The following is a 144,179-nucleotide window of genomic DNA, read 5'->3' on the forward strand; positions in this document are numbered from 1 at the left end:
ACCCCCACCTCCCCTTCAGACCCCTGTCATATTGTATTATTACTAACACTTTTCACTTGGCATTTATTATTTTCTACATGAATGGGTTAATTACACTTTTATAGTTATACCCCATCCCACTGTCTTATTTCTCTTTATATCCTCCATAGTTCATGGGTTGACTTTATATCAAATACATGCTTAAGAAAGTCTCAGTTGAGTTGGATATTTAGAGCTTTGAACCAACTTATCAGTAGAACCTACTCCTCCAAAAGTCAAAATATTTTTAAAAGAGATTGGTGAGAGAGAGTATTCAGGAGATCTTCTGGTTCCCCTTGTCCTCTGCCCTCCTGATTTCTCAGAGATGTGTACCTAAACTATCTCATCCAGGCCACTGTGGTTGAATATCATGGATATCCCTTTGACTATATGTATTCTATTCAGCAAGGAAGAGGGCTCAATACAGAAAAATGTATACCTTTCATGCATGAATATACCAGAAACAAATACTCTAATTTATAAGTGAAACGAAGGCCAAGTAAACCAGAAAAAAACTGAATGTGTGATTTATTATATTTAAGATTGGTCTATAAGGCTTAAATATGTCTGTCATAATTAACAGTAAATGAATGCAACTTTACAAAATCAGTATTTCGATACAGTACAGGACTAAATGTGGCAACTGTGCATTGGAAAATTAATATTTCCTCAATGCAAATATCAAATTTGCAGCACCATTTAGAAGCTTCCACTAAAAATGCAAGCTGCAGTATTTATTACAAGCTCTACTCAGAACACGAGACTACCTAAATCAAGCATTAGAGAAAAACAGTGGAGTCATTCAGGCATAATATGTCAGATTTGGTACAGGATTAAAATACTAACTTTTTTTAATGTCCTGGTTTCAAATTAATAAATACAAAAACAATATAAAAATATACACCAGTTGATAAGACTGCACTGCAGATGATCAGATAGTTAGATCTCACTCTCGTACGTATGCAGGTATGTCTTTAGTGTCAGAATTTCTGGATAGCTGCGGCTCGTCTTTCGGAAGAAATCCAGACTGGTGAGCTGTTCGATGTCCCGCACCCGAGCTGTGTGCATCTTTATGAGTTCTTCCACCCACTGCGACTCGTCCTCTGAACTCTGCAGTGGAAACAGAATACAATCAGAGCCAGACTCTTCCAGAGGAGTTTCTCCAAACGGTCAATTTTCTTCAAGTCCACAAATGAGCCCTCCATACTCCTGCACCCAGAGCCAGTGTGTCTTTTTCCTTCCTGGCTTCCCCGGCTGCTCTACCACATTCCTGTTGGGAACGTGCCACAAATACCTGCCCTTGGCTGTAAACGTTTTCAACAGCAATTAGCTGTACCAAATAAATGAGACATGTGGTGTGAAAGGGCATTTGACTCAATAGGTTCTCAGAACATAAATCAAAATTACAAAAACCAAAAGTCCTGGAGAATTCAGCAATGTGTTTCTTTCCCCGCTGCTGTCGAACTACACAGGGGAGCACAGAGCACAAGTAATTTGAAATGCTCTTCTGACTTCTAAGGAAAGTGAAGAGCTGATGCCTAATGCACAAAATCTCATGGGTGCGTTCCTGGTCTTTTGAAAGAACCCACAATATCAAGTACATCGTCTATCAAATTGCAATGAATTGATATTTGAATAATGAGTTCCACTTAAAGCTGCTCAGTAGCTACACCTGGTACTTTGGAGCCCAAGAGGCCTAGGCTGGAATTGTGGCTTTATGACTTCCTAGATAGGAGACCTTGGCCAAGCTACTTAACCTCTCTAGGCTTTCTTCATTGGTTCACAAGGAAAATAATGCTTACTTCAGCAGCTCCCTGGACAGTAGGAAGAAGAGGAGAAAAAAGGGGGCGGGGTGGACAAAAGATAAAGTAAGGAAACAATGTCATGGAAAAAGGAAAGAAATCTCTTTCTGTCTTAGCTATTTGCCAAGATGGCCCCATTGGCACAAATTCCAATGAAAGACATCCGGATGTCCCACACCAAATAATTTATTCATATCTAAGATGAAAGTAGAAAGTCATTCAGGAGGAGTAGTTCTTTACATTTTAAAAATATCTTCTTTCACTTTTGAGAGAAAGAATAAGATCTGAGAGCCCTGAGAATTCTGGGGGAAATGGCTACATTCATCAGTAGACCTGAGGCAGGAGGGCCTTTGCTCCCAGAATTTCAATGGCTCCCAAGAGCCGTTCTACAAGTTGAAGGGTGGCTGTGTATCTGAGGGCTGAGTATGTTCAGAAATGCCCTTGCCCAACTCCTTCACCACCCATGGTCTCAATGAACTCCCCACCAAAGCCCGAGAACCTGCAATGGGTTTTCTCGGAAAGCTCCAACCCACACAGACCTGGACAGGGAGCTAGAGCAGCTTTTGCCAATGCTAAATATGTACCACGAGGGTGTTGGTTCAGGAAACTGATGCCTGGCTATCCCGGGCAAAATGAAGAAATAGGAAGAAATTGCTTTGCAGGCTGGGGAAGTAAGGAGTTTAACCCTGCATGCCCCACCCTCCTAACCCAAGCTAACCAAGTTCTCTGCGATTCACAGGAAGAGACAGACCTAAATATAACTCTGCCCACAACGGGACTGACCAATCCTCACTGTGACCATATAATTAACGAAGTAGGAGGTCTCCAAATGGATCAGGACCCCCTCAGAGTAAGCAGAGTGAGCATGAAGCTATATTTTGGGAGAATTTTCATATTCAACTCTTTATTTGATTTTTCAGTGGCCTAGTTTTTCTTTTGTAAATGCAATCATCCAAATATACAGACAAAGGGGTGAAAAGGTTTTTCCTAATTTAAATAGTGGCCAGCTGGGATTATAAGAATTCAAAGAAAAAAGAAATTGTCTTTTGCTATTTCTTTCCTTGGAAAGTAATTTGCCAATTTCATTTGAAGGGCATTTTCTTCTGGTTCTCACACGCAAAAATCTCGCTTAACACTAGTCATTAGGAAATACTGGCCATGCAACACAAGAAAATATCTTCTGCCTGATGCAAGCTGGCAATCCACAGAAATATTTGCTAGAGGAGACTCTGGTGTGAAATGCAAAACTAATAACATTCAAATAAAAGTTCATGCGCACCTAGGGAAGGAAAGGAAACACTTTAAAAATAAATAATTTAGAAGATAAATGCAAAAGCCCACCCGTCAACTTGCTTATTGTCTTTCTTGCTATGGACATTTACTCTTCATCTGCCTTTTCTTCCTGAATTTCTCCTAAGTAAGTTTGTGAATTCAAGCTCCAGCAGTTTTAAGGTGACCTTCAAAGCAAGGACAGGTGTCTGTGCAGGCAGCATAAGAATAAGACATATGCTTGCCATAAACTCTCCAAGAAATATCTCTAAGCTCTAAGCAGAGTCAGGAGCCAGAAAGGAGAGGAAGACCTGTGAGGACATCTGTAGATTTCACTGGTCAGTTCTACAATTTGGGGGGCTAAAGAATGCCTTTGAACTGAGTGTCCCATCACCAAAGTCCCTTGACGACAGACACACTTGAACAATTATACTCCCCAGGAATCTAGGTGTACCTTAAGTGGCCTACTATCATCTGGAATGTCTTTGTAGTCTTCTGTCTTAAAAATGCACGCAATACCTACTTTGCACATAACAAAATAAACTGTATAACTACTTGGCTGTTGGAGCTTTGTACTTCAGAATGTAAATGTACATCAGTTTTTATATATTTGTGAATTCATCTGTGGGAGGAGTAAAGGAAATCGAAGAGTATTTAATGATTAATGTGGTTTTCTTTTCATTCTATAAAGATTTGAAAATATATTTTTATATTATTTTACTTATTTGGAATTCACAGAACACACTTAAGTGATTAGGATATAACAAAATTACATTTATCATTTTTGCAACTTTTTTGTTTTCTAGGCCTTTTTATTTCTAAAAAAGATGAAAACAAATAAATTCTTGATTGTAATTACTTTAAAAAAATGCATGACAATTTGCAATTTCACTCTATAATATATGGGTTTAGTTTTTTTTTGCAAAAAATTTCACCTCCCCATAAGTTTTTAGTAAAACTGAAGTCCGAAGAAAGTATACCATGCTTTGCAGAGGCCTTACATCCCCCTGGTACACCACTGGCTACTCTCGTGGTTATGAGTAAACAAAATGGAGGAGGTCAAGCCAGTAAGTTAACGACAGCCTGCCTTTCACTTGCAGTCCCCCCTGCTTCTCCACCTCCCATCAAATTATTGACAAGATCTTATTGATCCTTCAGTATAATACTGCTACCTTCCACCCTCTTTTTTAAATTTCCAAGACCACAACCTCACTTCCAGTTCTGTGACCTCAAACCCGTGAATCTTGCCAAAGCACTTTGAGCACCATGCTTGACCCCTTCCAACTTAAATTTATCTCCCTGAAGCAGAGCCCAAAATGCTGCTCTTAGGTGTCGGCATTTTCCATGGCTACCTAATGCTGGTGTGATTGGGAAAGTTTCTAAGGTCCCAAGGTCCTGCTATGGAAATCTGATAAACTTTAAGGAGGATGGGCTTTTGAAGTCAGAAGGCTTGAATCTAAAGTTCTACTCTCCTACTAACTAACCAGGTAACAACGTATCATACTTTTCCTTTATTACCTAGAGCTTTCACAACAGTGAACGCAACGGGATTGGGGGGAAGACCATATAAGCCTGCCTGGTGGAGTAAAGAGATGATTAGAAATAATCTATGTGACCATGAGAGATGATGGACTCTGAAAAACAAACTGAGGGTTCTAGAGGGGAGGGGGGGTGGGAGGATGGGTTAGCCTGGTGATGGGTATTGAGGAGGGCACGTTCTGCATGGAGCACTGGGTGTTATGCACAAACAATGGATCATGGAACACTATATCTAAAACTAATGATGTAATGTATGGGGATTAACATAACAATAAAAAAATTTGTGAACTAAAAAAAAAAAGAATAAAAAAAAAAAGAAATAATCTATGTGGAGGAACTGCACAGTTCTTGGCTCACAACACGGACTCAGAAAAGGGCTGCAATTATTACCTCTGCCACTACGGCCACTATAACTACTACTTTTATTTTAAATTTGATTCCAAGCAACTTTTAAAACCTTATGTCCCACTATTACCCTCATTTCCAATATTCTGATCAAGCTTCATTAGCTTTCTTGGCCATATTTCAAATTTCCATTTTTTTCCTGTATTGCTTTGGGTATATACACAGCCTCCATCTTCACCCACAGCTGAAGCCATAGTCCAACAGCTACCTTGTCCATGAAGCTGATAACCTCTGGCGAAGCTATTTTTTTTAAATTCGATTAGCCAGCATATAGTACATCATTAGTTTTTGATGTTGTGTTCAATGATTCATTAGTTGCGTATAACACCCAGTGCTCATTCTTAGGGCTCTTTGCCTTTTGTAGCCGTTTCTGCACCTGTTTTATTTGCTCTGGCCCACCGCAGACCCCTGGAATAGTAAGTACGTTTAACAGACTGCTGTTTCTCCCAGAGCGCCTTACACAATTTAGGAACTGAGTAGGACTTGTGACTAAATCCCTCTTCCGTAGATTACATCCTTGCTCCTTCTATTCTATAAAGCAAAATCATGGGGACTATTACTTCTAAAATCAATCTTGGAGCACAGCCTTTCTGTCACATTAAAGAGATCTGGGGAAGTGATGTGAACTGTCCCCAAGTGTAGGCAGAATGAGTACAGGGCCAGGAGCCCACTGCATGGTTCCAATCCCCGCCCGGGGCTTTCTCATGACGCCTTCCTGCCTCCATGGACGAGTCATCTGTGCTATTTGAGAATGGGGTGACCTGTTACAACTGCTCTCATAACTAGCAGTAGATGAAAAATCTGATTTATAAAGTATATATGCCTGTGTGTACGTGTCTTTAAAAAAAGTTTTTATTAGAGACACTTTCAAACATCCACAAAAGTAGAGACTAATATAAAGAACCCCTGTGAATTCTTACCTAGTTTCAACAATTATCACAATGTTTGCTCCTTTCATCCTACCTTTACAAAGTATGTCTCTTGCAAAAGCAAAAACATTTGGGCACTTTGATCATTTGACAAAATCACACCCATAATTAGAACTACAATAAATGTACACCCCCATGCTCCTCCTCCCCACCCCCTTACACTGAAAATTGAAAGCCATTCAAACACAAAGCTCCCAGGTGATAAGCAAAGTTTTGTTTGGGTCTTTTCTTCTTTCTACTTGGTTACAGTGTATCGTCCAAATGGCTTATAGTAAGTGTGTAAGAGTTTACCAGTGGGAATCTAAATTAAGAAACAAAGATGACTCATTTTAGTGGACCCTGTCTTTGAACTCACATTGCAGCTCTCCTCATTGTCCGGTCTGTGAGGGAGGACGAAGGAGGAGACGGACAGGGGGCCGTCACACTTGTCGGCAGGCTGAGTGAAATCCAGGCAGCTGGTGATGATGCTGTAGTAGTGAGTTGGTACGGGAATAGAACTGCCCTCCACGTACCTGGAGCGGGAAGGAAAATAAAATGACCATCGATGTAGTAGCTTTCTTTTTAAAATGGTGACCAATGAATATTGCCTAAGTCACTAAAATTAACTCCCATTCAACGGAATCATTTTTCACTTCTAAGCACTAGCCTACTTCTGTATTTTGTTTTTTTTTTTTTTTAAAGATTTTATTTATTTATTTGAGAGAGAGAGAGAGAGAGAGCACATGAGAGGGGGAGGGCCAGAGGGAGAAGCAGACTCCCCGCTGAGCAGGGAGCCCTATGCGGGACTCGATCCTGGGACTCCAGGATCATGACCTGAGCCGAAGGCAGTCGCTTAACCAACTGAGCCACCCAGGCGCCCCATACTTCTGTATTTTGAACATAATGCTTTTGCTGCCTGGAATCCCCTCTTTCTCTGGACCTGGCAGAGTGGAAATGAAATTCTAGGCAAAGAAAACAGCTTGAACCAAGACTTAGAGGCTGGACATGATGAACAGATCAAGATAGTAGAAACGTAAGGCTGGAAGAGTCAATAAAAAGCCATAATTTGGGGCGCCTGGGGGGCTCAGTCCATTAAGTGTTTGCCTTCGGCTCAGGTCATGATCCCAGGGTCCTGGGACAGAGTCCCACATTGTGCTCCCTGCTCTGCCTCTCCTCCCCGCTTGTGCTTTCTCTTGCTACCTCTCTTTCAAATAAATAAATAAAATCTTTTTTTAAAAAAAAAAGCCATAATTTGGCAGCTTCTGAGGGCCAAGTTGTGGGATTTGGGCATTATTGTTTAGGGAGTAAGACCTCATCGAAGGTTTCTGTGCCAGGAAGAGTCATCATGAGATCCCACGTTTCAGGAAGATAGCTTGCACAGAATTGTGTAAAGTGGACCTGAGGGAGGAGACACTGGAGCTAGGGGAGTAATAAGCCCTTTCAAACCACAATGAGATGCTGAACTTGGTACAGAGAACTCATTTACTCAAGGAAATACTAAGGACTGATAAGCTAGTGATGAACCTAGAAATTAAAAAAAAAAAAAAAAAAAATCTTTTCCAGTAAATTGAAGTACAGAAACTCACAATTCCTTACCTGGTTTTCTATTATCTTAATTTTAATCATTTTCAAAATATATGATTGAAATGATAACAATTTTGGCTAAAAACTGTTAACAATGATCAGCAATAAAATAAATGTACGATTAAGATGAAATTTCTCTTATGGATGACAAAAAAGGGAGTAAGATAACTCCTATTTTATTAATTATATATATGAAAAAATAGCTTTTTATTCCTAATTATCTGTAAAGCACAATTAAACCCTCTCATATTTTATGCCACTCTCTGTTTCATGCATGTATAAAATTAAATGACTTCTAAAGAGGGGCGCCTGGGTGTCTCAGTTGGTTAAGCAGCAGACTCTTGATTTCAGCTCAGGTCATATCTCAGGATTCTGGGATTGAGCCCCATGGCAGCCTCCCTGGCAGGATTCTCTCTCTCCCTCTGCTTCTCCCCTGTATGCACTCTCTCTCTCAAATAAATAAATACATCTTAAAAGAAATAAATGACTTCTTATGAATTTATTATATTTGTATCTTCTTGCCTTCTCCACCAAACTTTAAGTTCCTTCTGAGCAAGTATGCCTTATCTTTTTATCTCCCCAACAGTATCATGGAGAAGGATAGGAACAACTAGATTTGACCAAAGTCTATATGGAATTTCCTATTAAGATATACTGACCCAGGGGCACCTGGGGGGCTCAGTCGGTTAAGTGTCTGCTTTCAGCTCAGGTCATGATCCCAGGGTCCTGGGAGTGAGCCCCACATCAGGCTCTCTGCTCAATGGGGAGTCTACTTCTCCCTCTCCCTCTGCCCCTCCCCCTCCACTCATACTCTGTCTCTCCCTTTCTCTCTCTCAAATAAATAAATAAATAAAATCTTAAAAAAAAAAAAAAAAAAAAAAGATATACTGACCCAGAAAATCTAAGGGATTCCAAAAGTCCCCCCCCCAAAAAATGGAGATGAGGGAAAATTATCATCTTTCCACTGAAGAGTTGTTAAAGAATAAATGACAATTTTTTAAAAAATCTTTTGGTACATTTCTCTCATGCAATGGAAAAGTGCATTTATTTACCGCAAAACTCCATTCCCTTCCAACCACCATTACCACATTTAATCAAAGGTCCCAAAGCACTGAAGAAATCACAAGGAGATTCAAGAGCAAAAGATATCACGGGTATCAGCTCTTCTTGAGTGTGTGAATATTTGAAAAAGAGCCTTAAGTGAGCTCTTAGAATTTAAAAGTATACACTGAGTAGAAATGACAAACTTACTGTTTGATTTTGTCCTGTGTGTCATGTAAGCCATCGTAGTCATAGTCAAAAATTGGTCCACTTATCACATTAACTCCATTTCTTTCTGAAGCATATTTCTTCACCAATACCCTTTGGAAATAATTCCAGATTCCTGTGGGGGGGGGGGGGGGAAATCCATTCTTCATGAACAAAACTCCTTGCTGTGGTCAAATTCTCTTTAGGTTGCATTCTACAAGCCAAATGTCACAAGCCAAGAGACAGCAGAGCTGTTGCGATTCTTGAAAGGAATTTGCCCTGAAATACCAGCTGTGTGCATGTCATTTATGAATCAGCAGAGAGAAAGGTATGGAGACATTGGTAGGGGAATTTAGCTCACCTCGCCCAATAAGTCAGGGAAGGGTTCCTCACTGATGTGGCTCCTGAGTTCTGAAGGATAAGTGGGTATTTTCTAGGCAAAGGGGTGGAAACACAACAGGCAAAGGGAACCGTGCGTACAAAAGAGGAAGTACAGTGTTGGTGAGAAACTGAAAAAAGGCCTTAGTCTACCTTTTCTTCCTTCATGATCTCATAGATATGCTTATTTTCAAGTTTGTATCTCTAGCCCTGACCCTTCCAAGGAGCTCCAGACGTGTTATTCAACCACGCATTTCATGGTCCTCTTGAATACCTAATAATCATGTCTAGCAAAAAAATTATCCAAACAGAATTCTTGGTCTTCATTGCCAATCCTGCTCTAGCTCTTGGCTTCTCCATCAGTTAATGGCACTCACTCACTCACATGTTCAGGTCCAAATCCTAGGAGTCATTCCTGATGTGGCTCCTTCTTTCATATACACGTTGAACAAGCCTTGCCGGGGCCACTTCTGTAATACTCTCCCATCACCCAAATCTGACCACCTCTCACCATCTTCACTGCATCCATCCTGTCTCAGCTACTATCTTCTTTGCAAAGAACTACCGCAAAAGACTACTTCCCAGATCCCAGTGAGAAACTCTTACTTCTATGCAGCCCATTATATAATAGCCATTTGGATCATTCTGCACCATAATTAGATTGTATCACATTCTTCCCAACTTCCTATTCCTAACATTCCAGATGATGTATCACTGCAATTAGAATAAAGTTCCAACTTCCCATTGTGGCCCCCCCTGTCTACCTGCATGACTTTACTTCCTACTTCTTTCCCCATCGGGTACATGGCTTTCTTCCTGCCTTCCTATTTGCTGAACTTGTTTCAGACTAAGCTTTTGCATTTGCTCTTCCTTATTTTGGGAAAACTCCCTGATCTGTGCATGTCTGCTTTCTCCTCCTTCACTCATTTCTCATTTTCAAGGTCATCCCTGGAGAGGACTTCCTTGCCCACCTTAGCTCCAGTTTATATTATGGTCAGTCAGAATAACGGAGAGGAGGAGAGTGGGGGAAAGGCGAAAGAAGGGAATGACAAGAGGACAGGAAAGGCACATAGTGAGTTGGTTCTGAGATGTTAGGTTTAACTTAACTACACTCTACTCTACATGGGGGTTGTGAGGTTCAGGCTATCACTTCTTATCTCCCCTTATTAAAAAGCACTTGGCTGTTTTTCTCATGGTGCTTCTACTGTTCTTTATACCTTCTGATACTCTACTCTGAATGAGAAAGAGCAGCCCACCAGAGCCAAAATGCCACAGATATTTGTAAGAAAGAAAGGAGGACAGTGGGAGAGAAGTTCAAATGTTAAGCACAAAAATTGGGAAGGCAGAGAGGGAAAGAAATAACAATGAGAACAGTCAAAAGGCCAAACCCACAGACATGTGGCATGTGAAAAAACCATTCCCCTAGGGAAGAACAGCGAGCCCTCTGTGAAAGGCCTCTTGCCATGCCAGCCTCAGGGTGGTACCGTGTGTTTCCTTTATTACTGCTTGGTCAAAAAAGCATCAGTAAAGAATAAAGAAATCCAGGAAATCCTGATTTGTGGAAATTGAATGAAGATGCATTCCATGTAATATTACAACAAATATATCTATGTGGGTTTCTGAAACATTTCTCAGTTGGGCCTAAGAAAAAAACCAGGAAATCTCCTTTTAAAAGCTTACTTTAATTTTTACTCATAAGCAAAGTATTCTACCTTGGAATAAACCTTCATTTACTAACTAGGACATCAAATAAACATTTTTTTTTTCTCTAGACCATGTTGGTCATTTCACCAATGTCAAGTTGGGGAAGCTTGCCACTGTTGATGACACTCCACAATCACGTGTTTGGATTCTGAGACTGTATTTCAGCCCCAAGAGTCCTGTAATACAGCCAGTGCTCCTTTGCCAAGTGGAAGTAGGTAGAGGTGCTTCCTATTCCTTCCTTTCCTATAAGCATATAAGTCTCTTCACTGTAAAGGGAGGTAAAAGTTATTCCAGAATGCTTTCTCTATGTTTGAATACATGGATGAATAGATGGATTGATGGATGGGTGGGTGGGTGGATGGATGGATGGGCAAATGAGTGAATTCTTTGTAATTGGAAATAGAAAATGGACTATTCTGGCCATTGGACAATTAAATCATAAATCCATATAAGCAACAGAGATCATACAATCAATTCTCATAATTTTATAAATGAGAGGTTAAATGACATTTTTATGATTACATAGCTAGTGGTCATACTCTGGGGACAAGAACTTGGTTTTGGGGGCTGGGCTCTCTGTACCTATACCATTCACAGCATCATTATTATCCATAAATATTTATTTATATACAAAGTAATTATGGGTGTTCAAAGAAACTAGAATAATTTGCAAAGCCCTAAGACCATCTGAATTTAATACTCTCATAATTCAGAAGACCCTTTAAACTCTTTCTGGGTTTCAAGGTCAACATTCAGAATATATCATCACCATCTACCCTAAAAGAGAGAAGTGCTAGTGGCTTTTAATTTAACATTCAATAAATAAATATAGGTGTTTGTTAAATGTCAAGTGGCCTCCAAAGCACAAAGAAGACCCTTCTTACACCAATATAATGAACACTGAAATAGATGGAACACCAGTTTAGAAGCAAAATACAAACTTGGTTTAGTACAGTTTCTGTCATTTATGAATTGGGTCATTTCTTGTGACGTTCATTTTTCAATTATAAGCAAGGGACAAACAACCTACCAACCTCCTTCACAGATTCATATTTTGGATTAATGGTAGAGAATTTACATGAAAGTTCTTCAAAAATTTGGGCACCTGGGTGGCTCAGTTGCTTAAGGGTCTGCCTTTAGCTCAGGTTATGATCTCAGGGTCCTGGGATTGAGCCCTGCATCTGGCCCCCTGTTCAGCGAGGAGTCTGCTTCTTCCTCTCCCTCTGTCCCTCCCCCCGACTCGTGCTCTCTCTCTCTCTTGCTTTTGCTCTCAAATAAATAAATAAAATCTTTAAAAAAATAAAGTTCTTCAAAAAATATAACAGCTAAACACGTGAAAGATACTATTATTATCAAAATTAATATAGAGGTAGAAAAGGTAAGTGGCAAATTTAGAAATATTTCTTTTCATAAGTAATAGTTTACTAGGTAAAGATCAGACTTACGTTTGAAAGCAGGGTACATTGGAACCATATTGGTTACAAGGAATGCATCATATTTAGCTTCCGGTGAAGAGCTCAGATCTAAACATTAGGCAAACAAATAGTGTCCATTACTTACCAAAATCTACACCAATGAAAAATCAATCTTCTAAAATGGTCCAAACATCATGAAGTGAATGGTGAATGGATCTATTCCTTTATTTCTACTTGGTCCCTACTTGATAAGCATTTCCTCCTTCTTCTCCCACCCAATGTCTTTTCTTTACCAAGAGCTCTCTCCCCAAAATCTTTACAATGCTTTTTCCTCCTACCTAGTCTTGGGTCAACTACATATTATGTAAAAGAATTCCTTGATTTCACTAGCATAATTTGGACTTAAAATATGTCATCAAGCCACTGAGAATAAAAGAGCTTCCCATATTCTTAGGTGATCACGTGTATAGTATTTAAAACATTAATGTCTTAATGATACACTATTTCACTTTCAGAGTCCCACTTAATGATGTGAGGGGGCACACTGTATATTGCCTTGTACTTCAGAATTCTCCTAGAGAACAGGATTTGTGAAAGGTGGTCTCTCTTATGACCGATTTTGGAAGGATCCCATAGAAGTTCACCTCTTCAATCTCTTGAGTTCCTCTCTTGAAGAAAACCTGAAGACCACTGAAATCCTAACAGTCCAGATTCCAGAAAATAACATCCCTCTAGAATGATCAGATCCTGATATTCTGTAACTTACAAGGAGGGAAGAGAAATCCATAGGACATCTGTTTATCATTTTTGTAGGCCAAACAGCTTTGACTGAAACTTGGAGACACACGGACATCAGGCCGGATGCAGTTGGTTAGGTACTCAGGGACACTGGAGACTTCCGCCTGCAAGGTGAGTCAGAGGTAGTTAGGAATGCCATCACAAAGACCATGCTAAAGCAATGGGGAAATATGGAAGCCAGGCTGCTCTATCATGAACAGCCAGAACCAAAACCCCTCTAGCTTTTACTAGAGCTCATACTCTGATATCCTGACTCCAAAAACAAAGCCTCAGTTTTAAATACAGTAAGCCAGGAATTTTCAAACTCTTGTATTTTTTTAGTGGCAGAACTCTTTTATCAAAATCTTAAGTAAAACAACAATGTGAAAGGCAGAAATTGGACTGCTGAAGTAATGGATAGGATTCCATGGAAGACAGCTTAAAAAATAACACTCTAAGAGATAATATAGACATATCGTCTATAAAAAGAGAGATTGCATATACAGCCGCATACCAGGGCATACGCACACGCACGGGGTACAAACCAACAGGAAGCTGGGTTTGCAGCACTGCACTGGATGTATTCACTTGTAATCAGAAATAAAAACATGCCTCAACTGCCAAATACATTTTTCTTATTCCAGATGTAAATTTACCTATCTCATCCTCACCAAAACTGAAACCCCAGCATAAAATCTTTATTAAAAAAGAGGATGTTGACAGTCAGGGAGGCTGTGCAGAGGTGAGACCAGGGGTATATGGGAATTCTCTGTCCCTACTCAATTTTGCTGTGAGCCTAAAACTGCTCTAAAAAAAATAAAGTCTATTGAAACAAACAGCCAAATCTGGGTGGCTTTGGTAACTATTGGGCAATGGCAAGCAGAGTAAAAGCCATGAAAAGCATTAGTATACTCCCTTTGATATGTCGATAATTTAACATATTCCTGTGAAGTTATTAGAACATTGAATAAAGTGTAGTTCAAAATATCTTGCAATCGATTCGATGTAAGATTTCTTTCATCAAGAAAAATTAAAATCTTTTCTAAGACAAATTTCTGTTAGGCAAGCAATCATTACATTAATGCAAGGAACGTAATCACATGAAGAATATAAAAACCCAATTTTTTCAACGACCTGTTTGGAAATAGTGTATGATGTCCAGAGAGGCATTAGGAATATTTCACTATAACCACTTTCAAAGTCAGTGTGGTATAAGATATCATATCTAGTCCGATAAAGCACTGCGGGCCGTCCATAGAGGAGGTGTCTCTCTAGGAAAGAGAACATAAACCGTGTTAAACATATATTAAACTACAACAAATGTGAAATAAATATTGGAAGAGTCAAGGTGTCCAAAATTTGCTTGTTTACTTATTAATAGTGTAGTTCCTCCTTCTTAATTTAATCAAGTTAGTTTTCCTAACACTTTGTGGTTTATCTGACCACCTACGCATGGGTCAAACCTTATTGTTACCGAAAGTATAAAGTAAATGCCATATTCGTTTTAATGCTTTAGTTGTGAAGAATTTTAATCTGTATAGGAAGGAAACATTATAATAAATATTGAAATGATTCAGCTGAATGGGAAGTCAATAGGATTGATTTTTATAGAATTCATTCATTTGACCCCTGAAAAGGCTCATCAAGTTAACCAATGATTTAATTAAGAGGAAGGCACTCTTTGATCATTATTTGCAAACTGCAACTCAAATAATGCATTATTTCAGCATAAACAGTGAGTAGTAATGAGCATTTAAGTAAGCAGCTTTGTCACATGGAGGAAAACTCTTTAGGTAAGAACTTAAAGGAACATGTATAGATAAAATAAGTGGGCATTCAAGAGGGTCCTTTGAATACAGAAGGGGGAGGGTCATCACATACCAAAGAACTCAGTTAAGACCCAAGAATGTGGACCTCCAAGAGAAAGCTCTCTTCTTAGGGGTTAAAAAAAAAAAAAAAAGTTCTGAAACCTTACTCTTTTAAGAAGAAATGGGAGTTTAGTGTGCAAACCTTCATTCCACACCCACAATAAATGCCTGGAGCTTGAGATGCCCGTTTTGGATAGGCTAAAGTCAGAACTTCCATAGATTCTTGGAAATTGGGGTCCTACAGACCAAAATATTTAGAGATTGAGGCTTAGGCAATTCACAATTCCCTAAGTGATAATAAAAAAAATTTTATGATTATTTTTATTAGAGAAAATCAGTTCTGGCAATCACTTATTAAATTATGTATACATGTTGCTTTAATTAAAGTATTACCATTCTATGCAAGTAACAGAGAAAATTCTTCGTAGAATATTTTTGCAAGACCTTCCCAAGTAGAACTGCTGATTTGAGGCAAAGTGACCCACACTGCTATCGCAAAAGCCTGTTCTGGGTCATTTGGCTTCTTCAGCATTGCAGTAAATGGAGAAGCCTTGTTTAAGCTGCCAAATTTGGGGACCCACCCTAAGAATTAGAACATAATATGATAACCTTATATAAATGAAATATAATGAACAAATAAAAAGCCAGCAAATCATAACAGTAGTACTTGGGGGCAGTTAACCAAGTCAGACTTTCCTTTAAAACTCAAACCAAACCTTTTCTAGGTTCAAAATTTCCATTAATGTTTTCCTTGTTTTCATTTTTGTTGCCTCTGAATTTCCTGGTTTCAGCTGGAAGCAGAAGTATCAAAATTCTTTGAGAAGCTATTTTCTTTTTATCATTCAAGTTTTAATGCTTACCAAACACATTCCTCCAAATTCAAATGCAAACCTACCATCCAATCTATTCCATTAAGAGACAATAAAACAGCAGCCCCGTTTTTCCTTGCAACATCCCTCCTAAGAGCAGCCACCAACAGAACAGTCTTGGGCAATCGAAAGATTCCACCAAATCTGGCTTTCTCTCTAGTCCTCGTTTACTTCTGTGAAGGCTGGTTTATTTATAACACTCTGGTCATTATCATCCTCAGCAACTCTATGCTGATTCCTTTTCTTTCTACCAAGAATGGCTTCTCCAACAGTCCTCTCACCCTTCTCCCTTCCAATTCTTCATTAATGTATTCTCCCTCATCAAACATTCACTGAGTATCTTTTTCGTGCCAGGCCTTGGACTACAGTAGAGAGATACTGGGCAAAGATAATTATGAGAGAGTTCTTACTGATGTAGGAAAGATGTTAGGGTTCAGAGCCGAAGGCCAAGAAAGAATTCTTGAGACATCTTTGGTGCAAAAAGGTGGTTTTATTGAAGCACAGGGGCAGGATCTGTAGGCAGGAAGAGCTGCACTGGGGTCATGAAGAGTGGCCCCAATTATATACTTTCAAGTTGGGAGGTGGTTAGGGATAGCATAAGTCTTTAAGGAATTTGGAAGCAAGGTTTCCAGGACCTTGAGGGGGCCAGCTGTTGTTAGGAAAATGTCATTTACCTAATAAAACCTTAGTCATGAGACCCTTCAGATGTATATCAGTGGGTCATATGCTTGGGGGATGATTGCCAACATGTGTCTTGGGGGGTGGAGATAAAGGAAGTTTCCAAAGGAATTTTTATATGTTAAAGTAGACTTACAGGATCCTGGGGATCAGGCTAAGATTGCCTTTTGCCTTTAGCAAAGTATTAACTTCGAAGCAGCTGAGTTCCTAGAGGAATGCCACTCTGCCTGTTTCAGGGACTTGTCAATGGGCTGTAAGTAGTAAGGAAATTTAATTTTTCTTTTGCCTTTGTTTCCCACATCATTACCTTCAAAGCGCTCACAGTTCAATGGGAGAGACCAACATGGCACAAATAACTCAAGTGCAATGTGGTATGCACTGTATCAGAGATATCTATAGAGTGCAGCGGGAACACAGAGCATGGTGAATGCCATGGATGGGGATGAGGTGGCATCAGTACAGGTCTTAGAGAATGTAGGACGCTAAGCCTCCTGCCCTGGCATAATTGTTAACAGTGCCCCTTTCCATACTCAAATGTGCATGACAAATAACATGCTCACATAGTCCAGCCCCCTGGGGAAGAGAAATGAAGGAGAGAGGGAGAGAGGGACAAAAGGGAAAGAGACATCTTAAGATTCACTTTCTTCTGAAAGATTTCCCCAGTTAAGCTTCTCCATCTCCATTCACTTTTCTGCTCTGAATGTATAGAAAGGTGCACTTCGGGGCACCTAGGTGGCTCAGTTGGTTAATGGTCTGCCTTAGGCTCAGGTCATGATCTCAAGGTCCTGGGATTGAGCCCCACGTCAGGCTCCCTGCTCAGCAGGGAGTCTGCTTCTCCCTCTGCCCCTCTCCCCACTTGTGTGCACTCTCTCTCTCTCTCTCAAATAATTAAATAAACTCTTTAAAAAAATAAAAAAAGAAATGTGCACTTCATAGCTCTTCAGAAATGTGCGCTTCATCATAACTCCCAAGCTAAGCGCAATTGCTGTTTTGGGCACATAGCTGAAGCACAAATATATCATTATGTGACTTTTTCTTAACTGTCAACTGGGCATATATGGCAAGAAGAAAAAACAACACAGTGGTTTTGACAATTTCCTAAAATCCAACCAATTTCCCCAATTAACCCAAAGAATTTACTCAGGTCTTCCTGAAGAATAATTGTTTCATCTAAGAAAGAGGTGAAATAATCTTTGCAGTAAGAAACACAAATTTTATGGTCCAGAATCAAAATTTAGATTTTCCTTTTTCAGTTTGTCAGAGTGTCAAAGAACCACTGATTCTTGTTCACAACCTGACTCTGCTACTCTTTATGACATCTGGGGCAAGCCATCCATTGCATTTCTGTTTAGCAGAGTTCCTGCTTGAGCCATAAAAGTGTACTTGAATCGCAGTCTCTGGACACATAAGCTCTTCATCTTGAGACCAGCCACCTCGGTATGAGCCTGCAAACCTCTACTTTTGAAATATGTTCCTCGTGATTTCTTGATATGGGTCTAGTGTACGCCAGGTCTTCTCAGGCTGGGTTCCTGCTCCATGGGATTCCAGACAGAGTCTTCATTCCATACCCCAGTTCCCTGTTTACAGTAGTCTCTGGCATTTTGGGTGCATGCCAAGGTTCTCCTCCAGATACCACATTTGGCAAAATACTGCGAGGCAAATCTTTTTAAGTGGTGTGGACTTCCCCAAGGCTCATTCTTTTGTCTTCCAAAATTTGGTCATCCAGATGGTGAGTTTGTATTTCTTTTCCCTCCTCAGCTTCCTGATTCGTATTCTCACAGATTAGCTGGCTGACTTGAGAGCCACATGAAAATCTCTCTTTTTTGGTCTTTTTTTTTAAAACATTCACTCCCACATAACATGCCATTGGATTTTACCACATAATCTCTATCCAAGGTCTTTCCTTTTCCTTCATCCTTTCTCCTCCTTTCCCTTGCAAGTGCCTGCTATCATTTATTGCCATGTCAACCTCCTCTGAGATTTGATTCAATGCCTGTTAATGTCCTATTCTTTCTTATCTTAACCCTTAAGACACCATGCTGTAATTCATCAACCAGCTAAATCTCACAATAAAATAATAATTTAATGAGGATAGAGATCTTCTCTGTTTTGTTCATCGTTGTATCTCTACCTCTAACAATACCAAATGCGTAATATCTACTTGGTAAATACTTGTTGAATAAATGGATGATTGTATTATTTTTTTAAAACACTATTCTTTATGACTCTCAAGAACTGACTTTCTATATATAACCGGCTAATAAAACCCTGAGAGATACACTAGCCAGATCAATATCATCTTCATTTTACTAATGAAGGAACTGGAGGTTTATGATTTGTACAAGATAATTCAGCTACAAAGCAGTACCCGGAATGTAGGCCTCTATCCTCCTGGTCCATTATTCTTCTTTAGCATTTTGGGCAGTCTCCAAGTCCATGCTAACTGCTGGCTTATCTAAGGGAGGGCATACTGGAATGAAGATCCAACTACTCCCAGGCATGAGTTCTGCCTGAGTCATGTTTGGCGAGAAGCTATTAAGAACAGCAATGTGCCTTGAAAAAGAAAAGCAAAGCTGGAGGCATCACAATTCTAGACTTCAAGTTATAATACAAAGCTATAGTAATTAAAATAGTATGGTACTGGCACAGATCAATGGAACAGAATAGAAAACCTAGAAATGAACCCACAACTATATGGTCAATTAATCTTAAACAAAGCAGGAAAGAATATCCAATGGAAAGACAGTCTCTTTAACAAATGTTGTTGGGAAAATAGGACAGCAACTTACAAAAGAATTAAACTGGACCACTTTCTGTCAACATGCACACAAAAAAATTCAAAATGGATTAAAGACCTAAATGTGAGACAGGAAACCATTAAAATCCTAGAGGAGAACATAGGCAGTAACCTCTTTGACATCAGCTGTTGCAACATTTTTCTAGATATGTCTCCATAGGCAAGGGAAACAAAAGCAAAAATAAACTATTGGGACTTCATCAAAATAAAAATCTTCTGCACAGCAAAGGAAACAATCAACAAAACTAAAAGGCAACCTAAGGAATGGGAGAAGATATCTGCAAATGAGATATCTGATAAAGGGCTAGTATCCAAAATATATAAAGAACTTAAACAACTCAAAACCCCAAAAACAAATAATTCCATTTAAAAATGGGAAGAAGACATGAATAGACGTTTTTCCAAAGAAGACATACAGATAGACAAGAGACACATTAAAAGATGCTCCATGTCACTGATCATCAGGGAAATGCAAATCAAAACTACAATGAGATATCACCTCATACCTATCAAAATGGCTAAAATCAACGCAAGAAACAGTTGTTGGTGAGGATGTAGAGAAAAAGGAACCCTCATGCACTGTCGGTGGGAATGCAAACTGGTACAGCAACTCTGGAAAACATTAGTGAGTTTCCTCAAAAAGTTAAAAATAGAACTACCCTAAGACCCAGCAGTTGCACTACTAGGTATTTACCCAAAGAATACAAAAATGCTAATTCAAAAGATACTTGCACCCCAATATTTATAGCAGCATTATCTACAATAGCCAAATTATGGAAAGAGCCCAAATGTCCATTGACTGATGAGTGGATAAAGAAGATATGGTATATATATATAATGAAATGTTACTCAGCCATCAAAAAATGAAATCTTGCCATTTGCAATGACACGGATAGAGCTAGAGAATATTATGCTAAACAAAATAAGTCAGTCAGAGAAAGATAAATGCCATATGATTTCATTCATATGTGGAATTTAAGGCACAAAACAAATGATTATAGGACAAAAAAAAGAGAGAGGCAAACCAAGAAACAGACTCCTAAGTATAGAGAACAAATGGATAGTTACCAGAGGGGAGGTGGGTGGGAAGATGGGTTGAATAGGTGATGGGGATTAAGGAGAGCACTTGTAATGAGCACCGTGTGTTGTATGGAAGTATTGAATCACTAAATTGTACACCTGAAACTAATATTACACTGTCTGCTAATTAATGGAATTTAAATAAATTTAAATAAATCTACTAATTTTTAAAGAAAGAAGAGCGATTTGTATCAAAGCATTCAGTACTTCAGAAACAACTTCTAAGCCCTGAGAAGCACTGAGATTCTCTTGATATTTTCTCTTCATATCAGCCCTTAGAATAAGAAGCATTTACAGAGAAAAGCACAAGGGCTTTAGTGCCACATAGAACTGGAATCAAATCTCATCTCAGCTTTTGAAAGTTCTGTGATTCCATAACTTAACTTCCCAAAGCTTCATATCTCCCTGGGGCGTTGCACTGTTTAGAGACAAAATAGGTAAAGCACCTAGCTCAGTCTTGACCCAAAGTGGTTATTTATAGTTGTAATTGCAGTGATTTTGTAAAAGGTGTATGCTCTCCTTCAATAACAGCAGGAATATTGGTAGGCAGAGGTTATTAAAGTTCAGTGTCTGTTCCATCTAATTCATCTTAGATCTTACTATAAATCATAAAGAATTATACTATTTATTGATTTCTTCCAAATCTTCCCCAGCCCACACATAAGGATACACACAGAGAGAAACACAAGTATATCTCCTTCTTTCTCTAGCATAGCTAACATCTCCAGAAATAACAAAAATTAGAAAGATCTCAGCATTGAAAAGAGCTACACAGAAGATTCCCTGTCTAGACTAGTCCCTTTCTGCTTTATTTTTTTTTTTTAAGATTTTATTTATTCATTTGAGACACAGAGATACAGAGAGAGAGAGAGAGAGAGCATGAGCAGGGGGAGAGGCAGAGGGAGAGGGAGAAGCAGGCTCCCTGCTGAGCCAGAAGCCCGATGTGGGGCTCGATCCCAGGACCCTGGGACCATCACCTGGAGCCAAAGGCAGACGCTCAACCATCTGAGCCACCCAGGTGCCCCCCCTTTCTGCTTTAAAGTTCACAAGAGTTATTAGTGTTTCAGTCATTTTTCTATCCAAACTAACTTCTTATTGTATGTGATAAAGGTTCCAATATATTCGGTGTTAAAATGATTTTTAATTCCTTTCTTAATGTAGATGATAGTGAATGTTAACCTAACAAAATAGAAAACATGTTTATACCAATGTAAATAGAGGAAAGACTAAGGTAATAATAAATAGTATAATTATTCTTAAAGTGAAAATTATACCGGGCTATTGTGCCCAAATTGCTTACTATGAGAAATTTAAAATTTTCCATTTTGTTCATTCATTCATCTATTGACTCAATGGCTCAAAGAAATAAGTTTTCATTGTACAGCAAATTTGCTAAGACACAACATACATGTGATTTGGAAACAACAACAGTCATGCAATTAAAATCCAGAATTCACCACAAATGTAGAAATATTAAGGCTTTAGCAAGCAGTTGAGATCACTGTTTTTGAAGGTTATGTATTTTTTCCTCTTCATTATAGTGAAAGACTCGATCCTATAACAGTTAAATATTTATAGCAAAATACTGCCTAAGATTAAGAGACCTCAAGTATCCCCCGGGTTGTTTCACTGTGACGTACAGCTTGTACACATGTATTAATGTGTGAGGGAGTTTGCAGCATATGACATTAATAGCCACACATGAAGGTTACAAATGGAATGTGCATAGTACATGGTTTCTTATGAAAAAAATCAGCTAACTACAGGTGTGTTTTAAAAAAACCTAGAAATTTAAATAAAATCTTAAAAAAAAGGGGGGGGGGCGCCTGTGTGGCTCAGTCGTTAAGCGTCTGCCTTCAGCTCAGGTCATGATCCCAGAGTCCTGGGATTGAGCCCCGCATCGGGCTCCCTGCTTTGCAAGAAGTTTGCTTTTCCCTCTCCCACTCCCACTGCTTGTGTTCCCTCTCTCGCTGTGTCTCTCTCTGTCAAATAAATAAATAAATAATTTGTATAGAATTTTAGGTCTACAAAATGCTATAAAAGCCTCAATATATATTCAAAGATATCCAGAAGGGAGAAGTAATATTCTGAACATGACATGTGTGTGCACTCATACACACAGTGACTCAAATTCATGAAGTTCTACTCTAGTGGAGCAGACACCCAGTATTTCAAGTGGGAGACTAGATTTATGACCCAGGAAACACCATAAAGACCAGAGATAACTCTGACTGAGAAAATGTCACTTTGCAGCTTCATAAATGACTGAGATAAGACCCTTAAGGGGATAGCCAACGACCAAAAGACAGAGATTCAAGAAGACAGGGGAGAGACTGTGGAGGCTTACACATTATCCAGAATCTAAACAAGGAAATGCTTTGCACATAATAAGACAATGGTGTATAATTATTTTTATTCCATCTAATAGTTCTAAAGTCTCTCTTGTACCATTAAAGACTGTCCCACTAGGTCGGGAGCAGACCAAAGAGATAGTCTACCATGATCTTCCCCTAATATTTTCTGTCACCATTGTGATGCCCATATGCAGGAAACTATCAGTGACACAGTGGACAGAACCAGATGATATCTCAGAGAAATCAGTTCCTGTCCCAGGTAGGCACTCAACTCACACCTATGAAGGTCTAGTTCCATGAAAGCATATCAACTTCAAGCTTCGGTAAGGTGAAATCATCTTGAAATAAGACACATTCACCTCTGAGTGGAGCAATGGGGAGGAACAGTCATTAGCTATAGCTCCTTCCAGCCCCGAAAGTCAGTGCTTCGCCTAAACGTACTTATTTTCATGCTCAGAAGTTTGAGACTGTTTATGCTGAGTCGTGACATTGGTTTTGTCACATGAGAACACTGCCACCAAGTTAAATGCAGGATTTCTTCCCAAAATGGAAATGCCTTAGTACCATGAATAGCCAGAACCTGAACCAGCAAAAACACAAGAGTACATTAAAAGTTATCATTATTAACTATTTTATTAGTGCCTTCTAGAAGAGAAACATCTCAATGTTATTTCTTTGCCTTGTTGACTGGATATTTGAAAAACTCCCATCATAAGACTCTGTACCCCTTGACCCTGGCAGCATTTCCCTTTTTCTAAGTATAATGACACTGTAGTTTGCCAGCAGCTAGGTGTCAAACATTTCACATCACTTGTAGGGTTTGTGAAGGATGTGTGTGCCTTCTACCAACTGAGTCCTATTTTCACAGCTGTTTATCCAATTGCATGCCCAAGAGTCTGTGTGTTCCGAGATCAAAGAGAGAAAAGGGAGGGTGGTGAGGCAAAAAGGGAAGGAGGAGGAAGATGAAGATCTTTATCACAAGGGAAATTAAGGGGGGAGGGGCGCCTGGGTAGCTCAGTCAGTTAAGCATCTGACTTCAGCTCAGGTCATGATCTCAAGGTCCTTGGATGGAGCCTGAGGTAAGCCCCATCTCGGGTTCTCCGCTCGGCAGGGAGTCTGCTTGTCTCTCTCTCTCTCTGCCCCTCTCCCTGCTCATGCTCTCTCTGTGTCTCTGTCTCTCTCTCAAATAAATAAATAAATTTTTTTAAAAAAAGGGAAAATAAGGGGTGCCTGGGTGGCTCAGTCGGTTTAGTGTCCGACTCTTCATTTCTGCTCAGGTCATGATCTCAGGGTTCTGAGATCAAGCCCAGAGTGAGGTTCTGTGCTGGGCATGGAGACTGTTTAAGATTCTCTCTCTCCCTCTGCCCCTCCCCCAAGCTCTCTCGCACTCTCTTAAAAAAAAAAAAAAAGGAAAACGAGTCAAGTAAATAAAATCTGCTGGTTTCCTTGTCCTTTACTTAATCAGATTGAAAAGAACACATATGATAAATAGGGCCCTATATAAGCTAATAACTCAAATAATGCTCTCAGGAGAATTCGACAGTGTGTATCTTTGCTGCCTGGCTTGGAGACGCTATGTTTGAGTTCCATCTGCTTTGTAATATACTTCTCGTCATTCCTTTGCTGTTGCAAGATTTGCAAGCTGCCAGCCCATCTCCTGTAGTATCCTACATTGGAGCCTTTCCCTCTCCTTCTATTTTCTTCTCATTTTCTGGAATTTCAAAACCAGAAGGAAGAGCTTGTGAGGTAGACTGCATTATTGTTCCTTCTCTTTGACTGCCCTTCTGTAAAGGGCAGTATACATATACACATATATACATATGACCATGCATTGGCATGTGTCTTGCAGGTCAGCATCCCTGTGGAAAGAAGACTTCCCTACTCCCTTGGTTTCAAGTGCTCTGATTTCACCAGTCGACTGGGAATGTGATGACAAATGCCTCATAAAAGCAGAAGCATTGAGGGGCGCCTGGGTGGCTCAGTCGTTAAGCATCTGCCTTCAGCCCGTGTCATGGTCCCAGGGTCCTGGGATCGAGCCCCACATCGGGCTCCCTGCTCAGCGGGAAGCCTGCTTCTCCCTCTCCCACTCCCCCTGCTTGTGTTCCCTCTCTCGCTGTCTCTCTCTCTGTCAAATTAAATAAATAAAATCTTTAAAAAAAAAAAAAAAAAAAAACAGAAGCATTGAGAACCACTGCATGGTCCTGCTGTTCCTCTCTTCCCTCTGCCAGAAGGGCACACCCCATCTAGGAGCTGTTCCTTCAGCCTGGATTCCAGAATAAAGGGTACCCACAGCCACACTTGGCCTATGGTCAGCATACCGAAACGTGAGCAAGAAATGCAGCTTTCTTGGTACGAACCACTGAGACTCTCTTCTTCAGTCACAAGCTTGCAAAAGTTGACTAATACATGCACGTTATCACTGTACATTGTATTTTGTGTACATAAAATAGGAGAACGAGTTAGAGGGCTCAAGATGATTCTTATGTAAAGAGGGAATGCAGATTTTGTTCCTTCTACGTATCTCTCCCCACAATGTATTCATTGCCTCTCCAGGTACATAAGCTTCATCATAGGTACCAGCTGCTATTATTTATAACTGTGACTTCCAGTCCCTTCATAGAAGTCCCCATCAGCACCTTCACTTATGACCCATCAGATCACAGTGCTATGCCTGTTTTTCAGAGAGCCTAAAAGCTACTGAGAAACAAAAAAGCTGGCATCTTGCGTACCTAGAATAAACCAATACCCTTTGCCAGATGGATATGAAAATCACGTCACAACCCCAATTTTAATTTAAAAAAATATTGTGCTTACACTATGAAGTAAATAAGAAGTATCTTCAATCTCTGAAAACTAAAAACAAAAACTTATCTGATTGTTTTTCCCCATCAACTCCTCACCTTCGGTAGACCCTTTTATATGAAGGCGTCTGTTGAGTTCATCCAATTTGTTCTTCATGTGTGAAAACCAGAAAAGGAAAGGAGAAAAAAAAAGCAAATCAGAAATGTCCTGTCTTTCCTGCATGCTTCTTTCTACTTAGAATCTTGCTAAATTCAAAACAAGACCCTAAAATCCATAAGTTCTGTAGAGGAATTACTATTTGATCTCAAATTGACATTCCAGGCTCCACCTCCTAGGAGATCTATGGTCACGAGCACCTTCTTTAATCTCCCCATGACTTTGTTTCCTTTCCCTAAAACTGTGAATAATCATGGAAGCAAGTTCCAAACTAGCTGGTAAGAATGGTTATTTGGGCACATATATATGTAAACTAATTAGAATGCTACCTCAATATTTCAGATTAATCCTAGGTACACTAAAGTGATTCCCAAACTAATTAACGAAATCACTTTTTCCAAGGTTGGAAAGTAATGGCTCAGCAACTAGCATACGTGTACAAGAACACTGGCCATAATGTCTCCCGCATCCTTGTTTGGAGGAGCTAACAACTGGAAATTACCAAATATTCTCAAATAGGAAAATGAATAAAATCATTATGGTATATTTACACAAATATTAACTATTAGCAGTAAAAAATGAATGCGCTAAAACTCATGTATTAATGTGCATAAATCTCAAACATACAATAAACAAAATAACTGCAGGATACATATAGTATAACACTATTTATTTATTTATTTTTTTCAGCACACTATATTTTTTTATTATGTTATGTTAATTGCCATACATTACATCATTAGTTTTTGATGTAGTGTTCCTATTTACACACAAAAGTATAATATGCAAAACTGTACTATAGGTTATTTTAGGGAACTATATTAAAGATTAATTAATATATTATTTAAGAGATATATATGTATGGAGTAAAAATATAGAGACCTGCCTGGCAATTATATACACTATATTCAAGATACTAATTACCTTTGGGGTAGGAACAAAGCGGGACTGGAAAGGAGTGTGTACACATGGAGCTTCCACTGAATCTGTAACATTTTCTTTCCCATGATGTGTGTATTATGTTATTTATTTTATTAATCTGCACACCTTCTCAGGATATCTGGATTTTTTTTTTTTTTTTTGAAGAGAAGGAATGTAATCTTTTGGAGAAACCCATAGACAAAATAAAGACAATCCAGAATTTGTCTAAAATGGTTTCAGATAACAAATCCAAAATATTTCTTGTTTTCCAGAAGAAAGGTAATTCAGAAAGCAAGATACAACTACAAGATTCCTCTAAAGTTATATTTGGAATCCACCTCAAAAGCCACTTCCTATTGACTTTGGCAACGCAACACCTCCAGCTGAGGTCTGAGAAATTACCTGCCTTATAGTAATTAGCTTTGTTGGTTCTTGTCAGGAGCAAAAGTAGGAAGGAGAAATAAAAGGGGTTGGGGAAAGAAGAGCAAACTGAATTCCTCCAGTGGTGAGCTTTTTGCATCCTGTGGCTCCCAGGCCCCTAGGAATCCTGGAAGGTAGCAAATAGTAGAAGGGGATAGGGAAGGCAGGAGAACTATGTTCCATTTTCCAAGGTCTAATAGAAGGTTCACACATTTACCCATAATAAAACCACACATGCAAAAATAACAGATTTTTTTTTTCTTTGTGTTGGAATCACATCAACTCAGTGTGGTAACACTGATTATTTCTTGCTATCAGAGCATTGACTGGTAACTATAAAGGTCTTAGATCAATATAAAATTCAATAAGCAAATTATTGCTTAACATTTGTAGTTTGGTGTTCAAAACCTGTCCAAACACAATGTGCTGGGTGGTTTTCTATTTGCACCACCCTCCTCCCCATCCATGCTGCACCCTCCTCTCCCCTGCTCTGCACCCTGGGCAACTGACCTTGTACCAAAGAGCCAGCCTGCTCCTCCAGCTCCCTGCTGGCTTCCACCAATGCAAGGCACCAGTGAGCAATTATAGGAGAGACAACAGAGAGTATTTACTCCCCCAGGTGGCAGTGTACTAGCTGCACCCATCTACCAAATCCCATAATTCCCCCCTATACAGTTCTCTCTCCATGTTCTAGTCCCTTTATTGTTCAAGCCTAGGACTGACACCTTGTGAGCCCCCCGGTGCTATACCATCCCTCACTGCCTTGCCTCTACCCTGCCCAGCCTATGTAAACAGTCCTCTAAGTAAACATGATTCACATAATCCCTTTAAACTCTCTTTAAAAACCTTTTGTGCATAGGCCATCTGTTTCCTATTGGGACCATGATAGGTAGACACGTGATCCAGGTTGAAAAAAAGAAAAAGCCTTTGGTTGGGAATTGTGACTCTCCAGAACAGGATCATGAATTCTACTTTTTTGCCCTTTGTTCTCTACCCCTATGCTGCCCAAAAGGGTAGCCGCCAGCCATATACAGCTCTTTCAATTTAAAGTAATTAAACAAAATCTAAACTTTCATTCCAAGTGCTTAAAAACTGTATCTGCCCAGTGACCAGCCCAGAAATAGACCATTTACATCATCACAGAAAGTTCTAGTGGACAGCACTGCTCTACACCCAACAAGCTCCTCCATGATAAACATAAAGATTATTTCTACCTTTTGCTCTACCTTATCATCACAGTTACAGCCCAGGTCAAAATCAGACTGAAGGTACATAATCCCTGGATAGTTAGGTCTGGTAACTTCCTCTGGCATGGTTGGCCTGAAGGTATTAGTGCGCAGGAGGTGATTCAAACTTCCATGGGTCCCATTATTAGGAGCTGGCTTCAAGCCCAGGAGATCTGGTGAGAAGAAAGAAAGGAAGCCAGGTGCTTTATAAATATTTTTTGATGAGATACAGTAAGAGTCAAAACCATTCATATTCTAAGGGCCTGAAAACTCTGAACACAAATCCGAATTGGATAAAGCCAAAATTAGTTGTAGGCACTCCTTTCTTAGTTCCTGAGCCACGCTAGCCTGATCATGTCTTGCCACAGCTTTCTGAAATAGCCATGGTCGTTGCCCAACTATAGAGAGAGATATTCCCAAAAAGAAAGAGGGAAGGAACAGGGCCCTGTCTGGCTACTGCTTATGTCTGTGACTGCTATAGGGACAACCCGCGTCAGGGTCAATGCCTTTCTATGGCACTGAGACTTTCTATCCCACCTTTTGAAATAAGACTTATAATCAATAAATAACCTCTAGCCTGCCCTCTAATGCACTCCACAGAAGTATGGGGAGAAGAGGAGGCTTTGGCCCGGTGCCTTGAAAGGCTGCTGTGAAATGAACAGGCTGATTTCATAGCAAGTGAACAGTTGCCAAGCAGGCACACAGTGACTCGCCTAAGCTGAGAGGCAGGACAGGGGAGAGCTAGCAGCCAAGATGGGAAAAGAACCCAGGAGACCCGACTTTCAGACTCCCCCTCTAACCACCAGACTGGCACTCCCTTACTAAATAGGAAAAGTTGTCCTCATTCAGCAACTAGAAGCTCAAGGAAGAAAAATAATTAGGAGCACATAAATAGCTGGCCAGGATGCAAGCTGGCAACATTTTAACTGGGCTGCAACGTGAGAGATGGAGGTGGGAGAAAGCTCTGTGAGGAACTCTTCTTGCTTCATCGGGTCTCTGACCAGTGGTGTCAAACTGTACTGTGATGTGAGATCAGCCAGAGGCTGCCAACAGCAACACTATGAAAACTCCCCATTAGTCAACTGTTAAAGGAAGACAAAGAAGCCTTAGAAGGAGATGAGACTCTGTCCTTCGAACCAATGGGCACGTTACCACCATTTTTTTTTCCCCCCAGGGAGGTGAAGTGGTCCTAGAAAACAGACACCTCAGTTCTTTCTCTGACCTTGAGGAAGTTCATATGATAACTCAGATGCTTCATTGGCTTTGATTAAGTAAGTGACTTACCACACATAACATTGTAAAGTTCAATGTTTTCAAATGGAGGCACTTTAGTCTTGTACTTAAACGTTGGGCCATAACCTACAAAAACAGTCTTCCAAAAGAAAAGAAAACAAACAAAAACAATTAGACATTGCTAATAACCAGTAGCAACCCTTCCCCTGTTCATGAATACTGTACAACTTCATTCACACCCTTCTTCTCCGGCCCTTCTGAGAATCACTAAAATACATTTTCAACTCACAGGTCTGTGGTCATACCTGCATGCTGTTGACCTTGTTATCAAATCCATGGTCTCCCTGGAAAAAACATTTTCCTGATGGTTTCTTATATACATCCAAAGGTTTCCTATATCGAAATAATTGTAGGATCAGTCAGGATTTCTCATGAAATGCCTCATAAAAAGCCAATTTGAGCATATAAGATATCTCTAAGAAGTGATTTTACAAGCATATTTGTCTCTATTATAATTGTATCATCCCTGCAGTGCTGAAAAGATGATGCTATTCATTTTCCCGAAGTGGCTTTATTTTGACAATTGGCCCAGGACAAATGGGGACCTCTGAACAGAAGTCAGGTACCCTCTCCTCGTACCTCATGGTTGCACTGAGCAAAGCATTTGTCACAGGTCGTGTTCTGTCTGCCTATGTGCTTCACTAGCTCCAAAACTGTAAGATTCACCACTCTGGGAGCATGTTTGTTTGGGATAGAGGAGTGAACAATGCCAAGCACATGATAAGCACTTTTTTTAAAGATTTATTTATTTATTTGTCAGAGAGAGAATGAGAGAGAGAGAAAGAGCACACAAGCAGGGGGAGCTGCAGGCAGAGAGGGAAGCAGGCTCCCTGCTGAGCAAGGAGCCTGCTGCGGGACTCGATCCCAGGACCCCGGGATCATGACCTGAGCTGAAGGCAGCTGCTTAACCAACTGAGCCACCCAGGCGTCCCCATAATAGGCTCTTTTTTAAACATGGGATACTTCATCAATGAATGGAGATCTCTATTTTATAAAAATGTTTGCACACAAATTTATCTATCTGTAGAATACAACTAGAGAGAATAACTGAGTGGTAAACCGAACATACAATAGTGACATATTTCACAAAAGCCCAGACTCACCTAGACAACAACTCTATTTAGAAATAGAAAGTGAAAACATTGCTCTCTAGGCATCAAAACCACTTGACCTTCCTGCTGTGACAGGAAAATGCCTTTTGATCAAGTGTCACGCAGCACTTTTCCAAAAACACTTTCATGTTTATTAATACATATTTTCCCGTGGGTCCCATTTCTATGGATCCTTGTAAGCACTTACAGGGCCTATTGCACTGAACTAAAGTGCTTGGTGGAAAACAAATTAAACATTTGGAGTCCCACTCTTAGGAAAAGTACTTTCCTCTTGGGATAATGAGATATATGTATATGATAACTCAACAATGCAAGAGTTCAACTAAAAAGATTTACTGATGATTAAAATACCCGGCTTTGGTCTCCACTAATTTGGTCAACTGTCATCATCTCTCACTTCTACTCAACTCCCAGTTTTCCTTCATATCAACCAGCTGCACCGAATTTGCTCTCTCTACCAAGTCACCCCGTATGTAAAAGGCCCTGCAGAGAAGCCAAGCCCATGTCATTCACATCTTTGTAACTATTCCATGAAGTTGCCCCATGTCCATTCTAAATGATTTCAATAATTTCTGGTCTTCATACACCTCTTTACATAATCCTACATATTTAACTCTGTGTAGCTCCCTGACAATTACCGTAGGATATTTATGTATTTGTCACAGGTCTCTCACCAGGTGTTTCATACTGATGTGAGTTTCTAGAGGACCGCCATCTTCTCGTCATCTTTGCTCCCTTGGTAAACTCATTGAAGTACCCAACTAGAGTGTATATAGTAGTTCGATTATTACCACAGACCAGCTCACAAAGCTTTTCTTAAGGAGAAAGTCAGAGCAAGAGTGAGCAGAAAAGGGCTTCTGCCAGGTCTGTTTGAGAATGGATAAACTTATAATGATTAATTCTGTGGAAGTGCTTAGAATTTCCGGACACATTCTACACCAGATTCAAGAGCAAGAAATTGTCTCTTAAATATTAGAAAGTCTTTTATAGCTCAAAAGAAGGCAAACATCTGAAATAATTAAGGCAATATAAAACGTGCCCACACTAACAGAAGTTTTAAGATTAACAACATTTTCTAAACTCCTCTACAAATATTGCTACACAGTAAGTCTTGTCAACCCAGACCAAATCAGTCCAGTTGTGGTAAGCCAATGTCCCAGGCACACTTTTGACCTAATAAGTAATAAGAATAGAGGCTAGGGTGTAAATTTAAAAAATGAAAGGAGAGAGAAAGAGAGAGAGAGAGACCACACAGAGATGCACTGAGAGACTTCAAAGAGACACCAAGAGGCTGGGATCCAGAAAACAGAGATGTGTTGGCTCAGCACTTTGATCTAGCATAAAAAGTCTTTGCAAATGGTGGGATTTCCAACTGAGATTTCTTTTTTTTTTCTTTTTCTTTTTTTTTTCTTTTTGATGGCTAAGGACCTTATAGCACTCCAGGTGCCAAAGAGGTGGTTATGAAGATCAAAAACAGTCCCTGCCAATCCCCAAGTTACCTTGCGACGTGCCATCTGCGGTCCACCAATAAATGGATGTCCTCAATTCTTCTGTTGTTGGCATAGTGCAAGCGTTTGGGAAGGTGCTGCTTCATGTAAGGCTTAAAGTGCTGATCTGGTTTTTTACACTGAAATAGAAATGGAAATTGGACTTTATATGGAGGATTTTCTAGAAAAAGTCCTAGATATTCTCTCTCTAGAAAATCAAAGGAGGTTTTAAGCCAAACAAAAGGTTGGTTAGTGAATAAATGGAATTTGTTATCCCCTATCAAATAATACAAGCTGAAAAGAACTAGGTTCAAAGGGGATTTGATAACTTGGTAGATGACATGGAAGGTTATCAGAGGGTAGTTGGGAATTTTTAAGATATATTCCTGACTTGTGAGACTATAGCTATGAGCAACTCAAACTCTAAAGCCTTTTCCAACTACTTCAAGTCAAGGGACGGGAGGTGGGGTGGGAAGGAAGGAGGATGCACACTTGGGCCTGTGTGATTACATCCTGCAGGGGGAGGGGGGGAGTGATGGAACAGGGTGATGGGCAGCCTGGTTCAGAGAGAGTAAGGATTTGTTTACTCATGAATGAGTACTTTTCAGTTCTAATGGAAAGATCAAATATTCTCAGTTTGTATCACTGCCAAGACCATTAGGGAGCCTGCAGCTGTCCACAGTTTTGAAGTTTTGAAAACTCTTAAAGAAACAAATATAGGGGACTGCCGGGCAGTAAGGAAAATGTTCCTTCCGCCCCACAGGGTAGGGGATCCTAGGAAGTGAGTGTGTGGAAGCTACTCTGAGGGCAGAGGCCGGGTGACCTGTAATACTTACCGTGAGATTAGCAATAATGGCTTTAGGGTCATCTGTTCAAAGAGAGAAGGAGAACAATTTCAAGAGATGACAATAATCACTGAGAGAAATAATTTTTACAGCAAAACTCAATTCTTTCTCTTCCCCCCTCCCCAGAAGAGCTATCACTTTAAGCTTTGTTTAAAATATATATAAAATTGGGGCACCTGGGTGACTCAGTTGGTTAAGCATCCGACTCCTGGTTTCAGCTCAGGTCATGATCTCAGGGTCCTGGGATCAAGCTTTGTATCAGCCTCCCCTCCCTGTCAGCGGGGAGTTTCCTTGTCTCCCTCTCCCTCCTCCTGCTCTCTCTCTCTCAAGTAAATAAATAAATCTTTAACACACACACACACACACACATATATGTAAAATTGTGTGTGAATATTTAATATTTTGGTCAGTGAAATGGAATTATATAAGTGGAAATACTCCTATGGTAAATTTCCCTGTTAGATCTGGTTCTCCTCTTCTGGAAGGGAATTCCTCCTCCCAGAGCACAAGGATAATGCTAGGTAAACATCTTTAAGTTCCCCCAAATGGTCCCTCTGGATCTTGGCTTTAGCTCATTTGCACTTTGACATCAGGAACCAAACTGAGCATTTGGGGCTTTTAGCATAACGTCCTATTTATCTGCAGATCTTGGAAACAAGTTATCATCCACTTTAAGATGAAACTTCTAATCCATTGAGTTATTTTTTTCTACAGGGAGTTTTGCTGCCTCAGTAACACCATGGGTCTAATCCATAGGTAGCTGTCCCTCTCTAGCCACAGACACACATGTATGTGCCTCCTTTATTTTCACCACCAGCGAACAAAAGATATTTTAGTCAGTACCCTGGACAAGCTAAAAGCAAAACTATGTAAATGATGGCTGTGTATAAACTGTGGACAGGATTATATTATCTGAAGGCCCCCTTTTGGGGGGGTTGTGGAGAGAAACAGCAGATTGTAGGTTGGTTGGATTTTGTTTTGTTTTCAAAAAATTTGCTTTAGTGTGTCATTATAGAATCAGCAGAAAAGGAAAGCAGCATACAGAAGAGATAGCAACTCTCATGAAGCAGTCCTCCCTGAAATTTAAATGTCAGTGGAGTAGGTCATGTCTATGTCATTTCCTGCTGTATCCCCAGGGCCTCATTCATACTAGGTGCTCAATAAGCATTTGTTAATAAATACAAATAAATATTTGTTCTTATTTGTTGAAAATGCATGACTAAGCTTGCCTTGCAGTGTAAGTACACACTCTTCAAAGACAGTTTTCAGAATCTTGGTTCTAAAGCTATGAAATCCAAAGCTAAAATGTGGATCCCATTCTACTTAAACTGGGGTTAAATTTTAGGTTTATCTTTTTTTAAAAAAGATTTTATTCATTTGAGAGAGAGAGAGAGAGCACAAGTGGGGTGTGGGTGGGCAGAAGGAGAGGGAGAAGCAGGCTCCCCGCTGAGCAGGGAGCCTGATGTGGGGCTTGATCCCAGGACCCTGGGATCATGACCTGAGCCGAAGGCAGATACTTAACCGACTGAGCCACCCAGGCACCCCTTATTTGCATCTTTTAATGGAAAGCAAGTAAGTAATAATCGTAGCAACAATGGCTAGCCCAAATTGTGTCCCTATGATGTGCGAGCTTTGTAGACACTTTCTCTCTGGTCCTTCACAGCTACTCTGGGAGGCAGGTGCTATTAGAATTTTCACTAAGCCAATGGGCATTTAGAAGAGGGGGGCTTGCCCACTGGGACTCTGGCAATCTGACTGAGCATTCTATGCTTCGAAGCTCCACACTCTGTGGACTCATAAACCACAGTCCTCAAAGGGACCATACTGGGTAAGTTCACGTTCTTTGATAACGAAGAAAACTAAATAGCACAGGGCAATCTTGTGCTCAGATAAATCAGAGAACGACTGGAAAATAATAAATGCCCAAGTCTATGCTTAGGACACCAACCCTTCAGTTCTGAAGTTCTCAGGCCTTTCTTGCCGACAGCTCCCACTTTGCATGAGGGGAGGAGGTCCCAAGCACAGGCTGGTGCTTAAGAACTGGTGAATCTGGGTTCACATCCCAGCTCTGCCACTTACTAGCTCTCACCCTCCTAGCCAGTGACTTCACTTCTCTCTGGGCCTTGATTTCTACTGTCTGCAGAAGTGGATAGTAACATTTGGCCCACAGGGTTATTAGAAGGAGTAAAGAAGATTGTGTGTATATTTAGCTGAAACAGTGATACGAACAAGACGTCATCATCGAAGCTAACATTTATACAACTTTGACTACGTGCTAAACACTAACCTACGGGATATGCAGATAATCCCCCGTTAATCCTTCCAACAATCCTTACTTTATAGATGAGGAAACCAAGGCATGGAGCATTTAAGTAGCTTGCCTAAGGTTATAGAGGGACCACCTGGCAGAGCTGGGATTTGAACTCAGACATCCTGCCACCATTGTCTGTGTTGCTCACCACCCCCTCTACTGACTCTCACCAAAGGAAATCACGTATCTGCAAGTGTTTGTAAGGTATGAAATACTTAATTATTGGTAGTTATTATTTCATTGGCCCCAAGAAAGTTTTCCTTTTCCCCTAAAACAGCCTCCCCATCACATTTACTCAGCCTCCCCATTACATTTACTCATGACCTTTCAAAATAGACAAAACCTTTCTTGCATAAGCCCTAAAATGCAAGTACTAAATCAAAAGGTACCCTAGTGACTTGTGTCCCATCTCTGGCCAGGGCCTGCCTGTCTCAAGGGAGCAGAGGAGCGGGGAGGACACAGAGGAAGGAAAGGGCATGAGGAGAAGCAGCAGGAACACGGATCACTTGTTTATTTTACAACGTTGCCCGGAGCTGACCTTGGAACCGTTCCCATTGTGTTGACTCAGGAACACAGTTTGGGAAAAACTTAATTTTCCAAAGCTTTACACTTGTGCCAATGGTTTCTTATTCCCAAGGCTAAAACCTCTAAAAGACTTTTCCCCCCAAAATACAGCATGTCTCCAACAAAACCGTGGACTTCTCAGAAGCTAGGTGGGCACCACCTAAAACATCTTAGTCAGCAGCATATCATAACCTGAATGTGTACAACGTAAGGGACAAGATTTTTCCTGTTCATATCTAATCTTCCAGAATGGCCGCCATTTCCCAAGGGTGTAATAATTCTCCTGCGTTCTGTCAATCACTTTCATAAAGGTGAAGAGTCCCCTTCAACTGGGCTCCTAGGGACATTCAGGGTCTAAGTGTGGTTCTGCCAACCCTGTCCTAGACTCCCCAGCTTCCGCTAAAGAGTGAGCCTGAACCTCTTGTTGAAACGTTCCTCTCCTGTAAAAGCTTATGGTTATACGCATGTCTCAAATTAAGTATATTTTCCACATAAAGAGAACAAGGGTAAATATTTACATAACGCTACCATGTGCCAGGACCTACTGTAAGGGATGTACACAGATTTATTTTCACAACAACTCAAAACCATAGCCGTTATTATCATCCCATTTTTCAGATGAAAAAAACTGAGACTTAGAGTTTACATGAAATATTCAAGGCCACTCAGCTAAGAAGTAGCAATATTAGGATTTTTACCCAAGTATTCCCCCTTCAGGGAAAAAGCTCTTCTGTACTCTACAATATTACCATTCTGACAACTTAGTATTTTAAGAATCAACTTACATTTAGCATTATTGCTAAATTTAGACCGAATTCTTCCTAGAGTTCCAGGCACTAACGTAATGTCATCCACATTAGTCAGGTAATTGCTCAAGAACTCTGTTCTGTCACATGTGACATCTTCCATTCCTATGGGGAGAAGAAGAAGTGTTTTCAGGCAATTGTAAACTTAAAATCCTAACACAGACACTGAAAATGACATCCAGGCATCTCCTTCATTCGTTTGTAACAACTTAATGTGAGGATCCCTCTCCTCTGAGATATCTTAGCTTGACTTTAAATTTTTTAATGCTTTGTATATCACCTTTTCACCAGGTTTTGATTTAGTCACATCATCTCGCAGTGCTAGAAGACTGAAAATGCATCATCTCAATGATCATCTTAAGTCATTCAGCAAGAACAGCAAGACAAAGGAAGTAACTATGATCTTTCTTTTAAGATATTTACATAGCCATTATGAAAAAGATGTACTCTAAAAAAAAAAAAAAAAGAATCCTAGATCGCTGCAAACTCTTCCCAGATGGGGGTGGTGTAAATAACTGGAATATATAGTTCTGTGTCTCTTTTATAAAATGTCATTTTCCAATTCTCTCTCTCTAATATATCTCCTGACTTGAGTACATAATCACCAGTCCTCAGTCTGCCTCCACTGGTGGCCTTGGATGTTACTGACAAAACAATACTGGCAACAAGAGATGAGAAAAAACAAAAAAATGTCAGCCTCAATGACCACCCAAACTGAAAAACAAAATATTGCTGAAAACAAGTTGTAAACAATGTAATCAGTCAAAACTGAAGGCTAGTGACTAGAACACAAAAAGGGTCTAGGTAGGGAATTTTTTAACCAATAAGTATTCCTCCCCCATGCAAGATTTGTTTCCTGCCCCCATCCAAAAAAAGTCTTGATCAATGTTAAAAATAAACAAATTAAAAAACGACACAAACTCAAATCTCAGAATAACAGACAATGAAAGCTCGTCATTTTGAAATTTCTCAGATGACATGGAAGGTGAAAGTTTAATATACTGCTTTGCACAATCCAATAGATAGATATTCTCTAAGAGGGGGGAAATAAGGGATTCTGTAAAGGACGTCCTAAGGTTTTGGAATAAAGAAATATAACCCAGAGTGGCACAGACCTGATAAAATCCAAACTATTCCCTTCTGGGAGTCCCAGATCAAGATGCCCCCACCTCTTTTTCAAAACAAATTGGAATGAAGAAAGACAAAAACATATCCCAACATAGCACAAAGGGTATATAACTTGTCTTTTAACATTTAAACTCTCAAAAAGAAAAAGTAAAACAATGAATAGCTACTATGTTTTAGTACACTGTTAACGCAGGAAGAGAAAGTCTCCAAATCCATATTAGTGGAGACTGGAAGGACCCTCCGTTGGGTACATGTCTAGGAAGTCACTTCTGCCGCCCCAGGGGTAAAACCACCTCTCTTGCTTTCAAAGACCATATGTGAAGTGCTTCTCAAGCATCATCCCCTCCCATCCTCCAGACTAACTCTGTGTAGATGGTGTTAGTGTTCTCATTCTACATGAGGAGGCCGTGTCCCATGGCTCTGGAGTGGCACAGTGCAAGTTGAACTCCATTGAAATCCATTCGTACTCCAAAGCCCAGGCTCTGAAACACTAGACCATGCTACCTTTCAAGAAAGGGATGCTATGGCTCCCCAAAGTCAAAGCAATCTACTCATCTCAGAAGCCTGCATCTGGTAAGACAAGGTTTTAATCTAAGACCTTTACAATGCTCTAGCATATGACTCACTGGGACCTGTCCACCTCTTAGACAGCAGGCTCCAGCCTGTGACCAAATGCTCTTGACATGTCTGGGCAACTTAAATTGAATCAGCTGTGTCCCATGCTCCAGATGCTCTGTCTTATCTGTAGCTTTCCACCAAGTCAAATTCATGGAGCATGATTTTGCAGAGAGTTGCATTTAGCCCCTGCCAAAGAGCAAGTTAGTCCCACAATTTTTTTTTAAGTTTCTCCTAGATTTCCTAGAACATTCTGGAAAGAAAACTATAGGCCCAAAGCAGACCTTTGACTAGGGAGACTTGCCTGCCTTTCTTAACAGAACTACCAAAGAATCTACCAATTTTTTCCCCCAAACCCTCTCCTAGAATGGAATGTGAGACTGCATTGCAGGGTCACTCTTTCAATTTGATAGTTCTAGAAGGCAGGAGGCACTCTCTAGAAATCAGGGTGCACAGCTAGGAAATAAGAATGTTCTCTGAGGATCCCCTCCCAGCTCTCTAATATCTAATGTTTATGATGTTCAAAAACGTGGTCATGAATTTTTCTACTTTGTACAGTGCTTTAGAAAAACTCTCCTTCTTCCTCTCTTTAACAGTTTCCGTAACTGAAGCAGGGCCCTCTGGTTTGGGTCTCAAATTCCCTCAGTGAATACAGGGATATCATTTTACTTATATACCTCTTCTTTGATAAAAATCCTATGTCTCTTCTCCCTTATCATATTTAGGTTTATTTTTTTAGCCACATAAACTCTGTAGGCTCCTTTTGGGGAGATGTGACTAACCGAGATGAGGTAGTAGGACTCAATATGTCACATTCACGGAGGAAGTGATTAATACCACAAGCAAATTGTCTGCCACACTTTAGTAAGAGGCAGAATTTTGGAGAAAGACTTTCTTTCCTGCAAAGAAAAGGAAGACACAGGAAGTCCCTGGTTTTGATCAAAGTGATCCAGGGTCATTTCAGGTCATCTCATACTTTTGAGCCATGGCCTGATTTCTTTCCCTACCCTGAAGAAAGAGGGAAGGAGGTGAAGAATACAATCTGGGATTCTGAGGGCACAGGTTCCTCCCCCAAGACCATCAGAAACATGATCTATGTAGCTGTCCTATTAGCAAAGAGAAAACAAAGCTTTACCATGGTCTCCAACAAAGATGACATTGACACAGCGATGAAGCTTCAGCTGTTTCAGTCCATCCATTAATTGCCCCACTGTTTTGTCAATTTCCCGCAGAGGATTTGTCATCTGGAAAAAGGAGCAAATTAGTCCCTGCAGGTATTTTTTTTTCCTTTCAGTTTCTCATAGATCTTCTATCCCTAGAACATTCTGGAAAGAAAACTTCAGGCCCAGAGGCAGAGCTTTGTCTAGGGAGATTTGCCTGCCACTCTTAATGGAAATCTGTTCTGAGCACTTTTATTTGTATTATTTCAGGAACATAAAACCTCTCCTCATCCAATCCCTTTCAAAATTCTGTGATACAAAAATATCAGAAATATTAAGGGCAATTCTTTTCTCTTTTAGAGATAAAATGACCTTTCTAAAATGTAACAATGTTATTTAAATCCAAGAATTTTGAAAGTGAGCAGAAAGTCAGATGGATAGTTTAAGCCTCTTGTTCACTAGGTGAAATCACATCAGGTTTTGAACCATAGTGAGAAGATGGAGGCTAAGTGAATCAAAAGCAGTTCTGAGGTAAAATGGTACCCTTCCACTGGATGTTAAATCAGAACACCATTAATACAATGGAATCCATCTAATGTTTCAATGAACTTAACTGTCAATGTCTGAGAACAATAGATTCTTGATAGAAGACCCTCTTCTAAGAAACAAGCTACTGCTTCTCAATTTAGTCCCTTTCAAAAGCTGATTTTGAGTAAAAAAAGAATCTACAAGAGTCCTAACTTCATAAGAAGTGAACCACTGAGCTTGTTCTAGATTTCTCATTCAGCCTAAGGAAACACAAAAACTCAGTTCTCTGAAGAACATTTCCAAAGCCGAAGAAACATAATCCGTCTCTCACGTTCTTGCTTCCAGTGGAAGCTTCTAACAGCATGAATGCTCCCACACACTAGAACCTTCCCCTCTCACCGTCATCTCTGTGCAATGGAAAGATTTCTGAGAAAGATTTCATCAAACACTTGAGAGTACTTCAGATGAACGTTACAACTTAGCTGCAGCCACACACATACACCCAAGAAGACTGGTAAGAACAGCAAGGTCTGCGTATCATTTTTTTTTATTTCAGACATATAATACTATCTTCCACTAGCATCGTCTCAGATGACTCAAGACCATTCCTCATATCATGTCCTCAGTAAAATCAGGTGTAAACTTGTTTTTCTTCATGACAGGAGTCAGTATTTCAAACTCTGTCCCAAGGAGTCAGTCACAAGTGGAAATCTCAGATGATATGTGCAAGCAGCATCTGAAGGGCTAACGCGTGTGGGACTAACTGGTATTTGCTTCTGGGAAAAGCATGCTCTCCTCTAAGACCTTTGCCTTGACAAAAAAATACCAAATGCACAATATATGTCAATCCCTGGCAATGACTTATTTTCACCAGAAAGCTCAGCTGAAATCCAGGACCTCCTCAGTGATTAGCTCAAATAGTCCTAAGCAAGACAGTACCTCGGAGGTATCTGAAGGTTTCAAGAGAAGTGACAACTTACAGCCTGTTCTGAATGTACTGAAAAGAGGAAACATCACTCAGGTCTCTATGAGAAAATACACACAATTCCAACTATCCATTGTTTTCTCTTTTTCTGTCTCAGCTATTCCCTTGGCTATAACCTAAGACCTTTTCTGAACTCTGAAGGTACAAACCACTTATCTAAGCCAATTTTCTGTTGAGTTATAATTAACATTGTCTTTGAAGAATCTCCTCGCTGCTTTTCTGGATTGTTCTCAGGAACCAAGCCTACAAAGCATTGTAACAGATTCCATGAATAAGTGCAAGCAAATCCAGCAGCCTTCCTAATATTCATTCAAGCCTAAATGTTAATACCAGTTTTAGGGCAACTAACTCTAAAGAAAGTAGAAGGTTCTTTTTTCCTGTCTTGCTGAAAGTTCAGGAGGTCTTCACATTAATGTTAACCTCTGAAGCATCAGATTCTTCTGGACTCCAAGCCAAGGATGACGCAACCAGAGTTTTTCTGAAACTTATTCAGCTGATTTTCAAACCAAGGCACGGAAGGAAACCTTCGACTCAGACCTGCCCGCCGCAAAGCTTTGGAACAATAGATAAACTTACTTTGTCCTGACGAGTTTCCGCAGCATAATGATCCATCCTATGTAATTTTCTTCTTCTTTTCTTTGGAGGAGCAACTGGTCTTTCCTGTCTCCTCTTAGGGGTAACCTTCCTCTTAGGTCTCTTAGCCGGAGTAAGAGGTGAGCCATAACTACTCTCCTGTACTGGCGGATAGAGATGTCTGGACTCAGAAGTCGTCTGTCCCTCTGGGTCAGATAATAAAGCTCACACTTTGCCATCTGGGGTCAGCAGAGCCTTAGTTAGAAAAACTGAGGCTCTTTAAGTGAGAAAAGGTGGGCATGAGGAATGATTCAGGGAACTCTACAGAGAGAAGCCTCCTAAATCCATCTTGACACTGCTGTCAGTTTCTTCACCGAGAGCAAGAATATGGCTTAAGAGAATCTAGTCACGTGGCTTTCTCTTGGGCTGAGGAGCCTACTCGTGGTTACACCTGAAGGTGACATACAGTTCTGCATTCCATAACTCCCGCCTTAGGGAGAGACTGGTCCTTGGTTATGCGAAGCTCTCCATTTTTAAAGTACTAGAAGAAAACCAAATAGAACACTAGCCATTTGGTCATTTCAAGGTGACAATGGGATTCATGTAGGTGGCTCCAATTCAGAATCTGATGGATATCTGTTCACACAACCAGTGTATATCAAAGCAAGGTACTGGCGAGGATTAGGGGAAAAAAATTTTAAACCAAGGAGGGAGTGAAACATAAATAATAAGCAATCCTCCTTGGTCATGAATGTGTACTTACACAAATCAGGACTTTCAGCAGGAGAGAGAACTTCTCACTGATAATTTAGGTTTTCAGTACAGAGGAATTTTAAGCCAAGAGATAAACATAAAGAAAACTGTCTTTTAAAAAATTATCTTGTAAAATTAGGTAAAATGCAAAAAATCATCCAGATCTCTTCATCTTGGTCTACATATGAAGAAAGAATCTACGTGCTTATACTCTTCCTATCAGAAACCCCCTTCTTGGGAGGAGTGAGTGTTAATACTATGCATCCTGTTTTGAAAAATCTAGAAAGCAGTAAAGGTTGACACAGAAGCTGAATAAGGAAGATAAGTCCCTTTTGGGACTTCCAAACGCTAGAGAAAAACAGGCCCCTGATTTGCTGATGGTGCAAAGGTGAATTAAAGCAGCAAGCCCTGATGTCTCCCTAGCTGAGTCTCTCTCAGTGGGACTGCTCCAAGAATCATTCAGATGCGGGAAGGGACGGAAGGAGGAACAATGTTAGTGTATCCAAGAAGGAGGCCATACGCCATGCCAGGTCACCATTTCCAGAGCAAGCGACTGCAAAGGCTTTTCTACCGCATCCTCTCTCTGGCAGAGCAATGGGAAGACCCAGCCCCACGGACTCCGGTTTGGTTTGGTTTTTTAAATGCGTCTAGTATTCAGGCAGTTCTCCATGAGAAGAGAAGCAAAAGAAAAAGAGGGTTTCCCAGTTCATGGTCACTGAACACATTTCAGCTAGCGCTCGTCTGCCCATCAGACACTCGGCCGTTTGCAAGAGACCTCAACATTCAGAAGACTCCACAAGCGGGTCCTTCTGGTTGCAGGAGGTTAGAGGAGCAGTGGGAGAGATAGAATTTAGCCAAAATGAGTTTTCATCCAGGGATTACATCGCATGTAGTTCCTTCTTCAAATGTTAGAGGTAGACGAAAGCTAGGTTTTCACTGACCAGCCGTACTTTAGTCTGACTTTAGAAGATTTAGCCTGAGGTTATTAAGAAGATGGAAGGTAGAGGGGCAAATTTCCCTGCTTTTCAGGAGGATACTTTGCCATCTGAAGGTAGTAACTAGCCAGCCAAAGCTCTGCCTCTAGGCCTGGAATAGCAGCCGAACGAGGAGTCACAGAGAAAGCACAGAAGGTCAAAGAGAAAAAGATTGCGCCAATAATCAAAAGCAAGCATGTTTCTGAACATTCACCATTACACTAGGAAACCAGGAGCAATACACCATTTCTTGAAGCTATTAGCCCAGTGTTTGGTCATCTCATTTTAATAGCCTTTGGGAATCATCCTAAAAAAAGTATACTCGGATATTAAGTGAATAAAGCACAGATTTCAACTGCGTTGTAGCACATAACATTCTGCCAGATTGAATTTTTTTCAATTAAACTTCAAATGCAAAGTATTTTCTCATTAGATGTAAATGAGGACATGTTACTGATTTTATAAATAATATTTCGGCTCGTAAAGTCTTTATACACATTCCACATGTATATAATTGATAGAAACCAATCAGTTGATTACAGAAGAGAGGTTTTGCTGGCTTGCTTTGGTTGCATGTTTTTAAAGTGTAAACGGTTTTGCTTTTCATTCAGTAAAAATAAGATTCCTAGAACCAAACGAAAAATAGTTGATATCTGAAAATACTCCTTGCTTTATTAGAAGAAAATGGTCAGATTATTGGTTATCACAACTGAAGATACATTCCAAGATATCCAATTAAGAGTGTTTTACCCAGTGGATACATGAGAATATCCCAGTTTACGAGAAGTATTAATACTAGAAAGAACATAGCATGAATACTTCCTCCAAGTCTTAACTCAAAAATTCTAGAGGGGAAAAAAATCTCTATATATTTCTGAGCAACCCTGAGCACAGCACCATCATTACAACAAATTCAAGCATCCTATATTATGTTCCATATATCACTGCTCAGTACTTAAAAAAAAACTTTTCAGCTTATTTCTTGATTAAAACACACACACATACACTTTTAAGTACATAATTACAAACTAAACTACACATATTAGAAATCCAGAGATGTTCCTGGATCAAGAATGCTTATTGCTGAGTGGTATAACTTTTAAAGAACTGAGGATTATGAGAGTTCCACCTATTTATATTGTAAAAAGCCAACTTTTGACATAAAGAAAATCTTCCGTTTGAATCAAACATTGTTATTTACCTGATCACTCTGCTTATCTCCTAGAGGTTTAAAGTGTTCCATGGGAAGAACCCAGGAGCTCTGAGATTCTGTCTCTAAGTCCATTTAACGACCAGGTGACCTGAGCCACCCCACACCTCTTTAGGCACCAGCCTCCTGCTTTTAAAAGAATGGCTATACCAACCTCTGGCTTGTCTACGCCATACTGTCTTTAAGGGGATATTATCTTGAAGCAAAGTTCAACTTTTAAATAAGTCACATGGATCTGCTTAGGATTTTTTTTTTAACATTTTAATAAAATGTGGTTCCTTTGGTTCATTTTAGATTAATCTCAAAGAAAGTCATCCTAAAGATAAAACAGCCATGCTTGCACTGGTGAGAGTAAGATTTGTGTTTCATGCAGATGTTTATCTCAATTTATCATTTGTGTTTCATAATCATGCAACACTCGTTAAACATCAAAGAGATAGGAAAAAGAGCATCAGACTTATATAACTGCAATGATTTAAGGCAAACTAAGAATGCTTTCACATAGCCATTACTTTCCAGTGTTTGAAAAAAATCACCACAGAATTGATGTTAAAACATTCAAAAATACTTGGGTATTTTTGGTGTATTCAGTATTTACTGCCTTTGGCTAGATATGCAGCATTTTGCTCAAAAATATTTAAACCAAGCCACACTTCTCTACATTTCCTACTCAATCTTATGCTGAACACAGTGAACTTAATTATCACCAATGGTGCCGTCATAGGCTATTAAAGAATGGGAGGCAGTTTCCATCAGCAGAGTTTTTGAAATGATTTGTCCTCCCAAATCAAGTTTGAGTATGTTGATGTAGACCTTACCACTCTAGTTAGAATGAGAGACGGAAATCATGTTAGATTTGCAAATCCCATCCTGTTTTAAAATGATCTAGGCTGCAACACCAGGAAGATCTCCATCTCCAGATGACTGAGGGACATCGTCAAATACAACCATCTCTTTCCCGTCTCTGAATTTGAAATTATACTGGATATCATCTAACAAACAGATGGTTTTCAACCAAGATTCCTGACTGTTTGATAAAAGAGCATGACATTGCTCTGCTAAATAGATTCATTCAGTAGTGCATTTCTCTTGACTAAGAATTAATTTCTTTTTTGGGAGTGATGGATATGTTCACAGTCTTGATTGTGGTGATAGTTTCACAGGTATATCTACTGATGTCAAAATTTATCAAATAAAAAAGCATCCAATGCTAGAACATATACCAGGTTGATTGTACCTGCTAAGGCTGTTAGAGCTAGTTAGCTGACCTACCCTCTCTGAACTGCATAATTATTTTAAAGGAACTGAAATTCAGTTGGAGTGTTTTGTTTTGCAGGTTTCAACTCCAGATGTCTTTCCATTTCTATCCCAGGGACAGCAAATGCCAACCCTGCCTGATCCTATACCTTCTGACTGATGCCTTCCGGGATGGCATAAACCCCTCCTATGAACACCAAGTTTAGGATATATTTGAATATCAAATCAATCTGAACTGAAATTCCTGCAAGAGAAACAGGTATGTTTAAGATTTTTAGCCTTGTAGTTCTTTGACTATGTATAAACCTTACAGATGCAAATACCCAAGAGACTCTGTACAAATCCAGAAATCCAGCCAGTAGCCCAGGGGCAGAAGTTCTCCTCAGGCAGATGATAAGTTACTCACCTCAGGGCCAAAAGGGCCATATTTGTGTCCAGAGAAATCAGGTTGTTCGGAATAGAAGGCATAGACCGAAGGCCTACGGGAAAATTGGAAGGTTCAGAATCTCCCCCAAACCACATATAACAAAGAATATCAAGTTTCCCTTACACATTGAGGAAAAACTCCTCTCAAATCAAGTTAACTAATCTCCCAACCACTGTTCGTCTTAACACGTAAAATATCTCTTTCTTGTTTTTCGGGGGCAGGGGGGCAGATTCTATTCTTCCCACATCCACCACCCCCCACAGTACTCCCACTGTGCTAGCTGCCTGGTACCACCTTCAGGGAGCAAAAGTCACAAAGGATTATCTTAACACATACTCGGGTTTTTGATCCTCAAGATAATAGAGCCCAGTGAAAAGTCACATGGACCTCGTGGCCTGCGGCCTGAAAGAACATCTCCATTAGAGTGAGAAGTCAGTCTTACTGCTTCCCCAGTCCTAGGGATGCTGCTGCGGGTTTATTTATCAAAGCCAGGAACCCCCTGGAGCTCTGCTCTAGCGGCCAGGATGAACGGCTGTACTAATCCCTGTAACTAAACAGTCCCCAGTGGCCTATGTCTGCCATATCCTTCTTAGGGAAGTAACCCTCAAGGCTGAGAACCACAAAACTTAGTAATACTTTACCTCCACTGTGCCCATCTAGTCTTCACCCAGTTCTAACCTAGGATGGAGACATGCTGAAGAAAGAAGAGGGCAAGTAAGGGGGACAGAAACAAATACCTTTCATCGTCTGGCAGGGTGAGCCACTGCAGGATGGTTAATATTCTCCGCTCATGAGGGATGACCCTGGGGGGGGGCATGACAAGCAAAGCATGATGTGAGGTCGCAGTTCCACAAACTCCAGCCTGCTGAGTGTTTGCTCTGGCACCCAGGCCACGGGCTCTCTATTTACCACCATCTGTTTTCACTTCGTTGTCGTAAAAGGCCCTCTTTCGAATTAGTGTTTAAACTTCCACTCCATTTGCAACATACTTATTGCTCAACCTTAGCCGTAGACGATGAGACTGGAAACTCTGATTCACAGTCGAATGAAGGAACCTGCGCTGTTTATCAGAGGCTCTGCTCCAGACAGAAAGACCCTGGGCTCAAAAGCATCACCATTTAGTGAGTAAAGCCATTAGCTGTGGCCACAGAGGGACCAGGACTTATATCCCCAATCGGTATCTTGCTGGTGGTGTGACCTCTTTTGACCTCTGTGCCACTTTGACCTCTGTGGGCCTCAGTTTATACCTCAGTAAAGGAAAGATAATAGCAAAACACACTGCATACAACTTGATTGTAAGGATAAAATGAGACAAGACAGGGGCGCCTGGGTGGCTCAGTCGGTTAAGTGTCTGCCTTCAACTCAGGTCATGATCTCAGGGTCTTGGGATTGAGCCCTGTGTCAGGTTCCCTGCTCCTCCCCCCTTTCATGCCCTCTTTCTTAAATAAGTAAATAAAATCTAAAAAAAAAATGAGACAAGACAGGCAAAAGGCATGTACAGTGCCTAGCACATGGTACGTTCCAAAAAAACCTTTATTTTTATTAATGATCATAAGGAGTTATCACTCTATCTCTAAAGACCTATATGACTTTAGAAATGTTATTTAATCTGAAACTTTACATTCTTCCTCTATAAAATAAGGGGTTAGGAAAGGTAGTCTTGAAATTCTCTTCTAGCTCTATAAAAATCTATCAAGAATAGGCACATATAATTATGAGACTGACAAAAAGGGTATAATCTTCATCCACAACGACTTTTGTGTTTAAGTCTCATTCCTCTGTTGAAATATAATTACCCGAAATCTGGCAAAAGCTTCAAGAGCTCTCAGCTAACATGATAGTGCTGTAGCCTGAGCTGAGTTTCGTTAAGATGCTCACAAGTAGAGTGATGTTTTTATTTATGGGGAAATTTTGCTCATTCTTTCCTAACAAGGAGCACAACATGCTTGTCTGCTCCCCATCCGAGACCGGACATTAGAGCTTGTTTATGATGAACTCAAACTAAAGCCCAAGTTTAATTGTGGTTAGTAAAAATTATTGTGGCCAAGAGCGAACCCTAGTATAAATTACGTTCCCTGGGTGATAATGATGTGTCAATGTAGGTTCATTGGTTGTAACACACACACCACTCTGGTGGGGCTCACTGATGATGGGGAGGCTGTGCGTGTGTGGGGACAGGGGGTATATGAGGATTCTCTGTACCATCCACTCAATTTGCTATGAACCTAAAACTGCTCTAAAAAATAAACTCTCCTAAAAACTTACTGTGGGATGCTGGTGAGCCATGTAAACTTTTACTCTTGGTGGCCATGAACAAGAGCAAGCCAGGGAAAGACAAATCTTCAGAGCCATGGCAGAAGCCTCGAGTTGGCAGGAGCTCTAATGAAGGAGCTCTTCCCCCATGCCCACCCCCACCAGCCACCCCCACCAACTCTCATAGATTGGAGATTTGTCATTCCTCTGGCCCCCTCTCCGTCTAGAACGATCCCACCAGCCCAGAAAATCATGTTTACCATAAAATGGAGTCCTGATTTAAACAAAATCCAACACTCTTGAATAAATGGGACCCTGTTTATTATATCCTATAATTGAATTAGAAATAAGTACAGCAAAGCCAAGTTAATTACTTCAGTTATTTAATTCATCAGCCTCAGAAATCCCTTGGATCTGAACAAAATAATTACATATTTAGAATTCTTTCCTAACTTAGAAAAAAGCAAATGCCGTAGCCCTTCCATTTTACCTCACTTAACTACCTACCTCCAAGCTGCTTTATATTATGTAATTGGTGTTAAGTCACAAAAATGGACTCTGATGGACTTGCTTGATGCCAACGGAAAAATACAAGCTAATAGAATTTGTGTGGAGCTCAGAGCACGCATCTTCTAACACCTCTGCTGGATATGGTGCTCACCCAGTAGCGGGCAGGGAATAAGAGTGTCCGCTCCAAGGCCAGAAGGCTTGGGTTGAATCCTGACTCCAACATATGTTGGTGATGAGACTTTGCCAAGTTACCTCACCTTTCAGTGCCTCTATAAAATGAGGATAATAATAGTTCTTATCTCACAAGGTTGTTGTAAGGATTAAAAGAGAGAATACACAAAAGCATTTTGGATAGTGCCCGGCACATCAAGTTTAGAGAATGTTAGCTTTTGTCATTATGTACTGGATTCACAGGTCCACAGAGACAACACACTCATTCATGAAATATTTGTTAAATGTATATTACGTTCGAGGCTTTTGTGTGAATGTAAATAAAGATACAAAATACTCCTACTAAAAAGACACTTAACAGAGGAGTCACTGTTCTCTGCTTAGAGAGGTAAGCAGATGATTGTCACTTTCTGGGCAGGGGCTGAGTATGTGTGTGTGTGTGGTAAGAACCAGAGAGGGGGAACTGTAGAGGCCTGAGTATCCATCCTAAGTGTGACCCTGGGCACAACACTTTACCTCTCTCAGCCACAGTGTTGTAATCTCGCCAGTGAGGAGTTGGACAAAGTGGTCTCTAACTTTCCTAGGAGTTCTAGATCATCGTTACGAAATTGCCCAGGAACCAAAAAGACATGACCCCTTGCCATTAGTGTTTAAAATACAACACAGAGACATCACAAACAGACATGGCAAAGGAAGAGTGTATGTCCGAACAGAGAGGAAAATGGAGCTCATGCGGCTGTCTTCACCATCACCGTTTGATAGAGAACTTGTCATGAGACCAAGTACATCAGATATGGTCAGAAAAAGAAAAAATTGAAAAAAAAACAAAAAGGAGGAATGGAGAATGAAGGACTAGATAAGGCATTTAGTGTTAAAGAGGAACAAATTACCTTAGGACACATATCGTCATCGTATGGTCAATGTTGAAAGAGATGATGTGAATTAGAAAACAAATACCATTTATCGGTTGCTCTCCATGTACTAAGCACCCTCTAAGCACCCACTAAGTTAGCCCATGCTATCTTCACAACACCCTATGATAAAGATGCTACCGTTGCCATTTTAAGATTATGACATTAATTTATTGAGAGATTTCATCACTTGTTCATGGTCAGCATCTATGAAGTGGCAGGGCTGGGATTAGAATCGATCTAAACACTCAGACATACAGGGAATTGCTGCCTTTGAACATGAATTGACACACACACACAAAATGTCATAGTGCGTCAGCTGAGGATTACTTTGGAATAAAATGCTATCATTTAAAAAGCAAGAATAATTCTAGGTTGCATTATGGAGCCACGTTAAAAAGATGGCCTTCAAAGTCTAAATCCGTGGTCTGAATCTGGTTTTAAATTTAAGAATTTTCAGAATGTACCATGTGTTGATTCCCCTGACGTATACTCCATTAAATAACTGAAAGTATGACCCTGGTTTGCTTTGTTTGTTTGTTTGTTTAGTTATAAAAAGATTTTTTTAAAAAAGAAAGAAAAAAGCTAAATCCAAGTCACTCCCAGAATACAGAGGTAAAAGAACAATAGCCCGAGAAGCAAAGCAAAACTAAGGACATCTTTAGAGCACACAAAAGCTACCTTCTTATAAGTAGCTTGAAATGGATGGAGAAAATTGCCATTCCAAATCAGAACACTGGGCCTTTTCAATGAAGCTTTGCAGCAGTTTCGGGGGGGGGGGTGGTAAGGGTGGGGACTAAGTATTAATTATGTTGTTGGCGCCTCTCCATTCTGCCAAGCAAATATGTCGTGGGGCAAAAGAAATCATTTCTGTAAGCATCTATGACAGTCAAGGGTTAAATTGGTAGATCAACATGTCATTTATGTGTCATTTCTAACATACCCACACTTAATTCTCAACTCAGAAAACTTCTTTAAAAAAAAATAGGTGGGAAAAGGAGACTTTTACAGGGTCACTCTGTCTTACCTTCAAATCACCAAACCTTGCAATTTAGTCCTTCAAATCTGAAAAAGCTACTTTTATTCCTGAATTTGGAGAATATAGATGGTCCCATTCTGGATTAATTTGAACCTGTGATTGCTCTCAGCACACTACTATTATAGAATAGTCAGATTTTTGTTAAGGCATAAGAAGCAAATATGGAAACAGCTTTAGGTGGTTAAAAAAAAAAAAAGATGGAAAGAACATCTCAGTGGGAACAAAATCCCCATGAAAGTTGAAACAGATTCCTTTTCTTACTAAGGAGCCTTAAAAATAATTAACATGTTGACACTTTTATTAGGTAAGTTTCATCTTAAGACTATTTTATGAACATTAACTACTAATCCCCCCATTACCTCTGTGGGGAAGAGAAGTAGTTCCTTTTTTCTTATTAGGGAAATCCTAGAGTTCAGTGGAAAATGGAGTGGAAACAGAGGCTTCTCCTTGTCTCCTGTCTGGAATTTCCAATCTCTAGACCACTACATCAGCTGTCTGAGACCACACTACACTTTTAATGTTGTGAACCAAAATAAATATAGCATGTTATAATATATTTATAGAAAATGATAATGCAAACCACAGCAATAAATAGTCTAAGAGAAATATACATTCCCTAGAAGGTAAGTTACCAAAACCTATCAACAGGGACAGAAAAATCTTAAGGATGACAAGAAGAAGAGAAAGTCTTCTTTACATTCTATTAAGAAAAGATGGGGAAAAAAAGAGAGGGAAGACCTCTAAAAAAAAATACTTGGAAGATTATTTTCAATCAGAAAATATTCAAAAGCTCGAGTTCTTTTATATTTAACTGAAATAAAATCGAATTGAATTCATGTTTCATAAGCTAAATCATAATTGTAATTTTACAAACATTGACAAAATAAAGATAACTTACACCGACCAGAAGAATGTCCCAGCTTTCACCCCTTGCTTGGTGGCTGTAATCCATAGCTAATGAGGAAAATATAAGAGGCTTATAATGTGTTCTGAGTTTTGGTCAAAGAAGAAAAGTTTTTAAAATATATTAGATCAGATATCTTATACTTTACCCACACCCTACGATAAATTTCACATTATTTGCAATCATTCTCTTTTCACATCTGGAAGTCAGAATCATTATTTCCATAAATGTCATTCAATACATTCTCTGCAAAAGCTTTCAAAAGCTCTGCTATGATTCTAGTGGCATTTTTAACTCCTATTTCATCTCAAAAGTCTCTTCTGTACCTGTCTTTTCTGATCATTGTTTTGAATATTTCACTTACATGACGCAATTCTGCTCATCAAAGGACCCAGGAGTGGACCATATGTTTCCTGTACTATTGAAAGCCTACAGAGGAGAACCCCAATTTGGCACACAGATGCCGGAATCTTGGAACCTAGCTTTGTCTTGTTTTGTTTTAAACCAGGTAAATGAAAAGGGTGAAAAAAGCCTTTTTTTATTCTGAGATTTTCCCATGTATCTTTTATTTAGCCTTTCAATAAGTAGAATTTTAGGAATAAGCTCCTGGGATAAGTTAGGTGAACCAAGCATTTCATTTAGGCTTTTAAAATATTCTTTCCAGTGCATGCTTTTGGGAGGCAGAAGATTCGGTGGTTAAGAACCTGAGCTCTACAACCAGATCGCTGGGTTCTAAGCCTTTCCTCTGTCACTCACCAACTGTGCAGTCCTCCAGTAAATTCCTTAAGCTCTCTGGGCTTCAGTTTCCTTTACAATGTAGATAATATCACCTAGCACATGGGATTATTCTAAGCTTTAATGAGTTAATACATTTAAAGTCCTTAAAGCAGTGTCTTAGCATTTGGTGAACACTGGATCAATTTTAATCTCAATTATTATGCAATGGAAAGAAATATAATCCAATTATTCTAGGAACATTAAAAACAGCTTAGGATGGCCAGTGTCCCACTGAACATAAGTCTGTAAGAAGAACCTTCCCCCCCGCCCCTCAGGAGGCAAACAGGAAGAAATGTGGCTCGTTTGTTCTAAGACCCAAGCAAAAATGGTCTAGGAATTGCAGCCAGCAGGAGCTTTTCTGGTTTCATTGTATCCAGATTTCCAGTGTCTTACAGACTCCGGTGAAAACCTCTGGGTTTTGAGGAAAGGGGAAATTGGGATGTGTGGGGCCTCCATGAGGTTGGCCGTGTTTTCAGAAGGGTCTGGGATGTCCGGCCTGGGGGAATTCTGCAGATTCCCAAACCTCTGCAGAGGAATTGAAGATCTCCAGCCTCGCAAAATCACAGCTGCTGCAGTGGGCAAGTAAGGGATGGGCAGGAGAGCATGGAGAGCCCTCTCAGACTGGAGGAGGTGTGAGCTGCCTAGCGAATGTCAGCATGGGGGAGGTGGTGCCCTCCTCCCATAGGGATGGGTCATAGAGATAAGGATCTCAGATTGCTCTGAGCGCCCTAGCAGAGTTTGGTTCAGAGTATCCTTCCATTTTACGGACAAATTCTGGCATGCTGGGAGTCCCTGGGCCAACCACAATTCAAAATGTGTCCATTCATTCATTTTTTTTTTTCTTGGTGATCACATTTTTGAAAGGGTTAGGGAAAAAAAATGCCCTTTAGTTTATGAATTTTTGAGTTATCTGCCAATCAATTCATTTTGGGAGTGGAAGAATCCTTGGTCATTTAATATCAAAATTTACTTAGGTTTCTCTTTTCTTTTTTGTTTTTGTTTTTTTATTTATATGGATTTTTTTTATTATGTTATGTAGGTCACCATACAGTACTTCATTAGTTTTTGATGTAGTGTTCCATGATTCATTGTTTGCATATAACGCCCAGTGCTCATTGCCATACATGCCCTCCTTAATACTACCCATCACTGGGCTAACCCATCCCCCCACCTCCCTCCCCTCTGAAACCCTCAGTTTATTTCCCAGAGTCCATAGTCTCTCATGGTTCATCTTCCCTTATGATTTCCGCCCCCCTTCATTTTTCTCTTCCTTCCTCTGTGGTCCTCCGCACTATTCCTTATGTTCCACATATGAGTGAAACCATATGATAATTGTCTTTCTCTGCTTGACTTATTTCACTTAGCATAATCCCCTCCAGTTCCATCCATGTTGATGCAAATGGTAAGTATTCATCCTTTCTGATGGCTGAGTAATACTCCATTGTATATATGGACCACATCTTGTTTATCCATTCATCTGTTGAAGGGCATCTCGGCTCCTCTTTTGAATGTCTTCTACATTTGAAAATGCATGCAAAAAGTCTCCTATATTCCATACATGATAAATTCTTTGTTTCAGCCAACTCTTAATGGAGGGCACCTAGTACAACACCATCTCCCCAGACAAAGCATCAGGAATATTCCGTTTTATTGATTTATATATCTCTTCGTATATTTCCTCATCAATTTCTATAGTAGTCACAGTTTCTTCCACAACTCCCTATGTCATATTTAAATGCTGATCATAAGCATGCAATCTGCCTGGAAGCTCTCTGTCCTTTCTTATTTTCATATAAATTCGCTCATCCAGGCTGAGCCTGATGAGATCCAGATCCAGATCCAGATCTAGAGTGTTGGTAGTTTGTTGCTGGTCTACGTGGTCCGCCAAGTTTCAAGCCCTGCGCTCTATCCCTCCTCTCGAGAGAGAACGAGAGCCCGCCCTCCACCCACCCCAACTGCCTCTAGAGATAGGAAAATGCAATGCCGGGCAAGTAAAAAGAAATTTCCTATGCACCGTCTTACTTTGTAGAGTTTGCATTGGTCATTTGAAACTGGGGCAGAGCTTCAGGGGGAGGCGTAGGCTGGGCCTATAAGGAAAGGGAATGTCCAGGCCTGGGCATGTCCATTCTTTCTTGTTGCAGGACCTCCAATATCAAGAAGATGCACTCAAAACTAGGTGTTGGGCATCCCGCAGGTGACTCAAAACCACATCAGATCCCAGAGAGACCAGTTTCTTGTACATATATATATTTTTTAAAGATTTGCTTATTTATTTTGGGGGGGGGTGCAGAGGCACAGAGAGAATCTCAAGCAGACTCCCGCCTGAGCTTGCAGCCCACACCTGCCTGCTGGATCTCACGTCCCTGAGATCATGACCTTGAGCTAAATCAAAAGTCAGATGCTTAACGGACTGAGTCACCTGGGTGCCCCAACCAGTTTCTTATATTAAGTGATCTATTTCCATACTTATTTTCATTTCAGAGACTCACAGTGTATTCATATCCAAACAACTTCATACAAAATCTAGTGCCTTGCTATTTACAAAGAAGTTGTACTAGGCAATATTTGGCAGTTATGAAATGTGAGATTAATCTGGGGTTTTCTAATGGAAATTTTTTAATGCAATTTTGTCAAATGATGAGCCTGCACTTTCAGAAGTTATGTTGTGGAATTATGCTGATGTTGACATTATCTGGGCAACAGGAAGTCCTACGGGTAACTTTCAGCTCAGCAATCCTCACAGGAAAAGATCACCAGAAGGGGTCTTTGCAATGGTATAAGGAAAGGGCACGGGGAGAGAGGGTGGCAGAAGTGAGTGTGCTAAAATGTTGCCAAAGGCAAAGTCAGGGTCATGTGCTCTTTATACTTTGCTGTACTTCCCCAGATTTTTACAGTGACAATTAACATCTTTGTAATCAGAAAAAAAATAGCCAATTGTAAAAAGCAAGCGAACCATGAAGACAATTAAAAGGTTAAAAAAAAAAAAAGTTATTTCTGGACCACCTGGGTGACTCAGTCGGTTGAGCGTCTGACTCTTGATTTTGGCTCAGGTCATGATCTCAGGGTCCTGGGATCGAGGCCCGTGGCAGGCTCTGCGATCAGTGCGGAATTGGCTTGAGGATTCTCTCTCCCTCTCCCTCTGCTCCTCTCACCACCCCCGCAACACTCTCTCTCTCTCTCAAATAAATAATGTTTTTAAAAAATTTATTTCTTCTCAAAAAAAAAAAAAAAGAATCAAAACATTCTTCCTGCTTTTGGTACAAGTCATATTGACCATATTTTCTAAAAGAAAAGTAGGAGCATGGTGAGAAAAGTGCAAAAAGTGAACAAATGAGAGAATATTTAAAATTAAAAACATTTAAAAATCTCAAACTAAAGAATCCTAGCAGTAATGAAGCCATTCTATCAGGGTTTAGGCAAATGGTAGGAGATTGAAGCATGATGTTCTTAAGTTAAATCAGATCATAAGTAGTTCTAAAAGTTCCTTTGCAGGGCATATGTATATATTTTATTTCTGAACTCAGAAGTTAAATCTAGTAATCACAGAGAGAAAAAGTCACTAAAACGCTGGTCAAAAAAAAAAAAAGAAAGAAAGAAAAAAGAAAAGCAAGAACAAGCCTCTGGGTTTATTAGAAAAAGAGAGAGAGAGAAGTTTCTAGTTCCTTGTTAATTCAGAGAAAAGGGAATCAGTATTTCTCTGAATTTGAATGCAATATAAATTTCCTCAAAGACTGGTAAAACAGCACAACAAAAATAACCTGACAAGACACTGGATTTGGTTTCCCCACCTTTAATGCCAATATTTCTTCATTGCTCGGCTTTATCTTGAGGCAGTTTCCAACATTTAGGTCTCAGGTACTACATGTTGAAGAGGGAACAAGTGGGAAAATTATTGTACCTATTTGATATGTTATCGGGAATTAAAAAAAAAAAAAAACCTTTCTCACTGGAATCAGAAGGATTTAAATGTGAAATCCAACACTTTCTCACATTAAATAAAGTATGCTGCTATAGGAGAAGGGGAGAAGTTTTGAAAAAGAAAATAAGCAAAGAACATTTTTCAAAAACGTGAGCTACTATTGTAGTCTTTCTAGCAGTTCTTTGCAGGGAAATTATTCCTTTGCATTCAAAAGCACAGAGCCTGGATAAATAGAATTCTAGGAGACCAGAGGGATGCGTGGGGCTGTAGCATCAGCTGCAGGAAATCACTTACTGAGATTCAAGAGTCAGAACAAGCTAAGATATGAGGGTTGGGGCTGCAGCAGGGTGGACTGTGGGCCGGTGTGGCTCTTTGCAGGTGGTTAAGGCCTGAAGAAGGTAACTGATAAAGTACGGGGAAAAAGTACAGGCAAACACAGCTCAGATACAGTGCAATCCAAGTTCAATCCAAGACACAGTAGTGCGACACCTGAATGTGTCAGGCTGTGGATTACGGCCCGAGAATAGAGATTCTACCCCCATGGGGCCCACAGTCTGAAGCAGATATGTGAATAATTTCAAAAATATATGGTCAAATTTATGACAGAAATAATGTGAAAACCCAAAGGAGGGTCCCTGAGCTTAGCCAGGGCTGGAAGAGCTTAGTGACTCCCTGGGGACAGACAGTTCAACTGAAATTTGAAAGATAAATAAGAGTCTGGTCGCAAAGCGGCCAGGTGAGAATTTAGAGCACCCTAAGTGCAGAGCAGAGTCCATCCTAAGCATGTTAAGATACAGTAAAAAGAAGGGGGGGGGAAGCCCAGATTTATAGCAATCTATGGAAAAGAAACAACAGAATAAATAAAAAGTAAAATTTTCCTGAAAAGAAAGCAACACCTCCCACTAGCAGGATAATAAAATGGGCAGGAAGAGAGGTTAGCAATGACTTGCACTTTCCATCGAGTCAATCCTTTTGGCCCAGAATTCCGCGCCTGTTCTAATGTCATCCAGCTTCTCTTTGGCGTCTCTTTCTCAAATGTGCCATGGTTCCTGTGTTTTCACGCTACAGTAATTCACGAGGATGGTCTCGGGACCAACTCACTCCGTCACCACTACTGGCAGAAATTGCTGCACCCCAAGCCTCTTGAGGAGTGAGAAGAACGCACCTGCTCCTCCTAGAAACGCCTTGCTGGAAACTATGGCTTTGGAAGACTTGCATCATGGTGGGGTGTTGGACTTCTCAAATCTCCATGTTTCGTGGGCCCCTTGGAGTCTCATGCATTCTCCACTTTGCTGAGTCCAGATTTAAACCAAACAGGGAATTTCCCACTGAGATATCTTACTATCAGAAATTGCAGGATTATAGCAGAGAGATTTTGCAAAGAAATAAACATGCTTAAGGAACTTCAGAAAAAGTTGTTGTAATGAGAACAAAGTAATTTTAAAGCAACGACAACAACAAAAGGAATCCCATTAAAATATGTATGAGAATTGTAGCATCATAAAGTGCATGACAACTTTTAATAGCACATTGTGAGGATTAACAAATTAAAAGCAGACCCCAGTTTGCTAAAATGGCTATATCCGTGTTACCAAAAAGAAAATAAAGGGGGGGGGTGAAATTAAATTATAGAAATTATTTTTGGAAGCCTAATGGTGAGATTCAAATTTTCAGATGGATGATATACAAATGCCTCATCCCATCTATTAAATTTTAAAGTAGGATTAGAGTAGTTCTTATTTACCATTTACTCTGACTCCTTTATTATTTAGCCAAATGTCTTTCATGGTTTCATCATTCAGTAAAAATAAGGTGAGTTTAATTTAATTACCTAAGATTTTTATAAATATTTTCTTTACCCCAATTATTTTTTTCAGTGGTTATTTTGTGAAATGTATCAGCCTCTGAAAAGATGAGGTAAATGTTAAGAAATATTTATTAAGGCTCATCTTTTCTTATATTTATAGTTTCTTATATTCTTATTCTGTAGTTCCTTATAGTTTCTGCCCATATGTTCTTCGTATGTGCTTAATTTCAATAATAAATATGTTTTTAAATTATAGCTACTATGTTCCTTGAAATGTTTATGGTGTCCCTTTGTTCAAGAAGATAGAAGTACAGGGGCGCCTGAGGGGCTCAGTCGTTAAGTGTCTGCCTTTGGCTCAGGTAACAATCCCAGGGTCCTGGGATCGAGCCCCGCATCAGGCTCCCTGCTCAGCGGGAAGCCTGCTTCTCCCTCTCCCACTCCCCCTGCTTGTGTTCCCTCTCTCGCTGTGTCTCTCTCTGTCAAATAAATAAATCTTAAAAAAAAAAGAAGAAGAAGAAGAAGATAGAAGTACAAATCAGTTTCACTGTAAATCTTTGTCAACATTAGGAAAATACTAAACTTGGTCAAATCTGTCAACATTGAGAGTTAGTCAGGAAAAAGGCAAACAGAATTGAAAAAGTCTTCACTCCATTGGACAAGTTAGCAGCATTCCCTCTGCTCTGTTTCTGCAGAGGTTAATGAATATGTGGACTCATCTTCTGAGTCATGCCAACCCAGAGGGAAACTAATGTCAACACTTGGGGTAAGGTGATCCAATTTGATAAAATTACTATTTATCTCTATCTCCTTTGTGGTTCTTCAGGGGAGTTCGCTTCCATGACAAAATTAATATAAAAAACCAACTAGTGACAGCTTGACAGAACTCTAAATTTCAATAATTTTATTTACACATAAAATGTCCTTCTATCATAAACTTTGTGAAATCCACCCTGTAAACAAATTTCACTATGCTCACAACTTAGGTCATCACAGACTTCTGGGAGTCCAGCCTGAATAAAGACAGCAGAATCAGAACATCTACTATAAAGAAACACTTCTACAGACATAGAAGAAGTCTTCCAGTATTTATTTTTTTAAAAAATGAGAAGCCCATGTTTAACTTTGCATACTGATTTGTTAGGCATGAATATATTTTTGTAATCACAAATGACCTTTTATCAAAGAGCAACACCATTTTCTTCTGACTTTATATTCTCTAGCTTGCCCATAGATTGGAGCAAACATTTCCAGGTAGGGGATCGCTCAGGGATGGTAGATTCATGGATGTGTGCAGACACTGCCCATCTTCATGTCATGGCAGATAGACAAAGGTCTCAGCCCTCTGTCCTAACCAGTGCTCCAGGGAGTTGCAGCCCCCAGTCAGAGTTGACATAAGGTGGGACCGTTTGCCGTCTTTCTTCTACATGTTTTTCATCGGCTGGGTATACTGGGTTGTGCTCCTGCAGAGATTCTGGCCCTTCTTCCCAGGGGCACCCTTGGTTCAATTCTGCCCATTCAACAACCATGGTTTCACATTGCCATTTTGCTCATGTCTGACCAAATCAAGTTGCCTAACCTTGCACACAGTCATAGGAAAAATATGATGTAGAAAGCCACCTACATCCTTTTTTACTTTCTGCCCATCCATTAGATCTGTAGTAAACAGTATGAGTTCTTTCAAAGTATTAATTTGCTGGTCCGAAATGAAGGTAGGGTTCCACTTCCATGTAACTTCCAAAAATTTCAAAAAAATGGATTAAACAAAAGAATTCATGAATTTCCTGTGGGTTTCATTGAGCTCCTTTTTATCAGCAAGTTTCCCTGTCTCTGTTCATATGGTACCTGGGCCAAAATTTGGGGGTAGTCCTAGTCGTTCACTTCTCTTTTTCATTGTACCCCTAAATCTAGTAAATCAGTAAGATCTGACTGTATATTCCTTCCTCAAAATGTTTCCGAAATTTGCCCTTCTGTCACCATTTCCATCACCATCATCTAATGAAGACAGTTATCATCTCACACATTTATAATCATTACCTCACCTACACATACACATACACACACAGACAGATGAATATGCACACATATACACATTATTTACACATATACATAGATATTATGTGCATATATATATATATATATATATATATATATATATATACACACAACACTAAAGGACAGAAACATTGCTAAGTATGAGGAAATTATATGCATCTTTTTTGCAGGTAAAAATTCGGGGATGAAATGTTTCAATGCACAGACACACATACATAAAAAATACAAAACTTACCGGTTGACCTCCCCACCATCTATGATTAAATTTCTCTCGCCCTCGAAGATGGAAAGTGGCATCAAATACAGGATCATACATTGAATTGCCAACAATCCCATGTGATTCTGGATACAGTCCCTTTGTGTAAAAGCAAATTTATTGTTAAAATACCAATATGATAATCTGTATATATTAGTTCTATCATAAATTTTCTTATCATAGGAGGTTTTATAGAAATATTTAATTTCCAAATTTATATAAGATATATATAGACTTCATGTGTGTCTGAGCAAACATGAATATTATCTATGGATTAATCATAAGCTATCTGAGAGACTTAACATGATGATAATAAATTTAATATTTGGGGTTTTTTAACTGTTGCAATTTAATAAGATGACAATAACTTTTATTACAATAAATTCAGCTGGAGATTGAAATTTACTTATGTGCCTCCAAAGAAGCTTCTATTTATAAATACACTTTTCCTTTTCCCTAAGTTCTACTTCTACCCCAGAACCCCTCAAATTCATAATAATAATAAAATAAATAAACAAATTATGTTTTTAAAGAAGAAAGCAAGGTTGAATTGGGAGTATCTAAAAACTAAAACAAAGCAGTCAATATTTTCATTTGAAAACTCAGAAAATAAACAACAGATCCTGTGGTATCTGGGAGAAGTTTAATGTACATGTTCAAACAGAATGGCACCTGAAAAAAAGTTTTCAGTTTTGAAGTGACAGCGAAGTTCAGTCCCCCACAAAGTTAGTAAAAGACATGTACTGTGAAAGACATGTACTCAGACAAGACATGTACTCAGACAAGATAGAAAACAGACAGATTTCCTCGGAACACTGAGAAACATGTTTTTTAAAATCTCCCTTTAAGTCATTTCATGATGACATCTACATCCACACCCTCTGGATCTACATCATTTGAAAAAATACTTACAGGGGCGCCTAAGTGGTTCAGTCCGTTAAGTGTCTGCCTTTGGCTCAAGTCATGATCTCAGGGTCTTGGGATCGAGCCTCATGTCGGGCTCCCTGCTCTGCGGGGAGCCTGTTTCTCCCTCTCCCTTTGCCCCTCCCTGCCCTGCTCACTCTCTCTCTCTCACTCTCAAATAAATAAATAAAGTCTTAAAAAAAAATACTTACAGTGGCCAAAGTATATAAGTTAGGGAAAGTTTTTGTTGGGTACACGGGTCTCATGTAGGGAGAGTGTGTGCCGCAAGACCCTAGGAACAGAATTTCAGACATTAGAGCAAGAGAACCAACAGAAGTCACTTCACGTATGGGAATCCACTGTATAAACTATCAAACACTTGTGTTACCATCACTTCCGTATTTCAAATAATAGAATACATTTAAAGCCACGTGTCCATAGCTCTCAAAGCCCATAGCTGAGCGCATACTGTGCAGATCATGGATCCTGATGAGAATATAGCATGAAAAGGACTTACTCAGCTTTTCAATGTGAGGCATGACTTTGTTGCCTTTCTTCATGTATGATGCACGGAAACCATCCACCGAAAAGATGATTAATGGAGGGCGAACAAACCTTAAACAGTAACATAGCAAGCCTTAGAAAACGTACTGCCACAAAGTTTCCATTGTGCCTAGTCATTCTCCACAACTGGGACCAGGAATTTCCAAGATGAATCTTCAAGTGAGGATATCGGGACAAGCCTGGGCTGCCAGCCACATAGCCTTTGTGACAACCAAAGTCCACAGTTAAATGACCAAGGTCATAAAATGGCCAGGGAAGGGACTGGACTCCAGATTTCCCCTGCTGCCTCTCACATTGCAAACAAGGTTTTTCGCGGTGTATAAAGTTGTTATATTTGCCTGGAATAAGTGTTCTCCCGTTTGCTACCTGGAAAACTCCTATTCATTCCTTAAAACCCACCTCAAGGTTTCCTCTTCTGTAATGTTAGCTGCTCACACTTCTGAATTCCTTTAAGATATTCATTCATACCTCTTTTGTCATTCATATACATATTACATTATTTCAATGCAGAGTCTACGTCTTATTCATCTTCCTATTTTGTGGACCTATAGTAGAGCTCCAATAAATGCTTAGCAAATACATGAATGAAAGGGTGAATGAAGAAAATGAGCATGAAATTTATAGTGGTGGCACTCCTGTCCCTAAAACTTATAAAAGAATTCTTTTAGGTTTAATCATAAAATAACTTTAAAAATAATCAAAATTGATGAAGATCTTTAAAAAGTTCATCAATAAAGGACCAGACGATCCATTTAACTAGGGCAGGATCTGATAAAATAGGTCCTTTGTTATAGTCTAAGGATGGAATTGGCCGGTCAGGCTTGAGAATACTAAACTATGTGCAACCATTTTTTTTCTGATAGTTTGAAGATAATGCAGCAAGCACGGGCTTGAGTTTATTTGAAGCCACATAATAAATAAGGTATATTTCAAATGAGTCACAGATAAAGCACTTAGAATAACACTACAGATGAGTTCTTTATTGTCGTGACTGTTACCACTTGATGGGGCTTCTACCACTAGACTGCTTTGTCCACAAAAACAACCGAACAAATTTTAAACAGCCGTTCCATTCAGAAAGTCCAAAGGAGTTCAAGTGCCTCATTAAAGCCAAAAGAGGAGATGAAAATAAAGACAATATCAAAATACTTGGATTTTGTGTCGCGGGCTGTGCTGCCTAAAAACAAAAATCCACTTGAACAAATACGTTAATGAAAACACACTTGTTGAAAATTTATTTTCTGCCAGGCATTTTAAGGGTCCATGAATTTTCAAAGTTTCCTGGAAGGCGTAATAAGTGCCTTATGCGGGTCACACTTGAGCCGTGGGGTGTCACTCAAGTCTGGCTGCAGCCCAGCAAAGCAGTCTTCAGTAGTTTGTCAAGTTCCTGCAGCATCTGGTAGGAGTTACCAGCTTGGATGATATTTTTGAGAAGTTCTGTAGTCCTCCCCACCTCCCCCCCCCCCCAAAAAAAGGCAGAAGCAGCCCTTCAGGAAAAAACTCTGAAAAAAAAAAATAAATCAATGCCAGAAATGTTTCTTTCCTTCTCTGGTGATATTTAGATATACTTTGTAAAATCTTCAGCTATGGTGAAATATAGAGGATATTCAGTCTTCAATATGTGCAGAGGCAATAAAAGAAAAGGTTTTAAAAACTCACTACTTCGGGGCACCTGGGTGGCTCAGTTGGTTAAGAGCCTGCCTTCAGCTCAGGTCACGATCCCAGGGTCCTGGGATCGAGCCCCGCATCAGGCTCCCTGCTCAGCAAGGAGTCTGCTTCTCCCTTATTCTCTGCCCCTCCCCTCTCTCTAAAATAAATAAATGAAATCTTTAAAAAAAATAAAAACTCACTACTTCAAGATGTGCATTCTAGCTTTCGACAGATTAATCACTTACAAGTACTTGAGTCTAAGTTTACCTGTATAAGAGGATCTCAGCTTTACATTGTTTGTCACCATTTATCCATCCAGATCCTGGGATATTTTATCGACTAATACATAAAACTTCATCATATTTCTAAAATGCACTTACCCTGCAGGGCATTCCGGGGTCTTTATTTCCTCACAGTTGTCATCTACCCAGTGTGTCTCTCCTATAAGAGAAAGTGGGTAAATTCACTTGTGAATCTAATTGTCAATACCAACCAGAGCCCTAAAGACCACAACCCCAGGTCCCATGTCCTATTGGATACTCATTGCTTATGGGACACCATCTAAACAGAAACTCTGAAATAAAGTCTAGTGTTGGTTTGGCTTACTAAAGTACACCCATACATAATGGGAAAGCTAATATTTAATAGCCCCAAGTGGTGTTTATGTGAGCCTTCTGAGTCTAAATGGTTTGTAGATAAAAACACCAGTGGCGTCAGTGAACAAAATTTCATGTTTGTTTCCCTCCAGAAATAAACTGTTTGGTCATTAGATGGAACATTCTTTTCTCCACCACCGAACATCTCAAAGCCATAGAAAGTATGGCACAACTTCCCTTTAGTTGAGGGGAAAGGCTTAGAATACTCAGGGATGATAAATGGAAGATTGCAAGAGAGAGAGATTTGCCAGTGGATCTATGTTCAGCCCGTGAATTTAGGAAGAAAAATCAATGATGTCTTTCACTTTTATCTTCCTCCAAGGTCCAAGAGCTTTCCTGAGTTACCCCATCAAGAATGGAGAACAGAAAAGAGCTCAGGTTTAAAAATAAAGAAACACAAAAACGAGGCTTCCTTAGGAGAAAATGAAAATTATCAAAAAGCATTTGCTTTAAATGGTCTTAAGGCAAATAAACATCACATGTCTTGACCATATTGGAAATCTCCCTGGTCAACAAGAATCTGACTCCTGGCAACTGGGTAGGTTAGTAACAAGCTCTTTCCTTAAAGTGGGAGAAGCTTTACCACGTATCTAGTAACCCAGGGCTCACACATGGGCCTCACAAAAGTACTGCAACTAGAATTTTTAACCAGCAAAAGCCAGTGTTTACTGGTTCAGTGACCAATGACACCTAGGACTTTTTTCTTTATTTTCTCTTCTAATAGCCTCTGTGGTTTATTGTTACATTTACTACATAGGGAGAAAAAAAGGAAAAGGAATAAAATTCTCAATCGATTGTATGCTTTATCAAAAGTTACAATAATTGTTTGGGCAGGGGAAATTTTCCAAATTCAGGATTCATGGAATATCTTCCTGCCACAAACTTATCACTAAAAACATTTCAGAACGGGTTTGCTTTTCCCCCTGAAATCTTTTCATGGGAACTCTTCTTAAATGTTCCGTGTCACAGCTAGGAAGAAGGATTTAATTTTGACAATAAAATGACTTGCAAAGTTTACATAAAGATTCTTGGATCTTTCCATTAACCTCTATAAGTGGGTGCTGTGGTAACTTCAACTCCTTAAAGAGAGAAACGTCATCTTTTATATTTTCGTTAGTCCGCCGACTAGTATTTACTATTAGAATAAAACCATCATATTCTGCAATCGACCATAAACGGTGAACAGATATGCACATATAGCTTTGGGAGCTACGGGTGCCCTGATCCTCCTTACCAGCTAGTACACCCATCTTTAGGCCACTGCTAGTGCCTCAGTTTACAGCTTACATCCAGTAGGTACAAAAGCCATGCCCCCCTCCCTGCCTCAGGGGTAAGAATGCTGCAATTTACCTTCCGGTAAAACAGGCCAAGGTGAGACTTCCCCTAAAACCACGTCCCTGCTGGCCGCCCCCTACCCTGGTACCCCTTGCTCCCTTACACGGTTTTCCTGCAGAACATTCCCTCAATACATTCCATGTATGGAATTCCGTCACAGGCTCTGCTTTTAGATGACCTGATCTCAGACCAAGACAGGAACTTTAAAAATCTCTTCATTATTATGATGCTACCACATTCTGGAATTTGGGGCGATTTCCTTGCTATTTCAGATCAGTGAAATGCAGGGAAGCAAAACTAAGAAAGAGGCATGAGAAATTAAAAAAACACAACTCCTTCCCTCCTCCCAAACCCATATCCAAGGTGTTAGAGCCACAACATCCAAGATTCCTTGGAACATCTCCAGTTCTTGTTCTTTTAAAGCTCCCGCCGACCCACGGACACCTGTACCTTTACAAACCACTTGGTAATTAGTACAGCAGTCTCCCCTGGCCAAGCAGTCCTCTGAGCAGTGACAAGCATTGTCTTCATTTCGTACTTCTCCGCATCTGTCCTTAGTACACTCCCAGCCACCAGCTGAAATCGGCACAATAAAACACTTAACACTGCTTCTCACAAACCAAATGAAAGAGGCCACAATTGCTTACAAGCGTTGCCAACAAAAAGAGCTAAAATCCCACATCATTTAATCTGCTTGTGAAATTAGAGTTGGCCTGAGGCCTAGATGATATTTGGAGGACTTACAAATAGGTTGAATTCCTAATTTTTCAAATCAGAGTCCGAAGCCAAACGTAATTGGGCTCCTTTGGAAAAATGGAACCCTTACCATTTGCACACTGTACTAAAAAAAAAAAAAAGCCAGTAAAATATATGGTATGTAAGGTTTGTGATAGGAGTTTCTACCGTCGTAGGCATAGTCACCAAAGCTGGGCTCTTTTATTTCCCAAAGTAGCTTTACTTGACTTTAATGAGCTTGATTTAAATACAAATGATAGTGCAACCAAATCCTCTACCTGCTGTAAGTTGCAGCTGAAGGGTCAAGTCCTAAACAGACACGTAGAGTTTAAAGGGATATGAAAAAACACTCACAGTTCCAATCATTGACCAAAATGTGGCCCTATCTACAAGAAGAGGTCACAGCCCCTCCTTTCCAGGGGTCTAGTGGATGGGTTGCAGATTTCTATCTGAGCATACTTGATCGAGAGCTCATGGTTTAACTCTATCAACAGGAAATATTTAGACAATTAATATTTTCATCTAGAAGAGAGTGCTATCTTTTTTTGCTTGCCTTTTCATCCACTAGACTGTAAATTCCATAGCCAGAAAAAAAAATCACATCTCTTTTTTCACCATGACATCTCCAGTGCCTGAGACTGTGCCTGGCACGTGCTAGGTGTTCCATGAACATTCATTCAGTCTGCTTGCAAATTACCATGAAAATAAAATGTGACTCTTTACATTCAAGATTGATACACTGAGAAACTTCATAATGAATTCATTTATTCAATAAATATTTCTATTATGCTTTCCATGCTCTAGGTGCTGGGGAGGTCATGAAGGACAAGAAAGACAAGACAGGCCATCTTCATGGAGCTTATATTTCAATTGGGAAAGAAAGACCATAAGCAAGTAGACCAGTAGAAACAAGATAATTTCAGCTCATGCTAAGTGCTATGAAGGAAATAATAGGATGGTACTGATAGAGAGTGACAGGATGGAAAGGGCATGCTACTTGACATAGAATGGTCAAGAAAGCCCTCTCTGAGCTAAGGACACTTGAGGTCTTCATCTCTTAAAATATGTCATAAGTGGAAGGCAATGGTTTTAGGAAGCAATGTTGCTTCTTAGTAATATTCCACCAACGGACACTTTGCTAGGTGAATAAATGGATAAAGAGGTACTAGTTGCCATGCTAGAAAACCAGACAACTACTGTTTAATTTCCACTCTTTTAGAATTACCTTTGTATCCAAATTCTATTCTCTGATTTTTTGATATCCCCTCTTCCTCTGACTTCTCTTCCCCAGCAGATGAAATGCTTGGAATTCCTTTATTCAGGACCTGCTATTCCCAATGGTTAGCAATTTTCCAAGGTTGCTTGGACTGATTTTTTTTTTCCCAAATCAAGGATAACTCTTAACCAATATACTTTTATTGCTGCCCTAGTTCCTTAAGAAAATCCCTTTGTTTACAAAAAAGCATCACTATTAACAAGCTAAATTTATTGAGGAACTACCGGCTTTGTGTAAGAATGGAATTTTAAAAAGCCAGGGTTCAGAGTGAACCACAAGCAAGGTAGGAGTCAGTCAGCTGTACAATTTTGAAAGCAAACATAGACATAAACAGAAAAAAAAAAAACATTTAACCTTATGGAATAATAGGGGAGTTACCTATCAGATCAGATAAAGAGATTTTTTTAATAAGAATATATATTTTAAAAGTGAGGATATGTTGAAAAGGGAGTGGTGAAAGGCTCTTGTGCCCTTTGAGAGGAATATAAACTTTGAGGAGTGTTAATTTTGTAATATATTAAATTTTAAAATTTAATATATTTAATATATTTAAAATATTTAAATTTTAAAAATGCACACTTTGATTCAAAATCCCACTCCTAGGAATTTATCTTAAGGAAAACAGACAAAAATATGAATATGCATGAACCATTATTCATTGATACATTGTCCATAATAGCAACAATTGGGGAAAATCTAAATGCTGATCAGTTACTCAGTGAAGCAGGTTGCGCATCTGTTCAATGGAATACTATGTAGGCATTCAAAAGAATGGTGTGTAAAGAGATATATAAGTACACACACACACCTCCCAGGCATATACATATACACACTCGTATAAATACACATAACACGCACATATAGTCGTCAGGGTCTACACTGAAACATTGTGCTTATCTCTAGAAAGTGGCTTGTGCTATCACAGTAGGATCTCAGACTTTTGTTTTCTCCTTCAACCTTTTGTTATTATTTGATATTTGATTCTTCCGCATTTGGCATACATTATCTTGGTACACGGGAAAATAAACTACTTCAAAAATGTTATTATCGTCCATATTTATTACACCTGGAAAGAGAGGCATGAACAACATTCAGAGAGAGCTAAGCTGGAGTGAAGACATCCACTAAACTTTGCAAGGAGCTCTAAGATCAGGAATCCAGACCGCTGAGATGACATGTCAGAGGCCAGATGCTCATGGAGCAGAGGAAACAAGCATCAGTTAGGTCCCCGGTGCCAAGCAATCACAGGCTGCTGGTTTGAAATAATGTTTTAGAGCCAAAGAACTCTACTAGAACATCTGTTCCATCCATATGTTCAGTTTACAAGGTTCTCAGCATTTAAGTTCGCAGACCCACAACTAAGGAACCTGGGAGAAGTTCCAAAGTAAAGTAACAAGAAAAAAAAATGGCTACATGTTTGGAAAATGTATTATACAGAAAACAGCCTCATAAAACTCTTCTTGTTTGGAGGGGGGGAAAGCAAACAAACCAGAACTAGTAAGAGAGCTGGTATCGGTTTTCACATGAATCAAGGGCTATTTCTTTAGTAAAGGAGAATAATGTCTCTGTTGCTAATGATATCATTAGAAAGATAAGGCTAATATCAATGATAATATGAGTCAGATTTTTGAAAGAAGCATCTCAATCATAAAAGTCCAAAAACAAGTAATAACTTGTCAAGGAAGCTGTCGAATCTCTGCATTTAGTGATCTTAACAGGGTTGACGGTCATCTTTGTCAGAGTTTGCATACGATGTTGCCCAGAGGCGTGCTGGAGAGCCTACAAGGTATCTCCAGAGTCCTATCTAAAGTGTCAGGCTTTGGGGGCGCCTGGGTGGCTCAGTTGGTTAAGCGTCTGCCTTTGGCTTGGGTCATGATCTCGGGGTCCTGGGATCGAGCCCCACGTCGGGCTCTCTGCTCAGTGGGGAGCCTGCTTCTCCCTCTCCCTCTGTCTACCACTCTGCCTACTTGTGCTCTCTCTGTCAAATAAATAAATAAAATCTTAAAAAAATAAAATAAAAATAAATAAATAAAGTGTTAGGCTTTGGAAACAGAGCAGGTGGGGTGGCAAATGTCTACAAAGGTGCTTCTTCTCAACTCAAGAGTATTCATTCTGAAGTCCATATGTTCTACTGATGGTTCCAGTATAGAAGACATGGAAAGAAAGGCCAGGAAGAGTGAGAGGAATATTTTAGAGCTACCCTGAGCATGTGACCCCAAGTAGAATTCCATAACAACTTTCCACCTGCACAGAGAATGGGGAATTACATCAGAGTAGGCCAACAGTTACTATATAAGATGAAATAACACAAATGCTGTACACTGAGCAGGCAAGCAAAAATTTAAAAAAATGAAAATTAAAACAGAAAAGCCCCAATCCTTAAGAATGCTCACAGTCTCAGCCTATGTGCCCTAGCAGTGAATGTGGAAATTGACAGCAAGAGACAGAAATGATGAAGATGAGGGGGGATAAAAAGCACCTGACCATAAATACTTCCAAAACTAATAAAATAATGATTGCAGTTGCAAAGAACATTCTTTGGGTAGGCCTGGTAGGCAAACAACAGTCACACAGGGTATACTCATAATACAATCGATAATCGTTCGAGAAACAAAACCAACCCGCACAGTTTGGTTTGGCCAAAGCAGGGTGGCAATGCCAGGGAAAAGAGCAGCCGAGGGCCTTTAAGCCATCCAATCAAGTCTCCAGAGGACTCAAAAGTTACCCACCTGTCTTCAAACAAAGCTCATCAAAGTCATGGCAGCAACTGCTGTAGCTCTTACATAGGTTATCACAACGACAATCAGGGGGTCCAACCTCTTGAAGTTCAAAGCATCTGCCCTTGCATGATCCAGAGGTGTTGGTCCAGGGGGAGTCCGATAACACTGCAAGATACAAGAGGCAAGGGCAATGGAATTGGGAAATGGGTCATGTCATTGCAGAGAGGGGACAAGTGAGAAGGAGCGCAGAGTGGTGACACAGTCATGCTCTAACTGAGCAGCCTGGCACCATCACCTGCTAGCTATGGACCCTGGTCAGGCTGCTATGGACCCTGGTCAGGCTGCTATGGACCCTGGTCAGGCTGCTATGGACCCTTAGCAGGTCACTAAACCTCCTATGCCAGTGTCCTCATCTGCAAAGTGGGGGGATTAATGAAAGTAACTGGAGATTATAATGAGAATTCAAGGAAACAATCCATGCAGAACACTTAGCAGTCTGTTGGACACAGAAAGTACAATGAATGTTGGCTGTTGGTTTTATTGTACTGTTTACAATTATTATTACTACAAATCTGGGAGGGTTAGCATCTCTGTGGATGCTAATGATGCCAACAGAGAAGAGAACATTGATGTACACACTTAGAAAAAAGAGCTCATTTCCCTCTTTGAAAATCCATAACTTTTTGTAAGGAGATTTGAAGCTAAATGTTCTGAGAACAGTCTGAACATAGGGAACTGAAATAGGAGACCTGTAAGATCTCTTCCAGTCATTAAATCTACACCCATAACTGGAGTAACACAAACACAAACACCACAATCTCAGCTTGTCAAAAACAAATCCTCTTTATTTTCTATGATACAACTATATATCTAGAAATCTCAAGAATCAGCTAAAAATTTGGAGGGGGGGAGGAAACAGACAAAAATTCTACATATTTGTATGATATAAGCAATTAAGTTCAAAAATTCAATGGAAGTTCCATTCATCATAGTGCCTAAAAGATATGATATCTAGGTATAAATTTCATCAGACATGTGCAGGACCTACCTGAAGAACACATTAAAACTCTACAAAAAGATATTTCAAAAGATTTCATTACATGGAAAGATATACCATCTTGGAGATAAAAATAATTAATATTATAAAAATATCAGTTCTTCCTAATTAAACTTGAAGATTCAATGCAACCACAATAAAAATATAAAGAGGAGTTTTTTAAACTGGAGAGGATATTAAAAGTTTATAAAAAATGAATATATGAAATGAAAAACACTGGAAAGGAGAGTAATTTGGTGAAGACTAGATAGTAAAGTATATTCTGAAGTTAAATAATTAAAACAGTTTGTACCAGGAAATAAGTAGATCAGTGCTGAGGGTGGGGATGGGAAATAGAGCCAAATATATGAGAATTTATTTATAATGAAAGCAATTGGAGAAAGAAAGAAGGATTAATCAGGAGGTGAAAGAAGGATTAATTAGTAAGTAGTGCTAGAATAACTGGCTGACTAGAAAAAATTAAGCTGTATCCTCATTCTAGCTTACAAAATAATTAATTTCTAATGAATGGAAAGTGTAAGCAGTGTCCTACCTGTTGCTAGGAATGAAATTTTTTGTAAAATAGAACACAATTTGGAAATGCATATGAATCTTTCACCCAAAAATTCCATTACTAGAAATTCACTTCTCGGGTATATTTGCAAAACTTTGTCAAGATATATGTACAACACCATATCCGTAAGTGGAATATTGCCCCAGCCCTTACAAAGAATGAGTCAGATCTGTGTAGGCTGATATGGAAAGATCTACAAAATATATAAACATGTTTTTTTAAAGAGCAAAGTGACAGAACAGTATGATAGTATTAAATATTATACATTATATTTTGTGTCAAAAATAGAGGGAAAGAGAGCAATGAGGATATAAATAAATATAAAAATAAAAACAGAGCCAGAGAGGGGAGGGGCGGCAGAGGCATTGAGAAAGGTACAGGTGTCAATAACCTCCCTCCCCCCCCACAAGAAACTCTTTACAGGAATTATATTTGAGCAAAATGACTGAGAAAGAGAGAAGCAGAGGGATTTTTTTAACCCTTCTGTAGTTTGAAACTTCTACAATTTTATAAATGTCTTTTGTTTGTTTGCTTTCTTCTATCTCCATCCCTGTGTGTATATATATCCCTGTGTGTATATATGTATAAAGTATATATTATATAATAGATATTATATATAAATAGCTTAACAAATTTTATTGATGACATGCTATGTATAATCTTATTTCCTTATTTATGTTTATGAATTTTTCATTTTTTTACAATTAGCACACATTATTTTTAAAAACAAGCAAACATAAGAAGCAGGCAGAGAACAGAAGTTAAATAACATTTCCAGGTTCACTGAAGCCATTTATCTGAACATCCCGTTCATCCCTCAGTCCCTTGTCCTTTTAAAAGTCAGAGTCACCCAATCCTAGCCTTTATGGCATCAGATCAGTTCAAGTAAAGCAAACAGATTCACTAGACCATGAGATGTGAAACGCTTGTGCATGGTTGATTCTGGGATGTTGAAATACGTACAAACCGCACCAGCTCAGTTTAGGAAATAATGTCAAGTTTCCAATGCAGTGCCTTACCTCTGGTTCAAAAACCACATTTTTCTATTGACTTTGGCCAACCTATCAACAGTGCATGCTGGGCCATAAGACACGGTAGGAGGAGGGGGGTGTTGAGATGTGCAAAAAGTAAAAATAGAGAAAGCCCTATAGTAAAAACAAAGATAAGAAAAAGACTTATAATTGAATTATTCCTTTTTTTAAGGGTACCGCTTAGCCAGAATCAGTAGCCATCTAATAAATTCTGAGGAGAATTCATTCCCATGAGCTGCATACATAAATAAGCTCAGCTATGCTTATCGCTGAGATAATGCTAAGAGGTCCAAAGGCACATTGTTCGCAGTTGTTGACTTGTCCTGTCTTCTCTTCTTTATGGTGTCCAGCCTGCATTCGAAATATTCCTCCAATCATGCTCTTTGCTTTTCCTTCATCACAATCTCTTCCCTATTTCTCTCTTTACTTTTAAAACATCTGTGTGGAATTTCAGCCATTTTAAACCTTTCTCCATCCATGCTGGTCATGTGATTTTTACTATATTCTTACAGCCTTGATTATTCTCTGACTGTATCCCCCACTTTGTTTTTGAAAAATAATTGAATCTCACTCAATAGCTTTCACCCGAATGATAATCTTCTTTGCCAAACCTTAAACGGAAGACAGCTTTGTTAAGGAAGAGTTGCTCTTACATTCATCATGCAAACACACAGATCATAAAAAGTGTTGGACTCGATGTTTACCAACAGCTTGCAAGTAAAAATAAATTCTGGGGCCAGTATGGACTAGGGACACATATGCCAAATTCACTCTTGGCTGGCTTGGACTCAGCTGACAATGGCAGCAAGAGAAATGGGAAGATGAATTGATCCATGTAGTTCTTCCAATCCAATAATCTCAAGAATTTGAACTTCTGCACCTCTTTTAATCAAATCAGGTGATAGAGTCACATTCACTTCGCCTTTCCAGGGCCCATCCCACCCCCGCCATCTTCCATAACAAGCTCTAATCCCCATGCTTTTCTAGCTCTGCAATCATCCTCCACATTTGGCTTTTTCATTCCATGCCCATGTCTCATGTCCTTCCCCCCACACCAGCCTAAGGACAGATTTGAGGTCTTCACTTTTTATTGGAAAATTTTAACCTGGTTCCATGGTTAAATATACAAAGATTCTCTGACTTAGTATACGTCTAAATTCTAAAATCTGTAAAGCTTTCCTTTACCTGACCTAAATCAAGTTCTATAATTTATTGAATGGTGTGATGAAAACTGCAGGATCAGTGGATATGTGGTGTCTCATAATTACTGAGACTTCCATAAAAGCTCAGAACCAACAAGGAAGACAAAAGACAAAAACAAACACCTTGAAAGGATCAAGACAAAAATGTGTGATAAGTATGGAGGTTTAGAATTTCATATGAGACATTTGCCAATACTTTTATGAGATTCAAATTCTATTGCTGCCTTCTTAATTACATATTTAAATAATGTTATTTTGCTTAAAGATGCAACTCAGTTCCAGAATCTTAAAAAATAACTCTTATAGTCTATACAGACACATTTTCTTATAATAGGGACTTCAAATTTTAAAACCTATATATATGTACATATACAATAGGCATAAAAAAAGTGCTATACATTCCTTATTTTTCACAGAAGCATTTCATGATTTAAAAACCACCAACATAAAAACATGATTTATTACACTCAAATTCATAATTCTGATAGAAACAAGTGAAATTATTTTCACTTAGTTAAGTAAAATCTTATTTCTAAAACATTCCATCGGGCGCCTGGGTGACTAAGTCGTTTGAACATCTGACTCTTGATTTCGACTCAGGTCATGATCTCGGGGTCGTGAGATCGAGCCCCACATTGGGCTCCATGCTCAGCGCAGAGTCTGCTTGAGATTCCCTCTCTCCCTCTTCCCTCTGCCCCTCCCCTCCAACCACTCTTTAAATAAATACATAAATAAAATCTTTCTAAAAAGATAAAAAATAAAAAATTCCATCTTACCATACATACACAGAGGCGGTGTCATAGAATTCTGGTGCCATTTATATGGGGAAAAACTACCAATAATTTAATAGACCATTGGAAAGAACATAATTCATGACAAGAGTTGTGACCTACTCGTGAGTTCATCCCAGACCCCCAATCCTATTTTCCTCTAAATCCCTCTGCAAAATGGAAATTTTCTGATTTGGATGATGACTGGCGAGGGAAGCAGTATTTAAGTTTGAAAACCTTTAGTTTCCTAAAGCTGGGAGACTCTTTCTTCTAAGCTTTGCGTGGTGATCCTGTGTCCAGGATTTGAGAGATGGCACCCTGTCTGTTCCTCCCGTTCTCTGTGGTCCTCAGCCCGAGTGCTTCCTGAAAGTGAGAGGAAAGCCTTGCAATGGGCTGTGGGCTGTGGTTATGCCTCCTGTTGAAGAACACTGACACAGAACTGGTTTTCCTCTGTCTGCCTGCCATGTCTAAAGCAAAACCACAGGGAAAGGAGGCGGTCAACATGGACGACATTCAAGATGCTGACCAACTCTAGCATTTAATGCTGTCTTATGCCTCTTCTGGAGTATATGATTCATCCTTTATGGTCATACTTTCTTGTACCGCAGTGGCCATGTGTTCTCGATACCATTGACCTCAGCCCATAGTGAGCAGCACTTACATACTGACCTCCATGTTAGTCTCTCTGCTTCCTAAAGACATTAGTTCCCATAAATACCCACTACGGTGGCATCCGTTCTCTCCTCCTTGTCAGATTCTGGACCAGCTTTTATGGACAACTTTTTCAGTAAATAGGTCTACCTGGGAAGTTTTCAGGCACCTGCACTTTTAAAGCATTTATAAACACAACGTTCTCATGTAGAAAGATCTTGTAAACGAGAAGAAAACAGTTTTCTATGCAACGTAAATAAAGTAGATCAAAAACTTTAGTTCAACTTTTAAACCCCTCAAGTAGCATTTATGATGGTAGTCAGTAGAGTATGTCTGAATGGTTTGCAAATCTGCCCCCAAACAATGAAACGCTGTCATCAAAATCACAGGTATTGGCAACTTGAAAAAGTAAAAATTTAGACACTGGTCTTGGAACATAAGTGAAGATAAATTAAATGTATCATCATATATTTAACACTTTATATTCTCAACAACCCTAATACGGCATTTTGTTCTCAAAAACCTTTTCCGATAAAGAGGCAACATTATTCCTGTTTTTCTGGTTGGAAAATCAGAACCCTCAGGCTAATCTGAGCTAGCAAGGGCCTGGCTAAAATTTTAGACCATCTGAATACAACTATAGCACTGTTTTTGTCCACAAAGGATTTTTCCCAATTCTGCACACAGGCTATGAGTTTGATGAAGACATGATTTGGAAAGGTTTTTTCGTTCAAGAATCTATGTGAATAACTATTGAGGACTGAGATTTCTGGTCACGCAGACAAGATAGAGGATTCTGTATAGTTTTAAGATAAATGAAAAACCCCTACTCCAGAGCTCCATTTAACAAAGCCCTGAAAGACCTGTGCCCTCCTTAGACTCTTCTTCAGACAGTTTTATTCCATTTACTTAAAACACCCTATGACTCAAGGCGCCTGGGTGACTCAGTTGGTTAAGCAACTGACTCTTGATTTTGGCTCAGGTCATGATCTCAGTGTTGTGAGATCGAATCCCATGTCGGGCTCCATCCTGGGCATGGAGCCTGCTTCATATTCTCTCTCTCCCTCTCTCCCTCCCCTCCTTGTCTCTCTCTCTCAATAAATAAACAAACACCCCTGACTCTACATTATATTTAACATCAAGTCCCATCAAGTCATGACAGAGTTTTCCTTCCAGAATCATGGCTGTTGTATTTGTCAGCTTTACAGTTTCCTACATGCTACTTTGCCATCATCAAGACAGTTTTTCACTGTAGAATGAGATTCCAAACTTTATCAGATGAACACAAACCTTCCCGTTCCTCTTAACCATTGTTGTTTTCTCTGCGATTCACAAAGACTCACTTTACTCATAAAGCTGTGAGAGATCCTCCTCCTTTTACATTTACCCATGAATTTCATTCACATTCACACACTTTTAAACTTTGGAGCCACTAAAAATGATGACGAGTTGGCTGGGGCTTTCGAGTCTCTATTAGCCAGTTTATTCACAAGCTCACAAATTTCCCTGTGTCTTCCAAGTATTAAGTCGCTTATATTTCAGAGGATATCCCATTTCCATCTGGAGACTGAAAGGGAATCTATCACAAACTTCAGTAAAATTACCTCCACTCTCACACCACACCCATACACATACGCACATGTCCGCGAGTGCATGCGCACGCACCTGTACACACATAAATTCTCTTGCAATCTTAAAGGTAAATCAAGCTGGCTACACCAGATGTATGAACAAAGATGTCAAACTGATGTGCACTTATTATTTACATTTTCTCTGAAAATGTATTCTAGCCATCCCATGCACCTGATTGCCCATTATATTTACCCAATAGAATTATAATTAGCTCTGCTCATTTCCTATCTCCTAATAAATCCATAGCTCTCTTATCATCTGGTAGAAGAAACCCTATTCTACCAGTACTTCCGCTAGATCACTAGGTCCTAACAATAAATCCAGCCAACAAGTGTGCTAGTTAGTTAATTATAACAGTCTGTTTGCACTGCCACAGCCTTGAAACTAACACCCCAGTCCATAGTACAGCAGTGAGGGTCTGCCCCGTGTGTAGAACATTCTCACCTATTGCTGAGGACTCTGAGAAACTACATTTACTAAGCAAGGAAGTGCGTGCTTTTGAATGGGAGATCTTGCTCTGGTCAGTCTGAAGCTAGCTAGCCATATATTAATACCCTTTGTGTTCCATTTGGTCAAACAGTCTTGAAGCATTGAGCTTCTCAGGATTTCTTTGGAACATGAAAGCATTGCTGAAAATAGGCATGGTTGCCTTTCCTTTTTAGTATCTTGTCCTAATACATATATAAAAGTTCGCCCAATGCTTTCTGATGTGAAAGCCTTGCTTACAGAATAACCAACCACATGCATTATTTGAGGGAGGCCCTTTCTAGGCACATATAACATTTAAAAAGATGAACATGCTTAAACTCTCTGCACTATGCTCTCATCAGTTTCCAAAGTACATCTCTGGTCTATATTCAGGAGAAAACAACCATTAGTGCCTAAAAAGCTGGTAAACTACAGCAACAGAAAAATTAAAAATAAAAAGTGTTCAGGCATACCAAAATCCTAAAACTCAGACTTAAATGGCATTGTATCCCAACTAAGCTTCAGAGAGGTAGAATTTCCACTAAAAAATTATTTTAGAAGATACCATAAAGGCCTAAAATAATCAATGATTTAATTAAATAATTCAAGAAGCAAATATTCTGTACTACATTTAAGATCACTCAGATGTATACATTATAATATAGATTATATTATTTTTACAGAAGTAACATAGACTCAATAGTTCTTAGAGTTGTTTCTTATAATGTATGGAGATAATTATACACAAAATACATTTAAGGATTAATAAATCTGTTCTATACTTTTCAAGTTCTCCAGTAGAGCGCACACAAATTCAAGAGTCAATGAAACAGAACGGATGGAATCACGAGCTTTTTTTTTTTTTTTAATCCAGAAGGAAACTTAGAAATCATCCAGGCCTGCTCTCGTTATACAGCTAAGGACACAGACGTCACAAGTGACTTGCCCAAGGCCACACGGCAAATTCTATGGATCCAGGTCGTCAGTCCAGAACCTTCATGTTTTCCAAAAAGAGTCAACTTTGAAAATAATGAGTGACTTGATTTTACACATTCATTAAGAAAACACCTTGTCCTCTCAGTTTTGGCTGAAGTAATATAGGACTATGAAACAGAAAAGAAGTTCCTTTTAGGATGCATTGGAAAGAACCAGCAGTGGGCTCTCGAGCTGCTAGCTTGCCCATAAGAAGATACTAAGAATCCAATCCCCCTTCCCGTCTGTGCAGTTATAGTCAGTGCTAATGGGTATTATACTTGTCTGGAACAAGAAAAAGAGGTCTTTGAAGACAGCATTTGTCACCAATAAAAACAGGATTCTCCAGCCCAGTGATCTCCTCTCCTCTCCCTCCCCAACAGAAGACAACTCATTTTGCCCATTTGGCTCACTGGGGGTGCAATTTTTATGATCTATTCTCTACTTTTCACCCCAACCACACCCCACTTTGACTCATTAAACTACTTCTAATATTATTCTTTCAACCTTCTGGCCTGACTCAAAAGCAACTTACTTGATGCAAGGAAGACCTAGTATTCCATCAATATATGTATCCTGACTTGGTTAATAAAAGTTCATGCTGGCTGAACAGAGACAGGTGACCATCTTTTAGATCAGTCAGGTCAAAAAATACAGAGAAATTCAAAATCTGCAGGAAAGCAGACAAACACGCTGAGATGTCAGAGAAAGTCAAGAAAATATTGCCCCCTAGAGTACCCATTACTTAATATGTAATTTTTATTTATAAAACCATCAGCAGCTCCAATTTCCAGGAAATTAACCAACTCATTACTTAAGACCTGGTCAGTTAAGCCCCCTCGGTCTGCACAAGGAGCTCCTTTATAAGAATTCCCACACTGCTGATGGCGTAGTGTATTGTAAAAGGAAACGCCTTCACTTTGGTTCTATTAGTTAAGTCAAGGTACACTATTAAAACTTACCTTTCCTTATGCCAAAAGAGAAAACTGGGTGCAAGTCAATCCTGTAAGCTCTTCAAAGCACCTCTTCTCTCTTATATTTTCCCTATTTTAGGTAACTCTTAATCTCATCTCATAGTCCTAAATGCTGAAGTTTCAGAAAGACAGTTCACTGCTTTTTTCTGCCACTCCTTTTTTTTCTCCTTTTTTTTTTGGAGATCAGAAGTTTCTGGAGACAAATATTACATCCTATGTCACATGACAATAAATCAAATTCATGTCTCTCCAATATTAAACCAGCACCTGTTCCCACCACTTCTATCTTAGCCGTGTCTGTTAACAAGAGTTTGAATTTTATCTTAACATTTATAAGTTCCAGAGTACAAAGATTGAAATAGCCTGTTAATCACAGAGCAAGCATACATGTCCTCGTAATTAAAACCACATTCTCTCACCTGAATTACACACAGAGCTATTTTTACTCCAAAGAAATCTAGGACTCAATTAGTTATACTGCAAGATTAGCTTAAAGATGCATTTCTTCAGGAGTTTATATTGATTATCCAGTGCATAATATTTTAAAAGGACTGAGTGCACGAACAGTCACTACACTTACCTGTAGGAGGGCCTTCATCCCATCCTTCTGCCCTCTTAATTCGATTTGCTGTGAATCCTAAGCAGATATTGACTCCAACAGCAAAAGTGAACAGCGATATTACCTAAGGGAGTAAGGAGATCAAGGTGTCAGGCCAATTAGTCAAATGACATGAAAGCAATTCAGAAGACTTCAACATCAGCACCCCATCCTACAACTTCCAAAATGCACTGTAAAGTGCTGTCTTTGGTTTTAAAACAAAAAGAAAAATCCAAAATCAGGACCTGATTCTCCACATCAAGTCCTTCCCCCTGCGATGCCATCATCTATCCTACCTGATCGGGCCGGAACGGGCTTCTCCTGGCCATGGCAGAGGGTTCTTGGAAAGCCTCTTGCACTGTGTTCTCTCTCGCCTACACTGAATGCACTGCTTTTTGGGGCTCTGAGTTCAGTCTATTAACTACAAGTAATCCCACCTGGGAAGTTGACAGCCTCCTCTGATTTGTCCGGAGCTGGATTTCATCAGGATTGGTTCACAAATGGCAGCTCTGAGCCTAAGAGGCTTGAAACATCCCTCTGCTTCTCTCCACCCCCTTATCGGTCCCGCCCCTCACACACACACACACACACACACACACACACACGCACACACTTTCATGTGGTTTCCTCTGGTAACATGAGGGTTTCTTATGTTGCTGTGGCCAATAACAGTGCATGTTCATTTTCCTTTCCTCACAAAAACATGGTTTTAAAAAAGAAACCAAATGTATTTGATCTGATAAAAACAAAACAGAGCTGTAAAAGGGTTTCCACCAGCTTTAAGCTTTTAAGGTTTACAATGTAGTTATTCAATGTAGTCAACCTCACGACTTTATTTAAAAAAAAACAAAAAAAACAAGGAAAGTTTTATAATTTATAAACCTAACAACTTTCCCCTGTCTTTCCCATTTATTTATTTTTTCTGGCAGTTTAAATGACCCTGTCCCTACTGCCACATTCTCAGCTACTCCCAACTACTCAAATATTTCTCACGATAAAATCTCCCAAGATTGTAACTAACACAAGAGATAGCATTATTTTTCCTCGTGGTGTTGTTAGCCTTTAGAGAAGTAACTTTTATCAAAATACTGGGAATGCCAGCTAAGCAGCAGAGAGTCCTTCTGCCCTGTGCAGAAGGACAAAGTATCTTCAGCCTGTCTCTTCTTCCTGAAAAAAAAAACTGTCAGCTTGGTTTTTATTGGGGGGGGAGGGGAGGGAGGACGGAAGGGGAGGGGCTGGATGGGGAAGCTTTATTAGTGATTGAATTTAGGAAGGAAATCTCAATGGCAGCAAGAAGTTAGCTTTAAAAACGGTTTCCCTGATTATTTTCCAGTTGCATGGTCCTCTAGCCCCCAAACGCTGTCCGTTAAGGCTGTTGTAAATGTTAAAAGTTCCTTTATGAAGCATTTGGCAACCAGGAGGCTTCTAAAAGAAATCAAGGTCTCTAAATCTGAAAGTTATTTAAATATTGTCTGCTTTTCGGATTCAAAGGAGGGAAGAAGGCTGGCCTTTGGTTTCCCTTGCGCCAGGCCCGGGGACCATCAATCTCGCGCTGAGCATCTGTGTGTCCATAAACAAATACAGCGCTTACCATGCAACACATTACTAACGGGGCAGTGGCTGGGCTCAAATCAAACATGATAGCACAAACATGATAGCACAAAAGCAAGACCTTGTTTACAGTGGATTGCACAGTAGGCCTGGGTTTCATTATATATTCTAGAATTCAGTAACAGCTAATTGAGAAAAAGAAAACACTCTGCCAAACTTTAAGTTGCCTTTCTAGAATCCCTTCAGCTTTGTACTCTTGCAAAGATGGCAGGCTTCTGGATTTTTCTACAAGAGTCCCTTGCTTTAGTTTCTGTGCCATACTGAAATGATTTGGAGTTGGGTATTTAGCAAGGCTTATGAAAGATGTTAACCCCATGTAAGAGTCTTCTGCTCTTTGTGTTCAATTTCAAGATGCAGCCTTGCTTTTACAGCAGAAAACTGTACACCAAAAAGGAAAAGCTCAAGGCAAACCCGGGACTGCCTTGCATTGTATGCCAATGGGGTTCCAAATGTTCCCCAAAACCCTGCTTCCGCTTCTCTCTAACCTCCCTGGCCCTTGCCAACTTTAGATTCTGTCTGACATTTGATTGTAGAAACCCAGCTTGAGGATAATGAAGGCTCCCCTTGTGGAAAAAAAATAGACTCAGAAGCTGAACATCATCCACTAATTTTTTTTGACATGCAGCATAGCTGTGCAAGGAAAAAAGCCTTAAGTGTAATAGTCGATCCATAATTGGCTTCTGTACAGCACTTGTTATCAATTATCTAAGAGGATTGAGCTCAGGCATTATTTCCATCAACCATTCTGTCAAGGAGATTTGTCTTCAGGTCGTTGTGCACACGGAACTCATTAAAACACACATATTCACAAGAGCACATGTGCACACACACGTGCATACACACACACACACACACACACACACACACACCATCTAACCACCGTTAAACAGAATTTTACTAAAAGACATCGTGATGAATTAACTCTCAGGGGGTGATACCTTGGGCATCAAATCGACTACAAAATACAATTACCTTTCATACCGAAAACTAAGAAAACCAAAAAAATCTGGAAATGCATACCATAGGTCTAGAAACTCAACTAAGTCACTGGAATGTGGTCCCCAACCTTCTGTAAACACAACCCAATTAAGAAGGTCTACCTGATCTGGAGTTTAAGATTTTGGAATAATGTCACCCATGGTTGGGTCAGTAAACAAGAAAGTGTAGGAAAAAGACTAAAATTAACTTCCAGAATGGTTTATTAATCCAGCCATATGTCAGAGAGAACACTGCCCCCTGGCAGAAAAAAAACCCCAGAACTATAACAAATCTTGGGACAGTCTCAGGCCTTAGTAATCATTCTGTGGTTCTCTAGCTTTATTGGGCATAAGAATCACCCCAGGAGCTTGTTTACAATGTGGATGCTTGCGATCTACTCCCCAAGATTTGGACTCAACAGGTCTAGGGGGCAGGGCGAAGAAACGAGGATTCTAGAGGCCAGACAAGAACTTCACAACAGGTCCTTCTGATGCAAGTAATGTAAGGAGCACATTGAGAGAAACAGAGCATTGGAATAAATTACTCTGAGTTAATTTATTTATGTCCTGCATGTTGAATTGTTTGGTGTCATTCATAATGTAATTTTAATATATTACTAAGAGCATTCACTATTAATTGGACATTAAAGTCGAGATCTCTTAATGCCACACCATGGCTGTTCCTCCATGAGAATCATCTCCAAACTGTAAGCAGCAGAACAGTATTTTATTTACTTTGCTGGTGGTACAAAGCAGCAGTGTGTGTGTTGCCTGATTGCGATACAGTAGCTGCATTTATACTAACTAATGCACAGTCTATCTTTCATGAAATGGTTCTGTGAATCCTTGTTCCCAAGCCCTGATTAAGGTAAGAGGGCTTGAGGTTCGTAGTGAGATTTGAAAGATACATAATTGAAGGTTGTCATTCTTGCCTCCTGCTGTAACTACAGAATTTTCATGAACTGATTCAGACTTTATCTACATCCACTTTCTCGTGATGCAGAATTAACTGCCTAATGGTGTCTTGACTCGACTTAACACTGTTCCCGGAATTCTTCTAAGACTTTCGTGTTAGGCAATTACTGGCCACCTGATTTTTCAGCAGTGTCACTTAGCAGTAAATATAGCATATACACTAAGAAAGTAAGAAAAGAGCAGCCACGTGGATTCTTCCTATTTTAAAACTCTTTGAGCTGAGTCTTGTTTTTTAAAATCTGCTGTGGTTGCCGGCTATTAGAAAATTCAGGAGAAAAACAGGACAGCAGTCTTTGCGAAAGGGGTTTACCAATCTAAATTGAGCAAAAAATTATGGTGGCTAATGGAGGAGCAAGCTGGCTCAATTGCTCCCGCAAGTCAGGACTGCAGATGTGTATAAAGTAGACACCACTTAAGATTCTAAACCACAGATGCAAGGCTTTATGGGTAATCTATGGCCCCAGGAGGTTCTCTGGTGGAGAAATAGCATACATCTATTCAAATGCGAACAGGACTTGTGTTATTCGTTATTACACAATTGAAAGCTGAAATCAACACTGGCACATCTTTCAATTTGCTACAATTTATATAGCAAATCTCTATGCATGACATTAATTCCCAGTGGAATCTAAGTATACGCCCCCCCCAGGAGAACATTCTCTATCCTCTAAGAATAGTCATTCATTGGACAAATATTCATTAGCTCCCACTGTGTGCCAAGCACTGTTCTGGGCACTAGTATTATATGGGGAGCTGAACCAAGCACAGCCCCCTGCCCTCCATAGCAATCAAATAGACACAGAAATAAAAGTAAAATTGTAACTGGCTAAGTGTAGAAATGTAGAGGTAAATGTTGCTGTGAGAGCTTATGATTTTGGACTGATCTCGTCAAGAGGGTCATGGAAGACTTTGTGGAGTATGAGTGGAGCTGAGATGTGCAGGGTAGGTGGGAGTAACGAGGTAAGAGAGAAGATTCTAGACAGAGCGAACAGGATGTGCAAAGTTCTGTGTAGGGTGGAGGCTCAGCACACCCATGATATGGAAAGACAGCTGGTCTGACTAGAGTAGCAAGAGCAAAAATGAGAATGGTGTGCAATGAGCCGAGGGATCAGAGGGGCCAGCTCAGGTGGGACTTCCTCTGTCACGTGGGGTGCTATTGTCTTTGCCCTACAAGCGATGGAAAGCCTTAAAAGGGCTTATGCAGGTGAAAGTTTACTCAGATTTTGAAGGACGAATCTTTGTACAGTGTGGACAGGAAGTGGAGGGAGTCAAGGACAGATATGGTAAATCAGCTGGGAGATGATGGAGTAATCGAGGCGGAAGCTAGTGACCCCCGCACCAAGCAGGTCATGGTGGTGGAGAGGGAGAACACTGGGAGAGTCATGGGAAAGACCCATTAATGAACTGGGTACAAGGATCGAGGGGCAGGAGGGTGTAAAGTGTGACTCCCAAGCTAATGAATTTGGAATTGGATTGTGATGACCAAATACATAGAGTACTCAGTAAAGTCACTCCTTCAGTTTTAATTGGATTATAAAACAGAGGTGGAGATACGTACCCACTTGCTAACACTCTAGAATTAGTTCAAATTAAGGGATATGGCTAATAGCTTTAACACATTTGTTAGTAGTTTTAAAAATCACCGAAGCCAGTTGCTTTAAAGTAACCTTGGGATTTAAATACTGAAAATACACATACTCATAATTGAGGTTTAAAAGGAATTGCTGCCAGGCAATAAGTCTGCTTTGTTGCTAACTCTAGCTTATAATACAACATTTTAAAACATAAAAGTCAGTTTGTCTACTTCTTTTCAGCTACTCTGAGAGCTGCACACTCAATTTCCAGGCGCGTGGATGAAGGACATAACAGTTGGGCAAGAGGGCTCCCCCGCGTGTGCAAGAGCTCGTGCGAGTTTTCACGGGCGCGTCTGCTCTGTACGGAGCTCTGTGTAATGCACAGCACGGATGGGTGGGTATGTGACTGCAGAAAAGACGTCCACCACGGAGCTGAAGGCTCATCCTTCACCTTCCCGTCTCTCACCCTGGCAGGCTGCGAAGCTACTGGCCATTCCACTCGCAGATGAAGAAATGGAAGCTCCAAGAGTAAGTGACATCTTCAAGCAGGTCTCGGAACCAGATCTCTGAAGCCAGCCTTGTCCCCTTCTCACTCTAGCATGACATCCCTCTGTTACACCACACGAGGGCCTCCACTCGACACGTGCAGAACGCAGCCGCCCAGACAACCAGCTCACCTTCCAACTTCACTCCTCATGAAAACCTGCTGCAATCCTTTCGTCTCTTGTTCCTTACCAGACACCATGTCTATAGGGTCTAGTTATTGATTCCAGCTATTACCATTCTTTCTCAGAGCTGGCTGAGCGTTACTAATATCTAAATTGTCTTCCAATGTGAATATTTTAGGAAAAGTTTTCAATTAGCAATAATCGCGCCTCGGATAAACCTCATTGGCTACGATACTGCCACTGCGCAAAGCTCCAATGTGAATATTTTAGATTCTCCCCTCATCTTCATTCTTCGGGACACACATGGGCAGTTTGTCTCACAATGGCTGTAGCTGTTTGCACCCTCTGCCCCCTTCAAACACCTTTTCTTTGAGACCTCTCTCTTTTTTTTTTAATAGGATTTATTTATTTATTTGAGAGAGAGAGCTCGAGGAGAAGGAACAGAGGGAGAGGGAGAGAGAGAATCTCAAGCAGACTCCACGCTGAGGGCAGATTCCAAGGCAGGGGCTCAATCTCAAGACCCTGAGATCACCAAGTGAGCTGAAACCAAGAGTCTGCCGCTTAATGAGCTGTGCCACCCAGGACCCCTGAGGCCTCTCAATTCACTCCCATTCATTGCCCAGAGAGCCCCACATAAAATGCAAATCTGATGATTTTCCTCACCATCTTAAAACCTTCAGTGGCTCCCTACCACAGCCCTTCTCCAAGTATGATCCTTGAGCCAGCAGAATCAGAATCACCTAGAACTTGTTACAAATGCAAATCCTTAGGTCCTACCTCAGATTTACTGAATCAGAAACTCAGGAGGTGGGGTGAGTAGAGCCCCAAATCTGTGTTAACAAACCCACCGGGCAATTCTGCTGCAAATTTGAGAACCACTAACCTAAAGCATAAAATCCAAACTCCTTGGCAAGGCAAATAGGATTCTAAATCCAAAATTAAGTTCTCTGGATTCAGATCCCAGCTCTACTACTGTTTAACTGTGAGACCTTACATTACCCTTTGGCGAACTGCTTCTCCACCCTAAGACTCCGTTTTCTCATCTGTATCCAGCTCATAGGATTCTTAAGAGTATTACATGGAATAATCTGTGTAAATTGCCTAGCTCAATGCCCAGCACAGAAGAATGTTTAGTAAATGGTAAATTTTTTAATTAGAGAAATATTTGCTGTTCCTTGATTAAGTTATGCCCTCTCACACATCCATTCTTTAATATATGTTGCTTTGCCCTAGAATGCCCTTCTCCACCAAATCTCCCTGGCAAACCCCAACACATTCATGAAAATTCAGATCAGGTGTAACTCCTCTGTGAAACCCTCCCTGATTTTGCCTCTCCTATACAGAGCAATGGACTCCTCTGCTCTGCTCCCTTATTGTCTATCAATCCTTTTTTAGGCCTCTTTGTGCCTTGTGATCTCTCTGAATTCAGGGACCAGTGATCCCTGTACTCCACAGAGCTTTGCATCTTTCCTGGGATATAATAGGCAGACAATAAATGTTTGTTGAAGGAAGTACTTGGTATCAAGAAATTTAAATTGGAATTTCAACTGAACTTCAATTCTTGCTCTCTTATTAACTAATACCTGGGTCACTTCAAGCCCATGTTTCTGCATCTATAAAGCAGAATTATTGGGTAAATTTGGTGGTTTGTAACCTTTTTTAAGCATTAAAACCTTATTTTCAAATAAAATCTCAAAACGAATATCAACATCTAAATTTGGAGCTGCTCTACTTTAAGTGGGGGGAGCCTGGATCCTGTCCCACCAGCCACCTCCCCTTCTCCAAGTCCAAGCTAATTTCCACACATCTCCTCGTGCTGCTTCTTAGCTCTGAAGTCCTCCTCTTTCCATGGTGCTCATCCAAATCTCAGTCAACTCATAACCTTTCCCAAGGCTATGGATTATTAACAAAAATAATATGAGTTCTTGTAACACTGGGTTGATATGAAGACCAACTGATAGAATGCATGTTAAGCAAGTAGCTCATTGCTTGAAACATAGAAAACGTACAAATATTAGCCATTATTACATACAGGAGGCTAAAGACCACATCTGTTATCATGTTCTCAGCATTCAGCAAAGAGCTGAGCACCTAACAGGTGCTTAGTTGTGACACAGCTTCTAGGAAAATTCGTTTACTTTTAGAGAGATTATATGTAGATTAAAGTTGGAAATGTTACAAACCAGGCTTGTCACATTCTCTCTGACCTCAAGAGATAACGAGGAGCATTTACTTGGCAAAGGGTGGGGTAACTCTGGAGACAGCCTAAACGCATGAGTTTGAACTACAATGACAAAGACCCTCCATTTGGATTGGAAAGCCCCAAGAATTTGAGCTGCTACTCAAGAAATTTGTTTGAACACAAACCTCAAAGGAAGTTTATGCTACTGGAATGGCATCATCGCATGCTTAGCAGCACATCCACTGTGCGTAGCAATCCATCCATTCTCCTCTTGGAGAGGAAGCAAAACTGCTATTTCTGTGATTCCCCTTGCAAGCAAACAAGAGCCAGTGACATTCAACAAACGAGGAATAGAAGGGAGTTTCCTCTGCCCAAGAAAAGACTTCTGTGAAAACTTACAGCTAACACCATACTTAATGGTGAAAGACTGAATGCTTTCCCCCTAAGATCGGAACAATCTTAGATTGAATCTAGATTGAACAATCTTAGACAAGGATGTCTTCTCTCGCCACCTATTCAACACTGCACTTCTTGCCAGAGCAATTAGGCAAGAAAACAAACAAAAGGCATTCCAATTGGAAAGGAACAAATCTAGCTATCTCTATTCACAAGACAACATGAACTTGCATATAGAAATCTTAATGAGGGGCGCCTGGGTGGCTCAGTCGTTAAGCATCTGCCTTCGGCTCAGCTCATGATCCCAGGGTCCTGGGATTGAGCCCCACATCAGGCTCCCTGCTCGGCAGGAAGCCTGCTTCTCCCTCTCCCATTCCCCCTGCTTGTGTTCCTGCTCTTGCTGTCTCTCTCTGTCAAATAAATAAATAAAATCTTTAAAAAAAAAAAAAGAAAAGAAATCTTAATGAATCTATTTTAAAAACTATTAGAATAAGTAAATTCTGGAAGGTTGCACGATACAAGCTAAATATTTTTTTAAAAACCAGTTGTGTTTCTGTACACTAGCAATGGACAACCTAAAGGGAAATAAAGAAAACAATTGCACTTACAATAGTATCAAAAAGTATAAACTACTATTAATCAATTAAACAAAAGAAGTATTAGATTTGTACACTGAAAACTAGAGAGTGTCATAGTAATACATTACGGAAGACCTAAATAAATGGGAAGACATCCATGTTCATAGATTGGATGACATTATTGTCAAGATGGCAAGAAAGTGGAAAAGGTGGTCCACAGCATGGGAGAAAATACTTGCAAATCATACATCTAATAAGGGCCTAGTACCCAGAATATATAAAGAACTCTTGCAACTCAGCAGTAAAAAAAAATATAACCCACATTTTTTAATTGATTGGCGTAGACATTTCTAGAAAGAAGATATATAAATGGACAATGAGTATATGAAAAGATGTTCAACAGCATTAGTCATTAGGGAAATGCAAATCAAAACAACAATAGAATACCACTTCACACCCACTACAATGGCTAAAATTAAAAACACACAATAACAAGTGTTGGAAAGGATGTGAAAAAAATTGGAACCCTCATATATTATTGATAGGACTGTAAAACAGTGCAGCCTCTTTGGAAAACAGTTTGGCAGTTCCTCAAAATGTTAAACATAGAGTTACCATATGACCCAGCAATTCCACTCCTAGGTATGCCCTAGAGAAATGAAAACATACGCCCACATAAAACCTTGTACACAAATGTTCATAGCAGAATTATCAACTGATGAATAGATAAACTGAATGAAGTATATCAATACAATTAAATATTATTCGGCAACAGAAGGGAGTGAAGTCCCAATACATGTTATAACATGAATCAACTTTGAAAAAATCAAGTGAAGGGGCGCCTGGGTGTCTCAGTTGTTAAGCGTCTGCCTTTGGCTCAGGTCATGATCCCAGGGTCCTGGGATCGAGCCCCCCATCGGGCTCCCTGCTCCGCAGGAAGCCTGCTTCTCCCTCTCCCACTCCCCCTACTTGTGTTCCCTCTCTTGCTTTCTCTCTATCAAATAAATAAATAAAATCTTTAAAAAAAAAGAAAAAATTAAGTGAAAAAAGCCAAACACAAAGGCCACGTATTGTATTATTTCATTTATATGAAACATCTAGAATAGACAAATCCATAAAGAAAGAAAGGAGATTAGTGGTTATCAGGTGATGTGGGAGTGACTGCTTTGGGTATGAAGTTTTGTTTGGGGGTGATGAAAATATTCTAAAATTACATAGTGGTGATGTTTGCACATCTCCATGAGAGTAATAAAAACCACTGAAATGTACAGTTTAAAAGGGTAGGTTTGTATGGTTTATGAATTATATCTCAAAAAATGCTGCTTAAGAAAAGAGAGAGCGCTAGTGAGATTATCCCTGCAGTGAAGCAAATTCCAAAGCATCTGGACCCACAGGAAAGGAACATTAACCCTGACCTTCAGCTCTCAGGTCAGTGCCTTCCAAGCTGTGTACAGAGTCACCTCAGTTACCCTCCAAACCTTTCAATTAACAGGGACTGAAGCATTTGAGTCGTGGTGTGGAACTATTTTAACCAGTCCCTGTGTGTGATGAAACCCTTCACATTCCTAAAAATAGGAGGATCTCTTTCAGAGTATTTTGGGGTCTCTGCCATAGTACTTTAATCAAGTTTCCTGTTTCCTTTTTACTTTAAAATAAAATGAAAACCCAGTTCTCGCCTACAGATCTCAAGGGGCTTGAATCTTAATGGCAACAAACTGTAATCAGGGTTTGTGGGACAGTTGTGGGAATTCAAGAACAATGTCTTAGAACAACATGGATGGGCCTTGAGGACGTTATGCTCAGTGAAATAAGTCAGACAGAAAAGACAAACACGGAATGAACTTACTTAATAGGTGGAATCTAAAAAAAGCTCATAGACCCAGAGGCGGGGGACGAGGAGTGGGCAAAATGGGTGAAGGGGGTCAAAAGGTTACAAACTTCTAGATATAAAATAAATAAGTCATGGGGATGTAATATACAGCATGGGGACGATAATTAATAATACTGTATTGCATATTTGAAAGTCACTAAAAGAGTAGTCTTAAAAGTTCTATTCTCAAGAAAAAGAATTCTGTAGCTATGTTTGCTGACAGATATTAACTAAACTTATTGTGGTGATCATTTTGCAATGCATACCAATATAGAATCATTCTGTTGGACACCTGAAACTATATAACGTTATATGTCAATTACACTTCAATTTAAAAAAATGCCTTGCATTTGAAGAACACTTCTTTAAAAAGACAAGGAAAAAAAAAGCCCTATGAGAAGAACCAAGGCTCGGGTGCCTGGGTGGCTCAGTCGTTAAGCGTCTGCCTTCGGCTCAGGTCATGATCCCAGGGTCCTGGGATCGAGTCCCACGTCGGGCTCCCTCCTCGGCGGGAAGCCTGCTCTCCCTCTCCCACTCCCGCTGCTTGTGTTCCTGCGCTCGCTATCTCTGTCTCTGTCAAATAAATAAATAAAATCTTTAAAAAATTAAAAAAAAAAAAAAGAAGAACCAAGGCTCACTCACTCTTCCTACTTTGTGATCAGGAAAACTGAAATGTTGCTCATAGGCGAGGTCACAGAGCTAAAGTACCTCTGACTGGGAGAGATCATGACAGCTCAGACAGGGTGGAGGGAAAGGGAAAAGCAAGTATGTATGAATGGTACCACACCTGGCATGGACCAGACACTCCATAAGTTGTAGCTAGTAATTTCCTGCTCTTTGCCAGACAACATACTAGAGACATTTATATACATATGTATTGCCTTATTTAACCTTCTTTAAACTTTTCACGGTATTATCGTTGTCAATATATGAGAAAACAAGCTCAAATATATCAGGCAATCTGCCCAAGTTCAAGTACCTATTAAATGGGGGAGTCCTCTTTTCTCCATGATTTCCTAATGAGGATTATAAAACTGTCAAGATCTAAAAGGAATGGGAATGTTAACTATTTGCTGGGAGAAACATGAGTCTATTAAAAGTAGAGAATCTGATAAATGTTTAATAAGTCTTAATACTTGATAATGTCTCCTAATTCAGAACATATCAGAAGCCACAGATTAACTTCTATTCTAGGCTGACCTAGTTCTCACCCAAAAAAAGAATGAGTTGGTAATGAGGAAGTGACTGACCAGAACCGTGGGTGTCATAGCCATGTCATTTCAAGGTTCCTAGGAGATCAGAGAGAAGGCCGGTCATTGTCAGACAATTGCCCTCAACTTTGAGAAACCAGAGTTTTACAATTCGTATAATCTTGATTCAAGGCAGATTTCACGAGCACTCACTACAACATAAGCTAATGGTTATCAAAAGCGTACTCTGTGCTGGGGCTATCATGGATATTGAGATAAAAAGCAGGTTTTAACTGGGAGATGTGGAAGTCAACAGTTTGTTAAGCACACTCTGGTGAGTTCTGTCATAGAGGTATGCAATGGGTATGTGAGAATTGCCTCACTCAATCTCTGTTCCACTCCACTCCCAGGGAGCCCTCTTGTCTTGCAGATTTTTTGTTGGATGCATTATAGATACAATTTATATATTCTTCCAGTTATACTCCTGAGATTGTCTTTCTGCACATGATATTTGAACAACAGAATGGAGACAAGATCCATCTTCCTGCCCCTTTAGCTGTTTCTCTGATAGCAATTTTTGTAAAAGAGAGCTGGGAGTTTTTGTTACCTACAGATTCTATAGAAGTCCATGCTTGACCACAGCTCTCAATGACCTCATTATATCTTGGGTTCCTTTAGTAGACAATTACTGTCCAATCCAGGACAGAAAAGCTCAGCTGAGCCTGGCACAGACTGGACTCCCATCTGGATTGGGTTCACTTTGGATGTCTCATTTCAGTAGGTCACTACAAAACTAGATGGCATTGAGAAAGCATGACTAGGATGATGAGGAGTCCATGTTACCCAACCCACTTATTCATTTGTTTATTTATTCAACAAACTTTTATTGAGCACCTAGTATGCATCAGGCATTAAGGATGCGATATGAATGGAAGAAAGCCTCTACCTCAAGATCCCACACTCTAGTGGGAGAAGAAATGTTAACATAAGGCCAGGTATTTGATAAGTGATGAGGAAAACAAAGCCGAGCAAGAGAACAGCGAGTAAAGGGAGCAGCTATTTTCAATTGGATGGTAATGAAGGTCTCTCTGCAGAGATGACATCTGAACATAAACCCTAGATAAAGTGAGGGAAGAACCAGGTGTCTCCTGGAAGGAATAGCAAGTGGGGAGTCCCTAAGGTAGGAGCAGCCCAGTACATTCAGGAAGGCCAGTATGGGCAGAGTAGAATGGGAGAAAAAATCCCAGATGATCTCAAAGAGGCTATTGGGTGCTGGTTCATGCAGGACCTCACAGGTCACAGTGAAACCTTTCTGTTTCATTTTGGGGGTGATGAGAAGTTACTGGAGGGGGGAGGAATTTTAATCAGGCAGTGGTATGATCTGATTTGTTTCAAAAGGCTCATCCAACTGGTGAATGGATATTTAATGAGCTCCCCAGTGGCCAAGGTTAAAGAGCCTATGCAGCCTGGGTGCTTTGCATGGATGATAGAGGAAGGTGGGTGTGGTTGTCTTTCTCAAATATTCTAAGGGCAATGTAAGACCTATGAGTTTTATTTTGTGTACTCCCTCGGGCAAAACTAGAAGTTGCCGAGAAGCATGTTTCATCTCATATGAGGAACTTTCAAGCAATCAGTGCTGCCAGAGTTCTCTTACAGAAAATGAACTCATGGTTATGATTCATGAACAGACTACTGTTAAGGAATTATGGTAAAGTATGGTAAAGAAAGTCAGAGGAAGATTGGCTACACAACATTTTACGTCCTTTCCAACTGTAGTCTTCTATTATTTAACTCTCTTCTTCAAACTCTCTTAGGGTGGGGTGCCTGGGTAACCTGGTCAGTTAAGCATCCAACTCTTGATTTCAGCTCAGGTCATGATCTTGGGGTTGTGGGATCGAGGCCGGCATGGGGCTCTTTGCTCAGCAGGGAGTCTGCTGGAGATTCTCTCTCCTTCTCCTTCTGTCCCTCCCCCCTCAAATAAATAAATAGATCTTCAAAAAAAACTCTCTTAGGGAGCTGAGTTCTCTCTCTGCAATGACCAGCAAATAACTACTCAAATTAAATTAAATAACCAGAATTCACTTTTATTTTTTCTGAATAAATCAAAAGGAAAGGTAAGGATCCTTATACACACTTCGTTCTTACTATTTCATCTCCTGAAGGAAATGTATATATATAGTTGTAGGTAGGCATATAATTTGCAGGCACAGGGGACGCCTGGGTGGCTCAGTCGTTAAGCGTCTGCCTTCGGCTCAGGTCATGATCCCAGGGTCCTGGGATCGAGTCCCACATCGGGCTCCCTGCTCAGCGGGAAGTCTGCTACTCCCTCTCCCTCTGCTGCTCCCCCTGCTTGTGCCCGCTCTCTCTCTCTCTGACAAATAAATAAATAAAAATCTTTAAAAAAATAATAAAAAAAATAAAAAATAAAAAAAAATAATTTGCAGGCACAGTTTAATTTATGCCAATGAAGGAGAACATTGGTCAGGGCTAGGCTAAGAAAAGGAGAAACACCTTTCACAAAACCATTTGATGGACTTAAGCAAGAGATGAAGCAATCTACTCTGGGTAGATCTAAAAGACAGGCATAAAATGAGCTGACCTTATACCGCCTCTCCTAGCCTTATAGGTCTCTTATAATCCCTTGTAAACAGAGAGCCACTGCAAAGTTGAAATACAATGACCTTAGCTTGCCACTACAGTATTATGCAAGAGAATGCAGACGTTCTGGACCTTACATCGTCCCACTAAACTTCTGTGGCTCTAATGAGAGATGTTATACAACTTGTTAATTACTAAAATCCTTGGCTGTCGGGCTTAGAGTCATAACTCAGATGCTCACTAGCTGTGTGGCCTGAGTTAGGAAACCTCACTAGACCTCTGCTTCCAAATATATAAAACCTCCCTCTCAGTTGTTGTGGGGATTAAATAAAAAGGTCCTGTGGTATCAATTGTTAATAATAACAGCTACCGCCTATTGAGCACATAGAATATGCCAGACATTGCACAGAGATTCTCTCAACAGTCTTGCAAAGTACATATTGGTTTCTCTTTTTGACAGAGGCTCACGGAAGTTTAAGTAATTTGCCCCAGTTCATGCAAATTCATTCAAACTCAGGTCTGCCTATCCAGAGTCTAGCTTCTAAGAACTTCTATTATAGTCCACTATGTTATGATACATTTAGTTTATTACTTTTTTAAAAAAGTCATCCAATCTCACAAGTAGAAGGCAATTGAGGGGTTTTTGTCTTAGTGCCTTTCAGAGTTCAGATACAGGGGCGCCTGGGTGGCTCAGTCGGTTAAGCATCTTGATTTCAGCTCAGGTCATGATCTCAGGGTCATGGGATCAAGCCCCAAGTCGGGCTCTGCGCTCAGCGGGGAGTCTGCTTGAGATTCTCTCTCTCCCTCTCCCCCTCAGCCCCTCCCCCTGCTCTCTCTCTCTCAAATTAATCTTTAAAAAAAAAAAAAAAAGAGTTCATATACAGAACAGACTCTGTAAAGAACAGTTTCTCATTTTGGCACCAACTGCAGGTTGAAGCCATTCTACCAGTGCATTCTTCTTGTGTCTCCTGACTGAGGCAGCTGGTTTTGCATGCCTTCAAGGTTTGGAGCTGGCTGAGCTCAGTCACAGCCTTGTAGCTGATGGCCTCAGGTCACAGAGCACTTTGCGAAAGATGCCGTTTTCTCCTTTTCCCACTCTTCTCTCCCTTCCTGCTGCTGTTTTCCCTTCTTCCTGAGAACTGACAAAAATTCTCTAACTCTTATTTTTGCAGTTAATCTCATGTGACCTTACTATTGACAATGACCCAGTTGTTTTACCCAACGACAACACAGTTGATGAGATGCCAGTGCTAAGGACAAAGATCGCCGCCTGACGGAGCTGGGAGCAAACTTTCTGTATTGGTTCCTCTCACTGCACACAACACATTCTAATCATAATAATGGCACTGAGCACAGTAACCCCTACCAGGAGTCAACCACAGGCCAAACATTTAACATAGGGGTTAGCACACATTCACTCATTCATCCATTTAGGCAGCAAATACTGTTTTAGGCAGAAAAGACACCAACAATTAACAAAAGAACCCAAATGCCCGCTCATGAAGCTTACATTTTGTTGGATGGAAAAGACAAATTATACAAATATGTCAATTAGTGATAAGAGGTATGAGTAAAGAATAAAACAGGGTGGTGGGAACGATGAGAGACGGCAGTTAGCCCTTGAACCACACAAATAAAGCCATTAGGATTATCCTATTTTACAGATGAAGAGGTTGAATAATTTACCAAAAGTCATCCAGGGTTAAAACAAGAATCTGCCATATTCTGATAATGACAATAATAGATATAACAACGATTATAATAATTAACCATCTATGAAGGTAATATCTAATGACCTTATATAATTGCATGAAGTAAAGAATCCTATTTTATGAGTGAAGAACCAAGACTCAGAAAGATGAAATAATTAGCTCACAGCAGGGGAAAGGATTTTCACCCAGTCTGAATGGCTCAAAGTCCCTGATCTTTCCACCACACCCTGGCCCCTCTGTTGTATTTGTTCCGTCCGAAATTCTCAACGAACTGAAAGTTTCTTGAGGACAGGGACTGCATCTCCACCATCTTCTGCAAGTTCTCCTGCATCTGGCACAGAAAGTGTTGAGCCTTCTGCATCTGGACCAGCCGCATTCCCCAGAGAGAAAGATGGCTGCCCACTCTAATATTCAGTCAGACCTTCTCAACCTTGCTTGGCCGCAGGTCCCGGTGTGTAATTAGCATGGCGGGCAATATTACCCTTGAACCCCAGAGTGCCAAGTGACATTCAGAGCTCACGGTGCAGGGGCAAACTGCTTGCATCAGCCCAACCTCTCGGAAATACCTGCATTCCCAGGCGGACTTGCGTCCTGCATTGCTTCATTTGCCTCTTTATTAGACTGCTGTTCGTTTAGGAATGAAAGGAATAAACAAGTGGGTTGCACATGGCCTGCATTTTAATGAGGGCCAATCCTATGGAGTCAAGGGGGCATTGTGATGAGTTTGAAGGGCATGTCGACTTGCGGCATGACGCCAACTCCAGCCGAACAAGGCTTTCCTCAGCACTCATAGCAGTGGTGCTCAGAGCTGTGCTTTGCACTTACACGAACAGTGTGGCTGACCCCTCGTCGATGATCAGACTGGGTGAACGAATGAATGATTTTCCTTCGTATGGTTCAAGTTGCTTTGTGGGGAGTCCAACACAGCTGAATGGAAACATTTTGAGAGCAAGTATGATTCTTTCTTGGTGAAGATTTAGGGAAACGTAGATACTTCTTAGAGTCCAGCTTGAACCTAGGTTCAAACTTCAGTGCTGCCATTTTCTACCTGGATGAGCATGGAAACTAACTCATCAGACTTGTCTGCTCTCGTGAGCCTTCTTCTCAGTTCAGAGAGCCCTCAGCCATGTTGCTTGCTCCCTGGTCTCCCCTCACCTTTTTGTCTTGCAATACCTACCCTAACTCCTGGCATGTGTGCCTCTCCCACTGGACTGTAAACTCCACAATATTAGCGAGTCTGTGCCCCTTCCCTCTTATCTCCAGAGCCTAGCATGGTGCCTGGCATACAGAGACATTTCATTAATATCGGTTGAATAAATTAGCAAAGGAAGAGGATGGTAGAGAAAGAGGAAGGAAATTGTAACCCGAGTGCGGAGGGTTCAGACAGAGGAGAAGAGGGATCAGGTACAGGTCCTGCAGCCTTACTCTCTGTGACACGGTGGCAGGGCTGGCTGGGGCCTCCTCCTCCTGTCCTTCCCCAGCCTGGCCCCCAGAGCCAGAGTTCTCAAGAATTCTCTAGATCCTAGAGGAGTGCTAAGCCTCAACCTTAGAAAAATAATGCCACTTTCTTGTCCCTGTCCCCACACACTCAAGACATGCTGGGGAAATTGCAAACCCCTGCTGCTGATGTCCACACACACTTCTACCTCTTCACTTGAACAAAGCCTCCAGGAGCTTCAGCCGTGTCTTGAGTTACTTCAAAGTGACTAGCCATTCAAGCGCTTGTATACAATGTTGAAAATTTTTCCAGGCTTTTCAAGACTGCCACTCCCATCCCTCTCGGGGAACAACTCTATCCCCTAATTTCCTCAAGAGATCAAGGCTATTCTAATATGCTTAATACGTTCTACATACAAATTTTATTCCTAGTGATTCCAGACACAAAATTTGCTTTGGAGGGTGAGAATACTAGTAAAAACTGGGTTGTTGTTTTTTTTTTTCTTGTTTTTGCCTAAGGATCAAATTATAGATTGAGGTGTTTCTTAGGAAAATTGCTTGTCTTGTGTTATTTAGGAAGGTCATTCTCTGGCAGCCTGACTACATGTTTAGTCAATTTAGAGCCACTGGGAGTGGAAGTTAAGACTATAAATAATCAGGGGTAATAGTAATAAGGGGTTTAGGATCCAGCGAGCACTGGATGAACATCCTGTAACATCTCACAACACGCCTTCCCAAGGCAAATGTGGCCAGCCGAGGACTAAAAGACATGCTCAGACCAAAGACATCTGTCCCAGAGAAGCTGGAAGACCATCTTTCCTAGCTGTTATCCAACAGGCAGGGGCCGCTGTGCTCTGCAGGCTTCCTTGTTGAGGTGTTCTGTCCACCAACCATGGTAGATGCTCCCAACTTGCCCAAATTCTTTTTTAACCCCTAGTTTGAAATAATAGTTATTTGAACTAAAAGTAACAAATGTCCTGTGGACTACACGTCATGTACTCTTCTCATTTCTTCTTAGACATCATCTCATTTGACCTGAGTAACAATCACACCTATAGGTACTATTATCATCTGTAATTTGTGAGGGTAGAGTGGAGGTACAGAGAAATGAAGCGGAAGAGATGGGGCTTACACAGAGCCTGAGCACTTAACTGCAACCCATCCCGTCTGCTTTGTCTTAGAGATGGATGGCATTTAATAAGAAATCACAAATCAGTTTCCCCATCGTTAAGCCCATTTAGGACAAGTGCAATCTACAATCAGCCTTCAGATCAGCTGTAGAAAGAGCGAAAGTTTTGGAATTCAACAGACCTTGTCTAAGAGCTGTGAGAAGCCCCAGTCGCTTCATGCCTAAGGCACTGTCCTCCTAAGAGCTGTGAGACCTTGCTGAGTTATTGAACCTCTTTAGGCCTTCACTTTTTCTCATTCTAAAAAAGAGAATAACAGTAACTCCTTCAAAGGGTGGTTTTGAGCAGGTGCAGGCAAACTTTTTCTATTAAGGGCGAGATCATAAATATCTTCAGTCTTGCAGGCCATGCAGTGATCCCTATCATAACAACTCAATTTGCTGTTGTAGCGTGAAAGCACACACAGGCTCTACAGAAACAAGAGGGGTTGGCTGTGTTCCAATAAAATTTTATTTACAAAACAGGCAGCAACCAGATTTGGCCTAGAGGCTATAATTTGCCAACCTCTGGTTTTGAAGATTACACAAGATAATGTATGTGCTTTGCATGATCCCTAGCATACAACAAGTCATCAAAAAAGATAGTATAATTATGGTTTCAGCATGAGATGACCAGTGCTTTCAAGTTGGGTCAAAAAAATCCCAACCAAAAATCAAGTAAATTTAACATTGTCAGGAAACTCTGAAGCCTTACTTGGGTAATGTATAACTTTCATAGACTTTTTTTGAAATATTGAAAAATTATCAACACTCTACCCCTAATATTACTTTATAGGTAGGGCTGCCGGAGACAATCGTCTTTTAGTATTCTCAATATTGAGGACACATTTACACTAAAGAGGTATTCATTGATTTTTGAAATTGAAATTTAACTGGGGAATCCTGGGGTTTTCTGTTGTTATTGTGGTCTGTTTTGTTTTGCTTGTCTGTTTTTTCCTAAATCCGACAAACTTACCTATGGACCTCTATGATTCCACAATTTGGAAGCCACTGTTTTTGTCCCATAATAAGAATAACCCAACACAAGCAACATTTTGTTCCTTCAGGGAGGAAAAGAATTACATTCCTATGGAATTATCCCCAAGGTTCAAAAACTCATAAGTCCCCTGTGTAGAAGCCATTGAAAAACACTAAGACAACCAGTGCGCTGCACTCACGGGTGCCAAGAACAAGCTTAGGTCACCCAAGGAAAAAGTGCAATAATCTTGCATTTGTTCCTGCTGATTAAAGTCAAGCAGCTTCTGGAAACTGTGAGGCAGCCCTCATGTCACTCTGTTGAATTAATATCTGAGCAGTATTAATGATGGAAAAACCCAATTATATCCAACACGTCCAAAGTTTTGCAATTGGATTTGTCAGCAATCAAACTGTGTACTAAGAAAGCCCAGTTGGTCAGTAAACAAAGCTTCTGAGTGGAGAAGAAATATTCTGCACACATAAACACAGGCGCCTAGATTCCTGATAAATATTTGATAATGAAGATGTAGGAGGGGTAGGTGTCTTCAGGCATCAGATATCTTCCAACAAGTAGGATTATAAAGTCTTACTCAGGGGATTTAGAAAAAAAAAAGAGAGAGAGAGAGGGAAATGTGGCTCAGCATGCCACAACCCATGTCTTTTCAAACTTGAAAGACAAAAGATGGTATTTGACATGCCCACGAAGGTGAAAGTAATAAAGTATTTTGTATTTAGTTTCAAAAGGTCTATGTTTGAGTTTCAGCTCTACCACGTCTAACCTGTGCAACCTTGAATCTCTCTGAACTTCCATTTCCTATCCCTGAAACAGAGATACAAGAATTATCATCTCTTATGCTTTGGTCAGGGTCAAAGGAGGTTGTGAATATGGAAACGCTTTGCTAACTGGGAAGAGCAATACACGGTCATCTATCATTCCTATGAATAAAAGCAGAGTCTCTGGTGACTGAAGAGCAAAATAATGTATTGAGTGTTACCAGCTGAAACCATGCCGGGGAATTAAGCGCTCATGAAATCTGTAATTAATTTAATTACATAACAAAGTATCACATACTGAATGGCTTGAGTAACAGAAATTTATTGACTCACAGTGCTGGAGGCTGGAAGTCCAAAATCAAGGTGTCGGCAGGGTTGGTTCCCTCTGAGGGCTATGAGGGAGGGATCTGTTCCAGGACTCTCTTCTTGGCTTTGTAGATGGCCATATTCTCCCTGTGTTTCTTCCCATCCTCTTATATGTGTATCTCTGTGTCAAATTTCCCCTTTATATAAGGACACCAGTCCTATTGGATTAGGACTCACCCTGATGACCTCACTTTACTTTGATTACCTCTGTGAAGACCCTGCGATGGTTAGTTTTATGTGCCAATTTGATTGGGCTAAGGGATGACCCAATAGTTGGTAAAACATTTCTGGGTATGTCTATGAGGGTGTTTCTGGAAGAGAGTAGCATTTGAGCAGGTCGAGTAAGGATCACCCTCACCAATGCATCATTCAATCCACTGAGGTCCTGAACAAAAAGGTGGAGGAAGGGCAAATTTGCCCTTTTTGCTTAAGCTGGGACATCCATCTTCTTCTGCCCTTATACATCTATGCTCCTGATTCTCACACTTTGGACTTAGACTGACACCATCAGCCTCCCATTCTTTGGATTCAAACTTAATTACACCACCAGTTTTCCTGATTCTCCAGCTTACAGACAACAGATCTTGGGACTTCTTGGCCTCCATAATCATGTGAGCCAATTCTTACCTCCAAATAAGGTCACACTCTGAGATATTAGGGGTTAGGACTTTAACTGGGAGGTGAGGGAGAGGCACAATTCAACCCATCCCAACATCTTTCATTTATTTTGTTAAGAAGTCACCAAACTGATTCACAGTGTTTCCTAATCAAGGCCCTGCTTCTCAGATGAAAACATTTCACTCTACAAAGGATACCTACCTGTTTGCTGAGTGTCTAAGATGATAAATTATTTACTTCAGAATAAGGATCTAAAGCCATGGCCATATACCTTCTTTAAACAACAAAACATTAGGTAGTGTCCTTTTTAGAGAATTATGTTTATCCTGTAACATACTTGTCATCATTTTTCCTTATACTTAGCTTGGGAATAAAAATTTGTCACACTGATACAGAGATGCTGAAGTTTTTAGATTTCAAACTCAATTCTTTAAGAAATACATTTATTGGCTATCTCTCACTTCTGCATCAAGCTTACTGACTGTTGACACATTTCCAAATCAGATGCTTTCAATAAATTAAAAAAAAAAAAGCTGGTAAGTATATACACACATATAAATAAAAATCTTATATATTATACATCTATATAACATGGAATAGGTGCGAAGTTTTTAAAACTAAAATTAGGGGCACCTGGGTGGTTCCCTTGGTTAAGTGTTTGACTCTTGATTTTGGCTCAGGTCATGATCTCAAGGTCGTGATCTTAGGTTCATGAGATCAAGTCCCATGTCAGGCCCCACACTCAGTGGGGAGTCTGCTGGAGATTCTCTCTCTCCTTCTCCCTCTGCCCCTCCCCCTGTACTTGTGCTTTCTCTCTCTAAAATAAATAAATCTTTAAAAAAAATTAAAAATTAAAAAATAAAAGTAAAATTAAACTTTTTTTAAATTCTTACCTTCTTAGCAACTCAGTATCCTTATTTTTAGTCATAAACGGTCTTGTCATTTTAGAAATTATAAATGTCCCATATAGAACAGATAATGGGTACATGGGCATCTGTCTCAGGAGGTAATCATAACATTATTTGTACCATCAAAAAAGCAGAAATAGCCTGATGTCCACCAAGAGGATTTTGTTAAAGAAATCATGAGACAGCAGAATGGAACACAATGCACCCACTGAAAATCATGTTTTTGAAAAATATATAATGTCATGGGGTAATACTCTTGGTATGTTGTTAAGTGAAAAACAGGTTACAGAAGGATTTGCATGACTGATTTTAAGACTACATGCACATAAAATGGATATTCACCCATGTGCTAATATGTTTATCTCCAGGCACTGAGAATGTAGACAATTTTTTGTTTCTTCTGGGTACTTTCCTTATTTAACTTTTTCCTACAAAACGCATGCATCCCTTATAAAATGAAAATATGACTTTTTTTTTAATAAACGGAAATTTCCTTCTGAAAGGTTCTTGCCTTAGACCGAGCACCATTCATACCACAGGGTTACTGTATGTTTCATAGATGTTAGGACTGGACCTCTTGGGGATAATAGAAGGAACCCAAATAAGTATAAAAATAATTATGTACTCAACATTATAATGCAGCCTAGGAAGTTAAAGGAAGCCTTGATGAAGGACTTAGCATTTGATTTAGGTCAGACCTTGATGAAAAAGTATCTTCTCAATGAGGTAAATAGGGTGGACAGAGGAGGGGTGTTCCTGACATAGGAAAGGGCAAAAGTAAACAAACATGCAGCAACAGGCCGAGTCTCCTCTGAAAGTAACAAATAGTTCAGTATGCTTCGTTCCTAGGGTTTCTAACAGGATGCCAAGGGAACAAGGCAGGAATATTAAGTCAGGGAGATGAATGCTCAGAAAATTTATTGTTCAAACTAAGACCCTTCAACAGTGAATGTGGGAATTCTCAAGAGCTACCAGGAGATCGCAGGCCGGCACTAGGACTGCTCAAGGAAACTAGGACCTATGGGAGCCCTACAAAGGCCCGGATCACACCAGCCCTTAAATGCTAGGCTGAGATATTGGAACTTCACACACAGAATCCTGGAATCTCAGAGTTGAAAGGAAATATCAGTGCCCACCCAGCCTGGCCACCTCTCTTCCTGCCTCTCCAACTCTTCCAAGAATAGTTACCAAGTGTTTGTCTTTGTTCAAATTTTTTATCAGGAACACCCCTCCTCTGTCCTCTTGTTCAAATATCTCTGTGACAAAATGCTCATTGCCTTGGAAGAGCTCAGTTAGAAAGAAAATTCTGCCTTGTATTGAGCTGAAATTTATCTCCCTGTATCTCCCACCCAGCTAAAGCCCAGCTCTGCCATCTCAGAGAGACAAGTACAATGCTAATCTCCCTTCCACATGAGAGTGAAAGATGGAAAGACAGACATCAGAACCCTCTAAGTCTTCCCCTTGGCCAGGAGAGGTCCTGCAGCCACCTTCCTATAGCATTCCCGCAGGTGATCACTATTTGCTTTATATCTCCTCATGAGCTTCTGAATTGTTCCACTCTTGTCCTCTTCCTCTACCGTGGGGGTTGGGGCCACCATCCTCTCTTGTTTATGTTACCACCACACCTCCCTTTCATCAACCACCCCTCCAGCCAGAATGATCTTTCCAAAACTTAAAACTGATTGGGACCGTGCCCTACTCATAGTGTTAATGATTCCCTCCTAGCGATCGATTACAGCTCCGCCACACGAAAAATCTAGCCCCTACCACCACTCTATCTCTTCTCTCTCATCCCCTCATCTCTCTGCTCCCCCTGTTTCAGTTCGGCCTACTGAAGGCACTGTCACCTACGTTTGGAACTCTTTTCCCTCCACCACCTGCACCTTGAGAACCCTGACTCAGCCTTTGGGTCTCCGTTTAAACATCACTTCCTCTAAAAAGTCTACCCTGGTCCAACTAAGTCTGGATTAAGTATCCCTTGTTAGGTGGTTCCACAGGGACCTAAGCTTCCCCTATTAAAGCAAGTATAACATTGGATTTAAATCAGCTGCTTATTCTTCTAGTACCTTTGCTATGTTGTGAATTCCACGAAAGCAAGTCTATCTTTCTTAATACCATTATCATCAGCATCTGGCACAATGATTGGTACATAATATATGCTTTAAAAAATGCTAATGGATTAATATTTATCACCCAGAACTAGATACAATTGTTCTGATATGGTCTGCACAAAGCAGAGGAGAATGACTGTCACCTCCCGTGTTCTATATTCTATACCTTTTAAAACAAAACCTAACATTATTTTAGAGGATACATCTCACTATTGATTTTATTGTCAGTTTAAACTCCTAAACCTTAATTGTATGAAGCCATGACTTTTATCTTAAACATTCCCTCTCTGTCACTTCCTGCCCCCTGCCTCTCTGCCCCTCCTCTCTTCCCCTCTTTCTCCCTCTTCCTCTTTCTCTATTTCTCACTCCCCCACCTCTCTCCCTCTCACACAGATACACCCAATGCTTTGCAATTGACTTTTATATACCATGCACAATACATTTTATATCTATTTCTGCATACTTCCCCACAAGACTACAACTGATTAATAGCTTTTGGACCCTTAATCCTTATGCCTTTTTTCTAAGCAAATGTGATCAATGTATTATGCCTTCATGGATGTCAATGATAGTGAATAAAAGAGGGTTAAGGACAAAGCCCAGAGCATTCTACCAAAGACATCCACCTGTTAATCCAATAGCCTTTAACAATCACATTCAACTAGGTGGTAATTTATCCCACATTCATTCTCCTAATCCAGAAGAATATCGTAAGATCTGGGCCCTTCCTGAAATCAAGGTTTTGAAATGATCAGTGATAAGTAGGCATAACCATGTTCCAGGTGCTTTATTTTAGTTAAAATTTCCAACACCTATTACCCCTTTTTAATACATAATACAACCATGATTCAGAGAGAAAGTCACACAACTAGTGAGTGCCAGGGCAGGAATGTGAGCCCAGGTCCTGTGACTCCAGGTTCAATACCACACATTACACTGGGATCCTCTCAAAAGAGAAAATATGCTTAATTGGATGTATGCTGGCTCCTACTAATCACCACCTACCCTCCCAAATATCCGTCGAATGAATTAATCCTTTGACTAGAGATTTTTTTTTTTTTTAACCTTTGACTAGAGATTCTTAACCTGAGGTTCATGTCAACTCAAAGGAATCCAAGAGTGGACTTGTATGAACTTCCTGAAAGTTTACAGAAAGTGCCCTGTGCTGCATCTTGTCCATTTTTGCTGAGAAGAGTAATGTCCATCCAGATCTCAAAAGAACCACGGCCCCACACCAGAACAACTTGCAGTTTCAATAACTCTCTATAGAACCTAATCGTCACTCACCTCCATCTAGAGTTTCAGACGCACAAACTTCTCTCTTTGGAAAAACCAAAGCTGCATTTTCTCCCCTCTAGTCTCCCAAACCTCTACCACACTCAAGCCAGCCTTAGAGATCTCATCTGCTGGTCCCTTCTGAGGCCTTGTAGACCTGGCATCAGAAGATACCAGCTTGTGTCTTTGGTAGCAGCTTATCAAAAGGCTCTCTTAGAAGCCCACCTATCTTCCCTATGGCCCTCTTCCCATGCCGGGTTCCAGCTGGAAAGGAGTCCTTCGCCTTCACAAAGCCAAAGCAAACCTGCAAAAGGCTTTTCCTGCAGCTCTTCCCGATCTTGAACAAGGTGAGGATAGATGCAGGGAGTAATCAGAGAAACTCATGAGTTGAAATGTGGATTGGAGAGTGAGCTGGGACACTTGGGGGATTATCTCAAGTACCCAGAAAGTCTAAACCCTTCCTTTGTTAAAAAGGTGAAGACCATGCCTTTTCCTGAGAATGACCTTCGCTCGTCATCCTTTACCATACTGTATTTATAGATTGTATCTCTCTCACCCTATTCAATGCCCGAACATAATAGTCACTGACAAGAACTGCACAAGAATTTGAACAAACTCACTGAGCATCCCAGTTGGGTCCAGGTTATAGGTTCTAAGGATGCTAAGACAAAAAGGGCTGATCCCTGCCCTTGAGGAATTCCCAGGCTAGTAGGAGACAAATAAATAGTTAGTGCAAGAAGGACTGATAAATGCTCTGACAGAAGGAAGAAAGTAAGCTCTGGAAGACTATGGGATGGCCACCTAGCCCATTCTGGAGGATGGGGAGCAGATGGTCTGGGTAGTTTCCAAGAGAAAGTAGCTCTCAGCTGAGTCTTCAAGGAAAAATATAGACACAGACCCAAGACAAGGGCAAGGAGGAAAGTCATGTTTCGTAAATAGTTTAATATGCCTAAATTTGCAAGCAATGTGCATAAAATGTGGAGAGGAAGTAAAGGATAAGAGATGAGATTGCAAAGCAGGGTAAAAGGCAAGTCATGGAGAACCTGTGCGCACTAACTCAACAGGAAAAAAAGAGGAATCTACTGAAGACTTTTCAAAAAGGATCTGTATGATGATATTTACATTTTAGAAAGATCATTGGACATAGTGTGTTGGGTGACAAGACAGGGGGCGTGGGATGGGTAGGACTGGCCTACGAGTGGGAAATTGTGACTCGAATAGAATGTGGGGAGGTACTGACTTCAACTAAGACGGTGGCGGAGTAGATGGAGATGCAGGGATGCATGTGAATTGTGTGAAGCTAGTAGAAGCAAGACTTGGTGCAGTACTCGGTGACCGATCAGGTGTGAATGAAAGAGAGGAAGTCGCTTAGGATGATGCTGCTGGGTCTGGTTCGGACCCCGGGCAGGCCATTTGAGTCGTGGCGAATGGAAGAGGAGGAGCAGGCCCAGGAGGAGGAGGGAGAAGATAAATTCAGTTTCCAACATGTTGATCTTAAGGTGCTCCCGGGGACGTCGAAGTGGAGATGTTCCATATATAAAGGTTGGTATTTAGGAGAAAGATCGGAATAAGCCGGAGATTTGTATGAACTGGTTGCAGCCTTGGGAGCGGATGAGAGTTCCCAGGGGATGGAAAGGGAAGTGAATCAAGGATTCTCAGGATGCACCAACACTGCTGAAGGAAGACCTTTAAAGGCCTTAAATCGGCACTGAGAAAGTCAGAGGGAATCCAGGACCAAGTCAGGAGATAGAGAGGGGGACGACCAACGGTTCAAAATGACACAGAGAAGCCCGGAGAAAACTGAACTTGCTCTAGGGTTCAGAGAGGTCTTTGGTGGCCCTGAGAAAGCTTTGCCTTCAGAAGCCAGGGTAGATGCCAGCTGAAGGGGTGCGAAGCAGTCACCAGGTGGTGAGGGAGTGGAGACAGCCCGTGTCACCCACTCTCAAGAAGTTTGGTGGGTAAGGTGGAGGACAAAATGGAGATGGGGAAGAGCAGAAGCTCCATTAACATCTAAGGAACTGAAGTGTGGAGAACCTCCTAGCCTCCGTGGAACTGAGCGTGAGATAAATACGTCAACAAATACCACCACCGGCTTCCCTCTCCGTCCTGCTGAGCGCTAGAAAGGCTTTTGTTTTCATTCCCTTTATCAGGGAGAAATGGCTCTGGGCTTAACCTGTTAAAATGAAACCAGAGTGTGTGGCAGGGCAGCAATGGAAACCCTTTGACCCACCGCTCGCGCCTGCACACCGGCTGTGCCCACTGCCCCTTCCGATCCTCCCCACCTGCTCTGTTTGCCCTGGGAGATGTCCAAGTCCAGATCAAAAGCACCCTTACTCAGGGCAGATCCCAGGCTGCCTCAACTCTTACCCCAAATTAGCCAGATCCATTTGAAAGACTCGTTCAAATAGTTAAGTACAAAGGGCCGAGAGAGACTGGCTTGCCCGGCTGTGTGCACGCCAATCAAATCTTTCCTTTGTGGAGCCCGGGAGGGGACCCGGCCCGTGCGGAAGGGGCTCCCTCCGTCTGCGAGATGATTCTCTTTCCTTTGGACACAAGTGTAGGATCCCAGAGAACATTACTGAAACAGATGGCTTTAAAAATCCCCATCCTTCCTGCAAAGCCCTTGTGCAACAGGTAATAAACAAAACGCGGAGCCGCCCGCGGCCCCGGGAGGAGACGGCTCGCAGCACCCGGAGCCGGGCCGTGCCGCGGCGAGCTCCCACTGGGCACGGGTTCGAGCCCGTGGGTGAACGGAGACTCGCCCACGACCCCTCTCCGCAAGTTCCACCGGCTCGTTTTCCAGAAACGAGAGACACAGTATTTACAAACCCAAACATTCCCTGGCAACGAAAACTCGAAACGAGTTAAGCTCTGCATCTTGCGCGCCTGGAAATTGCTCCAGCTGAGTGCACGGGAACGCAGCCCAACAGAGACGGTTTTCCGGCAAATCTGGAGGCCCTTTGCAAGGTTTCCCGGGCAGACGAAACGGCAGCTCGGACTCGGGAGCCCCAGCAATGGAGGACGGGGAGAGAGAGAGAGAGGCGCCTACCGTACCCGATCGGCGCGGCGGGTCATGCTGCCGGCGTCTGGGCGCCTGGTCCGGGCCCCCGCGCTGCGGACGCGGCCTCTGCTGCGGGCCGGCGGACCTGTGAGCTCTGCCCCGGGACGGCGGCCCCGGACTGCTCTTGTTTGCACTGGGCCGTTTGCTTTTGGGATTTCTCCAATGCAGATGTAGTCAGGGGGCCGCTGTCCCGGGGGACAATGATTCCATTGGAAGCTGGCCTTTGACAAGACTCACACATGACCTTTGACTAAAATGGCTTTGGGGAAGGAAAGTGTCCGGAGGCTGAAGACGGGGGCATCCAGGGCAGCCGTCCACATTCCCACCCCCAACAGTGCCAAGTTAATTTTTCATCCCGTAATCTTTCCAGGAGAGTCTCCACGAGGTTTGATCTGCGATTCTCCTTCATTCCGTAGGATTCTTCCCCTGCTTCCAAAAGGATTTTGCTGCAGGAGTTTCCTGCCTGCTGCTGATGAGTTCCCTGAATGAGCCTCTCCAGGTGAAACCTGGCCAGCCGTATACTGGATACTGGATACTCGAACATTCTCCGGAATAATAGCACCATTTCCCCCCCCTCCTTTAGAGCATGCTACAGTTTACAAAGCGCTTTTCACAGTCGTGCTGTCATTTGGCCTCTCAAATAATGCCGGGAGGCTCGCCTGTTACTGCCATTTTACACAGAAAGAAACAGAAGCTCCAGAGAAATAGGGTATTTGCTCAATCACCCAACCAGAAAGTGAAATCTCCGGCCTCTGAACTGGCAGCCTGGCCACTTCCACAAAGCACCCACCTCCCTGCTGGGTGGCCCACAGCTCAAAGTCAATTATAACACAAACACACACACTGTAACACGAAATTATAACATGTACTATAAAGTGGTAATGGCTGCAACTATTTTAATTTCTGAATTATGAAAGTGTTAGAAACTGCTTTAATAGAATAGCTGTGATATGATATCCATATCATGCTATCCACAGATGTCTCAAATTTACTGAGTACATTTTTTTTAACTGTCTGACTTTTTTTCCTTTAGCAGCTGCTAAAAGGCTATGGGAACCAGCCTGGCCACTCTGAGGTATGGGTACAAACCAGGGGTTCCTTAGGCTGCTACAAGAGTCCATCACTGGTGATGATCAGAGCCTGTTCCCCTCTCTTTTCTGGGTCCTTCCAGATGATGAAAGGGGACGGGGGTGTGGGGTTGTGAGCAGAGCCCTGAACAAGGAGTCAGTATCCCACAATCTTATTGTGCAGAGAAGAGCTATGATGGTCTATAGAGATGCCCTGGAGACATCTGGTGTGTCAGGTGGTATCGCTCTCATTTCTTTTCAGCTTAGGGAAGGGGAAAGGGGGTGATACTCACACTCATTTTGGAAGGACTGTAAGACGTCAGCCAGGAGGAGAAGAGGGAGAAGCACATCACTGATCCAGACACCACCACCTACAGAAGCTGTCCCGGTGCCTTGGGCAACTGAAAATAATTCCTGCAGGCAGACGCACTGGGTGTGGGAGGCCGAGCCTAGAGAGGAGGGTGTGGGTTTGGACTCTGACCAGGCTCCTGTATCACTCTAGGGAATCTGGACATCATCCTGCAGTGCCGAGTGGGTTAATACAGCTGGCCTGGGTTATCAGCTCACATGAAAAGGATGCAGGAGTCATATGTTGTTCTACAGTAAGAAAAAAAATATCTATCAACCTAGCTTGGAAGTTATGGGTATTAGCTTCATCAGACACATGCGGTTTCTTCTTCCTCACTACAAGAACAGGAGCAAGCTATTTAACCTCACTGTCCCTCAGTTTTCTCATCAGTAAAATGGGGGTTATGGTATCTGCTATGAGAATGAAATGAAATTAGGTAGGTAAAACTCTTCGCTCTTCTTCTGAGACACAGTAGCACTCAATAAAGGTAACTCTTGTTCTATTGCATAGTACCTGGATGTGCGCAGTGCCTACCACGGAGAAACAAGGAGGAAACGAGGAGAAAACAAGGAGCTCCGTCCCTTCCAGTTCTCTCATTTCCTTCTCTCCACCACACTTTTGGCCTTTGACTCATGATGGTTTGTCCTTTGTTCTCTCCCCTTGTTATCTCTCAGCTCTTCAACATAACTTCCTTAATGACCCAGTCTAGACTTAATATCAGTTTCAGTCTTTCTCTCCTTCCAAACTCAGAGTTTGTTCATTGCCTTGTCCTAAATCACTGCCATACCATCTATGTACAACCCCCCAAGACATAGTTATTGGCTCGTGCTACATGTCACCACACGGCCATGTCCACCAGTACCACCATTTACATGGGGTCTGCAGCCTCGGCTCGGCGCCCACACTCACGCTTGTGATCTTTCCAAATGTCCCTGACCATCCCACCTCTCCAGTTACACAAAGTCACTCTTCCCACCTCCTCAGAACCCTGAGCTCACGTCCACCTGGCTCCCTTTGAGCAAACCTCCTCTCCCCCAGCAGAACACTGTAGATATCAGGAGGGAATGCTACTTCCTGTTTCTGCACTAGAAATTTCCTGCCCCAGCTCCTTCCCTCCCACCTCAGAGATGCCCCTCCTTCTGTATGCTTTGGAATCCCCCTCTTCCCATGTCCTCTGGAACATTCTTTGATCAACCATCACCCTATCTTTCAGTTTCTTCTCTACTGATTTCATTAGTTCATTTATTCGGTAAACATTTATAAAACAACTATAACATGCAGTCAGCACCTTTGATTCTGGGCATAAAAGGATAAATAAAACACCATAACCTATAAACACATTCAAGTCTCTCCATACAATGAACCCCTTTTTTCCTAATGTGGTTTGAATATGTGCCTTCCTTACAATGACAACAACAATGAACATACACACACACATACACACATGCCCACTGCCTGGAACATACTTCTCATGAATCTTCTAAGGCCAGTTTTTTCTTTGAGAACCCAGCTTAAAGTCACCTCAAAGAGACCATCCTTGACTGGCCAATCTAAGGAACCACCCTCTCCCTCACTGTTGGCTGTTAATCTTTATTTACTTCACATCACTTATTTCACATTGTAGTGAGAGACTCCTCTGTTTGCTTGCTTCCTATTTTCTGTTCCGTTCACTAGTCTGAACCTCTATGAGGTCTGGGACTCTTTTATTCACTGCTACATTCCCAGTGTCCAGGGTGTACCTAGTAAGTTCTCAGAAAACATTTGTTGAGTGTCAACTCCCAAGTGCCAGGACCATCGTTGTTCTAATCTTTTTTTTTTTTTAGCTCCATTATACAGCCTACTGGTTTCCAATGCTGACTGCCAATAGAACTCCCTGAGCAGCTTTGAAAAATTCTGATGCCCAAAGCACCCTAAGACCAGTTACTCCTAGGGTGAGACCCAGCTACCAATTTTTGTAAGCTTTCCAGGCAATTCTGAAAGCCAACCTTGACACCACTGACCTAACCTCTGCCTTACACACAGGTGATGCTCAGTAAAGAAATGAATGGATGAATGAATGATTGAAGGAATGGAGTCACTTAGCTCCCGCTTATCTTGCAATCCCCTTCTTCCTGGCCTTTCCACATGATGGGCTGTTATTCAGGCAGGCAAATCACCAGACACTCACCTGTACTCTCATTTCTCCAAGCTTTCGCATGCTGCTATTTCTACCTAGAACACCCATACACCATCTTGGCTACCTGCCACTGGTCTCCCTCGTAAGGTCTAGGCTTGGGCTCAAGACCACCCCCTCTCCCAGGTCATCCCAGCGTGCCCACCGAGCTCTGAGCCTCCTCTCTCCTTGCATATATGTTTGTGAGAGAAGGCTTCCTACCGCCTGCTGTTGTCAGGACTCTTCTTGACCAGGGGCGGGGGAGGGGGGCTCCCTGTCTCCTCATGTGTAGCAGACTCCCCAGCCAGAGATGGCACTCCACGGATACTATAGAATGAATTCACAGATTAACAGATCAACACATGGATGAATTTTTAAAGAGATAGCCCTATGCTTATTTTTTAATTTTTGGTTTTTTTAAGAGCTGTATTGAGTTATAAATCACATAACATACAATTCCTCAATTTAAATTGTACAACTCACTGGTTTTCCAGATATTCACAGAATTATTCTAGAATTGATATTTCTAGGGTATTTTTATTGTTCCAGGATGAAACCTCATATCCATTAACAGTCACCACCCCCACCCCCGTTGTCTCCCCAGCTTCCCAACCCTAGGTAACCACTAACCTACTTTCTGTCTCTACAGATTTACCTACTCTGGACACTTCATATAAATGGAATCATGTAATAACTGTCTGGTTTCTGTGTGTGTGTGTGTGTGTGTGTGTGTGTGTGTGTGTGTGATTGGCACCTACTTCCACTTTTGAAGACCTTTTTGTCCATAAGAATCCCTTTCACATTGAGTTGATATGACAGAATACAGACTCTGGAAGAGATCTTAGAAGACAAACCAAGGCAGTATTTCTTAGACCCTATTACACAGCAATCTGGTAAATTATCCTAATTCCTGAGTTGGGAGAAAGGAGATATAGAAGCTTAGCTACACCTGCTACCTCAGAAAAAAGGGAGAAGGGACAGATCCCGGGATGGCTCAGCTGCCCCGTTGGGCCAGGAACTTCTGTGCCGTAAGGACTCCATACTGAGGGCAAATGGCCTAGGTCAGACTTGAGCTTTGCCATGCATTAGCTATAACTCTTCATTCCCTGCCTCCTCATCTCTAAAAAAGAGGATAAAAATAATTCCTGTCTTATAAGCACCACATCATAGCACTGTTATAAGAGGATATGAGGGGATACATATCAAGGGCATCACACTGCCCCTGAGACATTCTCAGTGCCTGATAAATATTTATGCTGCTGTAGCTCTTGAGGTTTGGCCACAGCTGTTTCTATATTGTTCTTCTAAGTAAAATTTAATGTGGAAAGAGGGTTCTGGTGCTTTAAAACATAATGCAAGCCACTATTCTAGGAAAATCTCACACACGCATGCACATACCCACTGCCACATGGTCATCTGCATTCTGTTTGATGAGAGTGGGGGACAATGGCAAGATTTAGCTGAAGCTGAAGAAGAATTATTAATGGGAAGTAGGGGAGGTAGCGGGTTTGGTCCATTCCTGGCATAAGAAGCTGACAGAAATAGCCTCGCTCTTCCCACTAAATGTACATCGGTTCCGCTAGCAAGCAGGGGTTATAGGCTCCATGGACCTGAGGGAGTAAGCTCTGCAGCCATTTCTTTCTTTTCCTTCTACAGTTCTTCCATACGGACCTGCCTGTGGCATCCTCTGCTAAGCCCTCCTGGGGTGTCTCTTCAGCACATCTCAAATCAGCACTTGGTGGCTGACCCTTGGTGGCCAATCTCGTGACCAGACACAGTCGTTGGTAGCAGGTAGCCACACGCTGTACCGAATTTACTACCAGCTGCTCAGACACTTATGCTTCCAGCTCCAAGGGTAGCTGTCCTTTCACGGAAGCTCAAGGGTTTGGGGAGACCCTCGTCTGATTCCACTGCTTTGAATGGTCCTTCCTGCACATCTGGCCAGCCTCAGTTCGGATTCTGCTCGGCTGTCTCTCTTTCTTGCCTTCCTCCCCTCTGCGATCTCACAGTCCCCTGTACATACCTGTGGGGTAGCTCTCTAGCTCCAGTTACCGCCTGGGTAGATGACTGTGAACAACTAAAACACAAGGACATTTTTCATTTATCTTTGTGTGTCCCATGAATAGCCCTGGACCAAGCACACAACGGACATTCCTCTCATTTTAAAGATACCATATTGAGATCCTACTGGGTGCTGATACTTCAAAATGCCAACATTCATAGAAGCATGGGATTTTCACCCTGAAAGGAATTTTGAGACAACGCAATGAGGCCCGGGAAAGGTCGTGTCTTATCAAGTGTCCCCGTGCCTGAGTAGGGAAAATGTTGGCGATAGAATTCAACTCTCCTAAAGACATGTATCATATGACCTCACTGATATGAGGAATTCTTAATCTCAGGAAACAAACTGAGGGTTGCTGGAGTGGGGGGTGGGGTGGGAGGGATGGGGTGGCTGGGTGATAGACACTGGGGAGGGTATGTGCTATGGTGAGCGCTGTGAATTGTGCAAGACTGTTGAATCACAGATCTGTACCTCTGAAACAAATAATATATTATATGTTAAAAAAAAAAAGAAGAAGATAGCAGGAGGGGAAGAATGAAGGGGGGAAATCGGAGGGGGAGATGAACCACGAGAGACGATGGACTCTGAAAAACAAACTGAGGGTTCTAGAGGGGAGGGGGATGGGGGGATGGGTTAGCCTGGTGATGGGTATTAAAGAGGGCATGTTCTGCATGGAGCACTGGGTATTATATGCAAACAATGAATCATGGAACACTACATCAAAAACTAATGATGTAATGTATGGGGATTAACATAACATAATAATATAAATAAATAAATAAAAATTAAAAAAAAAGAATTCAACTCTCCTGATACCTTGTTCTTTTATGATAGTTCCCCCCCCCCTCCTTCTTTGGTTAAAATAACAGATTTTTAATGTGTTTAGAAAACTAGAGAAAATATGAATGATTATTTTGTTCACTAATGGTTTTTTGAACTCAAGAACTAGCCCTTGAAGCATCCCTGAGTTGGTGACTAAGGATATTAACACAGACCAACCCAAATCTGCAATATAGCTAATGATACTAAGGTCTGACTCTCTGTGCTTCTCACGCCCCCGCCCTGCTAGTTCACATCTCACCCACGCCAGGCCAACCAAGGGCCTGTAAAAATTTAACTTGATGTGATTGCACAACCGTGAAAGCCCAAGTTGCATTTTGAGGTAATGAATGAGATTCTTTAATTGCCTCGTGAAAATGTTTCCAGTGGGAGGAAATATAGAACAAGTTGTCACAAACATAAATGTCCCTGTCAGGCTCTGGTGAGGTTATTATACTATTAAAAGATGCAGGGGGCACTGATTTGGGGCCAGCTTGGGAGACAAACAGAATCTTGTTCTGTTTCTCTTCCTACTCCTTTGTTGAATTTCTATTGTTAAGAATCCTTTTGGAGGTGATGGATAGGTTCATTACTTTGACTGGTGTATGCATATGTCCAAACTCACCAAATCATACCCATTAGATATGGGCAGGTTTTTTATATCAGTTATAAACTGATATAAACTCAACAGAGTTGTGGGGGTTTTTTTTGTTTTGTTTTTTTTTAAGAACCTATTTCTTCACTGAGTTGAAGTCATGGTCCAGCAAGCCCAGCATTCTGTGTCTCTCAGCAAGGCAGACTTTTGGTAAGAAAGAGCAAGACTATAATTCCCACCTAGCTCCTTGAATTCTGCTGCTGAGTTTCTCTTAATGACTCATGATGGCACTAATTCCAGTGAATGCCACTACTTTAGGTTAGGCCACCGTCATCTCTCAGCTGGACCACTGAGAAAGTCTCCTTCACTCCCAGTTTGAAGTCTTCTAACTTACCTTCCATGCTACAGCCAGGGAGATGGTCTGAAAATTCTAACCTGACCACCTAATTCCCCTGCTGAATTCCCTGCAGGGTTTCCCATTGTCCTGAAGATAGAGGGTCAACTCCTTAATATAATTTAGCAATAATCTGGTCAAAGTGCTGCCTACAGACAAAGGTGCTGCCCGTAGCTAAGGAGCTGAGTGAGCTGGAGCCCAGTCCGTGTTCCACATGCTAAGCCGTGAGCCCTCGCACTGTCCCACTTCCGCCTAAGACCCAGGAAAGACTGGAGGTGTCCTCTGGAGGGCCTATTACTTCCTGCTATAGACTCATATCTAATCATCCCCACATCTGCTTCTATCCTAACCTCAGGCACTATAATCCCACCATACTAGCATCACAAAATTTCCCTCTGTCTTGCTTCCGACCCTTTGCCCAGGTTTTCCACCACTTGAACTTCTCTTCATTCTCCTTTTCATCTAGATAAGTTACATTTTCTTTCTGCTCTCCACTTCAACATCACCTTCCCTGACCCTCCTTGGACTGTGTTAAGTGCTCCTAATATGTGTTCTCAAAACATCCTGTGTTTTTTCATAACAGAGCACTCATTTTACAGTCTTATAATTGCCTATTTATCTGCCCTTCCTTGCGAGCAGAGACTGTATCATAGTATTCTGTAGCCTTGTCTAGGTATTCAATAGTTATCTGTTGATCAAAGAAGTGAATGAATAAATGGATGGATGCATAAATATGTTACAAAAAAACCTTGAACTCATGTTTCCAATAAATATCACATTTTGACTAAAAGAGTTCCAAAATTTATTACTTTGTCTTAAATCCATTTTTTTTTCTGTCTTCACAGAATGCACTTGAAAGGGCAGATCTCTAGGAATTGGGAACTCATCTTAGTTCATCCAAAACCACAGTTTCCCCATTTTACAGAGCTTTGGATGTTTCCAAATGAAAAGATGGTCTTTATATGGTATCTTCACTTATGAGTCTGCCTACCTTCCCCTCACTTGGCACCCAAGGCAATGTAGTGGAAGGCCTTGGAAGGCCTTGAAAATATTGGCATTCATCCTGTGGGTGATAGTGAGTTCATGAAGTGTTTTAAGCAGGGGAGTGACAAATTATATTTGTGTTTTGAGTAACTGCTCGAGCAGGGGTTAAGGAAGATGAAAGCCTGGGGGCAGGGAGCTGAGAGAGAAAGCTACTAGGACAGTCAGGGCAAGAGATGAAGTCCTGAACCAGAGAAGGGATCATGGCAATGGAGATGAGGATGCAAAATCAAGAAATCTTTAGGAGAAAAAATATCTCTTGGATTTGATTAATTATGGTTGTAAATGAGGGAGAAGAATCACAGATGATTCCAGTGTTTTGAGCTTCAGCAACTGGGTTGTTGCTGGTGCCATCATCTGAACTCGGGACTGTGAAGATAGTGAGTTCACTTAAAATGTGTTCGGTTTAAGTGATGGACTTTCATACGAAATCAAGGTAGAAACCGTCTCTGTATACCCAGTTTCCCGCATACCTTATACATGGTAGGTACTCAAAATGTTTCTTGAATTGAATTGAAGGTGCAATACATCCTACGTACAGAATTCTCAATATCTCACTTCAACTGTGTGTTTTGTCAAATTCCAAGCACAGACCCATCTAACCGTACTGCTCTATATTAATATAATATAACATTTATCCATATGACAAGCTAAGAAATTTCAACCCCCTGGAAAGTATGACTAAGAGATTTTACTGCAATAATAATTTTCACTAAGTGGTGGAAGGAGTCAGGAAAGGGGATATTATAGCAACCACAAATAGGTCCCGGGCTACACTTGGCTTGCAATTTCACTACAAATTTCAGAGAAGCCATAAAAGATTCAAGTGAAATCTGGTTGGTTGATTAGAAACATGTGAAGGAACTCCAAACAGGCACGTGTTTCACATTTCCTACTCTGAAGTTGGCCAAGTATTAATCATCATCCTCCCTGTGTTATTCCAGAAAACAGAATCACTCCAGCTGGCCTTTTGGAAGGACAGGACCTGGGTCAGGAGAACATCCACAAATCTGGGACTTCCAGAGAGAAAGAATTAGCAAATAAATGCCATGCTGAACTTTCTCCATCTGCCGTAACGCTACTCCTTCTGTTACCCTCCACACCCCTGCCCTCAGCCCAGTCCATGCTCACCTTCATATGACAAAGGAAGAGAGACTTTGGGATATAGCCTCTCGATGAGAACACTGTTACTTCATCCTGAATCCCCCTCCGTCCCCAGAACACAGATTCCAGAATGGAACGGGCACAGACTTTGGAGCCAGAAAGTCCCAAATTTGAAACCAAACTCCACCATTTACTTTGGGTGATTTACCCAACCTCTTTGAGCCTCAGATTTCTTCATTTACAAAACAAGGCTAATAAGACCTACTTTGAAGGGTGAAGACCAAACAAGGTAATTTATATAAAACACATACATGTGTGTGATATCAGCAAACATGTATTCGGAGCCTTCCTGCCCCTTCCTTCTGTATGATGACCTGCCCAAGCAAATGTGAAGCCCAAACTGTCCTTGAACACAGACCCAACTCACAGGAGTCTCAGAGGAATGGTTCCAATGTACACAGCAACTGGAGACCTGATCGGGGTGCTCTGTAGAGGATCAGTTTCATCTAGTCCTCCTGACCCTCACAGAGCAGGTGAGATGGCAACAAATCCAGCCTCCCTCAGATGAAAGTGCTGTGAGAGCAAGGAGGATGGACAAGCTCATCTGGGGTCTGAACAGTCACTTGAACTGGGCTTTAATGGATGAGTAACATTTCCTAGGATAGAACCAGAGATTTCATACAAAAGTGGTAAATGAATAAAGACACTGAGGTCATGATGTGCTCAAGAAACAATAACTGGTTAGTTATGGCTAGAAGAGAGACAAAGGAAAGAAATGCTGGGAGATGAGACAGGCAAGGTCAACTGGGTTAGGTTGTTAAGTGTTTTTACCATGGTGGACGGAGCTTCTGGACTTAATCCTACAAATAATGCAGGCGCATTAAAAAGATCTGAAAGTTTCTCTTTTGCATCTTATTGTATTTTGTTTTTAGCCTTTTTCTATTCTCACTATGAAAACCAAACATATATTAAAAATTTATTCAAATGGTACAGAAGGATATAATAAAAAATGTATCTCTGTCTTCATCACACAATACTGTGTCTACTCCGTATTCTCTCTCCTTTCATATAAATACATATAAATACCTTCTCTTTCCATATAAATACTCTTATAAATTTGCCTGTGAGTGAATACTTACACACTGCATTGTATGTGCTTCTTTCCTGTTTTGCAATGTATTGTGGAGATCTTTATGATTCAGCATATATAATTTCACCTCATTATTTTTTAAAAGATTTTATGTATGTATGTATGTATGTATATATTTAGTGAGTGAGCACAAGCAGGGGAGGGGGAGGGGCAGAGGGAGAGAGAGGGAGAGAATCTTAAGCAGAATCTGTGCTGAGCGCGGAGCCTGATGCTGAGGTTAACCCTGAGATCACAACCTGAGCCAAAAATCAAGAGTCAGATGCTCAACTGACTGAGCCAGCCAGATGCCCCTCACCTCATTTTTTTAAATAGCAGTATGGTATTCCACACTTTAAAATTGTTGCATATCTTTTATTTAACTGATTCTCAGCTGATAGATATTTAAGCTGTTCCCAATTGTTTATTATTACATACAAGGCTGCAATCCATCCTCATATCTTTGGAAATGAATATTCCTGTAGGAAAAAAAAAAAACACTAAAAGCAGAATTGCGGGATCAAAAGGTATGTGCTTTTAAAATCTGAGAAAATGGAAGAGAGGTAAAGCTATTTTCAACTAGCCCATTAGAAAAAGTACCTATTTATACTCCCATCACCAGAGTATGACTGTATCTGTTTCCACATATCCTTGACATTACTCTGTTATCAAACTTTTAAATCTTGGCCACTCTAGTAAGTGAACCTTTTTTAATTTCCTGTTTTGACTTATAATTCTTTCACTGAGTGAAGATGAGCAACTGCTCATATGTTCATAAACCATTTGTGCTTCTTTCTCTGGGAATGGCTTTTTATTTTCCTTGCCAATTTTTCTATTAGTTCATGGTCTTTTCCTTGCTGATTTATAAGAGCTCTTTATATATTAGGAAAATAGGCAAATTGACCATGATTTTGTTTATGGCTTCTGGGTCCTATCCAGTTCTTAGAAATGTCTCTTCCATTCCAATATTATTTTAAAATCCACCCACGTTTTCTTTCATACTTTTATGACTTCCATTTTATGTTTACAATTTTGATCAATAAAGAATTCACTTTGCTACAAGGTATCAGATATGGATTTCATTTTGTTACTCATTCCCTGTGTCTTTCTTTTAATAGATGATTTTACCCCCATTTAAATTTATTGACAATAGACATGCCTGTTCTTAGTTCCCTTCTCTTAGTTTTCTATTTTTAATCCTTCCTTTGTTTTCTAATTTTTACTACATGGTCTGTTTTTATCATCTTTGATATATCTGCTTTTTTTTTCCTTTTTCTTTCTGGAGAACTACGAGATGGAAGAACAAGGAGGTCTGCCTGGCACACATATGAAGCCTCACATATGTGAGAAGTGTTTCGTGTGTGTGTGTGTCTCCTTATATATAGCAAATGGCTCTAATGGGATTGCCACCTACCATCTCTACTGTACCCTCTCCTCTGAGAATTCTTGTAACAATGGCACGTCTGCAGGATTCTCTCTTGGCTCTGCTTCTCATGACACTCTCCAGTGCAGAACAGGGATTTGGACACTTTCCTAGGCTACCCACAACCCCACACGATACTGTTCCAGGCACAACTGGCTCTTCAACAATGTGCTGCCTCTTTCTGGAGACCACTATGGAAAAGTGGATTTCCTCCAAGTGTCTTCCCTCAGTTAGATCCAACTGTTACTGTGTTCAGCAATTATTTTTCAGAGCTTGGGGTTGTGGGTATTTTCTAACTTATTTGAAGATAAAAACTTTCTTTCCTTTTTTTCAGTTGGTTTTAGAACACAGAGTTGGGGTAGAAACAGCTTTACTGCCCTGTTTTAGCCAGAATTTCACCAGTAAAGATAATTAAGCAGGAGAGAATATATTGATATAAAACTAATTATGATTGTGACAGGCAGACTAGAGGGGGGAAGAGAAGGGAGGCAGGGAAACCAGTTAGAAAGCGAGCGTGGTCATTGAAAATGGAAGAGAGGTAAAGCTAACCTGGACTAGGGTGGCATGGGGAGGAAGAAAAGTCTGGGAGAAATCCCACAGGCCAATCAACAGGACTTTGTAGCTGACTGAAAAGGAAGGTTGGGGTACATGCTAAAGAAAGGTAATTTGGTAGATGGCCATGCATTCGCGGAGCGAAGATATCTAGCAGAGGGAAGAGTTCATGCTTTCATATGTTGAAGTTGCTGGAACATTCAGAGGAAGAAACAAAGCAGGCTGTTGGAAGCCAAGGTTTGGGAAAGGTTTGGCAGTGGGTATGGATTTACGCATCTCCAGCAGATTGAAAGCTGTGGTGGCTGGAGCCATGAAATAGATTAACTTGCCAAGAAAGACAGGATGAAGTAAGAGAGTGAAGATAGACACTGGAGAACACCAGTCTTTCAGGGGCTGGTGCAGAAAGCTGCACTGGCCAAGGGTAGAATTGTAGGTAAGAAGAAAACAAGAGATGGTGGTATTGTGCAAAACAATGAAAGAGTGCCCAGAAATGGTCAGCAGTGTCAAATGTTGAGAAGGGTTAGGAGGCAAGAACTAAAAGTTGCCCACTGAATTTGGTAATTGGTGAGAGCAATTTGGGGGGCAAGGGAGGCAAGTGGAGGGGAAGATGGTAAATTAATATTAAGTACCTAATACCTACCAGGAAATCCACTGGTGCTTTGCATATGTCATTCCAGTTAATTTCTGCAAAAATCCCCCAGAAGAGGAAATAGAAGCTAACAAACATTAAGTAACTCTTGCACCATCATGAGGAAGCCAAGGAGACAGCTAGATTTACACCCAAATCCTGCAGTCAAAGCACGATCCTGTTTCTACTATGTTAACTTTCAGGTCAGATTATGGTAAATTGACAAATGCCTGTTGCCTAAAAAAATGTAATGTGTTTCAGAGCATCGTTTCCTAGTGACTTCTATTAGAAAATCATTGCTGGATTCCTTTTACAAATTCTGGCTCTCACACAAAACATAATCACAGCGCTCAGGACTGTGTTGGTACGTTAGTGTACCGGGCTCCCTGCAGATCAGCCCGACGGCATTGGCTTCATTCCTGGCAATGGGGAGGGCCCAGAACATGCTAACAAACTAAGAGAGGTCACAAAATTAGTGTCCAAAGAAAGGCAACAAAGCAAATATCTTTGTTTCCCCTTCCCATTCTTTAGTAGAAATTTCTCCATCCTGAGTTCTGTGTAATTTCCAACTATGTCGTAGAATGATGAATACACAAACTTTCTTGACCTGCGAGCTTATGTTGTAATTCCTTTCTCAGGGTATCATCTGTCTTGGATTCTGTCTCTCCTACAAGACTTCAGTGCTCTCTGGTGCTTAATACAGTGCCTGACACATAGCAGTGCTCAATGAATGTTTGTTCTCCTGAGGGCTGTTTTTTTGTTTGTTTGTTTGTTTTCAGGCTGAGGTCACTGCAGGTGGTCCTATAACCCATTTGCCTGTCTTTAAAAAAAAGTATAAAAACATCAAGGCTTAGGCACATAATTGGTGCTCAACTTCATTGCTCAACTAATTCACAACGAACCAACCAATGAAATTGGCTGGAAGGGGTACCAGCAACTTTACAGTTTTCCCCCGTAAGGGAAAATGATGTTTAATGGACATACTTAATAATGGGAACATATTTAAGGATTCTGGAATTCCTCTATGCCATTTCTATTCAGAGCACCTAGCCCCCAAGCACAAAGAATCCTACAAGTAATGGCATTTCCCATGGGGCCAGAAGATCGGGACCCATATATACAGAATATTCGCAGAAACAATTCCCCATGCCAACTTCATCAGAAGGAAAGAATAACTCCTTGTTTTGGCACTTTGGTGACTGAGTTTGTAATGCATGCATCCTCCAGCTGACAGGAGGATGATGAAATCTAGTAAAAGATGTGTTTTTGGGTACACATTTTCTCAAAGAGGAAATTAATAAGAAAAAAATGACAATAAACACCATCATTTATTGCACATTGCACATGTGCCAGGACTGTAGCTTCATTCTTCCAACAATCCTGTGAGTTATGTTCCTTAACCAAAGTCACACACATGAAGTAATCGGCAGATCCAGAATTCAATCAGATCTGTTTCTTACTAAATCTACAATCTTTATCTGAGACTAAAGACTACTGGCCCCCATGAAGAAAAAAAACAAAAACAAAGAAACAAACACCTGAAATATTGCAGTGAAACTGTCCTTTCAAGAGCTTGGAGTTGTGTCAGATCCTGCCAGTTTTCTTCCTGATCTTCCCTCTCCTTCAGTAATGGAATCCCTATAAAGGTGGGCCTGTGGCCCCCAGGAGAAAAAGACTATATTTCTCAGCCTCCTTTGCAGCTAGCTATGGCCATGACTAAATTTTGGCTCTTGTGATATAAGCAGAAGTGGTGTATGCAATTTCCTGGAAGTATTCTCAAAGGGAGAGGGCACATCATTCTTCATCACTTCCCTCCTTCCTATTTGCTAGAATTTACATGTAATCACTAGAGTTCTCACAGCCATTTTGGAATGGAAGCCATACTCCACAGTTTATAAGAAAGAATTGTGTCTTGATCACTTGCACCATGGAGCGCTGGCTACCGCCTACAGAAATCTTGAATGTGGGGTAGAAATACATTTCTACTTGTTTAAACTACTGCCTTTATTTCCTGTTTCTCATAGTTGGGTCTAATTCTAACCAATGTAGGAGTCTTATGATATCTTGATCATTATGACATTTTACTGTTGTTGAATATAAGTTCATTAAGTTAAACTGGCATTGGGCATGCTAAGTATTATAGATAAAAGTGATTAAGATACCGTCTTGCTTCAAGAAGGTTTCAATTTGTGGGTGGAAAGAGGAGACATGTCCACGAGACTACAATAAAGGAATACCTGGTATGTGAGTTAGTTCTATGCATAGTGTGTTTTTAGGTATGTTTTGAAGTGTTTATATCTAGTTTCCCCACATTGACAAGGAAGAGAGCACAAAATCATTTTTATGTTTTGTTTTGTTTTTGATCCTTGCTTACTAGCAGGTAGTCCATACTTTGAACAATTGAAAAATACATTCTTCAAAGGATCCACTGCACTTAAATAAAGCTGGAACTTTGTCTATTTCCTTGTTGGAATCTCTAACCCCGTCCTATCATCATTCTTCTGTACAAAAGGAAGGTAAAGATTACAAGAGGAGTCCCAAACCCCATGCATCCTTTCCTTACTGTAAAATAAGGGCCCGGGGCCCCTTTCACTAGCTTTGTGCACAGGATACACACAGCAGGTGCTGGGAGAAATCCTGGAGGAGTGTTCTCAGAACTTGGAGAATAAAGATGTAGGTTCCAGTACCTAGCTTCAATTCCCTGTGACCTCAACAGATTGTCTTACCTTTCTGGGCCACAAGAGCCTTAATTAATAACAATCAATTAATTAATGGTAACAAGAGGGATTGACTCAATGGTCTCCAAGGTCTCATTTGGCACAAACGCTCTGTGACTCTACGGTTAGAACAAGCCCTAAGTAGGGAGATGGGGAACCTTGAATTCAGTTGGGCTGAATCCTGATTCTTCCACTAATTTACAGGCTCACCTTAAGAGAGAGAGAGAGAGGGGCAACATCTGCTAACCTCAGGTTCTTCCCTGTAAGATAAGGAAGATGAACAAGATAGATGTTTTATAATATCTCCTAGAGTTCAACTAGTCTAGGAATACTTTAAGCAAAATTGTTTTCTTCATGGAAAAAAAACAAATTAGTAACATTATTAAACTTAAAATCAATAGGTGGCACTATTCAAAATAACCCCAAACTGTGTTCCATGCACAAAATGAGGATTTTTTTTTTTTTTTTTTTTAGGTTACCACACTGTGATAACAACAAAATTGGCTCAGGGATGGAATTTTGCAGTATCTTTCATCATTTCACACATGCACTTAAAGGTCATGACTAAGGTCAGAAATGAAAATGTCCTCGATGGGAAGAGAAGTGCCTTGAACAAGCATAGAGGTTCCTGTTGATAAGCATAACGAACAATCTTAATGTCATGTTGTTCCCCTTGATCCCAAGTCAAAATGTTTCCTCTTATCCAAGTCCAAAAAATCTGTCTATGTCCACTGGAAGAAAATCATGCAGCATCATTTATCCCTTCTTTTAACACCCTTGAAATTCCTCCTTTATAGATTTCAGCCTCAGGCCAGCAAAGTATGTTTTTTCCTCTTTTAGACCTTGTACATTGTGTACACGTTGCCAGAGCAAGACATTCTACGTCAACTCTAGGCTGTAACTAAGGACTTAGTAAACAAAACAGGGCTGGTTAACATAGCTTAGTGCCAAAAAAATTGAAAAATTACTATCTTCACCAAACAATAAAATCCTGAGTAAATGAAAAACTTTAACACTTTGGATTTTTCAAGCTGGTTTTCATTTTGTTGAGGAACATAGATTTACTTACCTATTAAAGGTAAACTTTAATAAAATAAACACCCCCAAGCTTCTCCCCTTCCTGTATGAGGCTGAGAATTTGAAGCTCCATGTTATGGGTTGAACTGTGTCTTCTCAAAATTCGTATTCCTAACCCCTAGTGCCTCAGAAGGTGACTGTGTTTGGAAACAGGACTTTTAAAGAGATAACTAAGGTAAAATGAGGTCATGAGGGTAAGCCCTAGTCCAATCTGACTGGTATTCTTACAAGAAGAGATTAGGGCATAGGCAATACCCAGGAAGCTATGAAGCCAGAAGGAGAAGGGGGCCATTTGCAAGCCAAAGAGAGAGGTTTCAGAAAAAAACAACACTGCTGACACGTTGATCTTGGGCTATTAGCCTCTAGAATTGTGAGAAAATAAATTTCTGTGGTTTAAGCCACCCGGTCTATGGTACTTTGTAATGGCCGCCCTAACAAACTAATACACTTTTGCATTTTCTATCTCAGATTTAATTACACAAACAGGGAGACTCTAGGGTCTCTCAGAGCTTGGCACATTGCCTTGGACATTACAGACACTCCACTTGTTTGTCAAACAAATTAACTAGTTCATTTTAAAGTGGAACCACCACTCACCTAGACCTTCCATGCTTCATTCTCTGTGAGGTGACACATGGCAATGAAAAGACCGGCTGTTTCTGCGTTCATCCTCCTCTCCCTTCCCCTCAATCTCGGGCCAGCTCTTGCACCTGAGTTCTTGTTCTGTTTGTGATGAGAACCAACACTCTTCTTATGTTGTTTTCATTTGTGTTTGGGGTTCTGCTGGCTAGATACACTGCTACCCAAAAGTCAGGATGTGATCTGAGCCTCCTGAACTGACAAGATGCTGGCAGAGTGAAGGAAATCTAAGAGCCACCATCCAAGTCCTAACGAAACTGATCCACTTTGAGTTGAGGGGCTGATAGGGAAAAAAAAAAATCACCTAGCTCTCTGGAGCCATATTTGCCCATTCTATGTCTTCTTCTCTTTAGGTTTTATTGAGTTGAAAATTTACTTGCACTCTACCTTCCAGTCCACTCAAATTGGGAGGGCCTCCATTACAACATTTCTCTTGATGCATTCTGCCCTTCCCACTTTGCATTTCAGCTATTAATGAACACAGTTGTATGGCACTATGGAGTTGGGTGAAAGCAGGGTCAGTATCACTTTAATCTTTGCATGCAGTGCCTGGCCCCCAAACGGACCAATAGAGTTGCTGTTGTTGTGGTTGTTTAAATGAATGAACATCTCCAAAATATGTCAACCATCCATTCAACCAATTATCTATTAAGTGCATTGTCAGTGCTGGCACTGGGCCAGATATGGTGATCCAGAAGTGTCATTGAGGAACTCCAGACCACATGAAAGTGCCATTAAGTGAAAGGCACTGATGTGACGTGAAGTGAGCTGCAATGTGTGTGCAGTGTTAATGGGAACACAGCAAAACGAAAAACCAGACGATGCAAGGGCTAGGGCTCCCGTCTTCCTGCCTACCTATCCTGGCTGTCCTTCAGCTTCAATACTCCCACGGTATCTGACTCATTACAGAGAGCATGGATTCATCTTATAAATGTTTGTAAGTCCAACTGTCTGAACTTTTAAAAAGCCCAGCTTAAGTTTTATCCCCTTGGGGAAATCCTTGATGATACCAGGATTATGTTATCCTTCTGCCTTCCTTATAGTCTTTATCATTGATTTAGCACTGACTCCAAGACCACCTAAAGAGATACTTCACTTACTCACTTGAACTTCTACTTTGCACCATGCATTGCTTGTGTTTTTTACACCTGCTTAGAGACTGCGAGCTTCCTGAAGCAGGCACCATGTATACTCATAGAATGTTAGAAACTCAATGAATTTAATGGTTATTTGATCCAACTCCATCTTTTCCAGGTGAGAAAACCCAGAGTCAAGGACACTGACACTTGCCCGTATGAACATACAGAGTTAGTTAAGAACAAAACTAAAATGCAAAGCCAAAATGATTTGAAACAGTTATTAGGAGGCTGGCAGTCCTGACCTATTTTTTCCAAGGGCCAACATATTTTGGGGGTTTTTGTTTCTTTCCTCTACTATCTTCTTTCTCTTGAACCTGATCCCTATAAAATGAAATAAAGGGATATTTTGTCCCTAATAATCATCCTTCTGTGTGGGCACATAGCAAAATGCTGCAGCTACAAGCTTAGGGTTGTGTTAGCTCCACAGACTTTGGAATCAGATGGTCTGGGTTCCTATCACATATTTTCAACTGCTTTTTGTTGTTCTTATTAACTTTGGACATCTCCAAGTCTCAGTTTGCTATCTATAAAATAAAAATTAGAGTACCTTCCTCTTTTGATCTCTTAACAAGATCAGACTTCTAAAGCATTGGTATGCTCAGGACAAAGTAAACGCTCATTACACTTACAACTGTTACAAAATTAGATGCAGAGCCTTTGATATGATCTTGACTTGATGAACATGACAAGTAGAGGTAAAAATGATAAGAAAGCTCACGATGTGTAAAGTCATCATGTAAGCTCTTCGTATGCAGTTATACAATTCAAATCTCAGCATTCATATAGTACTACTTTTCTAAAAACATATTTTTTTTAAAGATACAAAAATCCTGCCTTTCCAACCAGAAACGAAGAGATGCCCCTTCACTTAGTTAAACTAGTTCTCTCAGAAAATTCTTCAGAGAGGGTATGTGTTCGTGTTTGCAAGATTGGAGGGCAGGCATTTAAGGTGAAAGCCATTATTCGTTGTGTCTAATGCCCTTTCCACTCGATACAAAAACAGGAATCAATTAATTTCCTTCAGACATCAACCAGTCAAGTCTGACTGGCAGCACTAGAGGTTTCTAAGGACTTTCTTTTGTAAATGATGTCATTAAGAGCCTTGTGAGTTTCCTTCCTCCCTGGCATGTGTCCTTCTTAAGAGTAGAACATTCAATTTACTGCTTTTTTTCTTTCCTGACGGGTAAATAAAAATTTATGGTAAAAGTATGGAAAATAACCCCCATTACAGTTTTCCTTCAGCTCTGCCAAAACAAAACAAAACAAAGCAAAGGTTTGCCACAGAACTTAAGGAATACACATACCAGGAAAGGGATTGAGTGAGTTTCTGAGTTAGAGCAGATTGTGTTAAAGCTCACTGGAGACCTTTTTGCCATGTACTGAGGATCTTGTAAAAGGCTGCTAAATGCCTTTTTTCTCCTCCTTGAAAGTCCAAACAAAACAATCCAGATATGCTCACAGTGGTAGTCTAGGAACACAATGGGGATCAAAGGGCATGTGTATTTCTACCTGGGAGTTGATATAGAATAAGGAGTGGGTGTAGAAGGGGACAAGACAGGGCATCCTCCCTCTGTTCCCACCTTTCCATCTCTGCCAGTTAGTGCACGCACCCCCCACGTGGTAGAGACCTACAGCAGGATGTGCTCCAGCGACATGGTCGGGTACAGTAGATGAATTTCATCTTCAGGAGCAATCACGTAAGCAAATCTATCATATATTTGGCTGCTTAAAATTACACGTGGTTCACCCCCAGGGACTTTCCACCAGGGCAGGGACTCAAACAAAACTGTGATAAAATTACCCTAAGGGTTTGTTAAACACACAGATGCCCAGATCTTGCCCCTGGAGACTGAGTTGGTGGGGCAAAGAAATCGGAATTCTTGGGGCGCCTGGGTAGCTCAGTCGGTTAAGTGTCTGCCTTAGGCTCAGGTCGTGATCCCCAGGTCCTGGGATCGAGCCCTGCGTCGGGCTCCCTGCTCAGTGGGGAGCCTGCTTTTCCCTATCCCTCTGACCCTTCCCCCACTCATGCTCTCCCTCTCTCTCTCAAGTAAATAAATAAAATCTTTAGAAAAAAAAAAGAAATCTGAATTCTTAATAAGTAAGCCAGGTGGAATTGTGATACAGGTGCTCAGAGTGTACTTACTGAAAAACTTCCCAGGATAGTGTGTCAAGCACCATGTCCTCCTCTTTCAAAACTCATGAGCCCCAAGTCCTCACCCCCACCCTCAACTCGTTGTCTCATTGGAAATCAGCAGTCTGACACAGCAAAGAACATAATGGCTGGAAAAATCCTCTCCCAGAAATGTTATCTACTCTAATGAGAGAGAGAGAGGTTGGTTAGTTTAAAAAAAAAAAGAACCACCTGCACATAAAGGAAATGTGGACACCCAAGGCAATTAGGAACATCTCAGCAGGTGAAGGAAGGGGACAGTTTCGGGGCTGGGCTGAGTAGTTAGGGGGGTACCTGCTCATAAGTCACCACAGGTGCAGCTGCGTCTAGAAGAGCAGATGAACCCAGAAAGCCCATTTCTGGCTCTGTCAGGTGAGCCCAGGACTGGTGATCCTATTGGGCGGTCTGGTCCACCGTAACCTCGAGGGAGCCACTGTGCCTGGCCCTTTGGCATTTCTACCTATCTGTCCCCGAATCTGAAATTTCTCTTTCTCCATTCTCATAGTTTCTCAGGAGACCTAAGCCCACACTGCAGCTGACTCCTACCCCACGTTCCACCCACCTGCTTTGTTTGGGATCACCAGTTACTGATTGATTTCTTTTGCCGTTGTATTTTATTTTGCACTTTTCTAATGCAGAATGTCACTGCTCTTTGGAAAGCCCCAGAAAGTGCAGATGATGTTATCCTCAATTCTCTGTGGCACTTGCCTCCCAGCACTCGCCATGTGGTAAGGAAATGACTGGAGGTCCCTCCTCCCAAATGGAAGCCACGTAATGCATGCATTGCTGATGCAGGATGTCCACATCTGACTCATTATTTTTGCTGATCAAGGCCATTAAGAGAGTAAGGCATGGCGATTCTGGTGCTCAGAGCACCGGTAATGAATGCCCAGACACTGGGCTAAGGACGTAACACCCATGATGCACTCTAAATTTCCTAACTGCCCTGCTCTGAGTGGGAGACGTTATTATGCTCGTTTAACAGACGAAGAAAGAGAAGTTCCAAGAGATTTAAGTGACCTGATGAAGCCTCACGCCTGGAAAGCAGACAGCTGGAATCTCTTCTTCAGACTTCACACCCTCAAGCACACTGAAAATTCTTTAATTAAAAGTGATTCTTTTGCAAGTACCAGTGTCCTAAATTGAGAGAGTGGGCGCTCTATAAAAGCATGGCCCTTTCAGTCCCACAAACCCAGACTGTGAGGGTGTGGTAGGCATAACGTTTCCCCAGAATTATGAATATAATTTAATCAAAACCATACTGTACCCAAACAGCCAACAGACATTCATAAAGTGTTTAACACTCTGAAGAAGGGTATAATACTGCAACATAAAACCCATCCAAGCAACAAGCTTAAAATTGCATTTGCAAGCTTCGTTCTCTCTTCAGCCAGAGACAGGCTGGCTTTTTAATTCCAAGGCTTTAGTTCAAATCTGTTCTAGATTTGAACTGACGGAAAATGGTTCCTCCTGACAGTCATTCAGCAGTCCCGGTTGACTCTCAGTAAATTGGTGCTCCCAGGGGGCAGAGTGGCCTGCACACAAACTGACTGCCACTGGCCTTTGCCGAAGCCCATGACAGAGCTGGAGAAACCTGAGGAAAAGACCAGCTTTCATGAACAACATTCCCTAAAGGGGACCCCATGCTTAAGGCAAAACAGCTGCTCCTGAGGTACAACATCAGGCTCATGGGAGGCTCACGTCCTACCACAGACTATGCCTTGATTCATCTCCTTGTTCAGCTCTCGCTCTTTTTCGAATCCTCCTCGTTTTGATGTCTTAGAGTCAGTGTCCGCACCTGCACCAAAGGGACGAGACGTCTCAGGGGCAGATTTTCTCAACAGCAAATCTCGGGACGATGGGGAACCCAGTTATCTGTGTGGGACCCTATCCAAGAGCAACAGGAACAGCTATGTTTATTGAGGACTTAAAGTGCCAGGGCCCCTGGGCCAACAGCTTCCTCGGTGCGGGGGGGGGGGGGGGGGGCTGTATAGTTAAGTGAATGAAGGCTTACAGAAGTGATTTCCAAGATCATGCATCTCGCCAATGGTGGTCCCACGATACAATCTAGGTGAATCTGACTCCAAAATCCAAGCTCTACGTCCCCAATCTCTACAACCTCCCAAGTCACGGCCCTTCCACTAGCAAGCCTTATGTGAAAAATGGGCAAGTCAAGCCAATTCAAGATTTTAGAGGGCTGAAACAGAGTCCATAAGGCATTGTGGGAGGTTATTTGTTTCTTTGTTTTGTCATTGTTTGCCAGAATTTTTTCTAAATTTTGAATCTGAATGCCTTCAGTCAGAACATCCACATTTCTGTCTTCCCACTTTAGGCCCTGCTCTTAGCCTGCTACCCACTTGTCTTCTGAAGGCATTTGGGTTTTCAATCCCTGAAGAATCTGTAAAAATTTCCTTAGCTTGACCATTGTACAATCTCTACATGGCTGACTGTATCCAGCCATGGAAGCAGGGTGGGTATGATGTAGAAACCAGTAAAGTTGGAGAGGCACTGAAAGTAACTGATGGCTATGTGATGAGATATGGAGTTTGGGCTTACATGAGGAATGGTGGATAGTATTCATGGGAAGGGCCAGTTCTGATCTGTTATTAGAATGTGAGTGGAATACCATGTTGAGGACCCTGAGGCTGCACCGTGACTCAGCAAAGAGTGCCAAGATTTATTCATAAATTGTTATTTCGCTACAGAACACTTTCTTTGAACAAAAGCTTTTAAAGACTCCATTAATACAACAGATGAAAGTGGAATTGCTCAGACCCAAGCAGAGATGAGGAGGCTGAAGCACATGCTACTGGTTACCTTTAATTCCTATAATTACTGGCATCCTACTTTCATAGAGATCTTGTGGCTCCTTAGAGAATAATTTAAAAATTATTGATGAAAATGTTCTCCAGGGTTCTTTTATGCTCTTACTTTGATTCCCTGAGACGAGAGCTTTTGTAGATCATCAGAAGCATCCACAAAGAAAAACAGAGGTTTTAAAAGCTTAAATTCATTGAATCGTCCTTAACAGAGTAGCTAAATGACCTCAGGCAAAGACAGGTTTCCATTTCCACTGTTTCACAAATGTTTATGTGGTGAGCCAGACCACCTGTGCGGTCTAAGCTCTCATTATCCCACCTGCATCTTAGCGGGCCTCTCTGTTCACGCTGGGCCCCCACAGTCTATTCTCCATGTATACAGAGAATGGGTCTTCTAAATGTCACACCAACTCACTTCACCACTCAGCACTTTACAGGGACTTCACCTTTGACTGAAAACAAATTTCCAAGTGCTCATCATGAGCTACAGGTTCCTACATGTGCTCCCTGATGGTCTCTTCATCCATTTTGTCTCACCTACTCTGCTCTTAGAGCAACGGTTCTCAAAGTGTAGTTCCTGACACTCTTTCAGGGGTCTGGAGGCCACAGTTATTTTTATTCTAATACTAAAATGTTGTTTTCATGCCTATTTTGTCACAGGGGTACACGGAACAAATACTTTCTTGATATAGTTTCAGATTCCACATTGCAACTACCCTCTAAAAGACTACCACTTGTTGAGTTTTGATGTACAATTAACCCTTGAACAATGCATGGATTAGGGGCCCTGACCCCTGTGTATAACTTTGAGTCCCAAAAAACTTAACTACTAATAACCTACTGTTGACCAGAAGTCTTACCAATAAACAGTCAATTAATACATATTTTCTATGTTATATCAATATACTATATTCTTACAATATAGTAAGCTGGAGAAAAGAAAATGTTGTTAAGGAAATTATAAGGAGTTACTAAAACAAATAAATACACTTAAAAAAAAAAAAAAAAAGGGAGTGCCTGGCTGGCTCAGTCAGAAGAGCATGTGACACTTGATCTCAAGGTCATGATCTCAAGCCCCACATTGCGTGTAGAGCTTACTAAAACAAAACAAAACAAAACAAAAAAAACATAAAAATTTAAAGAAAAGAAAATTACAAGGAGGAGATAATGCATTTACAGTGCTATACTGTAGTTATTGGAAAAAAAATCCATGTATAAATGGACCCATGAAGTTCAAACCCATGTTGTTCAAGGGTCAACTATAATATCAAAGAAAAATAACTGCAAATATCTAAAAGGTTATTAAAATACTTCTGTTTTCCAACCATGTACCTGTGTGAGGCCAGATTTTCTTCATACACTAAAATCAAAACAACATACTACAACAGATTGGATGCAGAATCCAGCTGTCCTCCAGCAAGCCAGACATTGAAGAGATTAGCAAAAATGCAAAACAATGTTACCCTTCTCATTATTTTTTTTTTTGGAAAATAGTTATTTTTCATAAAATTATTATTTATATCAGCATGTGATAGGTTTATTATTGTAGTTTTAAATGAATCAATAAATATTTTTAAACTTTCTGTTTTAACTTCTAATATGTCAAATATAAATAGAATCCATGTAACCAAAGCTCTTAAGGATCCTCAATAATTTTTAGGAATGCAATAGGGTCCTGAGACCAAAAAGTTTGAAAACCACTGCTCTAAACTCACTAGACTTTCCACTGTTCCTTCCTGTGCCAAAAAGAGATTTTCTCTAAGGAATTGGGTCACGTGAATTCCAAGTTCAAGATTTGCAGTCAGCAAGCTGGAGACCCAGGAGAGATGATGGTGTATGTTCCAGTCTGAGACTAGAGGCAAGAGAAAACTGATGTCCCAGCTAGAAGACAACCAGGCAAAAAGAGTTCTTTCTTACTCAGCCTTTTATTTTATTCAGGTCTTCAGCAGATTGGATGAGGCCCACCCACATTAGGGAGGACAATCTGCTTTACTCAGTCTACTGATTCAAATGTTAATCTCATCCAGAAACACCCCCACAGACACACACACAGGGACATAATGCTTAACCAAATATCTGCGCATCTGGCCCAATCCAGTTGACACATAAAATTAACCATCACACCTTCCATTGATTTAGATCACTACTTAAATATTATTTTATCAGAGAGAGGTTCCTCTATATCACCCTATGTAAAATAATAGCATCCCAATAGCCCTTCTATCTCTTTAATCATGCTTCTTCATGTTTTCTTAGCATGTTTTACCATTTATAAATTATATACCTATTCTTTTATTTCTCCTTCTCCAACTACAATGTAAGCTTCTTAGTCTATTGAACAGTTTGACTCCCTGTTGCCTCCCCAGTGCCTAGAACCGGCACATAGTAGGTCTCAATAAATATTTGTTGACTAGATGAATAACTACATCACACCATCTGTATAGACTTAAGATTGTAATTAAGGTTGGGAAGCCTGGGTGGCTCAGTCAGTTAAGTGTCTGCCTTCGGCTCAGGTCATGATCTCAGGGTCCTGGGATCGAGTCCTGAGTCAGCCTCCTTGCTCAGCAGGGACCTGCTTCTCCCTCTGCCTGCCACTCCCCCTGCTTGTGCTCTCTCTCTCTCTCTGACAAATAAATAAATAAAATCTTTTTAAAAAAAGATCATAATTAAGGTTTGAGGAAGCACAGTTATTAGAGAGGAAGTATTGAATTGCCCTGAAGTGGACTGTGATGTGTTTGTGTCAAACATGGTGCTTTAAGCAAGGGAGATAATTATTTCTCTTTCACCTAAAAGTTTGGAACTAGGCAGTTCAGCAAAGGTATGGCAGCTCTGCTTTACAAAGTCCTCAGAGACTCTATGGCATGGACCTTTCTTCTTGGTCCAATTTGGCAGGTAGAGAGCTAGCCATCATATTATTATTATTATATTATTCTAAAATGTTATTTACTATCTAATAATGATTAATTTCTGATGTGAAAAGGAAAGAGAGTGTATATGTTTCTGCCTCAAACACCCATTTTTGAAGTCTGGGTTGTCTCCTTTGAAAACTCCCCCTGACCAAGTTTTCCTTTCCATTCTCCCTGCCCACCCCTGCCTGCTCGATGCTCTCCTCTTTGTCACAGAGCACCTGGACTTCCATCTAACACAATACCACACTAAATTGAAATTACTTGTTTCCAGACCAAACTGTCCCTTGAGATGACCATTTCCTTGATGACAAGGGACTATCCTATCTTATTCATCTTCATATCTTCATTTTCCCAGAACTTACCTCACTACTGGGCATATAGTAATGCTTATATTAAACCTAATGCTGCAAATATGTACCCACAACTTAGTATAATGACCTTGTGGTAGAGGGTCTAAATTACTCTTCCATTTCCTTTGGAATGTATCAGTCAAATAAATCAAGTCACCTTGAAAGTGGAAATTACAAAACTAAAGTAATAAGTTATATCACGAGCACTATTCAGCTGACTCTGTGAGAATACAATTCTCAAAAATTGAATTGCTGAAAGGTTTCTAAGCAAAACCACCCCAAAAATAGCAAACCAATGCCTTTAATTTTAAATAAATCTCAAGGATCAAACCATAGGAATATACTTTGACAGATAAAGCTTGATTTATAATTGTGAAATTCATAATGCATTAAAGGATTTTTTTAAAATTCTGATTCATTTTTGCATAAAAATTGTTTGAGGTCAGTAAATTTCCAGTAGTTTCTCTCCTTGAGGTGAAAAGCAAGGTCTGATGCAATCACAGAGCCCAAGCAACCAATTACTCCAACTGGCCCCATTTCAGTGTCAAAAAATAAGTGTGCCTTTTGGGACAAAAGTAGATATTAAATCAACTATGAATTTTTCCAGTTTACAAGAGGAAAACATGCAATTTAAAGCATTGTGAGTACAAGCATTTACAGGTACTGTAGAGGACTATTTTGCATTTCCTCAAATCCTTAACATCCATTATGCCCCCTCCCACTCCTCACCTCTCTTTTTACCATTTGGTGCCATTTCCTTACTTCAATACAGCTTTGTTCCCACCTGCTTCCATTGTGCTGTTACGTAAGATATATCACACTTCTATATGTTTTAGGCCCAACAGTATAATTATATACATACTGTTTTATATATTGATTTTTAAATCAGGGAGCAGAAAGGAAGAGAAATATACATTTATATTATCTTTTATAATTATGTAATTACCATTCCCAGTACTCACTGTTTTTTCTCAAGGGTTCATATTACCATCTGCAGTCATGTGCCTTTATCCTTAAGAATCTCCTTTATTATTTTTAGTAAGGTGGGTCTGCTAGCAACAAATTCTCTCAGGTTTTATCTGGAAATTTCTGTATTTGGCCTTCATTTGTGAAGGATAGCTTTGCAGGACATAAGATTCTTGGTTGGCGGTTTTTTTCCCTTCAACACTCCAAATATGTCATTACACTGCCTTCTTTCCTCCATCGTTTCTGAGAAGTCAAATGTTGGTCTTAGCAGGATTCATTTATATATGATGAGCCCTTTTTCTCCTGCTGCTTTCAAAATTTTCTCTTTGCCTTTATATTTCAATATTTTTACTGTGATGTGTCTCTTAGTAGATCTCTTTGTGTTTATCCTGCTTGCAATTCACTGAGTTTTTGAGATGTGTAAATTAATTTTCATCAAATTTGGAATGTTTTCAGCCTTTTTTTGAAGGGGGGCACATTACTTTCTGTTCCTTTCTGCCTCTCTTCTCTTCTTCTGGTACTCCCATTACCTGTCTATTGTGGTATGCATAATGGTGTTCCACATTTCTCTGAGGTTCTGTTCATTTTTTTTCATTCTTTTTGTTTTCTGTCCTTTGGTTTACCAAGTCTCTATCAATCTAACTTCCACTTCACTGATTCTTCCAAATTTGTTGGTTCCTCTAGTGAACTGTTTATTTCAGTTATACTTTTTAACTCCAGAGTTTCCATTTGGTTATTTTAAAAACAATTTCTCTTTATTGATATTCTTTGTTTGTTGAGATATTGTCATCATAGTTTCCTTTATTTCCTTAAGTATGGTTTAATTCTTTGAACATACTTATAACAGCTGCTTTGAAGTCTTTGTCCACTAATTTGACAACTAGCCCCCCTCATAGTTTCTGTTGCCTGTTTTCCTTCTGTGTATGAGTCACACTTTCCTGTTTCTTTTTTTTTTTTTTAAGATTTTATGTATTTATTTGACAGAGAGATAGAGAGTACAAGTAGGCAGAGCGGCAGCCAGAGTGAGAGAGAGAAGCAGGCTCTCTGCTGAGCAGGGAGCCCGACGTGGGGCTCGATCCCAGGACCCTGGGATCATGACCTGAGCCGAAGGCAGGCGCTTAACCAACTGAGCCACCCAGGCACCCCCACATTTTCCTGGTTTTTTTCCATGTCTTTTTTTTTCTTTTAATGGGACATTTTAGGTAATGTATAGCAGCAATTCTGGGCAATGATTTCTCTCCTCCCTTTCTGGGCTTTTGTGTGAGCATGCACACTTATTTATTTGTTTAGTAATCTGGGTATACTATTTTAATGAAATGTAATTCCCTTCTCCTGCATCTGACAGTATGAAGCCTCAGTATACACCAGTCATCCTGGAATGACAGTGGTTTTAACAGGGGTTTCTTTGAACTTCTCATTCCCTGACTTCCCTATTTAGTTTCTATCTCTTTTGTATCACACTCAGCTATTAGACTCCATTAATTGCATGTGATTTTTCTCTTCCTTTTCTCTTCTCCATAAATTGCTCCTTGGTTTGATCTAATTAAATGCAGGCAGGGGTAGTTTGGGGCCAGTCTTTGAAACTTTTCTCACATCAGGGGGGCTCTTAGAAGCTATATGTTTTCCTGATTCTTTCTAGTAAACTAGCTGGCCTATGGTTTAGCTTGATGCTCAGAACTACCAGCCCCTCTTAATTTCTTTCTACCAAATCTTCATTGTTTTAGAGAATGCCCTTAGGTTTGAACTTCCTCTCATTCTGTTTCAAATAAAGTCAGTTCATTTAGGGGTGAGCTTCAGACCTCTCTGTTCTTACTGGCTGCATCACACCCCCTGGGCAAAATCTCTGAGCCACTGATTCATGTGCTGGACAGTGACAGGGGTCTGCTTCTCTTGGAGTGACACCTCTGCTTTATAAGCAGAGACGTGGAGAGGGGTAGTAGCCTCTGTCCTTCTCAGTTTGGCTCTCCTGGCATGGAATCTTCCCCTATGGGTTAGGTGGGGTGAGGATAATTAGCAACCCATTATTCTCAGACTTCCATGCTTGGAGTAAAGCCTCCACCCTATGAGTGGGGACTGGATGGAGGAGAGGAGTATCCAACCTCATTGATGCACTCACTGAGAACTCAGTCTCTGTAACTTGAAGTTGTACATGATTAGAAATATTGGCCTGTTGCTCCTGGTAAAATACTGTATCCCTTGATTGGGAACTGAGGGGAATGGCAGATCTTTTTGGCCTAGAGTGGAGCTTCTATCAAGCTCAGCTAGCAAGGAGAGATAGGGAGGGAGAGGGTGATGATTCAAGTGCCACTGATTCTCACTGACCTTACATATTTAGTAGATTTTGCTGAATAAATATTTCTCCATTTGCTGTACACTCTTAGGACAATTTCCAGAGACTTTAAATAGTTGGGTTGTTTTTTTTAAAACCACTTTCACTAGTTACGGTTGTTTCACTGGAGAATAGTATGCCAATCTCTTGACACCTTTCCAGAAGTTTTAGCCCCTTTTAAAAAATAGAATTCCATAAGCTAACATTATAATTGCTAGTTTTTGTTGTCTTTGCTGACTTTGATTTTTAAGTTGTAATAATAATTGCTAGTAAGGTAGAGAGATGCTATTTTTTCCTGATCAGTTTGACTTGATTCCTCTCAAATAAACTCACATGCAAATCTGAAAACAGAAGCAGGAAAAGCGAAGCAAGTGGGAACATTTTATAATTTGTCATTAAAAGTATACAATGTTTTTTTCTTTTTAGTTTTAAAAGGGAAACACCAAGACTAAAGTGAATTTATAGTTATGAAGGAAATCAAGCATGTAGGCCCTGGCTACCAAGCTGAGATCCCCGTTTTTATTCTGACCCTACAATATTTTAATGTGGGTAAGTCACTATGAATCCACATATGAATTGCTGCATCTACTCCATGACAATCTTGTTTTCAACGTGGCTTCACTAACTGGAACCACTTTTAGTAGGGTACATGTGAATTAATAAAAATGTTATCATTGTAAAAGCTAACAACTTTGAGTGCATATGCCAAACGTTTTAAAAACTTTTAAATTTATTATTCCAATTAATTCTAATAACATTACTATGAGGCAGTTCGGATTATTACTGTCCCCATCTTATAGATGAAGCAACTAAGGCACAGAGAGGTTAAGTTACTTGCCTAATATCACACAGTTTATCAATTAGTGATGAGGCTAGATCTGAACCAAGGCAGACTCATTTCTAGAACTTTAGTGAAACTTCGTACTATACTAATACTTAAAAAAAATTTCGTTTCATTACCAAAGAGGCATATAGTAACCCCCTAAGAGTGTTGCTTAGGAAAATTTCTCTAAGGGAATTATTCATTCACTTATTCAACAAACTCTCTGAGCACCTATTACATCCATGAAGCTGGATTGTTCAATTAAGCATGGAAACTGAATACCAACCTTTTAGGATAAAAGTTGACTCCTCTCAGAAGGGAAAATAGCTTCATGAGAATCAAAACCCAAGAGTCACACTGTTAAGCAATAGCTGTAATTGTGGGAAAGGTCTTAAGATTTTAATGAGCATGTACTACAAGCCAGGCACCATGTTAAGCTAAAATGCTTTATGTAAGTAATTTCATGTCCTTCCTCCAAAAACCACAAGTAGTTAAGAGCTCAGGCTGTAAGTCTGCCTTGTGGGGTCTGAATCCACTTCCATCAGAGACTAGCTGTGTAAATCAGATATATTATTTAACATCCCTGGGCCTTAGTTTCCTTATCTGGAGATTGAAGATAATAATACTTTGTAGCAGGTAGGAATGTATTTCAACTGCAAGTAAAGAAATATCTGATAATAGTGGCTTAAACAAATAAGGGTCTATTCTTCCACATAACGGGAAGCCTGAAAAACGGAGACTGCAGATGTTGGTTTAGCATTTCTACGATGTCAGGGCTGGCATCTATGATGCTTTCAGCACTTTCTTGGGAAGCACAGATAGCTGCTGCAGTTCCAGACATCATGTCAGTATTTAGGGCAGAAAGAGAAGAGGGGACCAGCCACAAGGTTCTCTTTGATCCATAAAACTAAGGCAGAACCAGCAGATTTCTGCTTATGTCTCCATGGCCAGAACCCTGTCATATATGGTCACTTGAGCTACAAGTGAAGCTTGAAAAGCAAATACATAGGAGATGCATTGTCACCCACACAAAATCAGGGTTCTAGGAGCAAGGGAGGGGAGAATGAGTTATTATGGGATGAGCACCTAAACAAGTGTTTGCTACACTCCTTCATGGGTGGGAGAATTAAGAGAAGTTCTGCTGCAAACTTAATGCAATCTGGGGTCCTCATCCAGGGCCAATAGATGTTAGCTATTTTATTTGCAAATGAAGAGGTTAAACAGCTTACTTCAAATCATAGTTTCTATACAAGACAGACAAAATTTAAAGGCAGCCTTGTGGACTCCAAAGTGTATGCAGTAACAAATAGGTAAAGGGGATCAACAGTGCACTTATCGTGATGAGCACTGAGAAATGTATAGAATTGTTGAATCATTATATTGTGCGCCTGAAACTAATATAACACTGTATGGTAATTATACCTCAATTAAAAAAAAAGTCATTAGGGCAACTGGGTAGAGGCACTTAAAGGGTTCTTTTCCTCCTGAACTCCTTTTTGTGCTCTACTTAATATTCACGGTTTTTTCCTCCATAGATATGCTAAGGTATGCCTCAGCCAGAGCCCCTGCAGTAATTAGTGGAAAAAGAAGTGAAGTAGACAGCTCTTGTGTTAAGTCTTCTGAATCACCAGGCAACTGCCTAAGATGCAGCAGAAAGACATCTGCGTTTAACAAAAAACTCTTGTATTTAATAGAAGAATTGCCATGAAGCTCGATTGTTTGATTAAGCATGGAAGCCAAATACTGACCTTTTAGGATAATAGTTGGCTCCTCTCAGAATGGAAAACAACTGCATGAGAATCAAAACCTGATGTGTAAGTGTCCCCTCAAAGCAAGATATTCAAAAGATGTTAGAAGCTTTAGCCAGGAGAATTGACATCTCTCTTTTTCAGCTACAAAAACTTACCATTACTAATTAAAACCACGGTATTGAAGATGATGCCTCCCCTACCGCATGAAAGACTTGGTTCCACATTTGCAAGGTGTAAGGAAAACGTGAGGTCTGGTGACCTCATATATAATAACCCCACACATATAATTACTGTGTACAGAGGTGTCTGGAGAGCAGATTTTTAATCAATGCCAGGAAAAGCCTGTATTGCATTAATAGAAAATGTAGAACACATGGTTCCAAGCCTGTTTGCTTAACCATAAAATGAGCAGAGTATTGCTGACTTGACTTCTTCCCATAGGGTGAAAGAGCAGAAGATAAGTTTCATGAAGACACAATCTATGTCCACAGAGATGGCAATGTTTGTTATTCTTGAGGAATTCAAGGATGATCAACTCTGACCTTGCCAAGTAGGAACATGAAAATGACAATCATAGCAACAATCAACCACCCACACAACAAACCGTTTACCACTGCCATCATCATTTCATAAAAGGATGTTTTAAACACCACGCTACTAAGATAGACATACTTATTCTCAAAGCAAAAGACAGTACTCTACATGGAATGAGTTTTATGGAAGTCTTACTGCCTCCTCCCAAATTTTTCTTGTTTGATATGCACAAATTAACATTTAGCCCACAGAGTCCGTCCAGGCATTGTTTTCTCAGATGGACTTTCTGGACATGGGGTTTCAAGGACAATCTCTGGTGTAGGATTACAGGCAGGGTCCAGGAGTTTCAGGATGCAAGCAATTAAAAATCTATACTAGGAAATTTTTATAGTGTTTATCTGTAATTGGAGCAGAGAATTTGGCAAGGCTTCCCCCGTGCGCTTCATGGTCTGTCTTAAAGTATCTCAATAGTTTGTTTAGAGTTCAGGTTCAAGTACCTTACATATTCATTTTAACTCCATTACTAGAACCTAGTCACCTTGAAGGCAGGGGACTTACATACATCCAGTGATATCTACTGAGTTGGTGGGAGCTTGATGATTGTAGATTCTGTAAAAGTTCTAAGAGCCCATCATAGCAGCTGATGAACATCACTGTGAGCTGGTCCTGGGGAAATGCTGGGTCTGTCTAAAGAGCTAAGAAAAGAGAAAACTGTTTACTGTCAACTGAAAACTTTCATGTTCACATACCCAACTACATGACGTCTCATGCATAGGCTGAGCATACGCAGATGGTCTGAGGCTGAAATGTAAGTTCTCGCTAGAAAATTCAAATAAAACCAATCAAGGCTATCCATATTTAAAAGCTGAAATAAGGACTTTATAAGCTAGATTTTCTTACACCCATGTGACCTTCTCTAGGTATTTACTGTATAATGGTAATGGAATAATCACAGGAGATTGGTAGCAGGCAGGAAATTTTGAGACAGTCTTAACGAGTCTTCTCGTTTTTCAAGGAAACTGACCCCA

At 40.5% G+C, this 144,179-nt stretch overlaps 1 protein-coding gene and 2 pseudogenes across 9 annotated transcripts; all 3 read right to left on the bottom strand.

Annotated features, from left to right (window-relative positions):
• Positions 1–528: 528 nt before the first annotated feature.
• On the bottom strand, positions 529–111,070 carry ENPP2 (ectonucleotide pyrophosphatase/phosphodiesterase 2). Of its 9 annotated transcripts, none has more exons than XM_032416124.1 (26): positions 110,977–111,070; positions 80,575–80,677; positions 70,694–70,849; positions 66,404–66,529; positions 64,343–64,403; positions 62,266–62,363; positions 61,961–62,040; positions 60,825–60,944; positions 52,029–52,084; positions 46,984–47,049; positions 46,226–46,298; positions 39,515–39,623; positions 36,616–36,741; positions 32,947–32,978; positions 32,123–32,250; positions 29,757–29,844; positions 29,503–29,590; positions 28,219–28,391; positions 25,594–25,645; positions 15,632–15,706; positions 14,182–14,318; positions 13,037–13,172; positions 12,301–12,378; positions 8,777–8,909; positions 6,318–6,474; positions 529–1,128 (listed from the first exon to the last, which is right to left on the bottom strand). In XM_032416124.1, the coding sequence occupies exons 1-26, from the start codon at positions 111,031–111,033 to the stop codon at positions 958–960; spliced, it is 2,679 nt and encodes an 892-aa protein (XP_032272015.1). In that variant the 5' UTR covers positions 111,034–111,070; the 3' UTR covers positions 529–957. The 9 variants fall into 9 exon arrangements, with proteins under 9 accessions (XP_032272015.1, XP_032272014.1, XP_032272018.1 ...); XM_032416123.1 differs by having other exon boundaries at positions 28,207–28,391; XM_032416127.1 differs by lacking the exon at positions 110,977–111,070 and adding an exon at positions 109,610–109,756 and having other exon boundaries at positions 28,207–28,391.
• LOC116639431 lies at positions 54,246–54,702 on the bottom strand (annotated as a pseudogene).
• LOC116639622 lies at positions 86,485–86,649 on the bottom strand (annotated as a pseudogene).
• Positions 111,071–144,179: the final 33,109 nt, after the last annotated feature.

This window comes from Phoca vitulina, unplaced genomic scaffold (assembly GCF_004348235.1).
Source record: "Phoca vitulina isolate PV1807 unplaced genomic scaffold, GSC_HSeal_1.0 scaffold18, whole genome shotgun sequence".
NCBI lineage: Eukaryota > Metazoa > Chordata > Mammalia > Carnivora > Phocidae > Phoca > Phoca vitulina.

Excerpts from the sequence above, each read along its gene's own strand:
- ENPP2 (XM_032416131.1), bottom strand. The coding sequence starts at position 80,921 with ATGGCCAGGAGAAGCCCGTTCCGGCCCGATCAG. Across the intron at positions 80,678-80,888 it reads GCCCGTTCCGGCCCGATCAG|GTAATATCGCTGTTCACTTT; the intron begins GTAGGATAGATG and ends TTACTCCCTTAG. Across the intron at positions 52,085-60,824 it reads GATGGTGGGGAGGTCAACCG|CTATGGATTACAGCCACCAA; the intron begins GTAAGTTTTGTA and ends TTTCCTCATTAG.